Source organism: Echeneis naucrates, chromosome 21, assembly GCF_900963305.1.
Source record: "Echeneis naucrates chromosome 21, fEcheNa1.1, whole genome shotgun sequence".
NCBI lineage: Eukaryota > Metazoa > Chordata > Actinopteri > Carangiformes > Echeneidae > Echeneis > Echeneis naucrates.
In genome coordinates, this window is record NC_042531.1 from 3,555,410 (window position 1) to 3,699,238 (window position 143,829).

Genomic DNA, 143,829 nt, shown 5'->3' on the forward strand with positions numbered 1-143,829 from the left:
ACGGCTATAAAAGGCGATTTGTCTCTGCTCTGGCAGCTTTGCAGTGAGTCATATTTGTAGTTTGGGTTTATTTTTTTGCTTTCATAACATCCTGGTTTCTCTGGATCATGTAAGGACCACGCTCCAACACGGAGTCGTTTTCTTCCAGCGCTAAGTTCAATTTATCGTTTAATTTACAAACAAATGAAGATGCATAGAAAAGACACTTTTAGACACTCCTTACTCAAAATCTCTGATATAAAACAAATCAAGAAAACACTTTATAAATACATACTTACAGTTTGGCTCTTTCATTTGAAGTCACTAAAAATAGGAGTAATAAATTTTAATATCAAAAACGCCACATCAGAACTCTTTACAGGTTTTAGGTCGAGGTTTGGTTGATTCTCACTATATTGAGTTTTTCAGCACAAGTTTCTGGTTAAATCTTGTGTGAGAAGCACATGAAACCAAACATCTTGGCTCCAAATAATCATCTTACAGCGGGACAGGTCGCCTTTGAAAATACCTTAAGTAGCCCTTTACAAAAGGCAAATCAAAACAACACTGCAAAGAGGAGTCTGGTTAGAAAATGAAATCATTTATTTAACATGACCGTATCAGCTGATCAGCCCACACACATAGCATCAGACTCACAATCACTCACTTTCAGTATTTACAGATAGGCACATTCACATTAGGCATTAAAGCCAGCCACAGCATCTAATGTAGGTCCAAACCTGTGGCAGGTTTGGTCGCTGCCTCCGAGTCCAGCAGGAAAACCGGCCAGTTTAGTCTGGGTTTCACTGATCCAGGGTCAAATTTTGTTCACGTCCAGGCTGAAGTTTAAAAGGCTTGGATTTTGGGCTAAGACACTTCGATCGAGGTCAGTCCTCTCCCAATAAATCCACCACCCTGGCTCCTGTAACAACTCGCTGCTGATCTAGACCATTAAATGCACAGTAAAGTGTAGAAAATAAGCAAATGTCTGCTCTTTAGGTAAAATAAATCTCTCAAAGTGTAATCCCTGACCTCGTTCACCGGTTCAATCCACTTCAGTCAGGAGGAACAGTGTTGTGGATTGTGAAGAACAAATGTGGATCGATTAATCTGTGAAATTCGAGTCTGTGGTGGTGGGAAAAACTCAACATCTGGAGGGAGTTCCTTATATTTTGAGCACTGGGTGAGGACACACATAAGTAGGGTGACAGATTTAGAGCATCTTCCTACTAGGAAGGAGGAAAGTTGACACAATCACAAGAAAGCTGAGTTGGGAGGAAAAAAAAACAAAAAAACATTTTAACTTAATGTTTACTCAATGACAGATTCTCCCATTTTAATGAAATAATCAGAACACAAATTCATCAAAAAAAAAAAAACAAAAAACAAAACAAAAAACAAGGCAAAAAAATCCCCAAAACAAGTAAAAAAAAAAAAAAACAAAAAACAAAAAAAAATCCCCAAAACAAGTAAAAAACCCAAAACACTTGTATATAAAACAAAGCACTTTGAATGAAAGCATGATCTTGGGGGAGAAAAAAAATAAAATAAAAAATGTCCAACCATTTCTTATTACAATATAAGCGTTGCCTTGCAGCTGGCACTCAAACAGCTTGGAGGAAGTGCTCAGTTCTTAAACCTTATCCACATGAAGGCAAGGAGACTGAGAAAAACTGAGAAACACCAGGAAATTACAAACATGGAGGACAGAAGGCCATGTTGGGGGCCCAAAAAAAAAAAAAAAAAAAAAAAAAAAAGTCTGTCAAGCTCTGAATAATCAGCGTTCCTCATGATTTGCAGGTTCCTGCACAGAGACTCTTCAAACGCACAACAGAACAACAACGGCGCAGCAGATTTTCAATGAATGACCACGAAAAGTCTCAATCCCAAAAAGGATAGTCAAACTAATACAAAGAGAAATAAATATTCAGTCTTTTTAAAAAGGCTTCTCAGGACGCAGGTTTTCAAGATGGAGGTTTCAGTGGGTGTTTTTATTCAACCCCCCCCCCTTCCTCCCCCAGACTTACACTGTGACCCCTCTGTGTTGACGCCATCTCAAATAACCACCTTGTTACAGAGATATTTACACTTCAAAACAACCCAATCTGGGCTTAGTACGCACATAATGCTACATCGCATGAATGAAGGTTCCCCCAATGTCCTATAAAGAAATGCAGCATGTCGGTAGGTTGCCTTTCCCCCTGCACCACAGTGAATCAGAGGTCTTAGTCCTCGTTTCCTGTCCAGGGACCAGTCCTGAGTCCTGCGCCCCCGCCCCCCCTCTGAGCTGAGGTCCTCTGTGGTGCAGCGGTTTTTGCCTGAGAGCAGTACTGACAGAGGAAGAGCAGTGAGCGGGGATGGTGTGAAGGAATGAAAGCAGCCCAGCTGATGGCCCTGACTGACAGGGGGAGGCCCTCGCTACTTGTTGGAAAGTCAGAAATTCCAGCTTCATGTCACGCTGACACTGCGCAGCATCACTGTAGATCAATAAAACGCACTCGAGCTGAATTTAGATAAAGCTCACGATCTCGGAGCTCCTAATCAGGCGAATCCACCAGTTTCACTTATTTCCTGGTCTCATGTGTTCAGACTGACTGACGCTTCTGTTTCACCTGTCAAGGCGGACGTCCATCATCCTCACGGCGACACTGACCTTGGTGACCTCGCAATAATTCCTGCATAAAGCTGCAGTCATGTTGCATTTCCCAAAACACTCCAAAATAAGAACTTGTGTTTCTGATGGAGGTAATAAATATTAAACTGTAAACGGCTAACGAACGAACTGGAGTTTGCAGTCCAAAGGTGAGATAATGTACAAAATATGGCTATGAAACAGGCTGAAGCAATAACACCTGCATTACCTCACACTGTAGCAGCGTCACACCTGCCCAGTGGAGGTTTAGAATAAAGGTAAACTCTGACCTGAGTCTCTGGCGGAGGAGCTGGAGCTGACGCTGAAAACGGTAAACGCTCACTTGGATTCGTGACACATTTGGGCTTCAATAGAAGTCAAATGGGAAAACACTGCAAGTGTAAAATGACTAGACTTTGTACAGTCAGTTGTACAGAGAACAGCACGAGGCGTGTTAGCTCCTGAACACAGGCAAAATTCAGTGTAGTTCAGGAAATAGCTGAGCTCTGTGAAATTCTGTCGGTTGAGAAGAGAGGGGGGGACTCTCCTGTCAGTCAGGGATATTTGGTTTTAACAGACTGATAAGTGACTCTACAAGTCAGCGCCCCCCAACTCCTCTTCAGTATTCCACCACAGAATGAATCTGACCAGGAAAAAGTTCATAATTTCTTCCTCTGAGTTCAAGTCTAACAAATAATAGTGGTGAGCATTAAATCCTGGATTCAGATAACACAAAAAACACTTCAGTTCTGCTTCCATCTCATTGTTCAATGTTTAAAACGTAAACTTTTAAAACGCCACAGATCAGAATCTTTCTGCCTGTCAAAGTCTGTAAGCCAATTTTTAATTGCCTTCGAATATTTACTGTTCAAATCACACAGAGATTAGAAATATAAAGTGGTAGTTATAGTTGCTACTGTTCTGCCTGGTACAAAAACAATTTGTACAGCCAGTAGCCGTTACTGGCTGTGTTTCTGTCGGCTGGTCACATCATGAAGTGATGTCTCTAAGGTGGAATTTCAACCTACCAGCTGGGAATTTCCAACTCTCCAACTTTCTTCTCCTCCTCCTCCTCTGGGTGGTGCTTGTGGTTTCACCCAGACCACTTTTCTCTGCCTTCTCGATTCACTTTGTTTAAAAAAAACAAAAACAAAAAAAAAAAAAAAACAACCAAAATCTGTCAAAGTTACTCTCTCGACCCCTGAGCCCCTCCACCGCCGCTTTCCCCGTCCATAAAAGACGGCCAGGACGCTGTGGAGTGAGAGAGGATAACTCCGTGGCTTGCTGTCCCTGGGCCTATGTATCTGCCTGTTGCCTCTCTGTAGGCGCCTTGTGGCTGCTGAAAACTTTTGTTAAAGCACGATTTTGTGTTGCTGAAAGCTTAAATATCATTGAGCTGCTTGTTTGAGTACGTCAAACAAGCAGCGTCCTCAGAATGGATGGTGGTGGACAACAGCGGGTACTTGCTTTTAAAAAATATCGCGGTGAACCGTTGATACAGTCTTCTACCTGATTTAACTTTGTATGACTCATTTATCCCCTTTCTCATATTCCCATTTCATATTTGTTCCTTACATCAGGAGACATTTGTGCCTGTTCCTCCTCCTCTGTTTTGTGACTGGAGGGAAAGAAATCTACCCTGTAACTTCGTTACCTCGTCGTCCTCCTGTGACTGATAGCAGAAGTACAAGTTAGGGCTGCTCTTCACCACCACCTCCATCATCATCATCATCATCATCATCTACCTCTGTTACGGATGTCCCTCTCCAGGAGGAAACAGCAGTTCGGAGGGTAAGGAGGACCAGACTTTAAAACAGGGGAGGAGCGCACAAACTACTAGCTAACCTCCTCTTCCTCCTCCTGTGCTGACTGTTCAGGCTCTACGAACACAAGTCCAAGCGACTGCTACTCTCCCCCTGCTGCTCCCCCGCAGTCCTCTTCCTCCTCGTCTTCCTCCAGGTGTCCTTTGTCTGTGTAAATGTCTCTGACCAGGAGGACTCTGGTGAGGAGGCTCTCCAGGAGCTGCCGTTCTAGAGGAGTGGAGCTGAACCACAGCGGGTCATCGGGGCTGCAGGCCGGATCCGGCTGAACATAGAAGATGTCTAGACGTTCCTGCAACAACGTTGGGCTGGAGGGAGGAGATGGGGCGGAGGGCACAACAAAGAGAGGAGGAACAGTGAAGTGAGGAGAGAGACGGATGAAACAGAAAAGTAAGCCCATAAAAAGGACAAGGAATAAAGTCAGGAGGTAAAACATGATGGAAAGAAAGATAAAAAAATAAAAAGGGATAAGAGAAGAACAGAATCAACAAGAGACCATAAAATAAATTAGAAGATTGAATATGGAGGAAGAGAAGACAAAGGTGAAACGTGGAAAAAAGAGAAAATGGGGGGGGGGGGGGTGAGTTATTCTGTTCATCTGAAATTATACTGATTATTTTTGATGTTTTGTTTTATATCAAGTCCTCATCTTTTAGAATTCAGCACTGCGGCTCAGGATGTGAACAGCAAAGAGTTATAATCACAGGACTTAGAGAAAATACAACTTGTATAAATAAACACCATTAAGACTTCACATTAGCTTCTGGCAGCTAAAAATAGGTCAAACACTCGTTTCAGCTTGACAAGCGTTTGGACATTTTGCTTTTGTTTGACATACTGAATAACTTTAGATTTCACTTTAATGACTGGAAAACCATAATTAACATGTTTTCATATTTGACTTTCTCACAATCAAAACGAATCAGATGGATTCCTGATAAGACCTTCAAGTGCATTATCAAAAGCTGTACAGGTGAAAGCACTTGGTTGAACTGAGTGTTTCACATAAGCAGCGGTAGAGACATTAAACCCACCACTTCGATCGGTAGAGCTCGTATAGCCGACACTCGTGCTTCTTAACTGGGCAGCGTACGGTGGAGCCTCCTGCCTCATCGTCTGGTTCGTAGTCCTGATCCCCCTCCTCCAATTTACGTTTTCTCTTCTTAGACTCTGTTTGCACTGAGGGAACAGAAAGAAGATAAGTTTAATATTTTAAAGATCATGTGTCTGAGGTTAAAAGCTTGAATATGACATGTACATAATCTTCCACTTCTCATTGAGATTAACAGCTGCAGATAAAAAGGAGATACTCAGAGTTCCCAGCAGAATAATGATTCCGTACTTAAATACATTAGATCCGAAATGAAACCACGACTCGGAGATTAAAGTGTGGGCTCTCAGATTTCAGGATCCACATAGGGTAAAGTGAATGAATCAGACATTTTTATGACTGATGATTGAAGTCTGCACAACAATAAAAACCCCTCAACTTATCAGCATCTAAATTTTCCTTTAATAAAAGGTCATAAGGGTGCAACATAAGAAAATGAGAAATGTCCGAGGATATGAATACTCCCCAAACACTGTGCGTCAGGATATGATCAATTTTACAGCTTGTGTGACTTTGGATTTGTCAGCATAGGCAGCTCGTCAACATCACCGCTCTCACCATGGTGATCCTGAGAGATGGAAGGCACGCGGATGCAGACGGTGGTCTCCTTGGTTACAGGATGGATGGTGTCGGGGCCGTAGACGTTGGCGAAGGAGAGGCGGAGGTGCTGCTCCACGGTGCGCAGGCCAAAGTATTTGGTGTTCAGGTAAACCAGCGAACGCAGCAGAGCGGCGGGACTCTGCTCCCCGAGGTGCCGACTGCTCCACAAACTCTGCTCCTCCACCCGACCCCACAGAGAGCCTGGAGAGCACAGCAAGAGCAACCGCACTGAAATATACGCCGTACCGAATCAACTCAAGCTTATTTCTATGTATACTCTGGCTGTTTGTGAAATATTTCTCCACTTTGAGAAGTTTTTTCTTTCCTGATTTAATGAGCAGGTAGAAACCAACACATTCCCTCTGTCCTTTTTCAATCGGCAAAACCCTTTTCTTGGAAATAATCCAGTATTCAGCACCAGTTCAATTTTAGGAAATTCTGAACAAGGGTCAAATGAAATCAGTTGGGGAAAATATTTTCAACAGGAGACTGTTTGTGCTGCTGCAGTGTCCTCATATTCCATTACAGTGCAATCACAAGAAGTCAGGATGTGAACAGCAAAGAAGTTATAATCACCGGACACTGCTCATTATAAAGAGCAACATTAAGGGTCATTTAACGGCGCCGTATCACCAGCTGGTGCCAGCAAGCACACGCGCCAGTGGATGATTTTCTTTCCCAACTCCATCTCTTCGTAATGACCTTCCTGATGCAGCTATGAAAACCAAGTGCAGATCTAATTTCACCTCTGAATTTTATGTCTTTAATAGGTTGTTTCTGTAATATAGATGCTCAGGTATCATTGGTTGACTATATGATTATTTAACGTGTAGTCAATGGTCTATAGGTGGAGAAAACAAACTGTGTCTGATTCAACTCACCATCAGGAAGCACGCTGGGCTGCCAGTCCTTCAGGACTTTGTTCAGCTCTTCTCCAAACTGCTGGTAACACGAGTCACTAAACAGGTCATCCTTCCGGCCTTTGGAACGAAGATGCTTTAAAAGAAATAAACAAAAAGAAGACTTGAGAAAAACCCAATTTACTGCCATTGTTCACCGAATCCAAAATCTTAGTGTCCTCATATTTAAATGATCATCACTGGTTTCAGGATGTGAACAGCAAAAAGTTATAATCACCGGACACAAAAACAGAACAAAGAGGTTCCACACATATTTCCTAACTTAGAGAACAAAGGGAGAGAAGCATGGCAGGCCCAGAAGGGGCACATTAAGTGTTCAAGACTAAATACACAATTATTCTTTCCATAACTCAAACTATTTATATTGTTATTCCCCATAAACAGATAAATCAGTCTTACACTTTTCTGCCAGAAATATAAAACTCCAGAAGGCGTCAGACAATCTTGTGCTCCACTCTGAAGCCATGCTGCTGCTCACATGAAAGCAGAGGGAAAGACCGTGCACCAGCAATGTCTGCCCTACTGGAAACTCGCAGTCTGAACTTTGGTTCCTACCCCCAAAGAGGTGGGATTTCAATGGAACAAATCAGAAAGTCAAAGAAGTTTTTATATGTTAACGTTTGTAATTTTACATTTTAAATTAAAGAGTCTTGGGTTATTTGAGAATTGATGATTTTATTTAGTTTGTCAAATAATAACATCCAATATAAAATTATTATTTCAACAAACCTACATCTAACATTACAGGTAATGTCTGATGTTCTTGGTGCTTGCTTAACTTTTTTTTTTTTTTTAGTTTTTTAATGTAATATTTCTTGGACCAGGGAATTAGAGGTCAGGTCTGTAACCTCTAATTCTTTTGATTTTAAAGTAAAGAGACTCTTGCTCCTCAGTGTTGATACTTCTCAGCTTAAAGGGGGAGAAAAACTATTGAAAATTATTGATTATAATATTTTAATTCTTTTCAGAATGAAATCCATGTTTGCTGTTTAGGTGATGTCTAAAAAACAACAAGACATTCAATTTTGTAGAAAAAGGAAATGATTGATTAAGGTAAAGTCTGGTGTGAGTCAAACTTTAAAGCATTTTCAGGGACAGGCTTCAATTATTTTAGCATTCATTTTCATTTAATTTTTGGAGAAAAGTGTCCATCAGCAGCACACTCGTTTGGTTCGTCTGTACTTTCTCATTGTTTTATAGAATCAGCAGGTAATGTGGATTTAGGACAAAAACTCAGATCAACCTTTCAAGTCTCTTCCTCATGCTTCACACAAGCAAAGATGACGGCTGTCCACTGCTGATAAATTTAAAATTCCTCTGAACGTCTTCTGTGAGATAGAATGGTACCAACCTGCTGGATCCCCAGACAGAGGTACAGGATACTGTCTGGAGAGTAGCGCTCCCCACTGGGCCGACACACCTCCCTGACAAACCGGGACAGAGCCACGTTCAGCTCCTCCGGACTCAGCGACAGCAGGTTACTTTTAGACCGAGCTGCACAGAGGAGGGAAGAGGCGCCAGCAGCTGTTAGCGAACACATCCTGCATCTTTTCAAATCTATACATTTCATCGACAATTTTCAGCCAAGCCCCACACACACACACACACACACACACGCACACGCACAGTAGCAGCTGAACCTAGACAGTAAATTTGTCATCAGGTTGAGCTCACCTGGTGTGGAGCCATCTTTTACTTTGGTGTCATCTGATTGGTCAGGGGACAGTGCCCAGCGCTTCCAGGCATTGATGCCATATCGAGCTTTGAGGGGAAGCGATCGGCCCTCTAAGTATCCACCTGCTGGATGGGAGGAAGATGACGAGGTTGAATCTGAGCCCTCCTCCACTGCCTGCCTCTTATTCCCCTGCAACGCAAACACCAGTTACTGTTGTTCAATACAAACTAATTAATTGTTGCATGTGCATGTGTGTTTGTACGTGCACATACTTGTCTTCTGGGCTGAGGTCGAGGCACCGACTCCTCCTTCTCTTCCTTCTCCTCTGCCAGGACTGGAGGGAGAGAAAAGCCCATGTCATCGTCTTCCATCCCCTCCAGGACCGGAGCGGCGTCCGAGGCTGAGAAGAGGAAACATTATCTGTTGGATTAACTTCTTATTTGTCTAAAAGGAGAAAAAGTAAATTCAGTGAACACAGGAAATGAGTTCTTCGTTATTCTTGTGCGGATACAAAGCCTGTCATTACATTTATTTCAGGCAGCCGTCTCCTCCCTTTTATGGACAGAAGGGTTTCATGTACATGACATTTAGAAAATTAGTGCAGAAAACTGATTATTTGTAACTGAATAGAAAACAGAGTGGGATGACCCCCTGGCTCATGGACAGTAGACAGTTAATGACATGAGTTGGACTAAAATAAAAACCCATGACTGAACCTTAAATACATATCATGACATAGACCTTCCTGTTTATGACTCAGATTTTTCCATTCTATTAAAGTGTAGTAACTAACCCTAAGTATAGTATTCTAACCCAAACCCACTAGATTCTTTTTCTGTCTTCAATACAAAATGTCCAGCACTTTGTATTTCCCTTCTGTATGCATACTATACAGCTTTACATGCTAACCAAATGAACCGTTCGTGTCTACCGTAAAAAAAACAAACAAACAAAAACAAACTAAACTGCAACAAGAGCTGGAACAATTCAGCTGTGGTGAAAAAGTGGTTTCCTTTTTTACTGGGGCCAAAAAAAAAAACAAAAAAAACAAAAAACCCTCTAAATTCACAACTGTGACTACCATTAACTCATGAGGTAACAAATCCTCTTTATGATGTTATTAATCCAGTTTATTTTAAGTATTCAAAGCCACCATTTCTAAGATTGGACACCTCTTGAACTCTGTATTTAAGCACTTGGTTTTAATCTTTCTTCCATCAATAGAAAGAATAAAAACATGGTATTCAAAAACCAAGCCACAGAGATTTCACAGAGTAAGAGATATATATAAAATATTGAGAATGCCTTTCTAATTATAGGGAAGCACACAGCTTAGTTTGTGACGGAGCTCTTCAGGTTCTGACTTTGCTCCCAAGACATGCCATAATATCACGGACCAGTTCACAGCCGAGGTACATCTGATCACAGCACAGCAAGGCCAAGAGCAGCTTAAGTGTGCTATAACTGGCCAGTGTAAAAAATTACTAAGACTAAAAATGTAAAAATCATCATATTCCTGGCCTGGATAATGACTTCACACTCCTCTTCTGGACCGCATGCCAAACCTAAAGCTCTCTGCACTGATGGGGAGATGACAGCAAGTCCAGAAATAACCAGAGGCAGGAATTTTAATCTCAATTACTGTACTGAGACATTAAAATCCTGCAGTCAGATGTTGTTACATAAGAGTTGCTTTGTTAAACCCAGTGTGGCAATGTCAGAATTGGAGTTGGAGACAAATTGAATGATTTGAATTTCAGAGTTTATCTTTACCTCAAATAACTGTGATGTTTTGAATCTAAAATTTCAGAGATACTGCCTATTACCTGAGACTAAAGTAACCCAGACACTTGAGAAACAGCCTAATATGCTCGGAAAGCTTTGAATGCCAAAATAATATAATGTATTATGTTTTTATTCAGTTACTGCACGGCTGATTAGACTCATGTTCGTCCTTATTATTAAAATTCAGTAGAGAAAGATGAGATGAACACTTTTCATTACGTGGCTTTAACATTATTGATCTCAACTTAGCGCCAACAGTTACACATACAATGAGAGTTTACCTTGGGGGAAGTCTGCCTCCAGATCCAGGTCGGGCTCGTACTTCTCCTTCTCCTCCCCCTCCTCCTCGTCCTTCTCCTTCTTCTCCTCCTCCTCCTCGTCCTTCTCCTTCTTCTCCACCTCCTTCTCCTTCTCCTTCTCCTTCTCCTCCCCCTCCTCCTCGTCCTTCTCCTTCTTCTCCCCCTCCTCCTCGTCCTTCTCCTTCTTCTCCCCCTCCTCCTCCTCGTCCTCCTTCCCCTCCTCCTTCTCGTTAATCCCCTCCTCCTTCTCGTTAATCCCGTCCTCTTCCTCCTCTTTCTTCTCCTTCTCCTTCTCCTCCCTCCCCTCCTCGTCGTCGTCCTCCTCCTCCTTCCTCCTCTCATCCTCCTCCTCCTCCTTCCTCCCCTCCTCCCTCACCTCTTCCTCCTCTTCCTCCTCCTCCTCTTTCACAAAGGTGCTGTTTGCTGAGGACTCCTCCCTTCCATGTTCCCTCTTCACCTGTTTCACGTCTGAAACACACAGCCAGGGAAGGCCCTAGTGTCATTTTTGGCTGTAGATTTAATCTAATTTAATTCTCTCCTTTTTGCATCCTACTTTATATACTTCAGTCATACATGGGGGGGGGGGGGGAACAAACAAACTTGCACGATGGTACCTTGTTTGTGGCCCTCTGCGATCATCTCGGCCATGGACAGCAGGTCGGCCTCCAGGGGGTCAGAGGGCACCTTGGTTTTTAGTTCATCGAGAGTCTGGACGATCTGTTCTGCCCCCTGCAGGGTGGTGGGCAGAAACACAGGCACAGGAACCTGGACACAACAAAAGACAAACCTTTTTGTTTAGTAATGAGACAACTTCAGAGTGACTATCCTTTCCTAGAAATATTTAACATATCAAAGTTACACAGTGACACTACAGCAGTTAAGGGCTTTTTAACATGGATAATACATAAATAACAAGAGGTCTTACCGGTACAGGTAGGGAGACTGGAGTGGGAGTGACCTGGGAATACATATTCATGGGCATGGGGATGAAGACAGGCACAGGTATTGGAACAGGAACATACTCCCTCTTCACACCATCATCTACATCTGTGGATATGCAGTATAATATTATTATAATATTACAGACTAGTTGGGACTGATGGGTCATAAAGTAATTATTTAAAGGAGCTAACAGCAAGATGTTTGCCAACTTCCGCACAACTGTGAGGCAAGGCCAATAATATTCAGATCAGTTTCAAACAACTTTCATTCACAGTTAATCACATTGGACATTGGACAAACACAAATCAGGGTTAGTTCTCTCTTAGGAAGAGAGAAGGAGGAAGATCCTGAAGCTGTTTGTTAGAAGAGGAAGTTCTGCACTGTAGCATTTTAGATCCAGTTATCAAACTAACAATTAACAAGTTGTACCCTCTTGAAGTTGTTCATGTAGTCAGATTTCAATTTATGTTTCCTGGATGTACTGGCATTGAACTTTCATGAGAAATTGCAAATGATATATATATATATATATATATAAAAAATGTCTCCCACACCATGGTCTGCCCCTCTTCTTTAAACCACACGTCCACATGTCTCTTTGACAGAAATTGCTGTGTTTACCTGTCTGTAAGAGTTTGCTCTGCATGTGTGGTTTGCAGTAGGTAGCCTTGGTCAGGGTAAGCGGCTTGCAGAGCACTGCCTTGTTCTTGACGTCTCGCATCAAACCTCCGCCTGCGTACGCCACTGTACCCTGGTTCACGAGCTGCAACGTCAAAGAAGAAGAAACGCACTGCGCTTACAAAGGCTCTGTATTATAAGTAGAGTTAAAAGAGATCAGTAACTAAATGGTCGATTTAAAAAAAACAACAAATCATGACATTGCTGTAAAAGGACTATATCTGCCTGGTGGAAATATAAATTTGACGTCAAAACTATTGTTTAGGTTAGTTACATCTTTACAACAGATGCTGAGGAGACAAACAATTTCAGCAAACTATTCCACATTCATGCTTACCCCAAGCTTGGCCCCTTGGACTTCAAACCCTGCAAAGATAAAGATGAACTATCACTTCTTTATCTCATGAAGAAATTTAAGTAACGCATAAAGTATTACAAATATTTTTTCCCCCTCATAATTGGCCACTAAAAAGAATTTTCAGTCACAAAGACACAAACATAATCAGTGTACCCAGAGTACCCAGCGTGGTGTTTTCAGGGCCTTTCTGTGTGACCATGATGGGCTCGTTCTGCTGGCAGTAGAACTTCAGGAGACACTCCTGATCACAGAAATGCTTCATCTCTGCTCTCCACATCACAGACTCCGTCAGGTTACCCTGCACCTTACAGCAGTCGCACCGCGCTGCCTGGTGACCACAGAGAGACATTTTTAGAAAAAAGAAAATCACAACACACTTCTTTCAACACTGCGTGGCAAACTTCAAAAAGTGTGATCAGACCTTGTAGTACCAGTCGTGAAATTTCTTGGAACACGTCTCGCTGCAGAAGTCCCGTGTCATGCCGCCGAGCTGCCGTGTCACACCTCTCTTACACAGCTGGCTGCAATGGTTACAGCTGACACACTTCAGACCTAACCGCTTGATGAAGTCCTGCTTATATAATAGCTTACAGCCTGGAGAGGACAACAGACAGAAAGAAAAAGAATTGAATAGCAAAGGCAGAGGAAAGAAGTTAAATAAACTGCGAAGTGGCTGCAAAACAACAAATTCAAATCCTGGTAATAAGACCCTCAATATACAAAATAAAGAGAACTATGTGTACAAAGCGTAACGATTGAAGGCACAATTAGAAACCGAAAAGCTTTGGAAAGCTATCGACACAAGCTTCTCTGCCTAATTACAAAAATTAGTCAGATTTATCAAGTGTCCTACAGAGGAGAGCACAGGACGGACGAGGAGTACCTTCACTGCAGAAAGGTCTCTTGACCCCGGAGAACTTGACCGTCTCGTGTAGCGTCTTCTCCTCTTGGCAGTACTCACAAAACGTCACAATGCAGTGGAGCTTCTTGTAGTCCTCACAACACGTCTTACTACAGAACTGGTAGACTTTGTCCTGGAGACAGACACACAGGAATGAATGTACTGTAGCCACTCCAGAGGGAAACATGTCCACCTGACCTCTGGACACTGAAAGACCTGTCTCACAATTTAAATAACAAACACCACCCATAACAACTCCATAGAGCACAAGTGGATATGTTTTTTGCTTTGTTTTTTAACAATCCAAATGCCCTTTAGCACCCAAAGTGTAAGAAAACCAGCAAATATTGACTTTTTCACAAATTACTTCATCAAAAAAGTAATCCGTGGATCGACTAATCCTCTCAGCTCTGAGGTAGACCTGTCACAGTACCAGTTACTGTTGTAGAGCATGTTGTAGAGTGGAAGACACTGACTGTTTGTGGTCTCTGTATGACCCCCCCCCTCCCCCGCACCCCCACCAAAAAAGAGAGAAAGTCTCACCTCCCAGTCCAGAGTTTCAGGCTTCAAACTAAAAGCTCCTCGACAGTAGTTACATTTGAGCTGAACGGTGTTGTTTGTATTAGAAAGAGCCGTCTGCCCGTTGGTGGCTGTTTGAAGAGTAGCATTCTGAAGGGAAAAAGAAATAAATCATAGTGAAAAAATTAAAACAAATGAGTACAAGTCAACATGAAGTATTGTGACATATTAAAATGCACGGCATGGCTGTACTAGGAAGTTAATTAATGAAGCTAATTAAGCATCTATGCCCTCAAACCTGCTTCGCACATGAATGGTATTATAGGAACCCCAACACCATATTAGACTTATGGCAGTTAAAAGAAAACCAGTTCTCTCATTAATATGGAAATGAATGCAAAATTGTGCTAAAATACTAATCAGGTCACAGACTCCACTGAGGGAATCTGACTTGGTTCATGCTTTGAACTGCTGTTTTTATGAAGATGATCATGTTAACAGTTAATCTGGGATTTATTTTTTTGCCTGAATTGTTACTTCTGGGTGCAACAACCTTTTGTGTCCTGGCTAACATGTAGAGACTGGGAGTTAACGTCACATTTTGAGTCTAGTTTGAATCCTCCATTGTGAGAGATCTGGGAGAACGTTTTTTTTCAGTCCTCACAGCAGCAGTTTCATTCGAGCATGTCAAAGACCTATCCAGTATAACTGAGGGAGATGATGATGATGATGATGTAATGCCCATTATTGTGACCAGTTAATTTCTTAGCTGATTAATTACTTTTCTTTCTTATTGTGTCTTCTGATTTGAAAATGACAGGAGAGTCCCCCACCTGGAACTTGGTAACACATTGTGAGCTGCAGAAGTTGAGGATGTTTCCCTCTGGCAGCGTGGCCTGGTACTGCGGTAATGAATTTCTCTTACAGAAGTGACACGTGGGCTCTGTATCTGCACACGGACATCAGAAATTAAACATTAAAACACATAACACAGAAATGCATTTATTATACATGTCTTTTTTCCTGTTGCGTAACTTGTGCATTTAAAGTTTAGTAAGAGCTTTCTTCCAGTTACGACTGTTTGCTGTAGTTTGGTTACTCACTGATGAAGGACGTTGACGCCAGCTTGCCCTTGTTCATGCAGTTGACGGAGCAGTAGGAGCCCATGGTGCCGCCCGCTCCAAGGCTGTGGAGCACCTCGCCCGTCTTGATCAGCGTTTTACAAGTCAGGCAACTTGCAAGTTTACTGTGGGCCTGCAACAGAGTGAGAGAAAAATCAGACCAAGGTAGCATTTTAATAGGTCTGCTGCATTAGCAGTTTTTGTCTTTAACTGACCAGACTTTTGTGAGATGAGCATTACTGGAATAAATGGCAGAAATGTTTTCTCACGACTTCTCACACCCCAAAAGCATCTAGATTATACTCTGTCCTTGTCTGTTTCCACAGCAACAAACAGCAGCAGCTGTGAAAATGTATTACTGCATTACTTAGTTAAATGTACATTTAATATGTAATATAATATCTGACTTCCTCTGTTATTATTTATTTAATCCTAATTTTTCTAATGAGGGAGATGAAACAATGTCTGAGTGGAAAATGTGGTAATTTTCCCTCGGTGTGTCAAACTAATCAGTTTTGAATGCTTCTCCTCCTGCGACAAATTATTCTTTTTCAGTTTCATCTTTTCGAGTTGTAGACAAAGGAGTTGGCCAGATATAGCAAAACCAAGAAATCTAAATGGGGTTCGGGAACAATAGTCCACAAGCCCCTGATCATTCAAACTAAATGACAGAGTTTCTACAGGTTGGATCATTACGGCTCATGATGCCTAAGAAGCAGCTCGGTTTAACACATCAACCAACCTTGAGTTCAAATCTTACAGCTATGAAATAAGACTGACCCAATGGCTTTAGTACTATTATGGTCTTAATCGAAAAAATGTCCAATAAGATGCTGTTGCTTGGCAACAAAGCCAATTCAGATCTCTAATGTCTATCGCTTAGCAACAGAGTTTAGTTGTAACATATTCAGCTCAGGTTAAGAGATCCAGGTGTGTGCTGAGCACTGATCTGCACTGCATCCTCCACATTAGTGACATTACAGGTGGAGCTGAGGTTAGTGGCTCACGTCTCATTAGATCCTGCCTATCATCATCTGGACAGTCCTGTTGCATCTACACAACAGGCAGGTCAAACAGTAACACTGGCTGTTGAAGTCTGTAACTCCATTAGCTGTCCTGCAAGTGACATTAAAAAAAAAAAAAAAAAAAAAAAAAATCACTACCACACAGTTGCATGCCTCAGATTATGTTTTCCAGATCCACCTAAATTTTATCACTTCTGAGTCCGACTGAAACAAGGGAATAGCAATTTGGCGCAAAGCACATACATCTGTATAAAACATGGATAGACATCCAGAAAATATATTGGCTCCTGTTCTGGTCGTTAATTTGACCATGAGATTGTCTGTCTCTCTGCACGAGACATGAATAGCTAACCATTTTGTTTACAGTGGAATTAATAATCTGGTTGCATATCATTGATTAACATGTTCACAAACACTAATTATCTCATCTGAATGTTTCTGTGATCTGCATTTCTCTTCTCGTTTCAAAACAAACCACATCTGATTTTTTCTTTTCTGAATGACAGTCTTCATCATTTGCACATGAATTTTGTTTTCTCACTTGTGTATTTGTTACCATGCTCATTAGTGTGCATGTTTTCTTTTATGTTTTAGGTCGGCTGATTAATAATTTCTTTGTATTTACATTTTAATTGGCGTGGGGTCAGTTTCCTATCTGTGAGGAAGAGGAAGGGGCACCACAGTTACATTAACATAAATGAAACTTTTACAGCTTTGACTGTCAAGGCTGAGCTTCAGTTTTAAAGGGGTATGGTTGAATGACATAATTTAAATCTAACCATATGGGCACCAATCAGGGCTAAAAGGTCCACGCCTGCAGCCTGTGGTTGGGCCTACAGTACCTGCTTGTATTCCCTGATGCAGTTCTGGCAGCAGAATCGTTTTTGTTGGCCATCGACCAACAGAAAATGGTTGGCTGATGCTCGGCTGGGCAGGTAGTCGCCACACTGTTCGCAGCAGTTCATGATCAACCCGTTGGCCCTGCGGTAAACGTTGAAACATGCATCGCTGCAGATCTTGTGGGTCACAGTCTTAAAGCTAACCTCGTGTCGGATCTGTAGGCAGAAAAGAAAATGCAGAGGCGCCTGATAAACTAATCTTCCATCACACTTTGTTTCACTTAATTTTAGCAAATTCTGTCCTTTTCTGCCCTGCTGCAGACTAATTCGCTCCTCAAAGCTGTCAAAGATGTGCAAAATCAATCAATCTAGCTCAAGTCTTCAAATTAAACCCCATAATACCACTGAAGGTCTTTCACTGCACAACATGTCTGTGAAAAATGGCGAAGATTGTCACCCATACAAAGCAGAACATGCTGTGAGCTGAGGTCAAAAGAAGCTATAGGAAAGGCCGGTGTCAATGTGATTTCCTTTGTAAATAATATTTGCATAGTTTATAGGGGATGCTGCTGTTGCTTTTATATGCAAATCAAAACAAGATGGGAGACATAAATAATGCATACTATTTTGAGATGTCACAAATGCAGACAGTTGTGGTTGCTAGGTGACAGCAGCACTGGTTAGCTATGCAAAAACATGCTAGAAAATACCACAAAAAATGTGCCCCGTCCACAAGTAGCTAAAGCATTAGTTAATTTACAAAATGCACCCATAGCCCATCATGTGTGTTACACAACAATCACCAGCACTAACTGATCCTTCATTGTGAGGTGGGAGGAACTACTCCAGTTTTTTGAGACAACTGCTTTTGTATGTGTTGGCTATGGAGACTGAGCTGAAGGTCTGCTAAGAATTAGATCTGAGAAGCCATCATGAAATGGAAGGATGGAGGAAGGGGGAAAAAAGGCAGGGAAGGTATACAAGAGAACAATGAAGGCAGATGAAGGGCGAGAAATTATTGAATGAATGATGAATATGGAATGACAGGAGGAGGAAAAGAATCTAAGACTATGATTAAAAATGATGAAGAGAAATGAAGCTAACAGGACTGAGACTGTACAGCCTTGTTAGCATCTCCAAGACCTTCTGCATCTCTATTATAGTGAAAAGTGGTGGTATTGCTGCTTGCATCCAGAAGGAGTCAGAGTATTAGATACATCCAGATTGAATTAAAATGCATAGGAGTAACTTCACTGGTAAACCAGAGGATGCCATTATTGCCCCTTGACCTTGTTTGTTTCCCTCCACACGTTTACTTTTTCCCCTGTTACTACTCAATGATTCATTTGATTGTCAGGAGCAGAGAGGACACGTTTGGGTGCTGTTCTGTGCATCCGACGGACTCACCTCTGTGAGCTTTCCACAGACGGTACATTTGGTTTTGAGGCCCGATTTGGGTGGGTTTTGCTTGTTCTCATATGCGCCTAGGCAGCCTGTGCTGCAGAACTCCTGAAAAGACTCACTGCAGTCCACCTGGGCCACAATGGTACCCTTCATGTTTGTGATGTCCCTGAAAAACACAAATACAGCTCAGGCACGATAGAGACAGATCAGCATCAACATCCTTGTGTTTTTGAGAGATGTTAAGGATAAAATTCAAGTTACGGTAAAAGTCAATCAATAAATGGAACAGAAGCTTAACTCGAAACACTGGACCCTGAACCACAGGTTTGGTTTCTTGTTCCCACCCCACTACAGCTGACTGTACCTCATCCGGAACGATCCTAAATTCAGAGCAAGACTCACTTTTTGCACATAGTGCAGCTCTTCTTGGGGGCAGGTTTGTGTGAGAAGGCAGAGAGACAGGTGGTGGAGCAGAACAAGTGTGTGGAGCCTTTGCGCTGGTAAGCCGTTTGGCCTTTCTTCAGAGGCTTTTTACAGTTTGCACAGGTCACCTGGAGTGGACAAACACAAACAAAGGTTTAACTGCAGGGGAGTTTTACAATAGCAGCGAGTAATCCATGAGCTTCCACCATTATCAGCCACTCGGTCTATCCTTCTGTGCAAGCCCTGCAGGAACATTTTTTCATGTAAAACTTTTTAAATTTTTATATGCCAGAACGGCAGCATTACTCCTGAATCTGCTGCAGTCTGGTCCCAGTGTGGTGGATATTTTTCTGCACATACACTTTCAAATTAAGCACATGAGGCACTTTCAATTAACCAGATTGCCACCACATGTTTCATATGAAGATGGATGCACAGATGTAAAAGAGGCTTGGATAACTGAACTCTGGATTTACGTTTTAAAATAAAATCAAATGTCCATTTTTTCTGTTTATCTCTGTATTTCTTATATATCTTGAACTACAGAGGACAGAGTGGATCACCTTGACTGTCCTGGGCTGTGGCTGAGAGCCTGAGGAGGAAGTAGATGAGGAAGACTGGCCTGGAGGTTTGGGCATTGAGGTGGCTGGTGAGGGCGAGTCCACCCCGGTCTGTTTTTGATTGCGGGGGACCGAAGCTGACTGGGAGATCCACGAGTCTGGAGGGAAGGAAAGAAACAATGTTAATGGCTGTCTGTACTACATGTTTTTCATTTTCTGAGAGTAAAGTTAAAGCAGTGGCTGTACAGGAATCAGGACCACTCAGTTTGTCAGAGAGAGAATTAAGCCTTGTTTCAATTCTCCCTTTTCACCACCTTCCTCATCTTTGAAGGTCCTCCAGGGTTTTCAGGGAGCAAAGTTTAGGGCTCTCCCCTTTGTTTCAGTAGAGGGATCGCTTCATACTTCGGCAAAATTGAAACAGCAAATATGAGTCAGCCTTTAATGTCCAACACCAACAACCACTGTGCCTGAGTCAGAGAGAATTCCAAAGACTTCCTGTATGGATAGAATGAGATAGTCCAAAAAATACAGATGTCAAATATTAACTTATTTCACTGCACAGCTCCTTCATTACAGAAATGTGCTGAATCTCTCACGACAACCTTTATTTTCTGTTTGCTTCTCCATCACACGTTCAATAAAAGCCAAAAACATCAAAGAAATAATGCTAATTAAGGGAGGAACTGCAGAAAGTATGAAAGCCCAACCAAAGACATGGCAGGTATGCGGTACGTGCCATTAGGCCACAGGCTGCTGAATTAACAGAGCAGCTTGACTGTTTCACAATCCTGGTAAAACTGACAACCAGGACGTAGCATCACAGTTACTATTAACACCACCAATCCATCTGGCCCGAAGTAACACAGCTTCACACTTGTTGCATCTCGAGCCAAATCGTGGATTGCTATTTTTGCGGTTGCAAGGCTGGATAAGATGTCTGCAGCAAAAAGCTTGAATGTGACTGAAGCACTGACTTTAAAGACAAGAATCCTTCAGAAGCCTGTTTATGAAAAAGGTACCAGAGCAGTCAACAGCACCATCTGGAGCCTGTGTGCGGCCAGACACAAACATTAAACTGTCTCAGTCCCAGCATCCCACTTCATCAAATCAGACACTTTAATGCCAGTGTTTCTATGGAGGCTCAGGGCTGCCACACTTTTAAATCAGAAAGTTGCTGATGGTCCACTTGGGAACTATTAAAGCCCTATATGCACAATTTACAGAGGTCTGCAGTGCTGCTGATTGAAGCTATTAGCTACAATTAGGAGTGTTTTAACATTAAAGATAAACAATAACAAGGGAGAGGACAGACATTTCTTTAGACCCATCTTCATTATTTATTATTCTGATTAACTTTAGGTTGAATAATTATGGACGTAGTTGTAAACAAGCATGCATTGCACATACTGTACACAAATCCTGTATATGAGACTCAAGAGTGGCAAAGATTTCCAGTTTTACAGTGCAGCTGTAGCACCAAGCTTGACACAGAAAAACACAAAGACACAACCATCTAACAAAGCTAAAGACAGAGGAGCAGATCAAATATTTTTGAGGCTTAACTCACTATATAAACACTGAACCATGTTTCATAATACCAGGGGAGATTTTATAACTCTGGAGAATGATCACAGCAGAAATCATTTTAGCCTGCATCGCAACAGGCGCAGGGTAAACAGCTCAAACACGCTCTGCATTTTACACAGAAATCTGTATTACATGTAACATATTTGATTGGCCAGCTTTGGCAGATGACGTATTGCATTGTGGTGGCTGATCCAGGTTAAACTGTTTTTTCCCCAGGATGGTGGTGCATTTGAATGACTGAGCGGATTTGTGTTTTCACAATGTGTAAAGTCGACCTGAAAACTTCTACCATGCTGTTAATCTATTGTTCTGAATAAAGAGAGCTGGCCTCTTGCTTGGATAATGTTGTTAGACAGCCACAACCATTTCATGAGGTCTGAGGGTTTTCAAGGCCAAAGATGAAATAGTTCATTTAATGACCAACAGAGTCTGACTAATATTGACTGGCTGACACGTGTGTTTATATATACATATACATATACACACACACACGCGCACACGCACGAGCCGTAATGGGGAATGCAGTTGACTTATAGCAACAGCACATTGGTGCTGAGCTTTGCAGGGTCGGTGTGGGTTTTGCAATAATTTGGCTCATAATTCCAAATGAGGTGGCAAATTAAGCACAGAGCTGATGACTTTGACAGAAAAAAAAGGTTCTCAAACAGCACAGGAGGCAAAGAGTGAGGGCAAATAGGCAGACTTGCCAGCTCCGGTGGGGGACACATGTAGTTTGTTAGTCTGCACACACAACAGAGTAGCCAAAGCCAAATGTAGTAATTCTATTTGATCAGAATTGTAACGTTTAACCTGGTGTAAGAACATGCCAGCTTGAATTTCTTCTTGACGCTACGTTCATTACCTGCTCTGTTGTGTGTCCCCGTGTCTCCGTTCTGTACCAGCTGGCCCATGGGGCCTGAGCCCCGCCCCGGATTGAAGGAAGCTGTGGGTCGAGCAGATGGGGTGTCGGGATTCAGGCTGAATGCGTTACTTATCTGCAGACCATTTTCCTCTCTCTGGCCTTCACCTGCCTGGACACACAAGTTGTTTAGGTTAGGTTTTCACATTAATTAGAAAAGCAGGTAATAACTAAGTGAATTCAACCGCATTTAACTAAGAAGTGCAACCAGGGCATCTTGTATAAATAAACACTGGCATGAAACCATCAGCCCTCTTCAGTATCATTACTATGATATGAGACATTCTTTGCCAAGAATCAACCTGCCATGCCAAAGAGAGCACCTGGTTTCACCAATGTTTGCCAGCAGGAAACATCAGATGAACCGCCGCCCCTTGAAATGACTTACTTCTTAGTTCACACTGCCTGACATATTAAATCAGAAGACTGAATGAAAATAAAATCTGCTCTGTTGATTCTCACCACTGTGACAGCCGCCGCTCCTTCCTGCAACGATGTCACCGAGGTTATCATCAGGTTCATGTCTGCCTGGTCATCCACGGGATGTGGCGAAGTACTTACTGCAGAAACAGCGGAGCTCCCTTTTTGGCTACCGGAGCCCAACGTGGTGACGCTAGCGATCCTGATCTCTGAGTCGGGCTCGGTGCTGCTGAGTGCACCTGGCGAATGTGACATGGAAGAGCCTCCGGGGGGCGCTGGTGAGGAGGACAAAGTGTCTTTCTGCTCAGAGTCCTCCTCGTCATCAATGACAATAGGCTCTGCTGCTGTGTTTGGAGGTGCTTCTACTGTGGTTCCAGTGGAAGACGCAGGAGGAGTGGAGGTCTTGCAAGGCAGTGCTGCAGAAGACATGTCTACAGTTGCCACAGCAGCATCGAGCTCTATGCAGTCTGTGTTGGGCGTGTCTTCGCAAAGGGCTGTGGCAGATGACTGGGGGGCCTCCTCCCCTACCAGAACCACATCATCGTCATTGTCCTCTGTGCTGCCCTCCTTTGTGGCTCCATCTTCGGTTACCATGGAAACTGCCTCCCCAGCCTCCTCTGTTGGGGGCATGGCCTGTTGCTCAGGGGAGGGAGTGGCATCCATGGGCTCCTCCTGCTCCCCTGCCTCGTCTGCTACGGCAGGGTTTGGTTCTGACTCCCCGTCCATCGCTAAGGCAACCACCTGCCAACACAAACAAAAGCCAATTAGGAAATAATTAAGTAAAGCAAGGGCCACTGATTGGTTTTGCTGCCGTCCAGCAGCTGCACTCATAGCTCAGGTATCTCATGAGACACCCCCCAGTCTCGTCCTGACAGGTGGGGACCCTGCTGTTTTAGCTTCCAGCTATTCTATGTCCATCTTCTCCGGCTGATTTTTGATTATACGCAAAAAAACCAGGTGACCTAATACCTATAATACCTCTAGTCTGCTGTCTAAGGAGAAGCTGAAACTCTGAACCGACTGGTTCTAACAAGTTAGACGTTAGACTTCTGCTGTAGTGCTTCGCTTGGGTCACTGAGGGCCACTCAAACTAGATTTTTAAGAGAAACTGAACTTACAATGAGCTCGATGGGCTACCAAGATAGAGAAAACAGCTGGTGGAACAAAAAATAAAAGGGTGGACAACGGAAGGATTCCCTCAAAAGTGAATCACACCCCTCCAGAAAGAGCAGGACATAAAGTCGATTTCCAGCCTCTTCAGAGAGAAGAGGAACTCAACGGGCTCCGTGATTAGATCAAGAATTGATCAATTCAACAGCTCAAATATGATTAATTTACAGGTGAAGTCTTATTAAATGCAGAAGTGTAACACTGATGCAGTGTGTGATTAAACTTTATATTCACGATCATTTTTGACATGAATTAGTCAAACCTGCTTTTGTATTATAGACCAGGACCAGACTGAGTGAATGATCTGATCAGTCAGAAACAGGAGTGGTATTATAAATATTAATAGACTGGTGGGATGAAAACAAAGAAACACAATTCTCCTTTAAAATAATTCCCTCTATGGTGGCAGTTGGGCAGAGTTAGTATTAAAATAATAGTAGATTTACAGCATTAATAAAGCGTCAGTGTATACAAAGGAACAGTGGCATTATAATATGCCAGGTGGAGGCCATTGCTTCTTGGTCTTTCTTCCAAACCACCCCGAGCAGAATACTCCACATCCTCATGGAAATCCCTAAGCCAAGGCTCAGCAGAAGCAACAGTAGAGGCGATGTCTCCTTGGCTGAATGTAGACTATCAAGTACTGCCCAGCAACGGGGACAACTTTGCTCCTCCTCCTCCTCCTCACATCTCTTCCTCTCGTCCTCTCACTCTCTGTTCACTGCACCTCCTTAAACTACCCAGAAATCTCCTCCTCCTCCTCTCACCTGCTGTCTTTCAGTTCCCTCCATCCCTCCCTGCTCCTTTCCCTGCGTGATGCTCCATACAGCTTCTATCTAGTTGCCCCCAGCAACCAGTGAAGCTACACCTTGGTTGCTGTGGTGACGGTAAGGCCCACCACCACAGGGACTTGTTCTCTGTGCTCTACATCTGGGTGCTGATGAGTTGGCTGACAATATTCAGATGATTTAGACATCACTCATAGAGAATTCATAAACAGCTATTCGGCGTCATATGTGCAGAGCTCACTGTCAAGAGTTTCTGCAGATTTCACCGAATACGACGCGAGTCTTTTGAAGACCTTTTTTTTTTTGTTAAATACAATTCAATCCCGACTTCCTCAACAAATCTGAAGGACATTAATGAAAAGCAGTTGGGATGATTAAAAAACCCATAGTGTGTGAATTTATGGAGGTATATCACAGCTGTATGCAACGGCAATGTGTAATGATACCATTAATTATCCTAAATGACCTGGAGAAGATGCAGAAAATAGATGGATGAATGGTTAAGTCGATATTTAGGACATTTGTAAATTGTATTTCAGACTCTTTAATACCGCTAAAAACAAAACTTAGGACCTGCAGATGCCCTCAATGTAAACATTTTTAACAATATTATCTAATGTGTGCTTTTTAAGAACCTGTGAATCAAGAGAAGACTGAAGACACTGGATAATGTGCTCGGCTGATTTGGTGCCGGATTCAGAATTGAATAATATAAAAGCACTTTTGGGCACGTCTGCATTTCCTATGTTGATCTGTTTCTGTCAAAATCTCCTTTTCAAGTTACACAGCAATGATGGTGTAAGCCACCCATCACATCACCGCTGACAGCTGCAGCACAGAAACACACACACACAAACAGATAGAAACCCACAGACACACTTCTGTGCAGAGACTGATCTTTGTAGCTACACGCACTTCAACCTAACAGGCACCTAGAACAGGAAGAGCCTGAAAGCACCTGAATACAGCCTTTAGAACTACAGCAGCCACACACAGCAGCTCAGTCTACACTACAGAGGAAGCCAGGTCACTGCCGTGACAAGGCTGTGGCCACCATTTTGGTCCTAGTAATGTGTGGTGTGGTGCATCTAATTAAAGTCGTACTTTGATGGTGGTACCAGGGAGGGAGACATGTTGACTAGGTTTGTTGTTGTGCTGTATTTTATGAAAATTGAAGACAAATTTTAGTGACATTTTTAGGTAATTTCAAACAGACGGCGTGTTGGTCAGCAGGTCCATCTCCTGCACAGACTTCCTTTTCGCCCAGTGCTGGATTCCCATCCCTGAAATGACTAGCCATGCATCAGATGGGACTGACCTCCCCACAGGGCTCAATGAAACATCATATGGTTACTAAGTGGGACACATCTTTCTATGACCGCAGATTATTTCTTACGAGCATCTCATGCCGTTAAAGTTGTCTTTTAAATCTTGAATATCTAAAGCCAGGCATAACTTAAATCTCATCTTGCTCCATTTTCCTCGATGTGAAGTTCCAAAACCTCACCTTAAAATTGCATTTTTCTTCCGATAGTTTGCTTCAAATATAAACAGCAGACCCCCTAGGATCTTTTTACGGCCTACTTTCAAAAAGGTGTGGAGCTGACATTTACTCAACACATGTGGCTAAATAAAATCCTCAAACCCGACGGGATAGTCCTGCATTAAGGCCAAGTATAATGTAAAATGCTTCAATAACACTGGACAAAACATTGGCTATCTAAAGGCCTATTTTGGCCTTTAGCTTTGTTTTAGCTGAACAAAATAGGCCATGTTTCTAAGATATTAATTGTTAACAAACACAAGCAGATGTAAAAGTATTGATTTAAACCGAAAGGAGCATTAAAAATATAACTAAAGGTTTAGTGACAGCTTTTGGTACATAATCATTTCAATAAGAAGCGCCTTAACAACAAATATGCAAAACAGCCCAAGCTATTAAATGACGTGATCCCGCTGACTGAAAGAGATATTTGCTCTGCAAAACCACAAATTAAAAACCCAAACGGCAAATATCAAGTTGAGTCAGCGTCTCTAACTGACTCACCAAAATTCAAATAATCATTTAACTCTTCTAAATGGCAAAAAGACACTTGGACCAGGAGCATACATTCAGATTGCCACGCTGTGGTGATTGTATTAAACTAAACACTGCATGTTGTGTACAGACCACTATTACTGACCATTGGAACAGAGCAAACATGTTCCTTTACTAATATTGGCTCATTAAACCACATTAATAGAAAAACTTTATCTCCCTGTTAAATAGAGTCGCAATAGCCAATCTGGTTTATTATTTGCTCTCTATATTAGTTTGTCTATAAAGTGTCACAAAAAAGTATCACAATCAACAACAAGGTCTCATCCTCACCCAACCAACCAATTCATCCAATCCCCAAAGATATTCAGTTAAACATCAGAGCCTAATATCTAGGAAACTGGAGCCACAAAATCATTGTTGTATTTGTCTACATTTTTAAAAACTACTTGACTGTCAGAGTAGCTGCAAATCAGCGACTGACTCATCACTGCAGCTCAGCTCTCAAGATCCAGGTTTAAAATGACATTAAAAAAGGAAGAGACGCTAATGTTCTGCATTTTGCCTTTTAGAATAAATACAAACTATCATGTTTTGTTCAGAAATGTAGCACAGTAATTTGATGTGAAATATCAGAGTCTTGTCTTGCTGGATGCAGTCCTTCACATTGACTTCCACAAACCCAGGCAGGACGCTGTACCAGAACTGTAAACAACGTGTTTGCTGATTGTTCAGTGTGTAAAACACTGAAGCTGGAAGAGGAAGAGCTGCCCATGGTGACCATGTGACAGGAAGCAATAGTCCAAACAGCATGACATTCAAGATCAATAAAATGTTCTCCACTGTTAAAAAACAGGATGGGATTCCAAACCAGAGTCGGTGACTCAGTGTGTAGTCTGCCCATTTTAGATATGAGATATGATACACCCAGATGTCTACAGATCACATGTGTTTCAAGTGAAACATCTGCGAGCGGCCATGAGCCTCACTGATGCCACAATAATGGGGAGGGGGACCCAAAGGCACCTTTCTCCATGTGCAAACACTCCTCAAAAGGTTAAACTGAGCTGAGCTGTTGCAAGAAAAATAAATGCATCACAGTCCTTTTGCCTGATAACACACCAACAGAGGGAATCTATGTGCAAAGCAACTCATTGGTGCTCTGAGGGGGAAAAAATAGCTTGGTCTAGACTCAGTTCAGACTGCAATGCAGAGCTACGAGCCAAGCTGCATTCACGTGGATGAGAGGGAAACGAGGATCCGGCATTTAATGAGCTCTGACAGGCAACCTTGCTCCCAACGTCAACACCAGGTGGACGGAGAGGTGGGTCGAACAAAAGCCCCTCAACAGACAAGGCTGCTAAACCACCACCATAAAAAAAAAAAAAACAGAAAAAAACAAACAAAAAAAAAAAAAACACCGCGCCTGCGCCAGACCTGCCTCAGCCACATCATCACCTCACATTAGGTGCACCTCTACCTGTCCAACACCATCAGTTTGCGCATGAAGCCAGGTTGACATCATCCTCCTCCTCCTCCTCCTGCAGGTGGAGACGTGCAGCTGTTTGCGCCAGTTGCGCAGATATCAGCCGACTAATAGCTTATTCGTATCAAACGGCCTGAGATCATTATATAAGGCTTATGTCACTAAGAAGTGATGCGTAATGCGCAGCCATCAGAGCAGAGCACCCCCTCCTAAAAAAAAAAAAAAAAAAGACAGCTGATGGGCTAAAATATAGTCCAATCCGGCTACCTGGCAGCTGAAAACTAAACCCGGACTATTCTGAGCTGCACTCTGATCTGCTCGAAAATCAGCACACAAGGACGGGCTGTACCGGCTCCGAGGGGCCGCCGGAGTCCCCCTGGTCGTGCCCTTGATTAGGAACAGCTGAGCTGGAAGCTAGAGGACCACCACAGCGCCGGATCCGGTCCGTGCACCCGGATATCTCCCCCTCGACCTGATCCTAAATCCGAGCTTCCCTCCTTCCAACAAACTTGGCTTTTATTTTGGGAGGAGGGAGGAGGAGGAGCAGGGAGGGAGGGAGAGAGGGAGGGGGAGCAGGTCCAAAAACTTTAAATCAAGGACTGAAATTATAATAATAATAATAATAATAATAATAATAATACAGAAACCAGCACTACCTGAGCTGCGCAACTCTTCCACAAACAATTACCCCCTGAGGGGTAAATGAGAGGGTAAGCTTGGTTTCCAAGTTGGGATCCAGGAGAAACGTGGTTCAGGCTGCTCCGTTCCCACCCCGGCCCTTCCTGGCGCAAACAGCCATTGGATTAGCGGCGGATCGAGGGGAGGAGAGCAGACACAGACTGCGCCATTGTTACAAATGACCACAACTTATTGAGCACCAAGATGGGGTTTAAAAAAAAAAAAAACAGGCAGGGGGGCAAACCAATAACAACCCCTCCGTAACGTCTGGCAGCGTGGGGCTTTATTATTATTATGACCATGATCACTACAGCGCTGCCCCCCCTCCAGGTTTTAAACACACATAAAACAACCACAGCAGCTCCACCTGAATCCGGATTTGGCCACAGAAAAGCGGGTTTCCTGATACCTGAGACTCCGGGGCTATTAATTGGAAAGTTACCCCTGCGCGGAGTCCACCCTGGCGCAATCAGCGGCAGAAGTCCCCGGCCGCCGCAGGGGGCGCCCCGGCGTCACGTATCACATGAACCGCCTTCATCGTCGGTGTCATGCGGTGGTAAACAACGGGGGGCTCGAACCGACCGACCCCCGAACCGGGCTGTTTAAAGCGGGGAGACACACTGACCCAGAACCGGCTGTAACCCCCCCAAACACACTCACACACAGATACACCCCCCCCCCCCCCCCTCCTCTCTCCTCCTCCGTCTCCTTCTCCTCCTCTCCCCCCACCTCCTCCTCCTCCTCCTCCTCCTCCTCCTCCTTCCCCAGCGGAAAACAGCACTGCCTGCCGTCCGCCATTAGGGAGCCAACGGAACAATACCGGAGCCGAGAGGCGGCGGCGGCAGCGGCGGTCGGAGCTCCGGAGCTCCGGAGCGGGGCGCTACACCCAAATCTGCCCGGATCAACTGCTTCGTGCTCCCTAAACGTGTCTGCTCGTCCCGGTGGGACCTCTGGGGGGGGGAGTCCCCGGGGGTCCGCCGGACGCCCCGCACAAGTTCCCGAAAGTTTGTCTGAATTAGGCGCAGAAGTGGAAGATAAAAGGCCGAGCGGGGGCCGCTCTTACCGGGGCCGCTCTCACCGGGGGCCGCTCTTACCGGAGGACAGCTCGGATCGGTGTAGCGCCACTTTTGTGCCTTGACATTAATCCCGGGGAGCGCATGCGCACAACGTAGAACTTTTCCACTTTCGGCCCCGAAGATCGTCCGTCGAAAAGAAGTCTCACTCCACCCGTAGAGAGAGAAAGAACAGATGTTCAGCACACAGGCTGATGGGTTGTCCGTTTACTAGGTACACTCTGTGATGAATCCTGTTTTAAATGTATTCATTAAAATCAAAAAAGTAATTTACAAGTCTGTACGTATTGTTTTATTGTCTATTTGGCTGGAGTGCTGTAAGGATTACTAAAGTTTTTCTGTTTCTGATCCTGGTCCTGTGCAGAGTTTGCATGGTCTCCCCATTCTTGGAGGGGTTTAATCCCACTGTACAAAGACATGCATTAGACATGCACTAGATTAACTGGTGGATCTAAACTGTTTGTAGGTCTGAGTGTGTGTGGTTGTTGGTCTTTGTGTGTTGGCCCTGTGATGGCCTGGTGACCTCTCCTGGACGTAACCCGCCCTCACCCAATGTGATATTCTCTAAGAAAATTATTATTGCACAACATGCTGACGAGATCTTGAGGAACAGCAATGACGACATTTCCAGGAACATTTGCATTATTATGGCTTTGTTTGCTGTGTTGACATTCATTAGTCAAGCAAAATTTTGTAAAATGTAATTTTACAAAATGTATAAAATGTCAATTCTAACATGCACGATCCCAGCTGGATGAAGAATGACCACAAACACAACAACATACTGAATAAAACTCCAGGTATGGCACTTTAATCCCCATTTCATGAAAGTTCAGCTGATTGTGTTAAAAAATGGAGTTGGAGTGAGCGCTCACTCCTTTTCCTCCTCTCTGAAGACATCCATTCGTATTTCTTAATTTCTTTTCCTTTTTTTACTCGCGCATGCGCAGGAGGAGCAATCAGCGGCAGCATGGCTGGCAATTAAAATGCTCCATTAAGCTGATTTAAGATCACCGACACGTTTTACGGCTCCGGTGTAAACTGACTCCGGTTCAGAGAGGAAATGACACAGTTTGGATCACCGGGGGTGTTAGTGCCGGTTGAGGGGCTAAAACTGGCTGCACTCAAAGTCCGCAGCTCGGGTCCAATCAGGAACCAGGATCCGAGTTGAGAGAGTTCATGTTCTCAGCTCTGTCGATGCAACATCGGGTTTCCTCACGTAATTTCATCCAGACATAGGCAGGAGAAATCAATCGGGGGGGAGCTGGGGAGGGACAGAAGTGACTAATAATCACAGGAGAATATTAGGAAAACACCGTGCACACCTCAGCAACAACACAAGTTTCTTATGCATGGGTGAAATCGGACCCAAAGCATCACCAAGTGCGGTTAAATCACTCTGAGTGGCCACGACAGGCCGGGTTCGAGTCCAAAGAGGAAGTCGGCGAGGCTTTCCATCCAACGTTTCCAACGAACCGATGGTCACGTCATTAATATGGCGGATCAGGTGCGTTCAATTGCCACACCGAGACGTGCAGATCGGTTTCACGTTACGTGGTTCGGTGGTTCAGAAACAACGTCCTCCCTCCCTGCAGCTCCGGCACCGATCACCGAGCCCGAACCGGGACTCCGGCGGAGGGAAGCGTCTCAGATCTGCACGTCCCGAAGCTGACGTGCTGGACTGTCACCCTGAATCCGGGTTGGAGGAGAAGGGCAGTCTGACCCTTCATCACCATGTTCGTGCGGCCACAGAGGAGCCCGATTTCATTTCGTTGTTCAAGTTCTGAGCGCAAAGCAGCCAACATAAAGTCCAACCTGCCGTAATCAAGTTTAACCTTCATTCAGTTCAGCCCATCTCTGCCCCGAATGGGTTAACCTTCCACCATTTACAAGGTTTCTAAGATGTAATTCATTATTCTGATTAATGGTTTTGTATCACAGATTGATTATAAATCAATATGAAGAAAAACTTGTGGGTTGCCAAATTAATGACAATCTTTCTTTGTGTCTTTTAAATGACGTCTTGCTGAAGTTGATTTCTGATTGCCATATCACTTCATAAGATGATGGGAGTGGGACTTAAATCTATTTAGAAACTTATTATCAACTACAACTGATGCACTTTAGATTGGTTGGAGATTATATTCGATAGCATTTATGGGCGTAGGTGACTGGTTTACTTTTGATAAGTAAGAAGATACAAAAGCCTCAGTGCCTATTCAAGCTCTACTAACATTTAAAATTAGTTCATCGCTGAACAAAACGATTCCAAACCTGCACTGGACACGCTGATATGAGTCTTTATCCAAACAACAGAGACTGAGAATGTCTTCAGTTCAAAAATGTGACGAAAGCTAGTTCTCACCTTTCACATTCACTGAACTGTCAATTTCTTATTTTAATACATGCACATCAACATCCTGTCAAACTCATTGAACAGGATAATAAATAAGTCTTCAGCTGTTAACAAGATAATAAGAATTTGCTGCAGATGTCCTGCAGCACTTTCCCAGAGCGTACATGATAACACTGGAGGGATTTCCTGAAGAAACATGTCTGCTGAAGGAGGATTTTCTATAATCTGGCAACCCAAATGCTGTTATAATTAATGGATAATGACTGATTTAAAGAACATTTGGTAAATGGTTCATTAACTGCGAATAAAGACATTAATCACAGCATGTAAATGATGCCTTATGAGGAAGTGGTATCAGTATTTCCTTCAGTCATTATTAAGTAATTTACTCAAGTACTGTGTTAAACTTTTGAGTCATTTGTTGGCTGCTTTACTTGAGCTCATGCATTTTAGGTTACTTAAATCTCCCACTTTGCCACGTTTCAAATGGAAACATATTTTGACATCACCACATTAATTTGTAGTTGCTTTGTGTGTTAACATTTTACATAAGGCCATACAATAAGTTAATAAGTATGAAATGTGAGACTTCTGACTCGTTTGGGTTGTGACCTTTTTTTTAGGCGACAGACTTTTGTTGGAGCTTCTTCTTATGACTCAGACGTCTGTGAGTCGTTTTCACCAAACGCATTTCTCCTCCAAACCTCTCACATGGTTTTACTTAAAAACATGTGAAAACTTGGTTTCGTGTTTTCTAAAAACTGCTCCATGAAGTCGGACCCTCGTGGGCCTCAAGTAGCATTTTGTGGCCCAGAGAAGCCCTCAGGTTGGTTGTATTCAACAAAAATCAGCAGATTTGGTTTCGTGACGTGGCCTACATCAGGATTAGTTGTGCGTTGTTGACCTGGGCCGTCATTACACCTCAGCTCAGCCTTTCTTTCTGACTTTAAGGCCGAGACCCAGCAGGTGAGACTGATTCCTCTAAAGTAAGCTCAAAGGGAGTGGCTCGCTTCTGGACCAGAGGAAGTTCTGGTCTGAAATAACAACAACAAAAACCTGGAGAACAAGTAAACCGCAAAACGCCGCCCTCGCGGCTCAGGTGACCAGGAAATGGTGCCGCCATTAAACCTCAGCTGCCTGCACGTGAGCGCTGCCAGGGCGGAAGTACGAAGCACCTGGCAACGACAGACTGCGTGACGAGGTGTGGCCACTGTGATGGGCGGGCCGTATCAGCCAATCAGTGTGAGGTACAGACTCTGTCACTTCCTGTTTTTATAAAACCAACAAGATGGCGGCGGCCGGTCAAAAAAGCAATTAACGAACCGAGGAGATGACGTCACGACCGAACAGATGAACCCGGACAACCGACGGCAAAAAAAAAAAAACAAACAAACAAAAAACTCCCGCTGATAAAATAAACACCAAGAAGATCATAAAAATAAAATGAAAAAAATATACATGACGATATTTTAGGTCACAACCACAGTACGAGTTTAACCGCGAAATGTGTCCTGTTTCGGATTTTAATGTGAAAATCTTGACCGGAAGCAAGTATTCATATCTTTCTGAAACTTTCTTTTGTGTTTGTTTATAGTTTGTTGTTGTTGTTCAAAGCCTTTTTGGAGATGTTTAAACAGAAACACGTAATTTTTATGCTTTTAAGAAAATTTATAATACAATCAGCTTGGATGTGCTTTGTTTTAAGAAAAACCTTTCTGAAAATCATTAACTGCTGGTATGACTTGAATTGAATACATAGTGTTTTCAGACAGCTTCAGTTTGTTTGGTTTGTTGTCTTACAGATGAATAAATTCATTAAGTTGTATTTTTTGTTGTTGTTTTTGCCAGTAAACATCTCCATAATAAATATATACACTTAATATTTTAAAACAGAGTTAAGATCAAACTGGATGCTTTTTGGAGAAATAAAATCTAGTATTGTAGGCTGTCTTAAAGTTGCTGCAAACTTGCTGTGCTAGAAATGAGACAAGAGAAACCAGAGTGAAAATATATGTGCACTTTTTATTCAGGACTAACACACAAACACATTGTGAAGCAGTGACTGGCTGCGGCGTCTATTCAAGCAACATCAAGGTCACTCTTTGTCGCACACACTGTACTGTGTCTATCTGCAGGAAACATTCAGAGCCAGATACTTGTCATCACACTTTAGACAAAAAGGTGCAAACAGGAGACAAAATAAAACACCTGCGTCCTGTTCACCTGCTAATCTTAAAGGACCATCAACTGTTTCCATCTCCATGAAAAATCTGATGTCTTGGCTGTTACTCTGATGCATTGTTATTGCATGCTTAAAAGTTGAAGACCTTGTTAATGATGTTTTCCTTCCAGGCAGTCTGTGACTTTTTTTTAATAGCTATGCAGTGTGATAATTAACAAACTCCTGAAACTGCTACATAAGAGCAATTCAGCAAAATTTAAAAATAGAAAAACACAAAACGACAACAACAGAAAAAAAAAACCTTGTACTTTTCATGTGAACCGGGAAAAAATCTATACACACACACACACACAACCAACAACTCACACATCTATTGTATCCACACAGGCAGAAGGTGGAACTTTGGGGGGCAGAAAAGGCACAACCCAGGAAGGTCTCAAAGTTCAAAGTGTCTTAAGTGAGAGGGGTGGGAGTCACAGTGACCTCCCTCCTTCAGGAAGCTGCGTAGTTCAGTTACCACCAACAAATCAAAAAGCTGCTCGATGGCCGCATGACCTCATAAGTTCCTCAGATTTGTGCAGCAAGAAGGCAGCCCACAGCGGCGGTCTGGACGGGATTCAGATGTCGTCAATGGGCGTCAGTCTTTGAGAATCTGCACTGACATCAGAAGTGGGTCCAACAGACTGCTGAGGTATGTGCAGTAGAGTGAGTTTATTTGTGTGTTTCACTTGGTGGGAACTCACTGCAGCTGGACTCTGTACGCACAGATGAGGAGCTTCACCTGAGGAGAGCGGGGAGACACAAAATCACAGTTAATAGATCACAATTTTTAAAAACAAAGAAAAAATAATGGTGTTTTGGGTACAGACAGAGCCCAGATTCAAACCAGACCTTCAGCAGCAAAAAAATATGAAGTTGACTTCTTTTTGTTTTTAAAGAATAAACACCAGAGGAACTAAAGAGAACTAAAGAGAGTGATGACCCAGCAAATAATTTGGTAAAATTAAAAGCCCAATATCTTCTTCACAGCTGGTGCCGAAAACAGCAAATGTGACCAGACTGATAATGTTCCCAAATCAATGAACTTTACTCCTGTCGGAGTAACATTTGCTAAAAACCTCCAGCTGTCTAAGTGTTTTGGGTTTTTTTCCAAAATAAAACTATATTCAGGACAGAAACAATGGGGAAAACTGATTTATTTTTTTGACATGAAATTAGAAACATGCCACAGGCCTCATCATTTTAACATGAACTGACAGCCACCACGGCTGAACAGGAAAAATTAAACTGACTCAAACTTAATCTGATATCGTACGAACGACTTCAAGCCAGATAGGCTGAGAATAAACCCTCTAATGTGGTTCATCAACATTTTCAGGACGTTTGAGTCCAGACTGGAAGAAATAATGTTTCCTGGGCTGTTTTTCTCTTTATCTCCAAAGCTGTGGCTCCTGAGCCAAGTTTGAGTCAGAGCATGAGGTTGAAGGACACATCATGATTCTGCTATGATGCTATTTATGTTAGCTAGTTGACCTTAGTGTGTGGCTGAAGCCTCGCAACCCCACAGGCTTTCAAAATGGCTTCTCTTGGGTTCAATAAAATCCCGCACAGAGCTGTGTAGCTGAGAAACAAAGACACATCCCTGGAAGTCATTTCTTCAGGGAAGCCACCATTTACAATACGGTGAAACTGTAAAGTTATGAAAGAAATCCTCTATCCACTGCGGTGCGACCACAGCAGCAGAAGTCCAGCCACCATGATTCAAACACATGACTAACCAGTGCGTTGGATTAAATGGTGGCACTGGAGATGCAGTTGTTTCTTTCATCGTCTGATGGCTGGTTTGTCACATTTCATTGGGGAAGATTTAACTAATGCACTCACGTTTGATCTTAAAAATCTGTCTCTGTCCTCACAGTTACTGTGCTGAGCTCACGAGAAGCAACTTGTCTCTCTTCCTTTAACTGATCAAGAGTGACACTCCAACCTATCTCGCTTTTTCAGGACAATCCTCTACAATTTAGATTTGTCTAAGTACTCTAAAGGGCGGCTATCAACAGCACATCACAATAGCGTGCACAGGCCACCGTGTCTCTGCAGCTGGGTCGTTTGTGTTTCCTTTAAAAGGCTAAAAATTACAACTGTAAAAAGACTGTATGGTGACCTGATTGGTAGAAGAGGCTTTTAGTGTTTTAAAGTGCGAGTCCTTGTGTGTGTTTGTGTCACCTTTGCTGTTGGTGCTTCTGCCAGACGAATAAAGAGTTTGTTAATGCCTGGTGTTGGGCTGAAGGAGTAGATGAAGTGGCTATCCTGAATATTTGACAAAAATGGGGAAAAAAAAAAAATTAGGGTCAAGCACATCACCATGTGATTATCATTATGTGTTCTAAACAGTAAATATATACAGTTGTTTCCTGTGAAAAGCTCATGTAAAACATTGTGCAGGTATGATAAACGCCTTCAGCAACAATATAGAAACAGGTGATAACTGAATGTGAATCAATTGAAGAGCTGTCTGGTGAAAATGGCCTCAGAATACGGTTTATTTTCTCTCTTTAATCTAAACAGTCATATTTTGCCAACGTAATCTTTTGTTTATTTTGAGAAATCTTGACATGTAATTGAAAAGCGCTTCCTGCTGTTTTTGTTAACTAACCAGGAAGATGGGCAGCTGGAACTTGTCATTGAGCACCACAGCATGAACACTGCAGGGTCCGCAGAGCCTGGCTGTGATCTCATTCAGGAAGTTAGCGTGGAAGATGAAGAGGAGGATTCCTGAGCCTGGAATCAGGAGAGAGGAAAAGAAGACAAAAAAGAAAAAAAAGCACGATAAAAGGTGAAATAAAGTTCAGCAGATTGAATTTAAGGATTTTTCATACCATTAAAATTAAAACAATATTTATTCATTTATTATGAATAATAAAGATACAACAATTTAAACTTATACTTTACTATTCCTACTATAAAATGAGTGTCCTAACTGGGTAGATAAGTAGCAGTGATAATAATGATGATAAATAAATGACATCAATCCACGGCTCCACAGGTCTCATTGATAGTTTACAGATCAAGTCTATAAGGTTATAACATCCCCAACAGCTCATTATTATTAGACATAGCTAATATAACCATCTAGAAACCTGCAAAGGAAATGTTTTAAATTCATTTTAGTACTTAACAAAAGACTGTATTTCTGTGGAGACTCCACAAAGTCGGCTCCATATCATCTGACCTTTTGTTCAGTCTTAACCTCAATGTAGAGAAACTCTGATGGATCAATAACACGGTCGGCTCAGCAGCACAAAAACGCAGCTCACATTCTAAACTGTGTGAGACGATAATACTGTGTATTTAAGAAAACCAAAGATCTACATTCAGAGTTTGAGTTGTACCTTCCGGTTGCGGCTGCGACTTGAAGGCAAACTCCATGGAGAAGTCGGGCCCCTCACAAAGCCTGTGGCAGGCCAGAGGGAAGACGGGCTCCAGCAGCACCAGGCGAGACTCGAAGTACGTTCGGATGGTGTCACCTGTCACGCTGGACAACCTGACGGACAGAGACGGACAGAGGTTAGAAAAGGACACTACAACAGCAGTGGAGAACGCTTTAGCCACAACAAAATATCACAGATCATTTTGTAATTGTATCTCCTCCTACACCATGTGGACACCACGTGCTAGAATGCAGCACTCACACGTTGATGTGGTCCCTGATGAGGTCACACACCACCAGGTTGTTGCTGAGCTTGGCAAAATTCATGGCTGTCTGCTTGTGTTTGGACAGGATGTTGCAGTCAGCTCCGTACTCCAGCAGGAGGCGCACTACATCTGCGTTCCCTCTTTTACATGCCTGAAGGGAAACAACAACAACGACAGCCTTCACCATCACATTCTGCCTCCACAATCTAACTGGTTACTCCTACGACTTGTCTGAAGTCCAAATTCATTTAACAAACCTTCAAACTTCAAACTGACTTCAAACCTGACTCTGACATAGACTTTCAGAGAGGAAGCAAACTAGATTTCCCTAATTATTGAACAATTCTTTCAACAATGTCCTTGAAAAAATTCATCTGAAAAACATAATGCCATTAAAATAATCATAACATGATTTCAGATTGCTAAATAACAGACATGTACAACTCAACCATACGAACAAATTAAATATATTTATACTAAGGACTGTAGACTATAAGCATAAATTCAATATTCATGGTAGCTTTTAATGTTGGAATAAGTTAACGTGAGTGAACATTCACTCACGTTAACTTACGTTACGTCACGTTAACTTATTCCAACATTAACTACACGTTAACTACTCTACCCCTGTAAAACAGTTGGTGCTTTTTTCTGCAGGTGTCTGATGCACAGATGAAGATGTAGCCTCACCTTCATCAGCGCCGTCTCCCCGCTTAGCGTCTGAGCGTTGAGGTACGAGCCCGCCTCCAGCAGGATAGCAACAGTTGTCAGGAAATTCTGATTTAAGGACAGAAATAAAAGAATAAACAAAAATAATGAGACTCTGCTTAATAATCTCAGTGAACTTCAGCAGCCTCCTCCAACAGAACCCCTGGGATAAAAGTAGGAGGTAAATCTGACAAATCTGAAGAAATGACAAGCTGCAGTTATGTCAACATGGAGCAGAAACCAAGAGATCTCTTTTTGAAGATTGTAGGGGGAAAAAAAAAATCACATTATGGTAAAAAATAAAAAATAAAAAACAATCTTAATGATTTATATAAAACATATGATATTTAGAATTGTAAGAAAACTAATTTTAAATTTAAATTTAAATTTAATTTTAAAAAAGTAACAGCCCAATGTCACCACTTATGGTCAGCATATCTTAAAACATGACCTAATTTCTAATTTCAGGGATTTTTCTACATTTCATGGGGATTCACCTCGAATGAGATCAGCTTACCTTTTCAGCAGCGTGCATTAGCGCTGTCGTGCCGTTTTTCTGCCGTGCATTCACCCTAACCCCCTTCTTTATCAGCAACCTGAGGATGTCATCCTGCCCCCCCGCTGCTGCCAACATGCTCAGGGACATGCCACTGACGTCCTGCGGACAGACAGACAGACACATACAAAGCTACAGTGTCACAAACTAAGACTAGAAAATGTTCAGCTTCTGTCTGGTGTTATAAACTAGATGAGGAATGCCTGAAACTTAATTTAATACATTTAAAGCACTTTAAATTTTGTAATAAGTCTTTTTTTTGTTGATTGATCAGTGTTAGTCCTTCCCTTGCACTTTTAAGTTTATGACTTGTGTTGAGATTTTCAACTTTGGGCTGTGAGCATACAATAAGTTGGAGTTGCTAAAGTTTCATAATGGGGTGAAAATAATCTGGACCTGGAGCCAGAGGACTGATAGTCTGATCACAGACCGCCAACACAAACAACCAACAATCTTACTGCATCTGGAGTCAATGCAATCAACTAAGTGCACGAGGAGCATTTCATTGCACAAGCAGATAAGTTCCTCACAAAACTTAATAAGAGGCAACATAACTGCAGTACAACAGGGTGAGGAGTACAGTGGGTGCTTAAGACACTCCACTCACGGGAGTGAGATTCACGCATTGCATGAAATGTAAGCCACAACTGCAGCCACTAGGTGGAAGCATAGTAACCAAACGCAGTTTAAAATATTTTGGGACAATTCCACGTTTGACCACAATGTAGCTGCAATGGAGAGCGGCGCTGTTTATACTACAGGTACTTTATTTGGAGCCGGTTTTCCTGTTCACACAGAAAAAGAATTTAAATACCTATGCACAAGCACACCTGTTGGTCATATATAAATAGAGGTGCTAATGTGTCCATTGAAAGCATTACTTTCAATTGACCTGAGGAGAGTAAACGACCGTTAGCCTACAGGCAGAAAGAAAGTCAGCGAATCAGATCAATAAAACCACCATTAATTATTGTCCAAAAAAATATATAAATAAATAAAGAAGAAATTGCAAATAATTTGCTCAGTTATTTGGAAAACTAGACAGAGAGATTGCAGTTGTGTGACGTTGTGTTGAAATAAATAATCAGAATGTCCCTCAGAATGTCATTTTATTTACTGGTATTTAGACTTCCCAAAAATAAATGATATGGACACGGTACGTGCTCCAAAGAAAATGTTTTTATTAAAACAATCAACAGGTCTACAGTCAGATCAGTAGGAGATATGGACTAAAACAGAGAGTCCCTGGGAAGATTTGCGTGGTGTGCGCAGGAATTCATTGATCTTATCAAGTCCATCTCCATTCCAGGAAATTTTTGCTTCAATGTGTCAACCACAAAGTTCTTGACATTCCGTGGCAGTTCCTGTTTGCCCCTTGATCCATCCCAGTTGGTGGTTTTGCTCCAGGCTTTGTAGTTCTCCTCCGAGATGATCTTCCTGAAGAGCAGGCATCCATATCTGCCAACTTGGCCGAAGCTCTGTTGGTGGAGTCTAGTGTGGTCTTCTGGTCCACTTTTCCGCAGGAGCACATCTGTGTGTTGATGGGGAATTTGGATTTTGTCGTTAAGGGTGAAGGAAAGGGCAGATGGAGCCAGGGGCGCTTCTGAAGAAGACGACTCAGGAGTTGAGGTGCATCTTGGGATTGGCCCAACAGGCATAGCAGAGACATTCCCATGGGTTGTCTGTTCACGTAGGGCCGCCTGCAGTTCTCCGAACCCAGCCCTCACCTCTTCCATAAAGTCTAGTCCCACTCTCTGGCTCACAGAGTGGTTGATCTCTCTGAGTCTTTGATTCTCATTCTCTGCTCTCATGGCTTTCAGGGCAGCTTTCAGACTTGCAATCTCTGCGTCTTTCCCAGCAAGCAGGGTCTATTGTGGAGAAGAGGAACCGAAAGCCGCGTAAACTGACAACGTACTGCATTGTTTTTTTGTTCTTTCAATTTAGAAACTCTGCACACGGCTTTGCAATACAAATAAGTTTGTACGTTTGACATGCTGACAAAAATAAAAATTGGCTCTAAGTACCAAACTACATAATGAAACAATGTCTCCCTTCCAGTCAGGTGATGGAAATAAGACTCCATCATGAAAATGGACGAGTTGCCAGCAAGAAAAGTGAAAGTGCTTCTCCTAAGAAGGCACAACATAAACATCAGTTTATGCACAGTGAGAAAGGCAGTTGGTCATCTGGGCTGGAACTTTGGGAAGCCCAGATAACAATACCACTGTGATAATCCGGCACTAAATACCGCCTTCTTAGAGTAACATTTTGATATCTGGTTACAGATTCGTTCTGATGACCCGGGGAGAAAAAAAAAAGAAAAAAAAAAGTGTTGTGTCTACGACAAGCACGAGAACGGCAACGGCTGGTGAGAGGTTTGATGACGTTCTATTCACCAATGAGTCAACTGTGGCGCTGGAACGTTTTCCATCGCAATGCTGGAGAAAGACAAACTTCATGGGCATGGCAAAGCCTGGAGTGAAACACCCCGTCAAACTGCACAACGGGGGAGGGATTTTGCATTGCACCATGAGACTGAGTTTGGCAGTTGACAGATTACACTGTGATCAGGATGAGATATTTAGGCTCCTCGAGGTTGAAATCTTTTAACGAAGAAGCAGATAGACGAACAACAGAAGGTGGAAAAAAAAGTTACCAAAAAATAAAATGAAATAATAATAAAATACACAAGCTCTTGTTCATCACAAGAAAATCTTAAAATTTTAAGCCAAGGAGCATTTTATTGTACAAGCAGACGTTATAAGTTCCTCACAATACTTAATAAGAGGTATTAACTGAAGGCAACATAATAACAGGGTGAAGAGTAACACACACTGTGTATACAACAGTAATGAAAGAAGGTCATCTACTATAAAAGAAAAAGACCTTTGCTTTGCAACACCAAACAGCAATGGTAGTATCTCATGTCTCATTTGTAGGACTTCCAAATATAATTATTTTCCAAATACAACTGTATCTGAGGTGCAACTCTAATGCATATACTGCAACACAGATATACTCCTTTCACACTGAAGCAATCACACACACACACACACACACACACACACACACACACACACACACACACACACACACACACACACAGAGGAAAAAAAACTGTTTGCAACTGATGTGAATGGCCAAAACATGACGCAGCTCTGGACAAACGCATTTGGTATGAAAGGGTGAACACTGGTTACTGTGTAGCTGCTACTGTGGATAAGAAACAAACAAAAGCTTATATCCCTGATAAATAGCAGCAGTGTTGTGTGAAACTCTGAACCGCAACTTCTACTTCTTTTGATCACCAAGAAGACTGTGAAATAACCACAGAATGCAATTTTCTGTCTACATGTCCTAACAAAGACAACTACGAAATGGAATGATCCACCCAAACGACACATCGTTCACAGCTTTTGTTGAACATCGACCGATTTTTTTAAACTGAACCTTGATCAGCATTCTGCTTTTGGTAAGCACAGGTTTGACCTTACTTTCAATGTTTTTTTGTTTTTGAATCTTTAACAAGTCTAACTTATGCTTAAAATTTAATTTAGAATTTCTTTGCAATTATTACATTGCATTTTTTGTTAACAATGATAATACTAGAAAAAAATCTGAATTTCATATTTCATAGGGAATGAACCTTTTCATTCACTGTCTTATCAGTAGTTTATCTGCTATACCTTTTTATTTGAAATGGTAAAGGGGTGCCATTTTCATTAATGACATTTTCAAGTCATAACTATTGTAATAACGCTTCACTTCTCCAAAAAGAAATCCAATACTGTGGTTTTACTAGCCCAGGTGGTCAGCTATGATTAACACAATTAACTCCTCACAACAATTATCAAGTTTGTACTTGTTATGTTGTGCTGGACGCAATCAATACGAAATGAAAGAACTGTAATCAATCAAATAATTAAAATGATGAGGCAATCTGATCCTAGCAACTGGATATCAGTGTCACAAACATTCAGATAATAAAAGCTTATAATGTAAAACAAGTAAAACAAATGAGACCAACGCAGTGTATTTTACCTCAAATTAGATTAGATCCAATACAATAAAATACTAAAATTCTTCTATTCAGTTGCTATAATGTGATACAAAAATACAACCAAACCTTTGTGCAGCTTATCAATACACACGAAAGAAATAAAAACACATAAATGAAGACCAACATTTAGAGGAATTAAAAAAAAAAAAAAAAAAGATAAGTGTTTTTAATAGTGAGAGGTGAGAGGTATGCTCCTAATTCTCTAAACATCCACTAGGAGGGTATGTTATTACCATGGCAGGCTATCAGGGGCCATCTACAATATAGGCTACTGGCTAAAGCAAGAATATAGTACACTTGGGTCAGGCATTCAGGAATTACTTAATGCAAGTCAACATACACCTATTATGTAAGAGGGATTGGCTGCAAGTATTTGCTGGTAGGTTTTGGATCATCAAAATTCTTAAAAATGCTACCGGAAACAGAGCAGGCAGAAAGATCGACGTCTATGTATGTCTTTGACATAAAGAAGAGTAAAAATCCCTCTGGAAATGTACAGTCACTGAGGCTACGTTTGCTCGGTGCAGGGTGAGATATCAGGCGTTCGACATTTTCTTGGATACTGTGTTTCAAAATGTGAACGCGCAGTCAGATACCACGGTGGCTCTTGGCCACAGTCCTCAGAGGCAAAATGAGGATCGCGTTTACTAAATGATCATATGTAAATTAGAACACTTCCTAGAGATAACCTGTGATGATCTGATGACCTGACAGCAATAGAAGTGACTGTTACATACGTATACAATCTAATCATATTATTATATGCTTTTCCTGGGCCAAAGCTACAGTACAAACATCCTTAGTTCAACCCATTTAGTGTATATTCATGCAGCAGTACACCAGTAGCTTGATCTGGTGGACATATTTCCAATTAAATCCTTTTCAAACGTGTGGTTTAGAGAAGGACGGGGCAGTCTGTAAACGCCATCAAGATCCGTGTGGCCACTGAGACCGAGGTTCGTTGACAGTACACTACAATTACATCTGCCTAACTTTTAAGCCCCATACAACATGAGGTTGAAGTCCTTGCAACTTGCACTGAGTGTTAATTGTTTTCTCCTAGTCCATTAGAAACATTTACAGAGACAAATATACGGGACCATCCCAATCCGTGGTTGAACTATGAGTCTCTGGCTCTGGTACTCCACTTTGTTTGGCGGCAACAACGTGCCCTCGTCTTTTCATTGACTGAATTGAGTTATGTACAAAATACTTGACTTCCCTCCACGTCCTGCTGTTCAAGGCAGGCTCAGCAGCTAAACATGCGTCACAATCCTTTTTGCCTGGCACTTTAACTAGTTTACTCAAGTCTCCCATCTGACGCCTCACTGCTGCCTGTTCCTCCTCACTCCACAGCCTCTTGTTTCTCTTTGGAGGCTTGACAGCAGGAGAACCTTGTCTCCCTACAGCCGACATGGGTGACCCATCCTGTCCCACGGGTGCTCTGTCAGGAACACTGGGTCCATGGATTGTTGGGACAACCTGTGCAGTTGTAGGGACCCTTGGTGAGCTCGTGGGGTAAGCTGGTGCGCTCGAATGGTTCAGAGGTGTGAATGAGGAAACGATAGACCCACTTCTGTCATTCAGTGGGGCAAATGAAGGGACCATTGGAGAACTTGGAGTATTTAATGAGGTGAACGTATGAACCATGGAGGTGCTTGGAGCAGTGAGTTGGCTAAAGGTAGGGATCAGTGGTGAACTCGCAGTGTCCTGTGGTGTATACACAGAATGGGGCGGCATAGATGTGGCATTCTGTGTGTAAGAAGACATTGGCAGAATTTGGTTCTCTGAAGTGTATGCAGGGGACATTAGTGCGTTTGTAGTGTTATGTGGAGTAAATGTAGGAACCACTTGTGTATCAGTAGCATTCAATGGTGTGAAAGTAGAAATCAATTGCTGAGTTGAATGAACCATATTGGTACCAGTGGAACACAACGTAGCATACGTTGGAGTCATCTCTTGGGCGAATGGTGTTGATGTTTCTCTCAAATTTGTTGCTTCAACCATTGTCATGCAACAATTTGAACTGTCTGTCAGGTGATCTGGGTGCACTGTTGTCAGACTACAGACAACATTTTCATCTTCCAAATCTTTCTGCGTGGTTTGGACCCCAACGGGACTCTTTGGATTCATAATGTTTTCATTCCCTTCAGACTTCAGCTGGTTATTTCTCCTCCGCACTGTCTGTAGTGTGTTGTGTACATAGTTTTTAACATCTGTCCAAGACCTTCCACAAAGGTCTGGTTCAGCAGCTATGCAGGCATTGCATTCCTTCTTGCCTGGAACCTTCATACTTGTGATAAACTGATTCAAATAACGCTTCACAGCAGCTTGCTCCTTATCGCTCCATGGCCTCCTCTTTAACGCAGGCTTCTGTACAGTTCCTAAATGATAAAGAGAGAAAAGAATCATGGCTATATAAAAAAAACAAATGTTGGAAGAATGCTGAATTATCCATAATGTTCATTTCTGACATTGGAAAAGGCAGGGTTTGTCTTTTAAACTTGTAACTGGGATACTTATTGACACAGATACAGACTGATACAGGTGGAGATGGTTTTGTGAAATGTAAACTACAGAGCACTGTGTTCTGTTCAGCACAAAAATGTAAAAAGATCCCCCAACAACAAAAAATACTCACCATCTGTTGCAGTCATGTGAGGACTTGATGGCAGCGTACGCTCCATTTCGAGCAATTGTTTGCTCACTTGCTCGAGCTGTGATGCATTTCTTGGGATCTTGTAACACTCTTGGCTGCTCTGCCCCACTAGTTTGGCTACTTGGTCCAACTCTTGTTCATTTAGGCTCATTAGCTGCCAGCAGCTGGCAATTTGCTCTCTTAATGATGAGGACAAAAGTGCTTCTGGGTGTTTTACACCACATTCCATTGCTGCTCTTCGGAAACAGTCCAATCCTCTGATGAAAGATGGTCCTTCAGTCCTTGCAAACAGATATGGATTACTTTTTGCAACACCTGCTTGCTCTCGATTTTCAATGAGTAAGTCGATTGACAAAATCATCCTGTCTGTTAGCAGAACCAGCATGTTCCTTCCATACTGGCCTTCTAGTTCCAACCTGGTAAAACTGGCCCCAAGGTCCAGCTCCAATTTTGTGCTTTTTCTTATCTGATCTGCAGAGGGCATGAAGGTTCCACTTCTCTTTTTGCAAGTGTAAGTTTGTAAGAGCATTCGACCAATATTTCCTACCCGTCCTCTGTTGAACAGACACACGTCTGCCAGAGTGGCCTCACTGAGCTTTTTCCATGTCGATAAACTTGGACTTTCTTTAAGTTCCCTCCTGGCTTCATCTTCTTCCCCTGTGATAAACCTGTGGAGTTTAATTAAATCTTCCGTCACAGTTGATTTGTCTATTTCCACTTTTTTAACATCTTGCTTTAGAGATAATGCGAGAGCTTTACGAGAAAAACATTCGTTCCATTTTGTATCAAGGAGCTGTATGAACTTTTTAACTTCACTTTCAGTTTCGCTGTCCTCCGTCATGCGACTTTCTCCAAACGCTATTTCTGCAGCTCGCTTCAAAGAGTAGCCGATCTTTGAGACGAGGGAAACTGTTTTAAACTTACTGGAGGTGGGATCAAAACCACTAACTTTTTTTGCACCTTCAACAGCCAATTCAAATTTCGAAGGAAGGCATACTTCATGCAAATATCTCACACTCTTGTCAAGCTCGTTTACAGCTAGGACAAATCGTCCGAGCTCCCGCATTTTTTGTGCAATATAAGCAAACTGGGACTTGTCATGGTCATATTTAGCAGACAACGCATTGCCATATTTACAAATAAGTGGGTCATTTCGGATATGTCTTGAGATGTCATCTTGATGCATGATGTGGACGATTTCCTCACAGCCTCCAGTTAAAAACTCTGACATTGGAAGCAGCCGGGAGGCAGCACTATAGACTCTGCTTCTTTTTGACCTTTCGCTGGATTTCTGATCTCCCTTTCTGGCTTTACATGACCGCTCATGTCTCCATAAATCGGTTTTGCGGTAAAAAGCAAAGCAGTGCTGGCAGGGCAAGAAGTCACGAACAGATATACTTGGATTTTTCACTTGTTTCTTAGTCACAATTTCCCCCTCACCACTTTTGAGAACATGGCAATTGTGCTCATAATCCCCTTTATTTCGAATTTGGTCAAGCAAAGACTGTCTGACTTTTGAACCTTTGGGGAAGTGTATTGCATGGGCAACATCTGTTTCCTCTGCATGTTTCCTTTCTAAATGCTTTGTAAGTTGGGTGAAAGCCATTTTGCAATATAAACAGAAATGTTTCTTGCAAGGCTCTTTTTTCTCAACATCCACTGTCACAGGTGTCGTTTCAATCACTTTCTTACAGGTCCTTAGACTTGACCGTGTTGGCTCTTTCTTCTCTGCAGTTTTTCTCTGGCGCCATGGTTGCCTTTTAGAAATTCTCTTTGTGCCCAGCTCAGACAGGACTTGATCTGTACTGTGTGAATGGCCTGCTAACACATCTTCTTCTTTCAAGTCATTTTCTTCCTCTGGAGAACTTTGTTTGTCACTCATGCCCTTTTGCTCCATTTCATCATAGTTCCTCAACAGGTTCCCTGCTCCATTTGTGGTTGAATCTGAATTTTCAAAGTTCAAACTAATTTCCCTCGATAAACCATCTTTCGTGTCATCTGACATCCCGTCTTCCTCTGCTTGCCTCTTGTCTTCCTTTACTTCACCTTCCTGCTCTGTAGCCATATCAAAATCAGTGCTTTTGAATTCAGTTATAACCTGCCCACCTTTATTGACATTTTCCTGTTCACTCATTGGCACCTGCCCAGTGTTTGAACTGACAGGGCAGTATGGTAGATTTGGCCCATCCAAATCTTGTGGGATATTTTCTTTCACTCTTGGAGTGCCCTCTTCATTTCTTGCACTGTCAAGGTTAGAAGTCAATCTAAGAGCATCATTCGAACTCCTCTCTTCAATCAAGTTCCTCTCTCCTTCAAATGATCTCTTCTCACCAATAGTACACGCCTGTAAAAGAACAAGTATATGTAAGACTCATCGCCAAATCAGATCCAATGAATAATTTGATGAAGTTAGCTTGAAACACACACCAATTAGGAAATAAATGCAGGAGGGATAAAAAGGAAGAAAGATAGAAAAAAAAGCTATGTTTTGGTAGGAATTTTGATTGGCTTGAAATTTGCACTTTTTCTGTTTAGTGCATCAGCACCTTGGCAATGCCCCAACAAGATCCAGGCTCATTCAAACAAAAGTCAATGTGATGGCCACACATTACCTTTTTAGCCCAACCTTGGTAATAAAAAAAGCCCCTGACACCTCAAATCTCCAGTACAAAAACCACATGTGACCCATTCAAGAACAGTTAATGGCTTTATTGGATCAAGCAGCGTTTTAACATTGTAAATGTCTAATCAGGTATATGTAGTCATGGGGTGTTGGATGAAATGCTACATGGAGAGTACAGAGTATGCACTGGCACGAGACCTACATTTATGGCTTGCAATTACAACAAATAGCGATATTACTTTTCATGTTTTATACAAGGCCCTTAGCTTAGCATAGCAATGGTTTTACAATAAAACTATGAAACTGGCGTTTTAATACGACATACCTTCAATGTGGCTGAAAAACATCTAACCAGGCCAGCACAGGTACTCATGCAAATATATATATATATAACTGATTTTATTTAATTTTTTTTAATTTAGAGCTTATCTATGCGAAGGTATAAAAAGTGTTAAATGTATGATAACTGGCGCATGCTGCAGGCTGAACACATTTTGTCATGATAATGATGATGATACATGTTCTGAAAGCATATACAGTATGTACCTGCTTAAAAGGGTTCATCTTGTCCCATTTTATCTTGTTTTCAGAGTCTTCTTCCATTGGCTTCTTCTCTGCAAGACAAAACAACACCACAGTCTCTAATGTGCACACATTATAGTGTATAATGTATGTATTGTCCAAGACACAGACAGTCGGCATGCACACAACCTATTAAGTAGACAACAACTTAGACCTCAATTTTGTGTTTGACTGAGAAAAACTAAATTTGATAGAGACTAAAATCTTTATCTTTTACAAACTGTTAAATATAGTATACATAACCAAAGTACAAATGAAGTCGTTGGTAAATGCCATGGTAAAATTGCTCACATAATTATCTTATAATCATCCATCTGACAATTCTGCCTAAATCAGGATTATACAGTTCAGGTTTAGCATTTCCTTTAATTCATAGCGTCAACTATAACTGTTGCTTGTGCTCCATAATACAACGTCTAACAAAAGCTGCATTGAAAAAGTGTTCACACCTTGATACAATATAACACGATTTAACAGTATATTTACATAAAATTATTTAAGAAATCATTTAAGGTCCCATTCTTACCTTAGTTTGTTGTAAACGGTGCTTTGGAGACGAAAAAACATCTTGATGCGATGCATAAGTAGTAGTCAGGTCGATATAGATCTTCAAGAGATTCTTTGGTGCACAGTTGTGGAAGAGATTTGCTCTTTACGAAAGCTTATGTATTACTATTAGGATTCTTGAATTGTATTATCTTGAGTCATCTGTGTCATGTCGTCTTATTTCATGTAAATTGCTACTTTATTGGAGGGTGTTATCAAATTAATTCCAAATTTGAGGGATTAAAAAAATAAATAATTTAAATAAATAAATAAATAATTATTTATTTATAAAAATTCACCAAAAATATACTTTTATCCTCCACATCAAATTTCTCTGCAGAAGGAATGCTACAATACCATATTAAAAGATTTAGCTCCTGAACATCTAATGTTGAGGGGGTCTCATTCCTAATTGTTTTTTTCACTTATTCTTCACCATGTTGCTCCGGCCACAAGATAAAATGCAATTTTAACACAACGTTGCTAGATTTGTATGACAGAGAGAAAGTGTTCAACCATCTTATGTCTCAACAGAAAATTTCTCTTCTTCCTTTTTATTTATTTTTTCCCCTGTTCACAATCACACCCACAAAAACACTTCAGGGGCAACCAAGGTGCAAGCTGTACAATGTGTGTTTGTTTTTGGCCAAAATGTCTGGACATACACCACCAGTCAAAAGTTTGGACACACTTTCCCATTCAAATGAATAGGGAAGTGTGTCCAAACTTTTGACTGGTGGTGTATGTCAATTCAAAGTAACTGAACAACAAAATAAAATAAAATATAAAGTCAGAGGGTAAACACACACAATGATTACTGGAACAAAAACACTAAAGAGAAAAGAATAGACAGACAGAACATACCTCTTGATCCAGATTGTAGTCCTCTTTGGAATTAAGTGCCAGTTTTACAGCCATGTAATCACCACTTTTCACAGCATCCCGCAACTCACCTGACAGGAAAAAAGTAGAAACAAATGAATAGAGGGCACCAAGTGCTGAAGATACTAATTAAAAACAATAAATAATGTCATTTTACACAAAGACCTGTGTCCATGTTTACTTATCTAAATCACTGTCTAAAAATAAATTTGAACCTCTCTTTTTGTCTAGTCTTTTGACTGGTTTTGCACTCAGAAGTCATAAAGAACATCCTCGGTATGATAACCAATGGAGGGAAACACAACCTCACCAACATCTGATGAGATATCAGCCAGTAGTCAGACAGCAGTCTTAATTTTCTAAGATAAATGCAAACACTCACTGGGTGATAATGGTGGACCTGACAGGATCTCATCCTCGCCGTTCAGATGTTTCTGGAAATCGTCTAGAGTCATCCAATCCAGGTTCAGGTCCATTCCAAGACTCAAAGTGGCTTGGCCCTTGTCTGTACAACGCATGAAATGCAGAGAGATGCTTGATTAGTTGGCACCCTGAAACGCTATGAGCAAACACCTCTTATTCTCTCTGAATATCTTGCTCATGTCTCTCAAACCAAGGTTTTGTAGTGACGTTTGGGTCACATGTTAATGTCTCAACTGGTCGGAGGGAACTCTCATCATTAGACGTGAAACAGCAGAGTTTAATGTGTGTTCGGTGGCTGTTTGGGCTACGTACCAGATTTGTCAGTGCCCTCAGCTGGTTCCTGGGTGTCCTGATTGTCATCACAAGCCATGAAGAGCCTGGGCTCACTGTCCTCTCTCCTCCTCCTCCTGTCATCTGTTGGGGTTCTCCTTTCCCAGCTAGACCGCTGCGCCTCCTCTGGTCTGTCCCTCCGCTCCCGGCAATCCTCCCCAATCTTCAGCTTCGCTGTACTTTCCTCTCCTTCCCTCTCGTCGCTGTCCAGGTTGAAACCATAACTCTGCCCGGGTTTGGAAACTAAAAGTGAGAGCAAACAAGTCATCATATCTCACATGTCATTTAAAGACCCCATGTGACACAGCTGTTGATCAAGCCTATAACAGTTTATTTTCAAGATTTTTAGTCCAGCTCAGTATTGACCTGGTTCTCACTGGTTACATGACATGCTTTTAATTTATCAAAATAACTCATAACAGTGCCATATAATGTATCTCATAGACTTGACTGACAAGTTGAAAGGAGTGAATTGTGGAACTTTTGGAAATGTAATGCTTAGACTCAGTGGTTGAATATTTCAGTGCCTGATTCATACATACCATCTGATTGCTTGGTCCTCTCTGTCTTCTCAGGCTCAGATTTTTGAGCTGGAGACTCTTTGGTTGTCTTGGGGATCTTTCCTATTTGCTTATGTTGGAAAAAAAAAAGAAAAAGAAAAAACAAGACCATAAACATCTTGTAACTTTTCAAGAAACCTGAGCAGACATTTACATTGGCTAATAAAATGAGGGAATCACCACTTGGCAGAAGCGATCAATAATCTGAGGAAAGAGCATGTTTCTAATGTGGTGAGGCCACTTTTTGTTCACCACTTCCTTTTTAATTTGACAACCAAATTACAGAAATATCTGGAGTTTGAGGCCTGTCGGCAACTATAGAGGTAGAAGGTAAGAATTAATCTATTTTTGTGTAAATCAACAGCAAACAGGCTAGTTTTAACTGGTTTGACAATTCAAGCAGAAAAACCATCAGTGTGCAAAGAGCGACAGAGTAAAGGTCAGTTTTATTGAAAATGCATGTTGGTCAATGCTAAACAAACAACAGAAACTGGTTTGATGAATGATCCAAAATCTGACTGACATCTCACACAACCTCATATGATTAACTCAGGAAGCTCAAAAAATTCTATCTGGTTGAAGTCTTTCATCCAGCAGAAGCGCTCATCCTGGAGTCAGCTCCTCCGTGATGGTCCTGTGGGTTATACTGCCCTGTTGCAGGAATTCTTTGTGGGGGATGAAGGCATGAGTGGCAGCAATGTCCAAGAGAAGAAGAGAGGCTTTCTTGTTCCACTTCAGGGTTTTGTGCTGTGCCAAGTAGAATTGGATGAACTGGTCTGAAGAATCCACAGATCTCATGAACTTACTGGATTCTGTCATTGCTGAGAGACATGGAAAGGACTTTATGGTCCAGCCAGCCAGTCTGGATTTCACTCTTCTCTGCACTGTATCCATACAGCAGGCTATGTGGACAGTGGAACTGACCAACATTTCTTCAAAGAGAAGTGGACTGTCCCAGCAGGACATCCCTCTGGGTGGGATATGTCAGCGCATTGTCCATACAGCGCAGACTTTTCTTCCTGGACTTCCTGTATATTCCACAAGCACCAAAAAAGTTTGCAAGAAGCTCTGAGCTTTCGTGGAAATTGTCCATGTACACTTGGTACCCAGTACCCTAAAACTTTTGTCAATCAGTGACAGTCATAGGAGATTTCCTTTCCAGTGGGGAGCTTCCCTCTGATGTAGGCACTGAAGTCCACAGTCTTCTTTCTGTGGGGATGACAGTGGGCCTTCTGGGCATCCTGTATCGAGAACATCAAAGGTTTGATCCGGAACAGTCTGCAATGCACCGAGCTTCCCTTCTTGGCATCATTTACTCTGCCATCACTCGGTCGCTCATGTCTTGGTTCCAGGATATGGTGTGGTATTTGTCCCTTAGACTTAACATAAAGAGATCCAGGGGAGTGGAGCTGTCGATTGGGCTCAGCTAAACACCAGGACCTCTTGCAGGAAAAAAACTCCCGTGGTGGTGGGGCAGCATTGGTTAGTTTGGGCGGTTACGGACTGGGCTGACACTGGACTTTCTGCCTGGCAGGTGCTATGTTTTCCAAGTTTCTGTAAAAATTTAAAAGATAAAAAAATATGTTAAGGGATACCATTTGATGACACGGTCAAACTAAATATATATATTATTGGAAATACCTGCATTATAATCTTACTTTATAGCATTTAGCACTGTCAGGCAGTTCATCTACCTTCAGCTAAAGTAAGAAATGTTTTAGCTGCTGATCTTAAGAGCTTTAGCTGTAAAAAGACATGTGATGTGCATTTGCAGAGGGGATAGTGGCGATATAATTGACTTACCCATCAGAAATACCCTCAGTGGGATCATTTTGAAGCTCAAAATGGTACTGTCCTCACTGCTTTCATCTGCTTTCATCCAAGAACATGTTCCAGTCTTTGTCTTCAGCAGCAGAGAAGTGTCTGAGTGCAATCTTCCTTAGTTTAGAGTATAAAATGACCCAAACAAGTGCTCTTGTTTATGGAAATCAAATTCTGTGCTATCACACCTTTGCTTGCCTCGTAGACAACTGTCAGACTATCACTCTGTTATGATAAAAATATCTTAATTTACAATTAGAGCTGAGACTGAAATGTGCATGTTGTTTGGTATAGTTCCCTCCTAGAATTACACAGACTTTAAAATTGATGGTTGAAGGTGTGATTGGATGTTTCTTGAATATTTTTATTTGAAGAACACGCTGTTTTCAAATTGGTTAGATTACATTTACTTTTTAATGCTGAGGGGATTCCCAACTCCAGAGGGTTAAGATACACTGTGGCTACGGCGATAAATTAAGTATTTTCAAACAATTAAATCACGAAAGGGCAAAATTAAAAAAGCTGACAATGAGAAGAGTGTTACAGTATCATTTAAAAACAAAAACGCAATTTATTCGAACTGAGTTGCTCTCAGTTGTTCAATCAAGTGCTAAGTGTAACCCTGATAAGACAGATAAGACTTATCTTGCTCAATCACAGCCAGTAATGGGCATGAATTTTTGTTAATCAGCTTCACAAAATTACTGACAGTGGTTGTGACATCAGCCTGGTTTTCATGATTACCAAATCGTATCATTGATTTACGAACAGTAGACAATTTTTTTTCTCCCAGAAAGTGATAGCCCCGTGTTTCAGTAAACAAACCTTAAATAGATTTGTGTCAGAAACATACATATCACGAATGAACTGTACCTTTGTCGGTTTGCTGTTTGTCTTCTCGACGGGGGGCTGATGAACTGGCGGCCGGCGAGGGGCACGGTCCTTGGCCTCACAGTTCAACAGGAACTTCTCAAACAAGTTTGTGGACCCTGTGGGGTCCTTCTGTCCCAGCAACTCCTCTTTAGGAACCATCTCCTCTTCCCTAACCTTCACACTTGCGGCTGCTGTAACAGAAGAGGAGGATGAAGACGACGCAGAGGAAGATGGGGCTTTGGATGGTGCAGATGTGCTCTCCTGTCCTTTGCTTTTTGCTTTCCTGTGCAGAGTGGAGCTATCACTTGAGTCAGAGTGTGGGGCATTCTCCTCCCTGTTTTTAGCAGTGAGGCTCTTCAGTTTTTGGAGGCTGCTGTCTTTCTGGGCAGTATCTGACTTTTTGCTCTTTTTGTCATGGATGAGGTCCTTAATCCCCTGAAGCTTTACTTCCCACTTCCCCCTTTTTTGTTTGGACTTGTCATCCAAACGTGCCTTTTCAGATGACTTTGTTACAGTCTCGGATGATGTAGTGTCGTCCATTTGGGACTCTGATGGGCCGTCACTCAGATAGTCTTCCAGAGGTGCAGTGGCCTCATCTTCAGAGGTTTCAATCCTCCGTTCCTTCTTCCCCTTCTTTTTCTTACCATCCTCTCCCTTTTCCTTCCTATACTTCCCTCCCTCATTTCCCTTTTCCTTCTTGTGCTTTTTGGAGGGAACAGGCTCGTCGTTGTCCTCTTCAGAATCAACCACTCGCTTTTTTGATTCAGTCTTTTTCTCTTTGGGAGTTGAGGGAGGAGATGGAAGCCTCTCATCTTCTTCTTCTTCTTCTTCTTCTTCCTCATCTGTCTCTGGAGCAGGTAGAGGCCTGATCTCCTCCTTGCGTTTTTCTTTTTTCTTCTTCTTTTTGTCCTTCAGAGATGGTTCATCTTCTTCTTCCCGGATCTTTTTCTTCTTCTTCTTGACGAGTGCCTCAGTTGGACGGTCTTTGTCACTGTCACTCTCAGAGTCTGCATCAAACACGTCGCTCTTTGTAGGCAGCAGTTTCTAGTAGAAGAGAACAAGCTAATCTTAGTATATGTTGTTTTATTGCTTTCTAGTTAATGATAGATTTGCACAGACTAGAGAATTTGTCTCATATGGATCACATAGGTAAAGTTTCAAGAGAATCTTAAATGAAGTTTATTCATCAACTGTGCAACCATGACACAAACTGTAACTTGTGCTTCAACATACCAAATTTCATTCAGGTCATATTTTCTCCGTTGCAGATAGACAGCCTTACTGTTTCAGTGAATATATTATCAGTATTCTGTGTAACTGACTGTCACTTACACTTACCACACTCTTCTTGGCCTCTGCCTCTTTCTTGGCCTTAGCGTCAGCCAATGACTTCTTAAAAGCTAAAAGGACCTCGCGACAGTCCTCTAAATGGGCCTCTGGTTCCCAGGTGTCATCATCTGAGCAATAATTCTTCCAACGGACTCTGTACAGCACTTCACCCTGAAAACAGAGAGAGCGAAGACAGAGTATGAAGTTCAAGCACCATCACTAGCACACCAACCTGAAATGGTGGCTGGATTTTCAGCTGCATGCATGTATGCAAACAGTCCTGGCAGGTTATTTAGTATAAATAATGATAATATTGTGAATGGAAGACATTCTTTTTTAAATTATTGATTGTATGAATAATAGATTAAACACTGTATAACAAGAACCATATAAAGAGCAAAGGCAAACTGAAAAAACTGGATTAACCAACTGCCGCTACAATGTGAACATCCCACTTGAAACACACATTCTGGTGAGTCCTTTCTATTGTACAGAACCAAAACAGCCACCTGCAGCTCCAACACCTATCAAACAAACTTCAACATGGAAGAATCATTTTGATTTACAAGATATTTTGTAAATTGAAAGCCTAAAATACAGAGTTTATAGGACAATGCATCAAGAGAGTACAGCAACATGGAAAAAATTATTACAACACGACTGACTGACAAATTTCCCTTTTAGCAAAATTAAAATCTACTATGTCCAGAGTGGCAACACAACGCCTCTGACTTTCAGTGATATCCATGCAGCTTTATCCTAACATGACACTAGGACTTCACTATCCATGGTTAAGCATTTTTTTCACTACTGAACATTGCAATTTTTGCCAGTTCTGGTGAATTTTTGAGCTCCCCAAGGCCCTCAAAAATGTATTTCAGCAGAAATATAACAATCTCTGGAAAACAATAGGTTCCTTTCACCTGGGTGTGTGCCAGAGACTGTTCTGTTCCTGGCACCCTTTGTGCTCAGGCCCTGACGACAACAGTGACACAATAGACATCCAGGTCTGACTTCAGATGTTCTCTTCGATTCATTACTTTGACATGCATTTGCATCAGGTTGGCCCAGCCCCTTATATCTCAGACAGACTTAACATTCTTGGCATCCTGACAGGGATGTAAACACCTTCAAAGTTCTGCTCTGCCACATTAGGTCTGTCCCCACATTTTCCAATTACACACTAACATAAACTCTCTTTCAGTAGCTGCATCTCCCTGAAGAGTTGCCAGCGGGCCAAGCAAACTCTCTGCTGTGTGTTTTTACTTTCCTCCATTTCTTGAATTTTTCTACATAGGTGATACAAACACAGAGAAACTCCCAAAAGCCTCTTTATAGAGTGAAGAAAACAGTAAAGTATAAAACAAAGTATTTTAATGATGGAGCGGGGCCTCTAGCTGTCCCTCAAGTCTTTTGCTGTAACTCTTGGTTTTTAATCCATTATTGGTGCGAGTGGTCATAAGAGGGAGTGGAAAAGAAAACTTGATGCCACACAAACATTTCAGCTCTTGCTCTATACCGTATTAATTAAACAATGCTATGTATATTTAAATTTAACATTACTGACATGTTAAGTTGTGCTGCTTTAACAGTGAAATGACAATTGTTCTAAAGGTGGAGATCAGTTTTCTTGCCTCCATGAATATGTTCCAGTCTTAAAAATAGCTTACTGTGCAGCTGTGGAAACAGACTTATTTAGCAGTTCTACTTTTGACAGTAACACAACACAATTTTGTCCATTTGGTTAAAACATTGCACAACTTTGATTTCACCCATCTGCCAAGTCTCTCCCTCAACTTATACTTATCCCTGTCTTTCCCATGTAAATGTTCCTACTTTAGAAACCCAGCTAAGTGCCATCACAGTCAACAGCAGTGTTTCCCAAGCAGATAATTACTTACTAAACGTATAATTTAACTTCAGTTTCAAAAACTCCATTTAAAATAAGCTAATTTCTTAAATTAATGCACAAAGGCAGTGGTTTAGAGAGGCCATCAACCAAACACAAACAGCACCTTTACAACCCATTTAAACACACCAACACTTCCACAGGAGGCTGGTTAATATTGATGTGTGAAAACGTGGCACCATCTTGTGAAAAAGCACGACTTGAACAAAATAAAGGGGAAAATAGTGAGCGGGATCACTGCTGGTTTGCAAAAATAAACAGGTAATTAACTGTGTAATCACCCATCAAATACAAAGGTTAACCACAATCTTGAGTCTTGATGTTGTTTCCAAAAAAATCTTAACTATTAGTATTGCTAAAAATGTCTACAACTTCTCTGTAAATGCACACAAGTGGGGAGAAATTTGGAAAAACAGGTTAGTCGGTGTGTTGATGCAGGCGGCCACGATGCTACGGGCGCATTAGCAGGCGATACTACATTCACGTTGTTTACTACTGCAAGAGCCACAGACCATCATTTCACTAAACTACCTACAACCCCGGACAAAAACAAGTAGGATGCACACAGCTGCAGGCGTCCGTCCTTGGCCTCAGCAGGGGAGAGGCGAGCGGACATCATGGGAGAAGTTGTGCAGAAAAAAAACACACACACACAAAAACCCAAACGATGCTAAACATGGACGAGTGTTGAGCCACAACAAAAAGAGCAAAAGCGTGAGATTGAATGACACCATAGCCGTTATATGCACGAAAATGGTATGAAATCGTGCAGGAGACGTGTGTTTGTGCAGCGGGGAAGTGTGTGGACGTCGTTGTCGGGAGGCTATGCGTCGTGAGAGTGGAGTGAAAGCTCTGCCAGCCATGTTTGCCAAACTAGCCAGGCGGTTACGTAGCAGTTAGCCGTTAGCAGCTAACAGTTAACCGTTAGCAGCTAATAGTAAACTGCTGGCAGTTAGCCGTTAGCAGCTAACAGTAAACTGCTGGCAGTTAGCCGTTAGCAGCTAACAGTAAACTGTTAGCAGTTAGCTGTTAGCCGTTAGCTCGTTCTACCTCTTCCACTCGCATGTCAATGATCCGCTCCACTTCGTAAACATCTTCCTCCTCGTCTTGCTCGCTGTCCGCCGGCTCCACCTTGTCGGTCTCGGTCTCCATGGCTGTTAGTTACCGCCGAAGAAGCGTATTTTCCTTCTTTTTACCCGGTGGTTCAGAAAAGCACGTCGTTAGCTTACCGGCCGTTTGACCGTCTGTTAGCGCTGCAGCCCGGAGGGTTGTACCCGGCTACCGCCCGCTCCCCGCGCTGCGTTCAGGTGCCGCCGCTAACGTCGACACCTCCGGCTTCTCCATCGGCAATCACGTCAATACAACGATCAGAGAATGTGAGCTTAATAAATTCTGAAGTAAGTTGGTTTTTTTTTGGGATTTAGAGTCAGGACTTTAACTGACAATATTTTAGTATGGCGTGCCAAAGAATGCACTAAAGCAGATATCGGTAAAATTGTTTTTAAACCACCTGTGGATGTCTTTTGATTTAAATAAAAAAGGGTTTAATTGAATACAAGTAAACAATTATTTGACTAAAAATGAACTCATGACTCATGGATTTCATGGTACACATGTTGTGTCTTCATCTCGACGTTGAAAACCAACATTCTGATGATCTTAAAGGCAGCATGGCCGGAAAGATAACTGCTGAATTTCACGTCGAAAAAAAAATTTGGGAGCGATGGAAAGATGCTGGACTGTCCAGAGCCACCCATCAGAGCAAAGGGATCCAATGCAAAGCACTTTTACACATTTAAAGAGCTCAAGAGTATAATGCATGCCATTTTCCTGCAAACTGTTGCAACCACAAAACTTACTCAGGTGTCTAAATTTTAAAAGAACAAAGTGAACATCTTTTAGGGCAGCTGAGGCTTGTTTAATCCTTAAATCCAAACAAGCCTCAGCAAAGGTGCACAGCAGGCTGTTCCATTAACTTCCATGACAAGTTTATTTAAGCAGCATAATACACAGATATCAATATACAATACTTATATTAATAAAAAAAACATTTGAAATTACCTCCATTAGGTTGCACAAACAAAAGCAAATATTTTGTCAATGTGTAAATATGTGTCAAATAATAATAATAATAATAATAATAATAATAATAACAATAATAATATATATGCTAATACAAAATAATTTGAAATTGTATATATTAAGATGTTCAGGCACCTTAAAAGTTAGAACCCTAATCTGGACCATACAACAAAAGAAAATCCTTTATTGCATTACATGCTTGAAAATAAACTTGCCGGTATCTTAGGTTTGGGTAAAAAGTTAAAGTGACTGTATGACTGTGTAGTGCTGAGGTTGCAGGTTGGACAGTGTGGCACTGCTCCCTCAGTTCTCTCCCGTCTCAGACACCAAAAATTATTCTGAGATCAGCCAAGGAGAGCTTAGTGAAGGTGCTTCCTGTTCCTGACAGCACGTTCTGGGCCAGTTCCTTCTTCTTTCCCTGCAGTGCTGAAATTTTCTCCTCTACTGTTTCTTCACACACAAATCTACAAACCAAAACAAACCAAAACAAACAAAAAAAAAAAAAAAAAAACTTGAGCAAAATGAAGTTACAGTGAAAAATCCAGAGGAAAAAAACTATCCCATGAACAAGTGGATTTGTTGTTCCACTATTACCTACAACATCTGTTTTAGGCAACTTCCTCTGCATCTATACACACTTTGAATGTGCCGCTGATTTGTTACCTGTGGATGGTGACATCTTTCTTTTGTCCAACTCTGTAGATTCGGTCACAGGCCTGATCTTCCAATGCTGGATTCCTGTCGGCGGATTCATGGATCAGAGATTAAAAACTGTACCGTTGTTGTGATCACACAAAGGATCTTCTGACCTCATCAGTAGAATTACACTTTCTATATCAAGGTGTATTATATTTTTCACTACCTCTATGTACAGTACTACGATTGCAGAATATTGCTTTGCGATTGTTCTATTTTTATTAAATTATTCACACCTATATTTATTCTGTTTTTAATGCCTCTTACATTGTGCTTTTTGTGTTTATATTTACTTACTATTTATAACCAATGGGGTGGTAAATGGGTTCTAATAATATTTATATAACATTCAAGTGAAACTTAGGTGAAGGTCAAACAGCAATAACAAGAGAAATGCAACTTTAAAGAAACAGTAATTCAGACAAGACATGTATATAGAGGTGGTTACATCAGACCAGTTTTTGTGTGTGTGTGTGTGTGTGTGTGTGTGTGTGTGTGTGTGTGTGTGTGTGTGTGTGTGTGTGTGTCTATATCTCACCAGTGCATGTCAATGAGGAATAGGTGATTCCCACCAGTGAGGTTGAGGCCAACCCCTCCAGCACAAAGTGAAACCAGCATCACCTTTGGAGAAGAGACAGAAAAAAAAAAACCAAAAAAAAAAAACAACAAATAAATAAAAAATATAATAATAATAATAATAATAACATATATATATATATATATATATATATATATATATATATATATATATATATATATATATATATATATATATATATCAGTTTGGAGGAGTTTTTACCTCCTAGGAAACAAATTTTTCCACTTTGTGGAAAATGTTTTCTGCCCAGGCAATTTGCTTTAAGAGCATTTTCTTTTTAACAACTTCACACAGTTTCTACTTTAACAGTTTGATTAAAATCAGTTTGGATTATTTTTCCGCAGGTTCATTATTGTTTATGAACAAAAAATAAACGTTAACATCACAAAAAAAAAAAAAAAAAAAAAATCAAATTTAATTGTCATCTAGTGTTTATATCTGTATTAAAACACTTTTGTGTTTGGTAAATTATAATCAAGTCTTAATCTAATCATTTTGGGGGAAAATTCACCTGTGGTCCTTTGGGATCCCTGTTGAATTCTTCCACCAGATCCATGCGACGTTTGGGGTTGACTGTCCCGTCGATGACTCCGTATCTCAAGCCCATCTTCCGCAGATGAACTGCTATGATGTGCAGCATACTAGTCCACTGGGACACGATCACACTTCACATCAGCAGAGAAGAGACCAACTTCATTACAGATACAGGCTGGATTGAAGGATTCAGCCACTTGGAATTTACAGGTAAACAGATGTTACAGCCAGATTCAGGAAATGATTGGATAAACATGAATGAGACTTGTTTCACCTCTTCTGATCGGCACCCTTCTCTCTGATTGCCTTTAGCTCAGAGACAATAGCAGCAATCTGGAAGATTGAGGTTGAATTGATTAGTTCATTTGTTTTCAGATTTAAGTTAAGGACAACAGCTGGCGGGCAAAACAGCAAATAAAATCATAGAGCGTGTTTAAATAAGCTCTGCAAAGTGTTCTTTGCTATTTGTAATAAGCAGAGGAGCCAGTATGAGCTTTGCTGCATTTTCATAGATTTGTCTCTGAGCTATTTATTGTTTTCAGGAGGTTATGTCATGTTTGAGCAGGTTTATCAAATAGGGAAAGTGGAAAGAGACATGACAGGACAGAGGGAGTGAGCATGCCATTTTTCCTACATTACAACTCTCCCCATCTATTGCTTTATCACATACCTGATGTTTACTGGAGACTGTTATCAGGTTGTTTTTAACCTGATAACAATGATATTTATCAATACTGACATTCCTCTTCCTAGACAAGGAAGTTGTTTGTTTGCTCTTGGTTGGCTCTAATAAACAAACAACATATTCTGAACAGGGAGGACTGATCTTATCAGAGCCTCCAGGACAGATCGCAGTCATGATATTGAACAGTAGCCCACCTTTGTGCTCTCACTGGTTTCCTCAAACAGCTGTGAGGGGAAGCGGTTGCCATTCAGGGCCACAGTGTCTTTAGGGTCCGGGCCCGATGGCGAAGGACTAGATGAGAGAGACAGAGCGTTGAGCTGCTCCTCCAGAGACAAGACGATCCCATCAGCCTGCAGCTCCGATGAGTCCAGAGTCTGAGTAGAGAGGGAAAGAAAATATGTTGGTCTTTGCCTGTTGTCCTTTTGATTAAAGGCAAACCTGACAGAGCAACAGTGTGTGCGTGTGTGTGACTATGTGCCTTTTTAAGGAGGGACAGGTGACAGCAGCACTGTCTGAGCCGCAGCAACAGGGACAGGATGTGGACAGTGCTAGATGTCTGCTGGGGACTCGGCACAGCAGAGTCAGACCGAGATATATTGAACTCCTGGGCCACTGGAGAGGAAAGACAAGTACATAGTTTCAATAGACATCTATTGAGACTTGATTCACCTTTAATCTTAATTAATCCCTTTACTAGGGTTAATATTGATATAATTTTACATAGAAATTTATTTAGAACATTTTCATCACAATTTTGATGATTTTCATGTGATTATTTCTCAACAAAATGCAATTCATGACTGAATGAACATGAATTATTCAAAACTGTTACTTTCTGTGAGGAAATTTCAAAAAGGTAGAATTCAAACTTCGGTAAATCCATATAACAACAGTATAAAAAGAAGCAGCTGGCATCTCACCTTTGCTGAAGGGGTTTGGACTAGACGTGTTTGTGTTGTTCATGTCTTTTCCTTCACGTTTCTTCAGGTAGTTCTGTAGAGTAGATCTAGAAGAAAAAAAGGGGGGGGGGGGGATCCCCATTTTGTTTCACTTGGTTTATTTATTCATGCAACTAAAGGAAACTCTGTAAAAAAAAAAATGTTATGCATTTCCACACATTTATACATTGGATAGGTGCATTAGCCTCTTGAGCCTCGTTATTCAGAGAGTAGCTGAAAGCATTAATTATTTTCCTGTCCAGATTTACACAGCTGGCCAAGAGAAGCCAAGGTCATCCCTCCAACAGAGAAAGGGATTAAAAAAAAAATAAGAAGAAAATATATGAGAAGTGGTTGTGTTACCTGGATTGGGCAAAGACCACATCATACACAGCCTTCTCATCCGCAGACAGTTTGAGTTGATGCACCGTGCAGGACCGATCGGGGAGAGACACCTGAAACATTTAAAACGTCACTTCAGCCGGGATCAGAAACGAGCAGATTTATCAGCAGTACATAAAGACAAAAGATGAATTTGTGGGTGTCACAATGAGCAGACTCTATGAAAAGTGTGTGTCTACCAGTGGTTTTCCTGTGGAGTCCTTCTGGTCTTTGGTCCGTCTGAGCAGCAGGCTTCTCGTCAGGATGTTCAGCCTCTCTCTCCCTCTATTGGAGCCATTGTCGACCTGAGCTTTCCAAAGCTTGTACTCATCAAACGGAGAACAACGCAGGAACCTGAGGAACATCTTTATTAATGCACCATCTCCACTGCAACATCATCCCCATTATGTTTATCAGTTTCCATAACCATCTCAGTGCATTATCAGGGGACAACCTTAAAAACACACAGTTTCTTTGTGCAATGGGAGAAAATATGAAAACAGCCAACAAACATTGATATTTCTAAATCTGTTTGTTTATCTGACCTTTCAGAGAAGCTCAAAAAAAAAAAAAAAAATGTATTGAACAAATTTCAAAGGAATTTTAAGAGTAGTGTAAACTCCTGGCCTTATTTTCTAAAAGCACTTTTCATCAAGAACTCTTGAATTGCGAGTAAAACGTCAAATCTTTTCCAGATAAACATGAGTTTATTATTTTGTATCTTTTATCTATATCTAATTCCACCTCAACAGAATATTAACAAACATTTTATTATTCGCTTAATCTTGTTTAGTTACGTCGTCTTCATAAAAAAAATTATCTTTCAACATACCTTAAAGAAAATTAAATGTTTTTTGAAAGAAAAACCATGGACACTGGAAAATTTAAAACCCTTGTGTTAACTGTGTTTTTGTCTTACTTGAGCAGGGAGTACATGTCCAGCAGGTTGTTCTGGATGGGCGTACCCGTGACTGCCCAGCGAGCACGAGCCCTCAGCTGGCAGACAGCTATGGAGGTCTGCACTTTTGGGTTTTTGATGTTATGGGCTTCATCAAGAACCACACGGGCCCAGGCAACTTGTAACAGAGGAGCTGAGCGCAGTGGCTGAGGGGGGAAAAAAGACAAAAGGGTGAGGAGAGCACATTTTTTGTTTTATTTAATATCTGTACCAGAGTGGAAGAAAAGAAAACAAGTATCAGCTTCAGTTCTGCTCTGGTTGTATTCACGCTTTCCAGGCTGAATCTTAAGTTCCAACATTGAAGCAGACAGACTGCTACTCACCACATTGTCAGAATCCTTGGTGGGTTTGAAGGCTTCCTCCTTCTCGACGGGAATCTCCTTGGAAACCAGACTGTATGTGGTCACCACCACATCATAATCTGCCAGCCTGAAGGAAGTGACAGAGAACATTTAAAACGGTTCCTCTCAGTGTACGAAAGGCCAAAAAATCTGGGCTGCCTTCACTACAGTTCGAGCTGGGAAACAATTTCTTATCAATGTTTGACTTTCAGTGGAACAGTAGCATGAACCCATGAAAATACTGTATCCAGGATGACTGTTCCCTTTGTGTGGTTGGCTGTGTAGCTATGTTTTATTTCAGTACAAAATCTTCAATAACAGACAAAACAGTCCTCTGTGTGTGTGTGTGTGTGTGTGTGTGTGTGTGTGTGTGTGTGTGTGTGTGTGCGTGCGTGCGTGCGCAGTCCCCTCACAATTCGGCGCTTTTCTCTCGGTTAGGGCCGTGGTACAGGTACACTGATAGCTTGCCTGTCTTCACATGTTTCTCAATCTCCATCTTCCAGTGGTGAATCAGGGAGGCGGGACAGATGATCAGAGTGCCTTTAGAAACCACGACGCTGGAGTCTGGAACAAAAAGAGGTGCCTTTTAATATAAATAACAACTGCTTCAAGAGCCCTGTGGTCCAAGCCAACTGAAAACACGATCTGTTTACCGGTTTTGGAGAGCCATTTCTCCACTTTCTTCTGCTCCTTCTTTTCATCTCCCTCCTTTGCCTTAATCTTCTTGGTCAGAATAAGAGCAATCATGGTGAGGGTTTTCCCCAAACCCATATCATCCGCTAATTCCAAGAAGAGTGACAGTGAGGAGGGGAAGAAACAAACAGAAAACAATCACATGAAGCTCATTTGACAACCTGGAAATAAGGCTTCTGTTAGAGAGGTCACTCAGATCCCAATGAACCTAACTGATTTCTCATTTCACCACCATCACCTCTGGTCAGTCTTCACCATAACCTCTTTGATAAAAATGATATTGAATGACGTACAACATCATACATACCCAGAATTCCTCCACAGGGATTCTGGGCTTCTCTCCAGAGCAGCCAGGCCAAAGCTCTCTTCTGATGGGCCAGGAGCGGCACCTGACCAGCCAATCACAAGAGGACAGTGTCAAAGGAGGAAATAGATGCTCCATTAGCATAGCTACTTCTATAATAGCGAAAAGGCTGTGGTATGTGGACACTCAAAGATTATAACCAAGGTTTGTTGAAATTTTTATTAAAAATAATTATAGCTGAATTAAGGTGATGCTTGGAGATCTGGTCCCATCTTGCTCTGAGCTGTACAGCCAGAAGGTAAAAGTGTGGACTGACATGATGCATCATAAACCCAAGTTTCTTCAAAATCAAATTACTGGTCCTCAACATCCTACACGATGCTTTGATGGAGATCCAGAGTGAGTGAGGGAAAGTGATACCTTGATGTATTTGGGCTCTGGGGCTTCAATCTCTCCGTCAGGACATGACTCCAGGGATTTGTGGAGATGATCAATGGCCTCGCAGGTGGCATTTCTTACAGCCAGCAGACGATCGTCGGTCATCCTGCCACCATAAAAAGCCTGACCCTCTTGGTTTACTGGAAACATAAGCGAGTGAGGATTAGGATCTTTGTACAAATAAACAAAAGTAGAAAAAGAGAAAAATCTTGTAGACAAAAGAAGCTTTTTAAATCTGTATCTGTGATTTAAAAAAAAAAAAAAAAAAAGATGTCAGTGGTGTTTGGCCTACCTCCAAACATCTGGCTATAACTTTGGCTCAGCTGGAGCCCTAAGGAGCTGCCAGAGGCCTGATAAGGGCCCGGGGCCGGAGGGGCAGGGAGCAAGATTGTGCCACCATGTCGGCTGAATGGGTTGACCTGACTGCTGCCTGGAGCAGGTTTAGTATCCCTGCTGTCATCTTCACTCTGAGGGTCTGGAAAAGGAATTTCTATATTACAATTTAAGACACACACTTAAGTGTTTAACTTCTGCTGCATATTTAAGGTGTTACAGAACATTTCTTGTCATTTTTAAATGAGATTCTTTTACCTTCTATGGATTTTTAACTCTGAGAACAGATTTAATCAGAGTTTTGAAATTGAATTTTAACATGTTTTGAGCAGGAAGCAACATAAATGATTTTGTATTGACTGGTTCTGATGCCTGCTAAACTCCTGATGAAGGACTTCTTCTATGACACAGTTACTTGGGTGCTGCAATATGTGGTGGCTGTGTGGAAGAATTACTCATTCAAACGCGCTTTAACATGAGTGGAGGATATTATTGCTGCTGTAAAGTAGGTGAGATACCTGGCTCAGCAGCAGCACTGAGACTCAGAGACTCCAGTGCATCCTCCAGCTCTTTGACCTGAGTCTTCAGCCGCTCTCCTTTATCTGGCAGCGCCGCCACATTCACCACAGAGAGAGTCGCCTTGAGAGGAAAAACAGACTGGGTGTTTCAATGTGCTGCAACGCAGAGCCAGAGATGGTGACGATCTAAAGCAGCAATATATCATGAAGTGCAATATGATGACATGCCAGCAACGATGACATAAAGAAAAAACTCCATAGCTTTTAATTTACAGCAAAATTAAGTGACAAAATGACTAATGAAAGGAAAACTGCACGAAGGAAATGCTGAAGATGGATGTGAAGTGCAGAGGGAATCCAAATCCTTTGTACTAATAATGATCTGGACCTCTGAGCCCTCACAATCTGGCCAAACAGCCATCAGCCCTTCACTCACCTTTTTCTGGCTAAGCTGAGCGCTGAGCAGACTGTGCAGTTGTTTGGGATCCTGCTGTTGACTGTTGATGTTAGAGACCGGCTGGAATCCAGGGAACATGGTCAGGGTTTTTTGTACAGCAGAAGCAGGAGTTTTCTGAGAACCAGGTTTCACAGACACCAGCACGACATCATCATCATCGCCGACGGTGACTTGCTGGTTTTTGGTCTGACTGGACTGTGAGTGAGCTGGTTGGTCACATGCTAGTGGTCCTTTGTTAAGGGAGTCTCGGGGGGAGCTGCTGCTGGGTGGAGATTTAGAGGTGCTTTCTTTTACAATAGTGTCAGCTTGTTTCATCAGAGAGGCTTCAACAGTACTTGATTGTCGAGGTGAGACCTTGTGAGGATCATTCAAGGTTTGATTTCTTGTCTCAGAAGGAAGAGCACTGACATTGGAGGTAGAAATAGCTTTGTCCCCTTTCTTGCCCTTTTTTTCTTGATCGGTGCGGTTCTCCTCAAACTTGTCCTGCATCTTACCAGCTATTTTGTCCACACCGTTTGCTTTGGGGCTGCTTTTCTCTTCAGCTGAAACTCTTTTCTTGATCTTCATCCCTGGTGGAAGCTGTTTATCCCTATAAGTATCCTGCGTATTCTTCTCTCTCTCTTCCTTGTCTACTCCAACCCTTAAGCTTTCCCCATTTTTTTCCTGATGGTTTTCTCTTTCTTTAGCTTTCTGACTTGCCTTACTGTCTTTCTCCTCACTTTCCTTCTCTTTCACTGTACCACTCTGCAAATTTCTCCACTCAGATTCCTTGTCTGTCTTGTCAGGGGCCTTAAAGGGGTTGCGAACAGGTGGCAAACAGGAGGGTTGTTGCTGTGCAGGGTTTCTCTTTTCTTTGGCTGGCTGCAATAACAGACGACAGTCAGTTTCATCAGTCAATGATGGAGAATTTATCGAAATATTTTTACAATTTTTATTTAGTAAAGAAACACTTTAACACAGCTTCAGTATTAGGTAATTTTCAAATACATGAAGCAGAGAACAGGCAGCCCCAAAAGGGGAAGGCACTTTGAAAAAATGTATCCTCTTATCAGCAAGTGTGATCTCTTTGGAAACCTTCAGATATTTAAGTGTTTAACAAAACGATATACAAGCAAGTGTGTGTATGGTAATGTGTGACAGCAGTCGTCTTACTCTAGTCCAAGGCACATTTCCACACCACTTCTGGCCTTCATTTTTACCCACAACACACCGATAGAATATCCTGAAATAAACAATGAATTTAGAGTGAACGGTTCAATACAGAGGCCAATGAGTTGTCACCGACAGAACTGACATCATCATGCTCATCCACCTTCAAGTGGATGCTAGTGTATGCTTGTAAAATAAATAAATAAAAACACTGTTGGAAGGACATCAATGTAAATGCTCACATTAGAGTTAGAATTATGTTTTCTTTTAGTGTATTGAGTTCTGACTTGGTATGGACAGTATAACTCACCTGTAGCTCTGATGTTTTGAAATGTAGGTGAGAGCTTGGAGCTCCACCATTGAATCTTCATGAATGAGGCAGTGGGATGGTGGGACGCTGGGAAGAGACAATTATGATCTAAATTAAAACATCAAATCAGAAAACTGGAAGATGAGGGAGGGAAGCTGCTATTTTTTTTTTTTTTACATAACCGTCCAAGTAGGTAATTAGCTCACAGTGTGGTGAGACTGGATGCAGTGAGAATAGTGCCTGTCTGAGATAACAACGACTTATACTTTAAGGGAAAGACTCTGAAACCAGACTAAACTATCAGTCCCAGAAATGAGGACTTTAAATCTCTGTCACTGCCGTGCTGAGTGCCCGGAGGCCTGATGTTGGCCCCAGGGGGGGGATCAGTGTTCATGTCTGCCCTCAGTCATGGAAATACCTGGCAGCTTCACTGAAATCACAGCCTTCCCTGTCGGTGCAGACGTAGAAGCTCTTGCCTTTGTTTGGTCCATCTCTCACACCGGTTTTTAACATACACACGGTGCCTGTGTGGAGATAAACACGTCGGATTTCAGGCAAACAGAAGAGATTTTCCGCTGCCGGTGAGCAATGGAGCTGGAAACTGCACTGTCACGAAGACTACAGACTGTGTTTTAGAGAAATGAAAAATAACCGGGACTTCCGTAAACTCACCTCATGGTTCATAATAATCTCGAAAGCATTCAGACTTACCGTGAACTTCACATAAAGTCTTTTCCATCGTGTCGTCTCTTCTAGCTCACGTCCTATTCCTCAAAAATCAACCTGAAGTTATTTGTATCAGCCAATCACAACTGTCAGAAAGCACATCCGGTCTGGGAATGTCAGTATTAAAGTTATCGTCCAAATAAATTAGCTAAAACTTCGGTAAGATTATACATTTTATGACAAATACGGGAATTTTTTAAAAATAGGTAAATACGTTGAATTAAACATACAAATTCAACGGTAGGTCAGATTTTATTCACATTGTGTGTCTTATTCTGAAATATTTTACAGGCGCGTCGTTAACCGGATACGATTTAAAGCTGTTTTCTTCCCGAAAATCTTGTTTGATTTAAGTGTTAATTTTATTTATATAAAATATATAAATAATATATAGTTGGGTGTTGTGTATGCGACACAAATATATGGATTATTAATTATTAAATTAATGAAACATTTTCCTTTTTTACTACATTACCCATAATGCCATGAGCCCTGTTGTCGTTCATTTACTCTCGCGGGCTTTGTTTTGATATGGCGGTAGGCTTCGAAACTTTTGTCTGTAATGTTTCTTCAACGGAGACTTTTACCTCATTAAAACCGCCTTTCTTCTTCACTGCAGGTAAGAAAAGAAAAACATTCTCATACTTTAGTGAATGCCGTAGAGTTTTTTTTGTGTTGTCATGACGGCGTTGACACTCTTAAAGTTTGTGTCTCAGCCTGCGAACGTTATTTTAGCGTCACCAAGAAAGTCGAGCTTTTTAAATCCATCCAAACTAAACTAAACTAAAACTGAGCAAGAGCGACATGAAACCATTAAATCAACCAGACAATATAAATCACTGAATGTTCAAGTCAAGTCCACAATTCAGCGGTTGTGTTTTAGTTTGTTGTTACCAGCCGACCAAACACTAAAAACCCGATGTGGTGTTGAACGTTAATCGGCCATGTTTGTTTGTTTATTAAAATAGCTCATGTTATTTCACCCTAAATCTGTTACCATATATAGTTTTCTCGGACCTGGGCATCATCTGGAGAGTGTTTATTCGCGGTGTGTTTAACCTCCTAACCTGTCACCATAATCTGTCGTTCAAATCCCGGATTAGAGAGTCCTGCCGGAGACAGCGCGGTCCGTCATGTCATCTCCAGCCGGGCTTCAGTCCTGCTCCTCGGCACACTTCTTAGCGAGGTGGATGCCAAGTAGCAGCAGAGCTGGGGTGATCCTCAACCCCACCCCGGACCTGGCCGGTTCCCTGCGCCACATTTCTGCAGTCGGATCCCCGCCCCCGGAGCCCGACGGCTCTTTCGCCTCCGACTTCGCCCCGCTGCCGGCCTCCGTGGACAGCAGCTGCGTCGGCGGGTTTGCGCGGCCGGCTGGAGGAGAAAGGTCTGGGACTGACAGGCCACTGTACGGCCCTCACAGAGATTCAGATGGACAGCTGGACAGTCTGGATGAGATGGAGAGCAAATCGCAGGATCTGCCCCTGATGGTGAAGCTGGAGGAGGTAAGAACATCTTTGTCCTGAGGATCATGTGTGTCTACACTGGGGTGATAATCAACTGTAACAGTGTTTTGGGTTAGTGTATGATATTCTGAATGTACAGGCTGGTCAAAATGAACAGAGAAAATATTCTGAGTCAGATTTCTTTAATCCGTGGCGGCTGAAATATGCATCTGTTTACCAAGTTAACAGATGAGATACAGTCTGCTATGACCAACAGACTATCTCTCAGGATCCACAGTTAGCTCATTTTCCAAATTAAACCAGATGAATATAGAAGATGCAGTTCAGTCATTACTAATGTGAGAATGTCAGAGTTGATTATATCACTGCTGCCTGTTTTCTTGATACCCCCTCCTTTAGCAGACACACTCCCACACACACTTTACCTCTCCTTGCTATAATTAGTATTTTTTCCTCTTAGACTATTTATGTAGCAGCAAGGGCTCAAATAGTGATGAGCGCGTCTGCATACAAGTCACTTAGCAGTTTTGAGATGGTGATTTATCAGCATGTGCAGACTGTGGAGGGCAGTCCAAATAGATGTAGAAAAAGAAACGATTAAGATTTTTTTGTGCTGTGTTCGTGCAGCTGAGGAAATGGCAGCAACACATGCAGGAGCAGCTAAAGGCACATCAGTTGGAGGAGCTGCTCCAACTCCAGGAAGAGCAGCAGAGGCTGCTGGGAATGATGAATGAGTCCCAGCACAACACAGGAGGTAAGAAAGACTGATTACAAGAATGACTGAAAGGTTGTCATTTTTTCACCTTATACATAAAGTATGTCGGCTGAAGCATGATGTGTGTGTGTGTGTGTTTTCCTTTTTAGTTGTAGCTTTGTAATATGTCTACCTCCACGCATTGTTTGAACTAAATGCATTGGACATTTCAGATCATTCTGAGAGATCAGAGCTGTCAGGAGCAGAATGGGAGGAGAGCTTGCTGCAGGAAACCTCTCATTACAGAGAGAGTCCATACAGGCCGCCCATAAACTGCTTTAGGATCCCACCAAGCTCTAACTGTGGCTTTCGACAGGAACAACAGCTCTCACTAGCACAGAGACGGGATCTGCTATCAAAGGGTCAACAACACAAGGGGCCGGATGACAATGAAGATGGTAAGATATGTTTTTCAAAATTCATGTAATATGACCAGAAAAGTTCCACACTTTTCTGTACTTTCATTAGGAGTGCAATCAGTAAAACTCTTCCCATTAATTTTTACCATATTTGTTTCCGCAGGCACCTGGACCTCCAGAGACAATGATGATATGAATCAGAGCGATGCCACAAGCAGTTTTCAGGAGCATGATGACACATTAAAACAAATTCATAGCCTGGCTTTGTCTGAAGACCGTGGTAGAAAAGAAGATACGCCTTCTGATGACAGGTAAAAACAATATTCTATTATAAAGCCATATTGAGTTTAAACGGAGGCACAAAGGTGAAAATTTTCAATGTTTATGTTCATAGTTTTTTTGTTATTTGTTTGTTTTGGTTTTATTACAAACTTGTTTGCCCTTTTTGTGTCAGACCTATTAAACCAGGCATTGGCGGTCACAAACAGACATTTGAAGAGTTGTTAGAGGAGCAACTGAAGCTGGAGGAACAGAGGCAGAAATCTGCTCAGCAACAGCAGGTGAAATAATGTAGCTGGGAACAGAAGTTAATGTTTACACCCAAGCCTTTGGGGTTTCCTCTCAGAAACAAGTCTTAGAAACAACCAAATTCACATTGCATTAATATTTTGTCTGCTCACCTAAACAGAGTCAAGATGGACCTGAAGCTGTACAACCTCCTCCCAAAAGAGCCTTTCTGAAGCGCGGTGAGGGGCTTTCTAGATTTACCAACAATGGCAAAATCTCTTTACCAAAGAAAGAGATGAAGAAGGACTCCAAACCGGCACCCCAAGCCAAAGTAGTCACCCGCAGCAACTCAGAGCCTGCAGCAGTTCCAAAAGGTGGCACAAATGGCCTCCAGCGTAAAACTGCCATATTAAACAAGGAGAACAAACTAAGGAATCTTAATTCTCCACCTCAGGACATCAGAGCAGAAAGTAAGACAGCTCGGATGAAGGTTTTGGGTAGTCATCAGAAGCAGAATACAGAAGGATCAGAGTCTGCTCCAACTGACCCAGAGGGCCGACAAACCAAACAGGGTCAACTGAGGCAAGTAAAGGAACAGAATAACAGGACAGTTTCTGGGCAGACTCTGAGAAAACCCGATCCTCACCGCCTGCAGCCAAACCCTGTAACCAAACAGGTTGGCCTTTTGGAATCCTGTGCAGCTAAAGACAAAAGTAGCGGTTCAAAAGTGGAATCGGCAGAACGAAGAGCGGGATCAGAAGCAGCAGCAGGAGGACATGGACTTCCACTGGACTCGTTTGAGTTGTCTTTCCAGGAGAAGCTCCAGCGCTGGGAGTGTGACCGGCAGCTGGAGAGCATGGAGCTGGGAGAGTTTGAGCTCCTGGAGCAGGCAGCTGAAGAACTGTCCTTCTCATCCAACTCTTCTTTTGTCATGAAGGTGCTGTATTCAACTACACTTTCATTCAAAGATATTTGCTGCATGTCCTCCTTCCTCGGCCTTCTCTTTCAAATAATGTCACGGTACAGCCTGTTGTAGTTTGATTAGGAGGTTTGCAGAAAAACAGGCTAGTGTTGAGAAAGCTGGATAATTAATGCAGGCAGGAGTTCATCATAGGTTTTGATTAATTTAATTAGATTTTTGAAGACATATGAATACAAAGACTCTGTTCTGTATTTCCAGCTTCTTCAGATGGATCAGCACCACCAGCAGCTGCAGTCTGCTCAGGGCCTCCACCAGCGACGGCTCTCCTCCACCCCTATCAAGTCGCCCCCCAGAGGTGTGCTTCAGAGATGCCATAGTCTTGGCAGTGGTGGTGGTCTGGCATCTAAAAGCATGTCTGTGAACTCAGAAGGTTTTGGGGTGAAGATGAGAGATGATGCAGTCAAGAGCAAAGTGAACAGTAAGGAGAGACAGGACATGCCGGAGAGTGGAAGAGGAAACAAGGACAAGAAGTCTGATGTTTCATCATGTGGTGGCTCTGAATGTGAAGACCAGGAGATGTCGGTGAAACCACCTTTGTTTCCCAGTACCTTTACCTTTCCTGCACAGTTTAACCCCCCATATGATAAGCGGTCGTATCAGGATGAGGACAGTTGTAGAGATTCAGATGTGACACAAGATGGCGACGGAGAGAGCGGCACTGTTCTCAGTAATGACGAGTCCACCTTGACAGATGACAAACATGAGCAGGAGGGGAAAGTTGTGTTTGATGACGATGACACGTGGAATGACTTGGAAGAAACTGCAGTCGACCCACACCATGACACCAGCGGAGTCGGTCCAGTTTCTGATGCAACAGCCAACCCCGTCTCCGCACCAGAGCGGACTTTGTTGAGGAAGGTGGCAGTGAGCAAAGCTGTGGAGCCGGATAAAGGCACAGTCGTTGGTTCAGCCAATCTGGACCTGGATCCGCCTCCTCCTGTGTCCCAGCTCATGACCAGGTTGTTTCCCTCACTGAAGCCAAAGACCCAGAATGCATCTCTCCCGCCTCCTGCTGTTTCTTTTGCACCTGAATCCAAAAAACCAGCAGAGGAGGCAGGTCAGTCAGTATTTTTACTCTCACTCTGCATTCAGACTATCTTTGTTCAGATGACTCATAGTGGCATTGATATATTATGACAGTCACACAGGCAGTATACTTTATTATTTTTAGGTGAATTGTTAATGGATTTATTTTTAAGTCAATGTAATTTCAGAACTGAAATGATTAACTCAGTAATCATGTATTTTAATTTGAGTCTACATCTGTAAAGCCTGAAAAGATGACTTGCTCATAAAATCAAAACAAGAGGTTTTCTTCTGACGCCTGAAGTAGGATTTCAGTCGGTATTAATTTCAGTCTTGTGTGTGTGTGTGTTCTTATCTCCAGGCCAGCAGGTCCAATCTCTACAGCTGAGGGAGAGACTGGTGCAGCTGGAGATTGAGATTGAGAGATTTAAACAGGAGAATGCCGTCCTCACCAAACTCAGACAGGAGAATGAGAAAAAGCAGGAAACCCTCAGGTGATTTAATCTGTCTGGAGGGTTAGAAACAGAAATGCTGACTCAGTTAAAGTTGATTTAAGTTGTGACTCCATGAAGGTTTTTCTTTTATATGAGGTGATTCACTGCAGATGATGAGCATCTCAGTGACTTTAGAAGTGATTTCTTCAAACGGATGGTCTGCTCCATATTTTCTTTTACTGTGTCAGGCTGGGTTTGTTTCTCCTTACAACTGTGATGGAATTCTCCTTTTCTGTCATTTGTGTAGGAAAGAGCGTTTGGAGTTTGAGCAAACGAAAGCGGACGAGCTGGCCAAGTTCGAGGAGTACAAGAGAGAGGAAACCAAGAAGCTGCAGAAGGAGCGCAAACTGTTTGAGAAACATGCGGCAGCTGCCCGAGCCATCCCTGACAAGAAGGAGCGAGAGGAAATCCAGGTGACCCACAGAGAACAGTTTATGGTCCCAGGATGGTCTACAGCTTGTATATTATACTCAACAACGAGTCATGCATTTTATCACGTGTGGGCTCTTAAAATTAGATGGAACTTCCCTTTAATGCAGGGCTGGGAATTTTTTTTTTTTTTTTTTCCCATGGGGCCACATGAGAACCAGAAAATACTACGGAGGGCCGGACCAAAAGGCTGAACTAAATCCTACATAATATTAATTGTATTTCTTTATTTTAAAAAAATTGCATTTTTTTGATATGTTGGTAAGAGTATATGTTATGACCAAAAAAACCCAAAAGGTTTTCTTTGGAAAAAGTGACATTTACTCAATAAAATTTCCCAAAACAATGGTTAACAAAATGTGAACATTTGTACCTTTTTGTGATTCATTTTACTAGTGATCATTTTCCGCCACATTCACCCCAAAATGCATTTTGAGTTTCATATATTGCTGGAAGTGGAGACCAGAATGCTGACTCAAATTGTAATCCTTAAACACGGCAATCTGACGTAAATAAAAACACAACTTCAAAATAAAAGCTATGCACATTCAGTCCATGCATGAGGAAAAATAAGAAAATATGTTTATTTTGTAATTTCCTATTAACCTTACGCGGGCCGGCCAGACTCAGCCAAAGGGCGGTGAAATGCTCAGGTGTATTTAATGTGTCTCCATCTTCTCCATCAGGCGCTGAAGCAGCAGCTGAGCTCCCTGCAGGAGGAGCTGAGGAGGAAGGAGAGCCGCTGGAGCTCCACTCACAGCCGACTGCGGCAACAGATCAACTCCCTCAGCCAGGAGAACGGCGCTCTCCAGGACGAGGTACCTGCCTGACCTCTGACCTTTTGTTGCCGGATCTGTATCTGGAGTCAGAAGGCAATCCGATCAGCCAGAGCACATCTGGAGGTGGTCAGTCTGTCTTCTTGTAAAGAATTTAGTATCAGTAGCAACAGACACGGCGTGTTTCGTTACAGGCCAAGATCTGATCACAGGTGAGTGAGAAAAGACTTTATTATCCAGATACAGATCTGAAGGTGGCCTGAGAGAATCTCTGACCTGCAGAAGCTCTTTATCTGCCCTGAATGATGGCAGCAGTAGTTATATTTTGCTGCTGTGATTTGCTTTTAACTGCAGCCATGTCATGGCGTTTCCTCTCTTTGACTTGAAGGTCCGCATGTTGGAAAAGCTTCGGCTCAGTGCCTTGAAGAAAAGCCCCGTCAATGCACAGAAAGACAAAGAAACCAAAGATGGTTCCGGATTATTTCCAAACAATATTCCATCTGTGACCAAAGGAGTCAAATTTGCTGTGAGCGTGTTTGAACTTTTTGTTATATTGATGCAAATAGTTGAAAGCGGCATTGAACTCAACTGGTTATTTTGATTTTCAGAGTCCTCTTGACTCCAGAGGAGGAAGCAGCAGCAGCAGCAGCAGCAGCAGTCCTCCACAGAGCAGCACAGCTGCAGCCAGCCAGACGAGCTCTGGGGAGATCAACCAGCCGGCTGCAGGTACAGTCTGTTTCCACGTAAAGGAGAGATCTACACCTGACAAAAAAACAAGCCACTAAGATTTAATGCTTTCACTTTTAGAGTTTAAGATTTTCATATTTCCACTAAAAATCAGTCTCACCTTGTTTTGCTCTGTTTGACTTAAAAGCAGCTAAAAATCAGCATTTCATGTCGGATGCAGAATATTTTTTCCATGTTGTCTTTTTGTTGGTCGTCGTCATCAGTAGGGATGAAGAGCAGCCTGAGGAGACCTTCAATGCCAGCCACCACCACTTCTTCCTCCTCTGTGCCTGGCAGGAGGACGGAGGAGAGGTCAGCATCTGCCGACAAGAGCCAGGACAAACAACCACAGCAGGAAGAGTCGAACAGCAGCTCTCCGGTGAGACGCCGTTAAACCTTTAACTGACAGGGAAGGTGTCTCTGCTGCGAAGGATCCTCACTTCAGGAGCCTGTTGATACTATACGGTCAGCTCCACCCGTCCAGATAGCCTCCTTCATACGTCATTTATTCATCATTTTGTCTCTGTAGAAAAGAGATTCTCCGCCAAAAGAACCCGAGTGCAGCGAGGCCGAAGAGGCAGAACCAGCTGAGGAGATCATCACACACTCCGATGGGAAGGTGAGAGTGTGGACAGGTTATATCATCTAATCCTGGAAACCTTCACATGTGAACGCTTGAACTCACCTTAAAGCCAAATGTGTACAACAAAAACATGAATGGCGTTGAAGAGACCGATCTGGTTCTGGTTGTTGCAGGTGGAGAAGGTTCTGCGTGGAGGCGATCGCATCGTCATCTTCCCCAACGGGACGAGGAAGGAGGTGTCAGCAGACGGCCAGACCCTCAAGGTGACCTTCTTCAACGGAGACACCAAACAGGTCACGGCCGACCAGACAGTGGTGAGACGTTTGAAATGATGTATTCAGCCTCCTTTCCTCTCATCCATGAGAAACAAACGTATGAAGTCGAACGGCAAACCAACCCCGTCAATGAGATCCTGTGTTTGGATATTTGTTTGTGCTCAGATCTACTATTACTCTGAGGCCCAGACGACACACATCACCTACCCAGACGGCCTGGAGGTCCTGCACTTCCCCAACAACCAGACCGGTGAGTTTCTCTGTGAAATGTAACCCATCATATATTAATTATCTCAACGTTGGAAACTTATTTCCCTCTAAAATGGAACAAAAGCAAAAAGCAAATGGATTCTGTGCAGATAGCACACAAACTAAAGCACAGCAGAGTTCATCACACTGTACTTTTTCTTTATTACTCCAGAAAAGCTTTTTCCAGACGGCCGTAAAGAAATCACCTTCCCAGACCAGACGGTCAAGAACTTGTTTCCAGACGGCAGAGAGGAGAGCGTGTTGACGGACGGCACCGTCATACAGGTCAACCCGTAAGTACAAACGTCTCAGCTCACCTCCAGTTTTATGTGATAGGACACACAACTTTGGGTGAAATTACTAAAATTATTCAGCTGGCTGAACAGTGAATTGAAGGAAACTTTTTTGTTTTGTTTTTTTTTTAAATAAAAACTGTGCTGCTCCTCTCAGGGACGGCACCAAGGAGATCCTCTTCAACACGGGCCAGAAGGAGATCCACACGGCCGACTACAAGAGGAGGGAGTATCCCGACGGCACGGTGAAGACGGTCTACAGCGACGGGCGTCAGGAAACACGCTACCCCACCGGACGGCTCCGGATCAAAGACAAAGACGGCAACGTCGTCCTGGACCACAGGACGTAGAAACGCTGGTCTCAGCCCACATCATGAAGGAGAAACTGAAATCAGTCTGAAATTCTTCCTTTTAAAGACTGACCCTGCTGCTAAGGAAGTCAGAAGGGTTTTTAACAGCATTTTAAATATTTCAATTTAACCTAAAATCTATTTTAAGCCCCTCTTTTTTTTTTATGGCACCACACACACTCCAGTTTTTTTGCCCCCCATCACAGCTACACTTCACTACATAGCTGCAGTCTCACAAATGTCCTGCATGCTCTTATTTATTTTTAATCCTCCATGTTTACATCGTTTTTAGCTCACAGCTACTTTACAAATGTTTTAAGAGATGCATTCACATTCGTTTCACCTCAAACATCCAAGACGTTCTGTAAGCAGACTTACTGGCTCAGAGTCTGAATTTGAGTCTTTTCATTAGTCAAGTGGGAAAATGTTTTTGTCTCGATCATTTTGGGCTCATGATCAAAGTTGTTCAGCTGCGTAAAGCTGAATATTTTAATGTGGCTGTTTACATGTTTTATTGTTTTAATGTGAGTGTGTGATGTTTGTTTGCAATTATTTTAACTTGTAAAAATGTTAAATACATATTTATTTCCTTAGCTGACTACATTTTTTTTTGTAAAATAAATTTTGCCTTCTTTGTTAAATGTTGTCGCGATGTAACAAAAAGGAAACACAGCAGGAGGTCAGACACTGGAGGATTTAATCTGAAGCACCAAAGTGCCAACAGCTCACTCCAACCAACTGAAAATAAAAACCTGCTCTGCAGGAAAACTGAAACTAACGTGTGTATTTTTCTGCAACATGTAAAAACTAAAAACAGCAATAAAACCGCAAGAACTGAAGATGATCATTAACAGGAACCTCAGATTAAACCTGCGGACAGAAAAGATCAGAAACTTAACAGCAGCTAGAACACGTTAAATGTGATTGTTCAGTTTCTGATATAACTTCACCATTAATGGAAATGATTGTTTAATGTGTTAAATGAGATTATTTGAGAATGTTTCCACAAACTTTAAAACAGAAGCAGCAGAAACGGATGTGATCTTTAAAGCTGGACCTTCAGTCAGATGAACTCTTACAGGAAGCTCAAAGTGTCTGTGGTGGATTCAGTCGAGCTCAGCCAGGCCGCTGCTCACCAGAGGAAGATGGATCAGCTCTCCGTCTTCGTTGTACAGCAGCACAGTGAGCTCCGGCTCTCGAGTCTGAACAGACGAGGACAGACTCAGTGTGGGAAGTGAAGCCAGCGATGATGCATTCTGTGTAATGCCCATCGGGGGGCGACTCCCCCGGCTGAAAACGGTCACCTTCATGAAAAGACGCCTCAAAAACACGTCAGTCACATTGTGCGTTTCTTACCACAACAGAGGCGGTGACGTTGCTGTGTAGCAGGTCGATCATTTCCATGGCAGCCTTCACGCTCCACCCGGGGCTGTAGGGCAGCACGTCCTCCTGCCGGGTGACGCTCGGAGCCTTGAAGCCGGCGACTTTGACCTTGAGCGCCCGCAACGGGAACCTTAGCAGCTCGGCCGGCATCTGACGCAGCCTGACAGGAAGTGACAGAGCATCAGGACCAACACGTCAACATTCCTGTCCCAGCCTCGGCCCTTTTAGTGGCCCTGTTACGGGTCTTCACCACATCTGAACAGAATGAGTCTGATTACTGAGAAACGTCTGATACAAAAGTCATTTAAAGAAATCAGAGAAAGCTCCTCAAAGCCGCAGAGAGTACACCTCCATGTTTTAATCGCAGTTTGTGTCTTTCTTCTATATAATCCCCGTTTTCCGTACGTCACCAGCTTGCTGCTGACTTCTTGTGACTCACCGTCTGACTGGCAGAGTGTCGTCCGAGCCGAAGTCGACGTGTTGGACCAGGATCATGACGGGATCTACGCTGGTGATCTTCATCAGCTTGGCCCGGTAATACTTCCCGTCGCTGTACTTGGCCAGACACGGCCTGCCTGCAGACCAGGAGCAGAAAGTCAGGTCGGTCTCTTCACAACAGGCGTCCTGATATGTGACTGCTGGAGCAAACCTGACAGACATGAATCTGCTGAATTCTTTGACCATGAAAACACAAACGGCTCTTTTAATTGTCTTTTATTGTACGTCCTTCCTCACTTGGTCCTCAGTCCGAAGCTCTTTGAACTGAACCCATCGTTATAAAAAGTGCTAGAAAAGTAGAATTTCCCCGACTGATGATGAGATGATGATGTTAACTATGTGGAAAACACAGCGAGCTGTTACCGTAAGAGAAGTGGGACAGCTGAGACAGGCTGTTGATGTTCGTGTTGATCCTGGTCAGAGCCTCGTCCAGCTCCACGTCTGCTGTCCCCTCCAGAGGCCACAGGAACAGCTGCAGGGGAGACACACACATTCAGCACTTATGTAAGAGTGACAACAACGACACAACTGAAACACATTTGTGCTGAATGCAGTTACCTCGTTGGGGGTCCACAGGTGCTTGACTCGGACCTGAAACCGCTCTCCCTCCTGTGGCAGGTTTGGGTAAATAAAGCGCCCCAGGACTGGCTCCTCGGGGCCCCTGAGACCCTGGAAACACAGAATCTGCATCAGTCCACAGCTTCAGCTCCAGGCTGACTCCTGTTCACTTCATTTTCATATTCAATCAGCTATGAGCTTAAAGCGAGTTTTGGCTGCTTTTCAAATCCATTTTCTGGCCTTCACTCCAAACGTATACCTCAGTGTCGATGTCCCAGTCATCCAGGAACTGTGCAGGAGGCATCTCTGAGTGTCCCTGCAGAGACACACAGATGTTCCTGTGTACATTACAGCAGCACTGCTTTGTCCTGAGAACGCACACACACACACACACACCTGTGCTGAGATGGTCCGGTCCATGGAGGCATGTTCATGGTGACACAGGATCCTGCTGAGGCTGAGGCCGTCCAGAAAGAGCTCCACTGTGAGGGGCTCCCTCGGGTCAGCTGGCAGCTCCTGACACAAACACACAAACACACACACACATTACATATACTAAGGTTACATCTTGTATATGCGGTTTGTTTTGTGACGCAGATTGTTTGTATTTTCTGGAAAAGGCCAAAACAAACTCCCACCGAGGCGACCAAAGAAATGGAGAAAGTCGGTCGGTCAGTGTAACTTTACCACGACTTGCACGTCCACACATCGGTTCAGCAACACCTCCATCAGCAAGACCACGGCGTCCTGCTGCCACCTGCCGCCGACCTGAGGAGAGGACGACACGTGAACAAGGTTTACTGTGAAGCATTCACACACACACGCGCACTTACAGGGTTGACGCCGTGCAGCTGGCAGGGCATACAGAGCTGAGGAACATCATCACACAGCAGGACGGGGTACACATGGACCACGGGGATGTTCTCCACCAGGCCGTAGTCCACATACTGAACCTGGTAACACACAAACACACAAACTTTGACTTTATCGTTACTACAAAGCTGCAGGCCCACAGTGATGATGATAAACATCTCACTTGATGATTTTTGGGTTTTTTATGTTGGTCGTGCATGTATAGTGTTTCCCCCCCCCGCCCAGACCTTGACATGACCTCCCAGCAGCTCCAGCCGCTGTCCTCGGTACCACAACATGTCTGGGCCAATGACGGCGCAGCCCTGGACGGACTTCCAGGTGTAGGGCTTCTGTTTGGGCAGCGTCTTCATGCTCTGCTGAATCCGCTCCCTGAGCTGCTCCAGCTGACACTCTGATACAGAGACACACTTCTCTGACCACCAAATTCAAATAAATTCATCCTTCAGTCCACCTGAATCATTGTGACAAAGCTGCAGAAGTTAATGTCTGCATCAACGAAGTGATGTTCACCTGCGTACTGCGTTCTGATGTAAATCAAACCATCGTCTCCGACTGCAGACACGTTCATCTGGAAGTGACCCAGACACGGCAGCTCTGGGGGGAGATAGAGCGGAGTCTTCACCTGTAAACACAAACAGGAGACAACCTGAAATTTTCAGTAGATTGTGACACCTTGAGACTTCTGAGATCATATCTGAAATGAAATTGCCAGTTCCTCAGTGTGTGTGTGTGTGCGATCACCTTCTCAGCAGACATGATGCTGCGTGGAGCTGGTTTTGGAGGGACGGATGTGGAAATGACGGTGGTTTGGGAGGAAAAGGGATAGAGAGGAGTACTTGTCTTCTCTCCAGCAGAACTAACAGTTTGTGTGTCTGTCACTGGATTTTGAGAATCATTTTCTGTGGGCTTCTGAAGGACAGCATCTCTGCTTAAAAACAAACACACAAAAACATTTGCCTAACATCAAAAACTAAATATCAAAAGCAGAAACAAAAGTAAATAGAACATGTAAAAAAAAAAAAAAAAAAAAAAGATGTGTTGATAAAGTAAAAAAACAAAAAAACAAAAAACAAAAAACGACAATGTTTAGATTCTTATTCATCATAAATCATGAAGAATTGTTTAAAGACACAAAGAACAGCAGGTCTTTGAGTAGATGCTGTGGCCGCTACAGAAACCTGATCTCAACCTGATTTTGGGTGCACCTCACTCTGCTTTTTGTGCCTACAGCTTTTCACAGTGTTTTCTGATGTTGTTAAGGCCAGCACACACGACACACAAACACACATGCACGCACATACACAGACCTTTGCTTTCTCTCCCTGAGAGCAAGGCCCTCGCTGACCAGAAAGTCTGCAATACTGACAAACTGTCCCATCTTGTTTGAGCAGAACAGAGTGACCGGCGCTGGACGCTGTGCTGGATCTGTCAGCTCCTGGACAACAAGAGAGGTGAGACACACACAGACACACACCGACACTAGGTCACTAAAGTAAGAAACACACAGGTGGACAAGCTCAGACTGAGAAACTCAAAATGTACAAAAACAGAATGTTTTGGCATGAGGACCTTGAAGGTCATAACAGCCGAGGCTCCTGTCAGGTAGTGGGAGAACAGGTCACAGGCTGTAGCCGTCCATGTGGATCGGCCTCCTGCTGGTCTGGAAGAGAGAAAGGAGAGCGAGAAAACGTGAGCTACTATCACACACAACCACCAAAACTGTGCAGCAGCTGTCACAAGGACAGTGGATTTGAATCAACCACCACATTGTGCTTTAATCATTGCATGTGAGAGTGTGTGTGTGTAACCTGATGTCGGTGAGCGTGCACTCCAGTGCCAGAGAGCCGATCATAGAGGTCGGCAGCAGCCGCAGGGTGCTGGTGTGGAGCTTCACCTTGTTGCCATGGTCACAGCGCATCACCTGACAACAACCAGCAGAAACCGGGAAACAGAGTCACTATTACTGATTCAGATGAGCTCAAATCGTTACAGCATAAAGTGAATCAAGTCAGTCAAGATCCACAAAGAGAAAAATATTAAAACTATTATAACTATTGATGCCGGTGGAAACAGCTTTTATACCTCCACAACGTTGCTGGACGTGACATCAGAGCAGATCTGTCCTCTCTCCCAAACCCCGTTAATCTGAGCAGCACAGTACTCGTCTACCTTCCACGTCACATCTCCAGGTTCCATGAGCGCACACTCCTTCTTTACCAGCTCACATACTCTGAACGACACGGACAGATGTGATCACAGAGCTGAATAAACGCTGTATGTATTTACAGACAGATCTGGTGCTCGGCCTGTTTCAAGGATTTTAACTGCAGACCTTTTGAGCTGAGAGTCGTTCTGGGTGAGCTGGACGTAGAAGCTGCTCGGGGAGTTCACGTGGCAGACTCTCACTTTCAGGTCTTTGGGCTGGGCTGGGAGCTTCAGCTGAGGATGGAACTCCTGCAGCTCCTCATCCTGTTCTCCGGGGGCTTTTCGGTCCGGGGTATCAGGACCCTCTGTGGCTGACATGACATCAAGTGGAGGGTCCCATATGGCAGAGTCATCAGCAGGAGGCTTGGCCTGCCTGGACTTACGACTGATGAAAGGAAGGATTGGGAGAGGAGGGAAAGACGTCAACTCAAATAAAGAGTATTCATAGACTAAATATCTGCAGGACACAATACCAGACAACGCACATGTATTTAAATTATTAGATTAGGTAATTTATGGCTGCTTTCTTCTTTTAAACGCTTTAAATTAAGTCTCACTCGTCTTTGAAGCAGGCCAGATCCTCTTTGACCAGGACTTCAGCAATGTCAGACAGAGGTCCGTTCAGACTGCTCTCAAATATTTCGATAGGCAGCGGCTCAGTCTTGGGGACTTTCCCTGGAGGGGTAAAGGGAAGAAAATAAAACTAGTGGAAAAACACAGAAGTACTTTCAGTATTAAAAATACAAGCGTACTATCTCACATGCACACAGAGTACCTGTAGCCACAATAGTGATCAGCTTCTGGTGAGCCAGGCTGATGAATCTGTTGGTACAGGCCTCACTCCAAGTCTCTCCATCAGCAGGAATCACATTTGACAAACAACAGTGTATTGCCTGGACAGAAGAAGAAGAAAGTCCTATTAACTTAACCAAATAAACATCCAAGTAAATAAAATGTGTGCATCATTGAGAAAAAAAAATCTCTAAGTAATCTAATGTATGCATATTTTAATGAGCACCTGGAAAGTCTGCTGGGATTTTACTGTTTTCCTGTCATGCAAGTAACAAAGCAGTTGATCAAATGTTCTCACCTTGGAAGGAAGAGCAAAGAACTCATCCTTGATCTTCCTTAAGTCGCTGACCGACACGATTTTCTTATTGCCAAAATCTACAAACCGCACTTCCACTTTTCTGCCCCCTGGATGACCTGTGTGCACACAAATACACACAAAAGGAGGCAAAAGTTTGTCTTTAACATGCTTTATTCGTGATGACCCACCTGATGTAGACCCTGTCAAAGTCTGTATGTATATCCACTCAACCTGCGAGCGGTCATAATGTTTTTGCTCATCGGAGTAAAAGGTAAAACAGTAAAAGGAATTGGATGAAATGAGTGTCTTTTATTTGTTGTGATTGTTTAGAAAGGCACATAAACTCAGCCAACACTCACCTACGACCTGAGCTCTGTACCACAGCTTGTCGTCATAGCAGGCGACACAGGCCTGTCCGATCACAGGGCAGTAGATGGAGAGGTCATCTTGTCCGGTCATTGTTGTCGCACTGTAACACTCCTGGAGTTTGGCTGAGAGCAACAAGGACTCCATGTTGTCGACCTGGTGGGGCGGGGTGAGTTGGGGAGCAGAAGCAGAGTAAAAAGTTTGGAAAACTATAAAGAAATAACAGTAAAAAGTCTGTCAAAGCCCAACTAAAATCAGATCAGCCACATCCCTTAAAGTCCAGAAAGAAATATTTGGATGAAATGTAGCTTTTATTATTTTATATTAATATTTATAGTGAAAATGTTCCAAGTTCAGTTGTAAATAGCCTAAACTTATTGATATCAAATCAAACCAATGGAAGAATGAAAAACTAAAAGGGAGTGTTTCCCTTCCTTCCTAAAATGTTAACCTTCATATTTTCTCTTCTAACCACAAGGCCTTCATGTCACTCACTAATTTTAACTATACCCCTGAAATCTGAGCAGCTTTATGGATATCACATATATGGTGGGTTTGTTTAGTACCAGCTGGATGTAGAAGTCTGCAGGGTTGTTGATGTGGGACACCACAGCATTGAGCTCTGTGTTGACCTTGGGATAGAGCGGGGGGTAGTACAGCAGGGGCCTCCCGCTCTGCGTCACCGGAGAATAAAACCTATCAGCACAAAGCACAGAGCCGGAGCTCTCCACCAGCAGAACCTGACGATTTGATCTCCATACTTTTTGACTGACGATCATTTCATCACATTAATTGTTGATCCAGAAACATACTTGGCCACTTCAATGAAAACGAGATACTCTCTGACGGAGATGGGGACGTCACTGGACTGATCCATGGGCGCTTTCCTCAGGTCCACCAGCAGAGAGTCTCTGTCCTGACCAAAAGGCCTCATCTCCACCGCTGCGGAGCCGACCACGCTGCAGAACTCTACCCGCGCCTCTTCACTCCAGCCTTTTGTCTGAACACACAACGAACAAACACGCTACTTAACAACAATGAAAAGTGACACTACATCTCTTTCAGAGGTGTTTGTGCTGCCTGATGATCCGCGACAATCTCCATGACAAAGCAGACATTATGTTCAAAGGGCTGGTAGTCTATCATCACAATGCTGAGGATTGAAACAGTTTGGATTAAAATCTTTGTGCTGCAAGTCACACCAAAGTCTAATCAGATCATCATGAAATCGTTTTCTCATAATTAAGACTTTTTCAAAAAGATTTGAATTTGTGGTCAGTGTGAAACCAGTGTTTCCTTCATTATCTGAAAATCCGTGCAAAAATAAGGCATAACCAAAAAAAAAAAACAAATTATAGACTGAAACATAACATATTTTATAAAATTCCTTTCTCAGTGTTACTTTTAGTCGTTTGCATTTGAGATCGTCCTCCACTATGGTGGCAAGTAGTTTCCTAAAACAGAACTGTTTCTCTATCTGTAGAGGATATAAATAAAGAATACAGATAGGGGAGCAACATAAATCTCTTACCAGGTCATATGGGACCAGATCCTTGAGGCAACATCTGATGGCCTGAGGAGCAAAGTGACCCAGCTCCACATTCAGGGCCTCCCCCACCTTCCTCAGGCTCTGGTTCACAGTATTTAGTGAAGACTCAGTGGCCACTTTCTCACTGCAACAGATGAAAAAGACGACTAGATTCTGCATATATATATACAAATAATATATACAGATAAAAGCAACTTTTCAGTGTATAAATCAAATGTCTGTTAGATGTCTCTAAGAAGTGTATACATGTTTAAAAACACACAGCTGTGCAGGAACAACAAAAACTATTTTTCATTCTTGGGGTTCCTTCGAGATGAAAATCTGAAAACACCTGGGTAGCTGTTGATTTTGCCTGGAGGCAAGAACTGATGAAGCAGTGAGGACGCTATGCTGGATAGCTGGAATGAAAGCCAAATTGCTCTGGAGGGGTTTAAATGGACCATATCTGTAAAGTAATAAATCTCTACACCTTCCTGAGCTGCGGCTCCATTTTTAACCAGAAAGAAACAATGACATGTGACATCCTTCCATTTTCATGTCTACCTGTGAAGGATGAGGCTTTTGGTGAGGCCATAGTCCAGGAGGAAGACACGTACACTAGCTAGCTGAGTAACTTTGCAAGTTTTCACAGCCTCCCCACAGCCAATCTGCAAGATTTCGACCATTATGGCCCGAGTCCAGAGGCCCTCCTTCCATTTCACAAAGATCAAGGAGCCTGGAGAGGAGCAGAGGAACACAAGAAGAAGTAGAATCTGTCACCGTGGAGGAAAAAAAACAAAACAAATTTTCTCCATTCTTTTCTTCAATACACCATCAGTATCATCAACCTGTTTCCACTGTATCACCGGAAGTGAAGCAGCTGCTGTCTCTGCAGCAGAAGCGGTTGATCTTCCTGGACAGGATCTCACTCTCTCTCTTTTCGGCTACGTAACGAACATAGAAGTGACTTGGATTCACAACGTAGGTGACTACCACCCACTGGGTAACTGGGATGTAAGAGCAGAAACAAACATTATGAAAGTATGAAAACTGGGTTGCAAAGGAGAGGGAATAAATGTTAAAAATTAACATCACAACCTACCATTCCTCCTATTGCCAAAAATCTGATTTCTTTTTTTCCTGTGGACTCTCCATTTGTCATTAGCCAGCTCTGGGCCGGTTGGAGGAAGAGCTGCAGAAGCAGATTACAGCTTCTCATCAGTGCATCATAGGCAATTTAATATTCTGATTGTCCTTACTTACTTAAGTGAGATTAAATTGAGGTATTTATGACATACATGACCCACCGGGCTCTTGTCTCTCCTCTAAGACCTCCTCTACAATCAGATCTGGAGATCCTAAGTCGGAGCCTGAGCTGTGGCGAGAGCCGCTGGATCTGCGTCGAGGTTGCAGGCTTGGGGAGGAGTCGCCCGGGCTCCCACTGCTCTGCTTTTGTGGGGACGGAGGCTTCTTGCAGCTGGGTGAGATACAGTCCCTACCCTCCAAACTCTGCAGCCAGGATTTCCTGTTGTGGCTGCCTGGGAAGAGGCCTTTAGTTGGAGACTCGGACAAGCTGTAAGGCAGGGGAAAAATAAAAGAGTCTTTCTTGTGCCGATACACAAAATTGTCTAAATTAATCTTAAAAAAAAAAATAAATCTTCAATTATATTTAAAGTAAATACCACACTGACAAAAAAAAATATATGGAAGTAGTTTGCCTAGTTTTAAGATGGAACAACAGTCAATTATACACAAGAACATTGTTTTATGTTGTGATATCTGAGGTGGCACAGATGAGAGAAACTCTCCTCGTGGCCATTACTGTGATGAAGTTTATGATATGAGTTCCAGATTAAAGACACACAGAAGCAACAGCTTTTATCAGTTTTCATCACCAGGTGAAGCCACATGACACATTAGAGGATAGTTACTGCTTTGGGTCGCTGACTTCCATCTTCAGAGACAACACAAGACTCTGGTTGAGGTTTTCAGACTGGAAAACGCAGCTAGAACACAAACATACATAATCAAATTCAAAATTAATAGACGAGAAACTTGTCACTTATGTGCATCAGGCGCCAACAAAAACCGTTACAGGGCAAAGAGAATGAGGGATGTGTCTAACAGTAACTCATTTCTATTGTGATGCATTGAGTCCCATTCATATATTGTTGCAGCAGATGTGTCAGGTGACAAACCTCAGTCCAGAGCTCATAGTAACGCACTTCATATCAAAGCACTGCTTATCCACAGGAGCCTGCAATGTCTCCATGACCTAAAACCCACATCACAGTTTTATCAAATCTAACTTACAAGGAAACATCTGTTTGCCTGCACATAAGCATGACCTTTCATACCTTATCCAGGGTGCAGTACTGCTCCAAGAAGGGGACCCGGCGTACTTCTCTGGCCATCTGTATAGCAAGCTCCAGGGCTTTCATCCTCTCCTGGACCCGGCTCACTTCAGCTTGGCTGGTGGAGAACTGTGCCTCCAGTTTTGTCAGCTGAATCAACTGTACATCCCGCCTGTTGAAAAAAGATATTCCAGACATTAATATAAATATTGCTCTCCAGAATTAACTGAGAACACTTTTCAGAAAAATAAAATATTTGAAGAAGCAAGAATTGTGCAAAATATTAAGAAAGCATCATAAGCTTTTAGCATCCATACCACTTTTGGATAGTGTGCAAAGCTTTGTCTGCAGCTTGCTTTATCTCCATCTCCAGTCGAGCTCTCTCTTTAGTCACCTGTTCCTCCAGTCCAGTTTTCAGAGTCTACATGAATTAAACACAGCATGGAGGACTCACTGATTTACTACTTTCTTTGTGACATTTCAGAATATTTACTTTCCTTTAGTTTGTTTATTTTGGATCCGGTGCAGCTTTTACCTCATGGATGTGTTCCAGTTGGGCAACATTCTCTGCAGCCTGGACCAACGCCTCATCCACTGCCCTCTCAGTCTTCTCAATATCAGCTGGCTGATTAAAATATACCCAAAAAGCCTCTTTTGAACAAAACATTTTCCTGAAACTTGTTCACAACATCTTGACTGAAACACACGAGGAGCCATTTGTCACACCAACTCTTTTGCTGCTTTTTATCTCAGTTGCTTGAAACTTGCAGCGCTGAACTTTAATGCCATATCAAATGACATACATAATATATGCCTAAGGTAACAAGGGTCTTTGGTAGCAGGATAAAATGTATTTCCTATCAGCAACCTCTGTGATCACCCAAACATACCTCTTCCATATCTTGGGTATTGGCCTTATATTTTGGGAATGATGGTGTGTTTTTCTTTCTGCGGGGTCTTGGTCTGTCACACTGGAGGCTTCAAGAGATGTCAACACAAAAAAGTATGAAAGAAATTACCTGCTTCCAATGCCTACTACATTATTAAACGAGGTGGAGGCAACAGAGTGGGTCATTTTTTACCTTTTCTTTTTGTTCATTTTTGCCGTGTAGATGAGGCCAATAATTCTGCTGTCTTCCTGCAGAGAATACACCCCACCTTCAGGGAGCGTGGACTTAACCTGAGGAGGAATTGAACTCTTTCAGTGTCCATTCACACTTCAATACACACCACATAGACAAATACACAATTTTTAACCAAATTCAACTGCTTGAATTGCAGGAATTAGATGAATTGTAATTTACTTCACACTCTGGACACGTAATGATGTTGTCGCTCTGAATGGTCCGCAGACAAGATGTACAGTAGATATGACCACATAAGAGCAGTCGAGGCAGGTTGCCGTCAATTTCATCCTCTGAAAGTGAAAACAAGATGCACTCAAAAAGTTAAACTAACCCATAATAAGGACAGACAGCAAGACTGCCATGTTGGTGTAATAAGTGTAAAAGCACAGCATGTTCACTTTAAATGACTTACAATCATCTCTGCTTTCTAAGTAATAAAAAAAATTAACACTTGAAGATGAGGATTTACACAGGACAGAAAAACTTTAACATTTCATAATGACCTGCTTTGCTGGATAAATTAAATCCAATCATCTAGTTCAAAAGAATAAACAAACACAAATAATACTTAACTTTCAAATTGTCCTTTTTAAACATACACATTAAACACCACTTAAAGAAACAGGATATTCCTATCTCCGCATTAAATACGTAAATTCAAACGCATTAAGGTTAAATGAAGACATTTTAAAGGGTATGAAGGACACATGGGAAGCTGTTAGTTGCAGTTTTATTGATTAAAACAGTAAACAGTTAACACGTTTGTTGTTGGACTCCAACATGTCCGCTCTCACTTGGGCGCCACATTTTCAGTGTTTTATTTAAGGAGCAAAAATACAACAACGACAATCTACAGACGCCAAATGTGTAAATGATGGTCAAATAAGTCGCATTAGTCATGTTTGAACAGAAACATCCAGTTTCTTATTTTTAATTTTACCATTTAAACACCTGCTAATAGATGCTAACTGATTAGCTGCTGCTAGCAAGTTAGCAGACGCCATTTAGCGACTATAGCTGATTTATCACCGAAAACGGAGCAGAAAGCCCAAATTATCCTACCAGGCAGAGTGAAGACCTCTCCGCAGAATTTGCACAAGACAGCACTGGGAATGTTGACCCTAATGTCCATTTTTAATAACTAAAAAATTATTTTTTTATCTCTTTATTTTCTGTTTGTTCGCTCTCAAACGACAGGGTGCGTTCACTTGTCTCTATCACGTGACAGCGCAGGTGCGTTCAAGGCCCGTGGTGCAGAGCGCCATCGTCTGTCGGATGAATATTTTAATTTTCAAAAAGATTTTTAATAATTCAGGCTTGATCTTTTCATGTGAGTTTTTTTGCTCACAGGAAGTATGTGATACAATGCACAGCACCGATAATAGCAACACGTACTTCATGTGCAGTTAAATTGAAAAAACATAGACAGTATATTATATTTATTGACTCTTCAACCATTTTCTCATATCTCCAAATCGTAGATGGACAATAAAGGTTCAAATTTGGATTAAAACTGTCTCAGAGATGTTGACATGTTTCTATTATTATATGAAAATACAGTCAGTTATTACATTTCGTATTAAAAACACCCATTATATATTTAAGAGTAAAAAAGTATAAAAAAGAAAACTGAGTTCTAATCATGTGCTTTTGTTTTTTGGACACTTGGAGGCGCCAAAGACTAAAGCAGGGACACAAGTGATGGTGATCTGATGGACTCACAAAGACCAGCAGGCAAAAACCACAGAGCTCTTCATTTGTGCAAATGATCACTTTATTCAAGGATCTATATATCTGCAATATGCAGCTTCAGCTTCAAATGCTGAACATCAGCGTTTTGTCTACAGTGTGACCCCTCGTCTTTGACTAAACCCCACAGGTGATGGTGTGTGGTTACTTTGGAGGATATTTATCTGTAAAATGGCACTTTTACTTATTTTGCATTGTGTTTGCTGTGTTTGAATAAGATAAATTATGCCCGTGTTATAATCTGTTGTTTGTCCTCATTCATTTGTTCTTTATTGTTTGTTTGTTTGTTTATTTTTCTATTATCTAGATTCCCTCAGCATTGCTGTGTTGTGTGATACATTCCTTTGTTTCCTTTTGAACCAATTGCGAGGCTGCAGAGCAGACGTAACGACAGCATGTCGGTCCTGTCTTCCATCTGAGCGCAGCTGCCAGCAGCACCGCCCCCCTGAGGATCACGGCCAGCGACCTGGCGAAGCAGCAGTAACCAGGAGTGACGGCCAATGGAGAGCAGGGAGGCACAGGCATCAGATGGAAAAGGTAGATCATCCAGTATGCAACACGGCCCAAACTTTAACCTTCAGAGAGGGCTTCTCCTGTTTTGTGGAGGGGAGGGGAGGTGATGAGAACGTGGTACATCACGGGTGGTGCTTCTATGTAGAGATGGCAGGATTCAGCCCCGAAGGTCAACTTGAAATATATGTGTTTTAACAGTACATCTCCCACCTCTTCCTCAGTGTCCGGATAAATACGGCTCCTGGCGTTGATCTGAAGTGACAGCAGAACATCTTGGTGTGCGGTGTGAAAGTCCCTGCAGGTCTAAAGTAGCCTACACCTGTCTGCTAATAATATTCACGATCACTTAACACAATGGCCCAGGGAGGTTTAACACCTTTAAACTTATCGCACACACTTTATTTATGATGAATGTAAACGATAGCTCACACTGTTGGATGGCGTCTGTCATGATTTAACGTTTCTCTCCTGAAGTATAATAATCATTTCAGTTTTTTCTTTCTTTCTAAATATGAAGATGCAACTTAATGTCTGGCAGAATCTAATCAACAACAATAACAAAACTGTTGTAAATTGATTAACTGCTGTCTTTTTTGTGAGCAGATTTTATAAACGTGATGTCAAACCAAAGAATATTTTCTACATCCTGCATTCCAGCACATGGGGAGAGTGTGGAGCTATGAATGAATCTGACCGGGACGCTGGAGGAATCTGGACACTGGGCTTCACCGAGGCAGGATGATCATAGGCAGACTGGCGGGGGGGGGGCAGGGTCAGCTGTGTGTGTACATACTAGGGTGGGGGTAGTAGATGTGTTCACTATGGGTAATGAACCAATCAGCGGGCCGCCCAGGGGGGGATGTGGGGGTGCTGGTTAGGGGGATGGGGGTCGTTCCCCATCTTTCCTTCATCCAAATGTGGGTCACTTCCCATCCTCGGGTGATTTCCCTCATGTTACTGTAGGAATGATAACCCCCCCCCCTCCAAAACCCTCATCGAATCATTTACTCATTAATGATGCTCTTAATTAAGCCGCGTGGTCTCGTTAGCTCCTTCCTGATGATCCCGTACAATCATACATCCTTTCCATTGTTTCTTTCCAGATAGTTCCTCAATCACTTACTGTGGGTCATCTCATGTGACAGGAGATGATGCCTACAGGAAACCGTCTTTGTGTGTACCTCAAAGGTCTTTTTAAAAAATCACCCCCTTCTGTTCCTTTGTTTCCTCAGAGAAGGTATGCAGGGAAGGAGTAGCAGATTATTGGATAGACAGCATGTATCTGAGGAGTCAAATGTTTTCTGACAACCATCTGAATACCAGCAGATGAACCTTTAAGGTGGAATACCAAGGTCATTTAAAAAGAGTTCATCATCTGTCATGCTACCTCAGCAAAGCTTTGGAAAATTTATTTATTTATTTTGAAGAAGCACCATTGATTTTATCCACCAAAGAGGCTTTTATCTCCATTTGAGTTTTTCACCCGGCGCCCTTGAGAGCACGTTGTGGAAAAAGCTTCTTTCCTGCTTTCAGGTTTGGTCCTCGAAAAAAAAAAAAAAAGAAAACACAAGGAAAGGTCAGCAGACACACAAGGACCCAGGAGACTCCTGGATCGGCTTAAGTGGTTGCTCCCCACAGGCCATTTGGTTGCAGCATGAAAAGAGCAGGGGCAATGGCAAATGACAGCCACTTAATATTTCCCCTAAATCTCTTTGTCTGGTGTATCCCACACCAACAGACCATCGATTTCAGCCCATTTTCTCTGCAGAGCAATCAAAGCCAATTTAATTCCCTTAATCTGGTACACTGTTTCAAAGAGCTGTATTTTTTTTTATTTTTTTTTTTTTTGCTTTATTTCTCTGAGGTCAACTTTTGTTTTTGAACGGTGGAGGTCTGCCTGAGAGTCGTGGTTATAATTAGATCCAGGTCAGCTGACACAAACAGACACAGGACTGCTCTTTTTAATGTGAACTGACCGCATCAGTACACATGATGCACAATGCTGATGATATCAGCGATGGGGGATTTTTCTGATTTTCTCGCAGAATGGATCCATTATGTCCAGAGGTTCCAGATTACTAATAGACGGCCGATATCTACTCAGGAGCCACAGCAAAAAGTGACAGACCAGAAAAATAGAAATATGAGTAAACTGGAATGTAATCCGACAGTCCTCCAAGAAATTCTACTGACCTACTAAATACTGAGATAGATAGACAGAGAGATAGACAGACAGTTAGACATATAGATAGACAGACAGATAGACAGATAGATAGACAGATAGATAGATATATAGACAGACATAGATAGACAGATAGACAGATAGACAGACAGATAGACATATAGATAGACAGATAGATAGACAGACAGATAGATATATAGACAGATAGACAGACAGACAGATAGATATATAGATAGATAGATAGACAGACAGATAGATAGATAGACAGACAGATAGATAGATAGACAGACAGATAGATAGATAGACAGATAGACAGATAGATAGACAGATAGAAAATTCAGCAGGAAACTAACTAAGCTCTGGCTGGATTATATCAGAGGCAGCATCTTTTTGTATGAATCACAGGCAGCAGAGTCGTCAGAAGCTGGTTTGGTTGGATAGAAGGTGTGACTGTCAGGCCGGAGCTTGAGGTTCACAGCCACAGTGTAAGAGTTTCTGTTTTCTTTGGGCACTAATCGCTAATCCTGCAACAAGCCGGTAAAAGAGGCCACCAGGCCACAACAACCCCAGCAGTCATTAAAAACAACCCAAAGACAGGGATACTGTCTGTGAACCCATTGTGTCCTCGCTCAACACCCCCTCCTTCCCTCCCTCCTGCTGCCTCCCCTCCTCTCTTGTGTCCACCCACACTTACACATACACATTCATATGTGCTTGATCATTCTTGGTCATGCTTCTTGCACCCTCAACCCCTTCATCCCGCCGGTTCAAAGGAATAGTTACCAGGCCGTGGTGGCGGTGGAGGCCGGGGTACCAGTCGTCGGGTGTGACTTGAAAAGCCCGGCCATGCCACCTCTGTGACCTAATACCCGTCGAGCATCACACGGATCCACATCAAGGGGAAGGATCTGGAGAGGGTGGGAGAGAGCCACAGATCAAACCAATCAGGGCTGCGTGTCGGCCCCGCTCACTAATCACTCTGTCTCGGAGCATTTCATGACCTGTCCATCCTTAAAAAACAACCAGGCTGCCACTCAGATCTCAGCAGAGGGTTGAGAAGGGGTCTGGTCTGAAGCCCCCCACCACCACTGGGTGACTGGGTGAGGCTGAGGAGGGAGGGTGTTTTAAAACTAAGCTGAGAGCAAGTCTATGTTACAATTATCTCACTTTGCTGCACTTACAGAATGCTTGACCTGCTTCTCAGCATCGATATGACACATTTCTCAGGGAAAGGTGGGGTCGATGCAGAGAGTTCGGATTTACGTGGGAGTGTGTGTGAGAGAGAGATGCTTTGGAGTGTGTGTGTGTGTGTGTGTGAAAAAACGTCGATAAGTGTGTGTGTGGGGTTTTTTTTTTTACCTGTCAGCTGCCCCGTGGTGGGACTGAGGCCGTGAGAGCCTGAGTCCTCCTGGGTGGGCGACAGGAGGAGGGGTCTTGGATCGACGGCAGTTAGTGTTGGCTGATTTACCTTATCACAAGACCAAAACACACACACACACACACACACACACAAAATTCAAATACACATTCAAAATTTAAGAACACACATGAGGTATTACTCATAACATATTTTAGATGCCAAATTATATTGTTATAGTACTATGAAATAATATTTACTCCGTCATGAGTTTGTCTTGCATTCATAATTTCTTGGAAATATCTTTTGGATTGCTACCATATGATAAAAAATAACATGCTGGTTGGCTGACAGTAAAAAAAAAAACAAAAACAAAAACATACTGTTTGTTCAAGTGATACATCTGGTACGTTGCCATGCAGATGCCATGTGGTATCCTGTTACAGATATAAAACAGGCCAGTCCAACAAAATTATCTGCATAGCTGCACATAACAGGGGGAGAGTGAACAATAACACAAAACACATGCATACATATAAATCATATGCACACATAGGACACACATATGCATTTTTGGATACATCTACATATTTTACACACACACAAGTGAAGAGAATAAAGAACGTCTTCAAAAGGAAAAAAAGGAAAACGTTCAAGTGGTATCAAAGAGCTACACAGGACTGACTGCGCTCGCTTCGAGGCATTTTGCTCTGTGTCGAGCAGAAACGTGTCTTTGTCGCCCGACTGACGGGAAACTGTGCCGCTGACAGATTTCTGTTCATCAGGACGTGACATCTGTCAGGAGACATGATTCGGCTGGGACACGTTCCACCGTTGGGTCATCAACTTGGCATCTGCTGAGGAGCCGCTCTCCCACCTTCATTACTCCTGCATGAATAAGATGGAGGAACAGCTGCTCGGCTGACTCAACTGGAATTTAAAACAGAGAAACTTTGGCAACAGAGAGAGCAAACCTCGGGTCTCTTTGTGAGGTTTCAAGGCCAAATTAATATATTTGAACTCATAGGCAGCTTTTGAGCGTTTTAATTTGCAACAGTAAATTTCAACAGTTCAATTTCCATACCCACATACCCCAAATATTTCCTGTCAGGAGCTGAACATTTGATTTATTTGAAGAATGTCAGCCATCAAATGAAGAAGTAACTCTTCACTTCAGCAAAAACACCCAAAAGGAATCAGAGGAGTACCTTTGTTTTGTTCTCCATTGGTCACACAAAACGAGCTATTAACACCAGCACACATCATAACTCCAAACCTACCGAGTCCACCTGCCTTTTCTTGGGAACTGGGGCAGAAGCCACACACCTGCACTCGCTGGCAGCAATCAGCTCTTATTTTTTTCTTTCTCTGTAACGTGATAAAAACTTCAAAGTGTTGTCTCGAAGTTTCAAAAGCTTTGACTGGTTTCAGCTGAAGGGGATATGATCTGTTCTGCTTTGCTGTGAACTACAACCACTTGAGACGCATTTAATCATCGAAACAGTTGTTTTGAATAGTCTGTGATTTACAGCAAACTCACACTAACAGTATGGTGACACACACACACACCTGGTCCAGGGCTGAGGAGACAGATAAAAGGAAAGCTGGCTTCATACAGTAAATGGGCAGCAAATCTAAAAGCTTGTGAAACATGAAATATTTTTATGGAGAGTGAATGATGACTTTTTTGGTGCTGATCCTTCATACTGTATTTACAGATGAGTAACTTGTTTTTCCACAGAGCCTTTTCTCTCATAGCTCCATGGTGACTCATGCAAAAATTGTTTGGAGACTTTCATCTAAAACACCTAACAGAACTGAGTCTATTTTACAAAGTATTCATCTGGTTGATCGTGTTTAAGATGCTGCTCAGACTGGAGTAAACAAAAAAGACTGAAATGTTATTTATATGAATCCTGTTTTGAGTGTTTCAGCATGCTCAAGATCTCATGTCTGTGAATCTGGACCAAATAAAATTATAAATCTTTGCCATGTTTTAGTTATACTTTTGAGACCGACTGCTTTAGGACCAAACTGTCTCAGCGAGACAACAGTTAGGACTCTGGTTGATGCAAATATTACAAGTATGTGTGCACATATGGGGAATGAACATTTCAGTAATCAAACCTCAAGTATTTACATTATAAGCAGCGTAAAAATAAACTTTATGTTAAAAATATATGATATAATATGCAAAATAGAAAAGCTGGCTAAGAGTAAACATAAATATGCTAATGTTGTTATTCACGTCGGCAGTAACGACACCCGACTTCGCCAGTCGGAAGTCACAAAAACTAATATGGAATCGGTGTGTACTTTTGCTAAAACGATGTCGGACACTGTAGTTTTCTCCCCAATCGGACCAGTGATGACATGTACAGCCGCATGTCGTCATTTAACCACTGGCTGTCGAGGTGGTGTTCCGAAAACAACGTGGGCTGCATAGATAACTGGAAGTCTTTCTAGGGGAGACCTAATTAGGAGAGATGGTGTCCATCCCACCGGGGACGGGGCCGCTCTCATTTCTAGGAATATGGCCAATTTTATTAGAAATCCAAAACCCTGACAATCCCGAGTCGAGGCCCGGAGGCAGAGCCGCCGTTTAATCAGAGTGGTCACCTGCCGAGAATAGAATAGATGGGAACAGTTTGTTTGAAGAGTTTCAGTCAGGATTTAGAGCCCATCATAGCACAGAAACAGCGCTGGTTAAAGTCTCCAATGACATTCTAATGGCCTCAGACAATGGATCAGCCTCCATACTTCTCCTTCTAGATCTTAGTGCTGCATTCGGCACCATAGATCATAATATTTTACTACAGACTGGAAGATGAAATTGGAATTAAAGGAGCTGCACTAAAGTGGTTCAAATCCTACTTATCAGATAGACATCAGTTTGTTCATGTAAACAACAGCTCCTCCTCATGTACTGTAGTCAGTCATGGAGTCCCGCAGGGTTCAGTACTTGGACCAATCCTCTTTACGTTTTATCTGGTTCCTCTAGGCAACATTATCAGGAAACACAGCATCAACTTCCACTGCTACGCAGACGATACTCAGCTGTACCTATCAATGAAGCCAAATGAAGTCAGTCAGATAGTCAGACTGCAGGCATGTCTTGAAGACATAAAAGTCTGGATGACTGAAAATTTTTTACTTCTCAACTCTGACAAAACAGAAGTTATTGTACTCGGTCCTAAGCACCTCAGAAAAATACTATCTAATCATCTCATCAGTTTGGACGGCATTACTTTGGCTTCCAGCTCCACTGTAAGAAACCTTGGAGTAATTTTTGACCAGGACATGTCCTTTGTCCCTCACATAAAACAAGTTAGTCGGGCAGCTTTCTTCCACCTGAGAAACATTAGGAAAATCAGAAACATCCTTTCTCAGGATGATGCAGAAAAACTAGTCCATGCATTTGCAACTTCTAGGCTGGACTACTGTAACTCATTACTATCTGGATGTCCAAACAAATCTCTGAAAGGCCTTCAGTTAATTCAGAACGCTGCTGCACGAATATTAACAGGAACTAGGAAAAGAGATCACATCTCTCCTGTGTTAGCTGCTCTTCATTGGCTGCCAGTAAAATATAGAGTAGAATTCAAAATCCTTCTTTTAACGTATAAAGCTCTTAATGGCCAAACTCCATCATATCTCAGAGAGCTCATAGTTCCTTACTGTCCTAGCAGGCCACTCCGCTCTCTAGATGGAGGTTTACTTGTGGTTCCTAGAGTCTCCAAGAGGAAATCTGGAGGCAGATCGTTCAGTTATCAGGCTCCTCTTCTATGGAACCAACTCCCAGCATCGGTCCGGGGGGCGGACTCTTTAGTAACTTTCAGGACCAGGCTTAAAACTTTCCTGTCTGACAGAGCTTATAGTTAAAAAGTTAAAGTCCTCTACTCTTTAGCTATGCTGCTATAGGCCGAGGCTGCTGGGGGAAGGACTGAGCTTCTCTCTCTCTCTCTCTCTCTCTCTCTGTCTCTCTCTCTCTGACTGTCTCTCCCTGTCACCCTCTCTCCCCCTCTCCCTCTTTCTCTCTCCCTCCCCCTTGCTCAATCTCCCAAGGGGGGAGGAAAAAACACAGAAAAAACACAGTTTCACCCAGTTCTAAGCATTTATACTGCATTTACTAACCATGTTCTGCCAAAGTCTCTGTCTCTCCCAGTTCCTCTCCTCTCTCTCCCTGTCCTCATCCTGCAGGTGGTGACTCATCGCCATCCCATGTTCCTGCAACACCTGCTGGTCCCATATTCATGAATTCTGTACACCAGCTCAACTCCATGAACTTCATGCAGCAACATGTTCCTGCCTACACCCCCCCCCCCCAAGGCCTATCTCACACTCTCTCTCCCACTCTCAACCCAACCGGTCGAGGCAGATGGCCGCCCCCCCCAGCCTGGTTCTGCTCGACGTTTCTGCCTCTTAAATGCCACTGCTCATGCCATTGTTGCCAAGTGCTTGCTCATCGGGATCTGTTGGTCTCTTTAAATAAAGTTATAAAGACTTTGGTGTTGACCTGCTCTATATGTAAAATGCCTTGATGTAACTTTGTTATGATTTGGCGCTATACAAATAAATAAAGCTGACATACGGCCTGTAACACTCCAGCACGTGCAGGTCCCCTCATGGTGACGATGACTTTGGCAGACACTGAGTCTCTTTCTCCTCTTCTTCTCTCTCTGTGTCACTGCAAACAATGACAATAAAACGGCATCAGCTGCCAATCCCACAGCCATAATTACACCCCTGACGCAGAGCCGGGCCGCCCCCTGTCAGTCAGAGCCACAGTAAACCGTGACAGTGACCGCAGTGAAACACCTGGGCGAATGTCTCAGCGGTGACGAAAGGCTAATGTGGTGGTGAAGTGTGGCGCCATGCCACGAGCGCACTCATGGCCCTGTAATCTGGGCAGGCCGGAGGAAATGGCTGACAGAACGACTTCCTGAAATGTCACATTTGCACTTACACAATCATAAATAACATTGTCTGGACGGAATCAAAGAGCTCATGGGAAGATTGTTTTGGCTTTTACTGTTGACGAAAACAACGATGATGAAGAATTTTTTGTTGCTGTGATAAATAATCCACACAGTGACGTTAAGGTTTGTTATTTGGAGCTGAGAATGTTCCACCTGCCTGCAGCTTTACGTTCCTCTCAGAATTATTGAAGGTATTAAAAAGCAGTCTCCTCCTTTGATTTAGAGTGTATGAATACCAGAGGAGCTACTCATGGTCGTGAAATGTATAGAATGCAAAACATCACCGGGCAGTTTGAGTGGAGGTGTCACAAACTCGGATTAGTCATCCTGACAACTTGTTTTTCTGTCTATCTTCTGTTCCTTGACCACAATTTTTTGTGTGTGTGTGTTTTGTTCTTGAACGTTATTGAAACAAACTGGAAAGCTGGAAGACAGAGGTCTGGCTCTTGTTTAGTGCTATTATTTCATGAACAATACTTATTTTTCTTCTGTAACTCTGGCTGCTGGTCCTGTTGGTTGTAATAACAAAACCCCCAAAGTAACGGTGGAGATTTGGAAATATGGCAACAACTTGCTCCAGCAGCGCGATGATCTAAACCAGTGATTTGGAGGCAGAACGTGAACACAGTCAGCCTGCAGTGCTGCTAAAAAGTCTCTAATTGCACAGGAGAACAGCAAGTCCACACAACAAGTGCAACTACAGGCCAAAGTTGAACCGTAGAGTCCTTCTGTATTCTTTAAACTGTGCTGCATGTTTATAACCGCCCCCTTACAAATGAGCCTGACCAATCTGCAGCTTTCAGAACTCCCCTGATTGATGGATTCTTACGGTTTCTTCTCCTATTTTTAGCAGCTTCTCTGCAGCCTTTACTTTGGGCAGTACAATGTAATCAAAACTGCAGCAAAAAACACAACCCTCCCTTTGGTGTAGTTCCCTGAAATCCTGATGTATTCAGTCAGTCACCTGCCTGAAACATCCATTGTGGTCATTATGGTAGTAAAGGGCTTTGTATCAGAAAGAGCAGCCTTTCCCCTTACAGGAAACGTCTGCTGTCATACAGCATCTCAGTGGTTAGCTGATCCAGATAAGGAGGATGAGTATGTGTCATTCTTATGAAATAAAACCTCAGGTATGTCTCCTGCATAACTTGATGTGATGACTGTCAGATATTCACAGAACTCAAAGCTAAGAATATCAGGTATGTCCATACTTCGATGTAGATGTTGTTGTATATTTCATCCATGATTATAACTTTCCTACGTTTATTCTCTTCCCTTTTGTACGTCTTCCTTTAGTTCCTTTTCCATCTTTTCATTGTTTTTGCTGCCCCTTTCTGTCCAGAGCTGCTCTCTGCCAGTCACGTTTCATATGTTCACATAAATTAGTGCCCACTGGCACTGGGGAAGTCTCCAACATGGCTGACATGACTCTAGCAGACTTCCCCTCATGTTAGCTTCAGCGTGCCTTCTTCAGCTGCCAGCTTCAGGCCCATGACACTAACGACATTTGTGCTGAGGCACATTGCTTTGCACTGATGCAAATGTGTACATGCACAAATAGGGAGGCATGTGTGTACTTGTGTATATGTGAGTCAGAGGGGAGGGATGGATGTCAGTAAAATGAACAGATCAACAGCAGGATACTCGCTGGGTAAACAGACGCTGCTGTCTGGTTGATAAAATACCTGGCAGGTTACAGTCATTCCTTACTTCTGGACATCACACTGAGAGCATGTTGCTTCATGGGATCCACGGGATACCAAAGTATGACGCAGAAAAATGTAACTCGTAAAATGAATACTTTGAGGAATGCACAAAATGTTTCTCTTCAACAAAACATTTTGAGCACTTCAGCCTTCAACACTCGTGGACTCTGCGCTGCTGTGGCATCTGGTTCATGCTCTCTCCCCCTCCAGACCACTGTCAGCTTTGGTGACAGTACAAACCCCACAAAATATTGCTCATTTAAGAGATTCAGTCCTTTGGTCACACAAATTTGGTCATTGCTAAAATCACTCTGGTCTTTAAATCACCCCATTTCCTCAACATCCACCACACAGATTATAAGAACCAACTGTTCATTTATACTTCCTAATATGTCCCAGACCTTGACATGTGTCACTGTCGTTTATTTTATCTGTGAGAAGTTGCAAATGTTTTGGCTCACGATTGTATATTCTCCACTTGAAAAACAAGCAGCTAGATACCCAAAGAAGTCTCCAACAACTTCTCCGCTGCCTTTCCACATGTGCTGCGCATATTCATATTTTCCATTAATTCATGCTCTATGAACAGTTTCAATTTGGCACATGTTATATTATACATCATCTCAGCTTGTTAGATCAGCAGCATACAGGTATGGAAACTCGCAATATTTGAGCCAAAAGTATAAATAAAAAAAAATAAAAAAACACACTCCTATGCTTAAATTATCTTTTGCAAAGCTCAAAGCTTAGTTATGATAGTTTTATGCAAAGCTATGGTTAGAAAAACGCTCATGTTTGTTGCTCTGTTTGCTTTTAGTTTCAGGTGCATGTGACATCGTGCAAGCAACAGATGTGTATTTAAAGAGGAGACGATAACTGCACACCAAGCTCAGATGACTTTCAGGACTGATGTTTTGACTTCAGCTGGTCTTTCTCACAGGAAATCTGAATATTTAGAGCCCCTGACCAGGAGGGCAGATGATTATGGTGAATTATGCCGTGGCAGCAGCCTGAAAAATTTCACACTTTAGACACTTTTTATTGCCGTGAATCTGGGTCACCATACCATTCCAGTGCAGACTACAGCTGCTGTCCTCTATAAATCAGCATGCAAAAAACATTTAACCAACAACTTACAAAGCTGCAGGGGCGGGAATTAGAGGTGGATAGTCTGTGAAGCAGAAGACTGGAGGAGAGGACATTGTTTGGTTTTTAACTTTGATGAAAAACTTAAAAAGACACAATCAGAAAAAGTTTTGTTATGAATTCAAGACACATGGCAGCAAAGGCTGGGCCATGTTTTCACTTATGACTACAATCCGAATTTCTTCATAATTGAAATGTTATACAGCTTGGGGAAACGGTGGTGCTGTGGTTCTGGATTTGAACCTGTTGGCCATCTGAGGCTTCTATTTGTGGGATTTTCTTTTATTCCCCTCAAAAACCAAAGTTCGGTTAATTAGGTTGCTTCAGATTGCCTTTAGCTGTGAATATATGTTGGATATATCAGCTGCCTGTCCTAGATGAACCCTGTCCTCACCCATTGTCAGCTGGGACTGGGTCTGTCCCCAACTGAAAAGGATAAATGATACAGCTAATGAAGGAAAAACGATCAGAGGATGATTAAATCCATTTCCATTCATTGTCATAATGTGATGTTATTCCTCCTAATTCTTCCTAATGCTTCATATAAATCAATCCAAAGTTCCCATTAAAGAGGCGACACTGTCCCTCAGAGAGTCATCTGTGTGTCACCGAGCATCACACTAAACAGAGTGCATGAAATAATTACTTGATTTTTGACGGTTATAACTGTTGAATTTGCACACAGTGGGGTGCCTTGATACCAGTCTGGTGTTATTTTTGATTTGATGGAAACCAGCATGCGCTATCAGCCGTAATTCTTGCATTCGTTTGTCCATCATGAATTCCCCTTCATGTTCTTCCAGACGCTTTCACTGTCTATTAGTTTGAGGATAAGCATGAGCCCATCAGATCGAGCCCACACCCTCCCTGTTTACACTGACAGTAATGGCTTGTCCCTCGCTCAGGCCCCGCCGCAGCCGTCCACACATGGAACCAATTGCATCTGTGCACAACAACAAGACCGCCTGACTGGTCGCTTCACCAGCATCATCCTGTCAAACAATCTGTTACCAAGGCAACAGGATGTGTTCGACACATCCACAACTTAAGTGGGAGTTGATTATAAGTGGCCTGTCTCCGAGAAGAGAGTGTGTGTAGGCCGAGGAGGGTTGCAAAGAAACACAGTAAGGATGACATCAGTTTCCACACGTGCACATTATCTGGAAATAGAGTCATATTGTTTGCCTTGGCAGCCTCGTGGGTAATTGCTATTATTGGGCTTTTGTTAGTAGATTGTGTCAAAACGTGAGATGTTGCAGATATCACCCTGCACGTGCCAGGAAAAACTGCTTAGACAAAGACTTAATGAGCCCGAGGCATTAATACGCATTAAGGCTCAATAGGCTCATTCCTGTCAAACTAACATTGCGAGATCACTTACATCGCATAGTATATTTACTCAGCAAAGACTACGGAGGGAAACGAATAGCCTTGGAAAAACACAGTGTGCCTGCAATCATAAAATCTCTCCAACACTCTGTTAGGGCTGCCGCTGTTTGAATCGGACTGTAAATATTTGAGCAAAGTGTGGGTTTTTCCTGGTGTGCCTTTACTTTCTGGAGCGAGAAGCCACATGAGAATCCTGCCTTTACAGAGTAACGTCAGATTTTGGTGCCATCTTGTTAAATCTAGGTCAGGAAGGGGGTGTCTAAACGAACAAGAACCGGTTTTCACAGAGTGCGGTGTAAACACTGTGCCCGACTCCATGCCTGCGTGACCACATTCTTCGATGCCAGAGGCCTCGCGTTCCTGTAATCCACCACTTCAACCTCAAGATGACAATAAAAAACCAAAACTGTATTTCACCCATAGCTTGCAAATCATACTTTACATGCGTTTTGAAATAAGGACGACGTGACACATGACTTCTTCTGTCACCCTCCATTGTGTTGAAGGATCCTTGTCATGTGTGCACAGTAATGATGAAATCATGTCGCACACTGAGGAATTTTTTTACACACAAAAGAAGTTGACTTTGGCTCTAAGCTCTGTTGATAGCAAACGTCGAGGATCCGATCTGACTGTTGATAGCACGAGATTGCAACATTCCTGATTAACAGGGAAACAATGGAGCATTCCTGGGCTGACCCTTGTTAATACTTAACTTTTCTGTACATACAGAGATATGGATCATTTTTGAAAATGAATTCTGTCGAGTCACAGAACTGTGAAGGAGCCGCAGCAGAGCCTCGTGACGTTGAGGCGAGTCAACGGCGAAGCAGCGAGCGCCTCAGGATGTAGCCCCCTGTGTGAGGAGGAAACAGTCCTGGCCTGGATGATGCATCATGTCGGCAGGTACAACTGCCCAGACTTTCGTTGCAGGGGGGTAGAAGGGTCAGTGGACCACCCAGACCACCTTTTCCCTTCAAGTCCCCCCTTCTTGCTCCAAACCTTCCTCCTGTCCGGCCTCTGCTCTTTTACTTTTCATCCTCTACCATCTTACATGGCTTGCTTGTACCATCTCCTTCCCTTACTTCCTTCTACCTCTTTCCATATCCCACATACTCTCCTCGATTCTTTTCCTGACTACAGTGCTCACTTCTTCTTTTTTTAAATCTTCCTCGGTTAAAGGAAAAACCCATTCTTCCATAAAAGTGAACCAGTTTTAAACCAAATCTGATAATGCTGTGTTTATTGTCAGTGTGTTCCTGCTCTGTTCACCCTCCATCACCCTGTTTAAAATGACCTCGGCTTTGTGAACGCAGCATGCAGAGAAGCAAAGTTTCTGTTCAACACATGCAGGCCAAATCATAGTGTCTTAACTGAAACAGTAAGAACGCAACAATAAGGAAAGCAGATGAGCTGAAACTGGGAAAATGTTATAGTAAGGAAAGTCAAAGAACGTCATAGTTTGGAAAGCGAAAAATAATCAGGATCATATTCTCTGTCAACTTCTTCCAGGTTTTTATTGAAGAAATGTTTACGCTGAATGAGGTTTTCCAACGTCGGCGTCGGCAGATGTAGCTGTCTTGTGTCTTTTATACCCATCTCCCAAAAAATTGGCTGGACATATTTGCTATCTTTAAACATTTTTGCATCGCCAGAGTGTAAGAGCATTTTTATAGGTTAGGACAATTTTGGATTTTGGAGCCAATCATAGCTCTTCGAAATGTCTTTGGTCATGCTGGGGATTATAATGTGATGTAATGTAATGATTGTATGAAATGTGGCACAAATATTTATTATGTCCAGATAATAAACTTTACTGTCTTTGGTTATCACCAGACTTTTTTACCAGTTTTTTTGGCTTTTATAGAAAGGCCTTGGTTTTATTCATGTTATGCCAAATTATTTTCTGATGTTCATTAGACCTTGATGATGATAATGATGATGATTATTATTAATGTGGGAACAGCAAGTTGATAAGTGCCTGCTGTACTATCTAATAACTTACATTTGTGTTCAAGAATTTTTTTTGTCTACTTATGAAATAACAAGAACTGAACAAAGAAGAAAACCAAATACCAGAGTTGCAGAGATTATATAGCTAAATTTGTGGGTGGCTCTCTGGCACAAAAGACTGAGCAGACAAAACTAATTTTCATAAAAATGTGCTTCCCTTGGCTCATCTTCTTGGCCTCTATTTTGGATTTGGAAAAGATGGATTGTTCTCTCATAATAGTAAAAGTATTAATAGGAAAATGAAGTCTATCTCCCTCCACTGGCAGCCGTTCATCAGTGATACATTGTGTTAGTTCAACCAGCCCCTGAAGATTAGTTGTCTGAGTGAAACGTTCACATCCCGCTACGCCTGTGTAGATTTAGGTGACCTTAAAGGTTTCATCACAGATGGCAGTGAAGTGTAACATGTACTTTCATATTCCTTTTACCAGCGCTTGTTCTCCTGTAATTACACGACAGCCTGCCGAAGCCTACATGACTGTACATGATGGTGTGCATTGTAATAAAGTCTGGGATTTACACAGCAATTTCATGGTATAAATGAGGTACTGTCATTACCCCTCCCCTCTAAAGTTGTGAATGCCATCGTCCTCAGTTCAGCATTACCACTCTTGTTTGGTATCCAGTAAAGCAACAACAAGAACAAAAAAACCCCAACACTTTAGAGATTTGTCTTAATTTCATTAGAGTTTGAGCTAAGGCTAATGAATAGTTAGTAAGTAATTCTTTTGAGAACACATTGATAACAAATGTTGGCATTAGTAAGTAATCTGATGTCCATCTGGCAGTGGAGGCAGAGCAAAGCAAGAATTTCCCTGCAGGTGTTGGAAAAGACATCTCATTATAATGTGGGATAATGTTTCTGCTTGTGATTTCTCTCTGTGACTAATTAGCTGTGGATGGCTGCACCTAATAATTCTTCATATACAACAAATCCCCACTCACCACCGGATATCCACATGGCCAAGAAACCCACACAGGTGCTGAATATCGAAGACCTGCTGCCATTTTTCAACCCCCTCCATCACACTCAGCAGATGCTCCAATCCTTTTATCCAAAAAACAACCCTCCTCTCCATCCTCTCTCTCCCTCTGTCACCCCAGACCTTTTTTAGCAGCTAAATGAGTTTTGTCTGTGTTTGGATGAGCTCATTTAAGAAGGATGTGCCAAAGCTTTACATTGTCTTTCATCATTTAGCCTGGACAGACTTGAACGGAGAGGCTTGATTATTTTGAGCAAAGTGGACAGGACGTATGTTTGAGCTGCAGTAATTTTTTGTTTTGCTTCAGTTATCCTGATATAAGTATCCCTTCTCTGATAAAGGGAGGAAATCAAAAACTGGAATGCACAATACACTCATCTACAGCTGAATGCTGTTCAATGTTAAAATTTATCTTCATCCTCAAACTCAGTCAGACTGTAGACACATTTAAAAGAGTTCCATGGAAAATTTGTCCTTTGAGGATGATGCCACACAGGTGGGTAAGTGAAAATCCACTTTAAAAGATTTGAACCACATGAGACAGGTGCAACGCCAGCTTATCCATCAGGTAAAGTAGGCATCTGCCCCTCAGGGACGGTTTTGGTTACATGACCGGTTTCAGCGTGTTTGGGAATTTGCATTAGGACAATACGGACTCCATTAAATCTTTGTGATTCCAGTTTTTGTCAGTGAGCCCTTTGCAAAACCATATTTAAAAAAAAAACAAAACATTAAATTGACGTTGTGTTTATTTGGTGCATATTTCCAAAAGAAACCTTGCTTTCATCAAACTACTGCAAACTAATTGACAAACATTAAACCCGTTACCTGATATTCCAACTGCAGCCATTCCCATAAAAAAGCTTCATCTTGTGTACTCAACTTAGGGGCTACACAAACTACACAAATTCATACGTTGACCTGGAAGTATTACAAGTAGTACAAACAATTCTTGTTTTTAAATGAAGGCAGAATGCAACTTTTTAAAAAAACTTAGTCTCCTGCTTGCTTGCTTGCTTGCTATAAAAACATTGGGATGCAGCTGACAGCGGACATGTAGGCATATTTATGAATCTGTCTCAATGTGGCTTGCGTTTTCTGGTTGGACTAGTGCAGGGTATTTCCTAGTTTCCAGCACATGACAAGAGTATATTAGAGGTGACAGTTAAAAAGCTCTCCTGGCTGAGCAGGCAGTACACCAGAATCCATCTGTTACAATTGCACACATTTAAACAGCACACTTAAATAGTAATGTGAAGCCCATTCCGCAATGATTGCCAAATGTGCGCTCACCAAAATGTCAGCCAGGTAGATCCGCTTGAAATGATATAGGTCACGTGTAGAGCGGAGTCTTTATCTGTTGATAGAGTTGTGAGAGAGTGAGATGTCTTCTGTTTTACATCGGCTTGTTTTAATTAGTTGTTTAATTGAAATGCCTAATGGAGTGCTCTCAGCAGCCTCAGGGAATCCATCTTCCCAATTTGGAAACTGCGGTCCAAGAGGTTACAGAAGAAGCCCTTGGATTGCTCCCATTCCCCACAGTGGTTGGGAAAATCTATGCAGAGAGAAGTGGGCCCCATATTGTTGCAGCTGATTTCTGCAAAACTCCAAAAAAAAAAAAAAAAAAGAGTAGTATTCTGCAAATAAGTTCATATGATCTCTCATTGTTGGTGGAATACATATTTTTTTGCTATCAAACATGAATGGTCAAAACTGGAGTGTCCAAATTTCTTTTATGATCCACCTTATAAATAATGAGGCTGACTAATAGATTGTCACACTTACTCACAATACATTTTCAAAGGTCAGGGGTTTTAAAATTGGGCAAAATGTAGTTGGCCAAAAGTGAGATCAGCGCACCAGAATCTGTCTGTGGGAGATAGAGAAGTAACTTTTTTAGAAATGTATGCTGCTCCACCAGGGCTGATGTATTAGAATCAGAAATGCTTAGTTAATCCCCAGGAGAAATATTGCTCATTACTTTTTCCCTCAACATTTTTCTCACTTTAACCTTTGAAAAGTTCACTCCTGCCATTTCTTCCTTCCAGGCTTTACAGTTAAGCAGTAGTGGCTTTTTCTCTTTATTGTAAAAGTTGTAACGTGTGTGCCCAGGAGACTTTCTGCAGTATGGTGGGGATCGTTTCATCTTGTAACACAAATTTGGAAATGTATCCCTGTAATTAACTGTAGCATTTAGGGTAAAGCGTGAAATCTATACCTATAATTACTTGCAAAATTTGGGTTAAAACATGAAAAGTAGCTTCACGGTTTACCGTGGAGTTAAGGTCAAACTCGGAAATATATCCCTGTAATAACCTTCAAATGTGTCACTTAAATTAGGGTGCAAAAATGTTTCACTTCCCGCCCACCGACCTCGGTGTCAAATCTGACCAAATCAACCTTTTTGGACGTGTTACAGAAAAGCAAGCATGCAAAGCAGCCCTGTTTGCAGACAGATGTATGTAATGACTGCTCCAGCCTGTTATTATGCTGCCAACAACTGCAAAACCTGTGTGCATGCATCTGGAGGATAGAAAGTACAAAGGCAGGATAGGGGAAGGACTTACGGGCAAGGAGGGGATGAATGAAGGGATGAAGATTCAGGACAGCAGAGTAGAGGTGGTGTACATGTGTGTCTGTCTGGATGTCTGTGGCATGAAGCCGCGATGACAGAGAAAAGGAATGCATGCAACAAACACATTCAAGTGCAAGCACAATCCTATCAACAAAACAGGTGCATGAGATTATGTTGTGCGTGAGTGTTACTGGGCAAAATGTGTGTATTTTTAACAGAATAGTCTCATATCAGTGTAACCATTGCAGTAACTTTAGTTGCTGGATTACTTTGAAATCCATGCCAGCGGCAGGAATGCTTTGTTCCTACATAGAATATAAGTCATCAATATGGTTCTCATAAACCATATATCCGTAATGTCATTTGGATCAGAAGCACATACACTTTTGTCAGCACCAGTCCAAATTCAGACCGTGGATTCATCGGCCGTTGCCTGAGGAAATGGAAAAATCAAAAGGGAACCCACAAGAATTCCGCAGACATAGTCCTAATTTCATTTATCATAGACACAAAAACAGGATTTTAATAATAATACTAAACATGCCATGTCCCCCGGGATTCATAAGCAAACATGGCTTGCACGATTGGTCCATTGCACGTCGGCCTCCGACCTCCAGGAGGCGTCCATACCCGCACGACCTGTGGCGACTTCCCTCTGTAAAAAAACAACAAATAAATAAAATATATCAATTAAATAATAAATAATAAATCATTTGTGTGCGTTGAGGTATAATCCAATAAACTCATAGTTATTTTATGTGAAAAAATAAAATTAAATCAAATAATGATCTTTTGGTTGCTGCGTCAGCCCAGGTCAGAGGTCAGAGGTCAGATAGTGACCGTGGGGAGTAGCGGTAAAGAAAACTTTATTTTTTAAAAATGTTTAAAAATGTTTTACATCGTGGATACCAACAGTTGAAGTAGTGCAGCGGCGGAAAAAAAAGTTTCAAATGTATGTATGTAAATTCGGATAATTTTTTTCTTAAATTTTTTGTTAGCGTTAGCAAAGACGCGATGCTTGCTAACTAGCTCGCGGTGAAGAAGAGGACGAGTCGCCGTTCAACACCGGATTCTTTAAACCCGATTTATCGGATGGAAAATATTCAAAATGGACTAAGAGCAACGACAAGTCGACCTGGAAGACCTCCATGTGAGGTAACTCGTTTTTTGTTTTTTTGTGTGCTGTTGGCTGCTGCTGTCTGCATCTGATAAGGTTTACACGGTTTCACTTCGCTTTGAATTTATTTGGGATTTGATTTTGACTGTTAAACATCTTTGAAATGTTAGTTTTCTCATGTAGTGGACAAAATGTGTTTATATTTGTTCACGCCTGTCACAGATATCAGGTTCAGTATGGATACAGAGACTACAGTCCAAAGTGTCAGTTTGATGTCATGCAGTTATAATATTAAAATAATTGCCTAAATATATTTACTGTGTGTATATTTGCAAGGCAAGAGTGCAGCCTTGTCTCCCCTGATCCTTAAATATGGGAGCAGAAATATAAACCGGTGTGTTTGATGCGTCACGGCCTGCCCTCATTTTCAGCTCCTGTATTTGTCTTCAAGGTGTTGTGTTTACATCAGGAGTAGGTGACGTCCGTCGCGTTTGAAAAACGTGACTGTTGCGTTGTTGATATAGCAGAAGTCCTGTAGGTATACGTTTGATTATAGGTCAGTCTGTATAGCTGGTTAGGGAAGTGGGCCGAAATATGCTTGTGTATGGTCCAATGCGACACAGTGTATGTCGACACTGCTGATGTTGTTGTTGCTTGCTTAAGAAAGCTTTGTTGCAATAATGTGGTGTAAGTTCTGTATTATGATTCAGTACATCTACAGGTGATGATACGGTTCTTTGGGTTGTGATCATAGCCCGCTGCCTGTCAGTGTAAATCCTGTTTAACTACAGGTGTTTCCCAAAGGTAATAGCATCTGCTGAAGACCTATAATTCAAAAGTGGAGTTGCGTGTATGTGTGTACATACTTAATGCAGGCCTGCTCACATGATGACAACATGATGGAGTAAACACTGTAGCTCCTTGCAATTTCCTGCACGGGGATTTGATGGGAATACTCAGAGCAAGCCATGAATGCAGGAATACTGTTTAGATCATTCATGAAAAATGCCACTTCAGTTAAAGTACATGGCTATCACTATTAGCAACAACTTGTCTTTAAAGTAAAAGTACTGATTTCACCCTCTGACTGATTTATAATAATGAGACTGAAGCGTCAACGTTTAAACACTGACTATTACTGTTGTAGCTACTTGAGGTAGAATATTAATTTTGGCTCTGATCCTCCCTAATACATGAAGTACACATTGATTTGTCCAAAAATAAGTGAGGGGAACAGTAAGAGTCAGGCATATGGTGTTCATTACAAGTGAAAGGAATATAAAAGGGTACATGTTAAAAAGGAATGTACAAAATATACAACAGAATCGATGAATAGATGGTTGTAGTTGACTGCAAAAATGTCAAAATAACAGTACCAAGTTGATACATACTTGACAGCTTGTAAAATGGTTTTTAATGAGGACATTATATACTGTGTGTAGCCACATTCACCCTGCAGCAATTTTCTCTCAGTGCATACTGGGCGCATGTATGTGTTATTAGTGCACATGCAAAGACATACATTGCAGGTTTAAATCTAGTCAACACACATGTCATCACGTAGACGCACACACACACACACACACACACACACACACACACACTCAGACCTTACATTTACTTACATACCTTCCCTGAAGATACATACCTTCACATTAATCATGACCACAACATGACCAAATCAAACCTGGACCCCATCAAATCCATAATGTTTTAGCCTCATGACGACCATATTTGTATAATATGATACAACCCTATACGCTCAGTGGTACTACACCACACTATGTACGATCTGAACCACATACTGCACTGTGTTTTTTGTGTCACATTACAAGTTCTGTTTATCTGCACTTCAATATTGGATCCTACCAATGCTCTCATCTTTGTCTGTTTTGCACAGTCGCACCTAATCTAGCCCTTTTGTACAGTGTTTCTGTCCAATGTTTTTTGTTATTTTTGAACCATCGAAGGGACTACTGCAAATCCTGCTCATGTTACATGTATTTGACAGTAGAAGTCTACTTGACTTGATCAGACTTGACACACCACTGTTTCCAAATGACTTGAACGTGCCGATGAAGCTGCATGAGCCTGTGAGGACAAAAACAGCAAGCAGCGGAGATTCTGGCTCCAGGGAAAGATACTGGGTCTTTGTAGATTTTGGTTACAGTGAACAGATGTTTTTTACAAGCCAAATAACAGAACAAGAAAGAAAGATAAGTGGACGATAAAATGGGTGAGTGTTATTGTGGAATATAATCTGTTTCAAGAGGCTTGTAAGACCTAGGGCTGTGCACTGAAGCATGGGTCATCATAGCTGTTAAAATTGTCTACTTAAAGTAGTGTCCACAAAGAATGTATAAATCTTCATACCTGTATTGTTTGGCTTTATGGAGTTTTCTGAAACCACAGCTGTCTTTTCCTATCTATCTGCTTCCTCCACATTTGTTCAAGGCTATATGAACCAAAAGTGATGCTAATTAATGAAACAGCAGTTATACAAGAGTCATGGGAGTGAGGTCAGAGGTGTCAGACAAGCTTGTTTGTTTTGGGATGAAACTGTCTTGACCCACATCGCCTTCAACATTTCCTGAGGGGAAAGCCATTGTTGAATAAGGAAACCTGGCCACATGGTGAGAAGGGAGGAACTCGTACAGTGAGCGGAGTCTGTATGAGAAGCTATGATTCTACTCAGGGTCAAAAACAGGATTCATTGATGAAACTATCATATATGTGGCACTAACTTCTGATATAGTATTGTGACATCAAAGCTGCTATATAATCCTTTGACATTAATCCAAGCCTTCAAAGTTTTTTAACATCATACTCTGAATTCCATGGCAGCCAATTACAGACAGGGTGTCTGTCTGTCTGTTTCTACTGTGGATAACCTCATGAGTTGCTGAAGGTTCCTCACTTCTTTGTTGTTATGTTTAATTTGCAGAGGTTTAAATAAAGAGTCGCGCAGCAGGGATCAGAGACTGATTGATGAATTTTGTTTTAATTGCTGATCGAGCCATGAATTAACTAATTGTTACAATGTCGTTAATTCACATGAATGGTGTCTGTGTGTGTGTGTGTGTGTGTGTGTGTGTGTGTGTGTGTGTGTGTGTACATGTAAGTGCTAAATGTAAAAACACATAGCTATTCATGTGTTTCTACCAGGGCAAAGGTACACCATGTTTGTTTATACAAAAAAATGCCCCAATTAATTGTTAGATAGTTAATGGCTTCCTTATACTCATTATTTCAGAGCCTGGGTACAGTGTGCTTCATGCATTACAATGAGAACGCATCACAGAGCACAACAGCATGTTTGTGTAACTCTGTGTTTGTGTGTGGGCGCTCGAAAATGGTTTCACAGCACTTCAAAATGACATCTATAAATCAGATATGTTCACATATAACATACAGTGTGCGGTTTATGGGAACTGGAGCAATTACACCCAATTCCATTCACTCTTATTGGACCAGAACGTTGGTTGTTGTTGTGTTACTGCACTTTTATAACAGAACATAAAATATGATATGCTGGACTTTTTATTTGTATGCCATTATAAAATGTTCAAGACTAAGAGTGAAGCACAGGATATACAGTATCAGCAACTGTCTGATGGTTAGCTGATATTATTTACCTTAAAACGTCAGTTCAGCCAAATTATAGTTAGTTAAAAACAAAGTCCTGCCGTCACATCCCACAGCAGAATTATGCACTGGAAACACACAAACAACCTTTTCCTCTGTTGTTGATAGTTTAAATTTTTCACGTTGTGTTATTGTTGAACATGTGTCTGTTATCGTATTAAATCCCCAGTTATGGCTCATTAAACGACCTGCATTTCTATGTCATTTGTTCATTTACTGTGATTCTCTCCATTTGCCTTTACTTTGCACAGTTATATATTGGACGAGTCTTAATTTCCAACAGATCTCTACGTTGTGTGTGCTCAAATAAGTGGTGAGTGAGGTTTCTCTCCGTAAGACTTGTAGGAAATGTGAAACACTACTGACCCAAATAAATGCCACATCCACCATCTGGTAATGAGTCAACAGAAATGAACTGCATGAAACAGCCAACTTATCTCTGACTTCATCGACTTTTTGTGTCACAGTTTGTTATTCTGGTCATATAGTATTTAAATACGGGCAAACTTACTAATGAAAACTAATTGATTACATTTTCCAATGCCGGTAGAGTTTGAACACAACTGCAAGGAGCAATGTCAACATGCTTAGTTACAGAGCGGAGACATGCACACACACACACACACGCACACACAGAGTGATCTGCTAGCTGCTACGCAAACTGATAAGAAGGATCTGTTCCACATCTTCACCAAAGTTGGTGGTCCTGTAAAAGTGTTGAAGGCTCCATGTGAGGCACTTTGATCTGTGAGATTTGATTGTGAGTTTTTAAAACTTATGTAACTCCAGTTGACTTTATCATTCCTGATTAATTAGCTCACAAGTTTACAGTTAATGGCGGTGGTGTTACATGTTCTCCAAAGTTGTATAAATGGGATATTTTACATGCTCCTTAAAAACCAGATCAGGTGGTTTAAATCAGAGATATATCAACAGAAAACTACCACTGTCAGAGCCAGAAATATTAAAAGTGAAAACTGTTGAACCTTAAACATGTGTTTTAAAATGATGACTATTGCAGATGGATCTGGCTGTGAGCCCTGTATCAGGAGGCTTAAACAGCAGCCTGTTGGGTGAGGGGAGTATCTTGTTTTCAGATCAGTTGAAGGACAACTTGTAGTGGGTGTGTGAGCTACAAGCCAACTCTATTAGCTGCATTAAATGTAAAAATAAATAAAGAACAAGAACAAATTGCCTTCTAACTCCCTGATGGCCGCCTTGCTGAACAGGTTGCAGCCACTATCTCACATCTCAGTCTATTTCATGTCCACTTGCCCTGAGGTTTATTTAAGAAGTTGTGTTATGTTGTGTGTTACATATTTTTGGGTCAGGTCAAAACAGCCTGCAGTGCTTGCCTGCACACACACACCCTTTCATTCTGGTGGCAGTGCAGCTTTATAAACAACTTTTTTGTATCTTTTTTGCAGCTTTATGCAGGTTGGTGTGAGAAGTCTTTGTGTGCACCTTGAACCCCCCTCTTGACCTGACGCCCATGTCCAAACGTGGTCTAACCCATCAGATCTCAAAAACGTCTTTACTGTGACTTGAGCACATTCACAGCTGTACTTAGAGCTGCACTTGACATGTCTGAATACCTCTGATTATATCAAACAAATGAAAGGAAAAGAACATTAGGAATGCAGATGGTTTGGTACAGGGAAAGAAAACAACAGTTGTAGATTTGATTGCACCGTCTGTAAATCCAGTAAAAAGTTGGCCTGACACTTTACCCAAGGCGCATGCAGGTGAGTTATATCAGGTTGCATCAATAAAACGCAAAATGAGCTTTTATGAAACCTCTGCAGCACCATCCAATCACTACTAATCAATAACACAGGAAATCACTTTATTATCAGCAGCTAGTTTCCAAAAATATCAGTTTTAGGGATCAAGCAGGCTATTACATTTTAAGGTCCTTTATGGACACATTTAAAAGTGAGTCAAAATATTCTGCTATGATTAATATTCAGTTTAAAATGGTTTTCCTACTTTAAAAAGTAGAAAAAACAAACCTGAAGTAAATCTATGCTTCATTCATTGTTGAGAAATTCTGGATCAGGCTTTACCCTCCTCATCCCGCTGCTTGTCCTTAAAGAGCAGTTCATATCTGTATCAATTTACACAAACCCCTTCATGCATTAAAAAAATTTGATTTATGTTTATTTTTTAACAAACGTCTTGACCATAGAAAGTTAATATTAATACATTCACTGTAGCATGTCATTGTAATGTTCTGCCAGTCTGTTTTCTCAACCTTTTCACCTCTCGTGGTTATCGTTGACTCACCGTACGCATGTGAAGAATGCTATAAACTGCATCCATCCGTATAAAATAACTGAAGCTGATCGATATCACAGGAAGGTGACTTGTGATAACCGACTCCTCAGATCTTCTGTCAACCAATGAATGCTTTTTGTTTGCTGTCCACACGCCTTTCATAACGACATTACACAATTTAAGGAACCCATAACACAGACCACCTTTCATAACGACATTACACAATTTAAGGAACGCATAACACAGACCATTTTGTGGACAACTTAACCCCAAAGAACGCTTTTTGTTTGCTGTTCACAACTGCTTCATAATAACATTACACAACATGAGAACCACAAAACAAAGGCCATTTTGCAGACACCTTATTCAAGGTGCCTTACAGTCTTGTGAATGGATCAATTATTTAATATGGGCAGCCGTGGTGGGAATCAAACCTAACGCTGGTAATGATTTCAATAAATGACCCAGTGATCCGCACATGAAATTATTTTTAACACTAAGGCATTCAACTGTACCAGGAATCCATGTTTGATCCCAAATACTTACTGATACTTACTGTCTGATGTGCAAACATGCCTCTGCAACAGTCACTTGCATGTGATGTAATCTAGTTTGTCTTTTCTGATCTTGAGTTTCAGATATGTAATGTAGGGCTGCTGCTGAAGCAAAGATATGTTGTTGTTTTTTTGGGCTATGAATGAATGCTTGAATGAAGAAAGAATCTCAGAATTTATGATAACGACCTAAAGAATTATTGGAGATACACTGACATATTTGACATATATTTTTTATCATTTGCATTTTATAAGCACTGACCTGTCTGTCATATAGTTTTAAATAAACGTTTTGTACGCTTCGCCTTGTCAGGAAATCAGTCCTTTATTTTTTGTGTGCACTTGAGCAGATTTCTAAGTCTTAAGCAGATTTTATAAATGTGTAAAAGGTGAACATACAGTTACGTAATGCGGAATTCACCTTTTGTTTTGAGGGGTTGCTGTGAGATGGCTAACTCAGCTAATTCTTCTGCATCCTCCCTCCTTCCTGAGCTTCAGCTGCTGAGCCCCGGCCTTCAGATTTCATTTAGCAAAGGAAGGGAGAGTATCTTGATATGCCCCATCCAGGCTGAGGGGTTCTCTCAGCTGCCCCTGCCAAGCTGGATGAGGTTGTCTAATGGCCGGCTGTATGTTTGATTATCATCCCTGCTCAGCCAACGATGGTAGGGTTTGTCAGAGGTCATGAGGTTTATATAACTAAGATGTGAATGAGGGCATGGGAGGATACTGTACCCTGTCATCTGTGTCTATCTTTGGCCGTGGAGGCTGAGAGCTCTGACTGAGGCAAGCAGCAGGGAGAGGACGTAGAGTTAGATTGAGATATACGAGGTACATCTGCTGGTCTACGTCCAGCAAGGCTCAGTGGGAAACAGATAGAAGGGACTGCTGCCGCTGTTACTGTGTTTGTGTACCGCTTCTGTGTATGGTAACTGTATAAACATTCTGCAAGGTAGTGTTGAATCTGAATATGATTAGACCGGTTGTAGCCTGGTCGACCTGATGTTTACTGGGGGGGAATACACAATTAAACCAGGTTTCAAGTGCCTGCTAATTTATTTCATACATTTTCTGTAGGTAGGAATAGAAGCTCCATAAACCTGACACATCAGTGTGATTGGTCTTAATTTAATGATCTATTTATATAATATCAGGATATGTTTTTAATATGATGCGACTCACTGAGATCATACAGTAAATAAAAATAAAATCATTTCTTGCCTCACTCTCTCTCCCTCAATGTGATCAATGTGATTTTAAAAAAAAAAAAAAAAAAAAAATGTTGTTATGATATGACTCAATCAAATGCTGAGATGAGCGTCATTGTTTCCAAAACTCAGTTTCTTCTGTCAAGACTGCAGCACAACTCCAGAGTTTTCAAACCAAATCAGGCCAACAGTGTTTTTGTCTCTGTTGTAGGGGCCAGAAAACAGCGTGAACACCAGGAGTAAAGGCTGCGAAAGGGTTATGTTTTAAAAAATTTGGAGTGTTTTTTGCTTTTATTAGTGAGAGTGAGAGAGACAGGAAAGCTAGGGAGAGAAAGAAAGAGAGAGGTGGGATGATGTGGAGCAAAAGGCCATGGTTGGATTGAAACCCAGACCTGTGCACTAAGGAATAGGCTCTGTGGTGATCCAGAAAAGTGGGTTTTGTAAATTTGGGTACAAGTGTTGTGTCTAACCCCTGTCTTACTTTTCTCCCCTTTCCCTGAATGGTGAAATATATTTTAAGGGCTCATCACAGATTCTTTTACCCCTTCAGAGTCTGAGGGGGCTCATGTGAAAACAGCAGCAATGAACCTGAGAGACAGACTGAAGAATCTGGACTTCCCTAAAACTTTTCTGTTGAAACAGAAAGGGAGCAGAGTCGTTTCAGCCCCCGCTCTTTACAGGTCATTTCATCCTCTGTTGGCTCTGCGCACACACGCACACACACACACACACACACACAGGCAGAATCACACACTCAAAGCTATAAAAATGCAGGGAGGAATGCTCGGACGTCACAGCTCTGCTAATACTATGTTATATTTGTTGAGTACATAGTCGGAGGGAACATCTGTGGCATTGTGGAAAAGTGGGCAATTATTTTTGTATTTTGTGAACGCCCAGAACAAGATTTTCATTATCATCACAGAAACACAAACACTGTGAGAACAACAAATAAGTGTTTATGGTTCATAATGAGACAGAACGTGCAGTTACTCCGGCCAAAGCTCTGGAAATGAAAGGTGATCTGGTGTTTGTTATTGAGAAGCAGCAGAACAGCCTGTCAGAGGTAAATAAGCTAATAAATCTGATGATACATTACTTCACAAAACACATTTTACAGACTCCATGTTGCTGTTGTTTTTACAATTTGTGCCCATTTTTGCCCATTGTTTTATGTTCAAGGCTTGAGTTGTTTTTTTGCTCACGAGATGCCTTCAGCTGATATCCTGAACTGCTTATTAGTTGATATGCACAGGACAGAAAGACGACTGTTCTAGGAGGGTTTTCACAGATCGTCACTATTATCCGGAAGCTCACAGATCCAGCTGTTTATCCCTCTCTCTTTGTCTGTCCAAAAGTTTTAATTAAAGCTGGCAGCAGCCAAGAATCTGAAAGCAAATTAAACATTATAATAACTTAAAGCTATAAATAATCCCAAGTTATGACAATAATAGATAACAACACAATAATTGTTTTGACACTGGCATGGGCAGACGCTGCAGTGATGGTTTTAATGTGCTTTGAGCACAGCCTGGTAGCACAATAGGCCACAACTGCCCCCATTATGAGACCCCTTCAATAGTCAAATCCTCTCTTGTTGTGTCTGAATGATGTGGCTGTTGACTGCATCTCTGAGGTTCAGGGTCAACTGTGATTCATACCAAATGAGTCACACAGTGCCTCCTTAAATCATTGTTCTTTCACACTCTGGTCCCATCTCCATTACTGAACCACTTCACTGTGTCATGAGGGTTTGATTTGGTTTGAGTGAGATGATTTTATTGCTGCTTTAGTGTATAAAATCTTTTGGCTATGCCTTTGTGTTCCTAATATGAAAATCAATTATTATAAAAACCAATTTCCTAAAAAACTGAAAATCTAATCTGTAAAGAGATTTTCTTAAGTTAAAGTTAAGGTTGACTTTAGTCATAATTTGCAGTGACATGATTCACGGCAGAATGTGTGTAATGTTGTAAAATGGTACAAAGCAGATCTTCAGGGTTGCAATTTTTCTGATGTAGCGGCCAACTGTTTGCTTTTAAGTCCCCGTTTGAACCCATTATATCCCTCTCAGGAGATAACTATTCCTCCCTGGAAAAGAACCTTCATTGTACCAATCTGAAAGTTATTTTTATGCTCTTTTAACCAGTCAGAGGTCTGTCGCTGGAGCTACCAGATGCTGGGTTTCCTGGAGAAGTCTGGGATTGTGGTTATGTTGATTAGTGGCTTGGAGACGTATGCGGCTATATTTATACTGCGGAAACACACCCAAAATACAGGCCATTCTGGAAAAGCAGTGGGGCAGGGGTGGACAGGGAGAAGGAGATAGAAAACCAGAGTGAGAAAGGCAGAGAGAGGGGATAAAGTCCCCAACATACCACAGATGTTTCTGTGAAACCATTCGATCCACGGGGACTGGAAGAAAAAGTCAATTCATGATGTGCTTGAATGATACCGCATGTGGTTTATTTTTTTTCCTCCTCCTTCATGGCCAAAGAACAGAATAACCTCATACTGTAAACGTCTTTTATCCTCTAGGGGTGATAGTGTTCAAATTCAAGCTTCGTGGCTGCCTCCTTTTTTTTTGAAGCAGTTGTTCTCCAATCTTTTTTCATCCATGAGCCTGAACGGACGCAGATTAGATCACAGACTCTCATATGATAAGATTTTTTTTTTTTTTTTTTTTTTTAGTCGTAGATTCTCTTATTATGTTCATTGATAATGTGACATCAAATTAAAGTACTTGGTTTTATTGGTTTTAATTATATAAAAAGTAAAATTACTTTCGGAAAAAAAATTTCGGAAATGTGAAAGATTTGGAAATTTGACATTGATTTTCCCCCAAGAACTTAAGACCTGGCTGAAGACTGACTAATACATGACTGGAAATTTAAAATGGAACTGATGCAAATTACGGATTGATTGATAATGATCAGTACAAGTTAGAAAATATTCTAACATTTAACTGTCCAAAGTGTTGGACCAAATGCTCCTGGTGTATTTCTTGCTTCAATAATGTTTTTGAAATTGTTATTATTATTATTTTTTTCATTAATTTGCTCTGACTGGGATTATGTTTTCCAGATGCGTTTACTGGAAAACCTCATAGTTTTTATTCTTTCCTTGAATAAATCTGAAACTGGCAGCAGTGAAACACAACATTACGTATATGTTTTGTATAAGGTGAGGACACATTGGTTGTGCTCTTATTTTGAGAGAAACCCAAAAAACATGTTGGAAAATGGGTTCATTCCATATTTGTACATGTTTTATTTGACCTTTTTATCTCAAATGACATGTTCTGTGCAAATCCAGCCTCCATGCTATCAACACATGCAAAGTACAGGTTGTATTCTACCACCAGGAAGATGCAGTGTGATCATAATCATCCAATAAACTCTGAATGCTGGTTAAAACAAAGTTTACACTTTTTGCCAGCTAAAACGTAGGTCGAAGGGGCCAAAAGAGTTTGGTGAAGGTTAGAATTAGGTTGTGGTTCCAGCAAAAGGAAGAAGAAAAGCTCCAAGCAAAATAAAAAAAATAAAACTTAAAAATTAAACCCAGGTCATTGGGGTTGGAGTTTAATGTCTTTTTCCATTGAGTTGTTGCTTAATTGTTTTTCACTGCTTCATCATCTCATAGATTTTATGCTTAATGTTTACAGTTTAATGTGAAGATGTCATGTTCTCATTGTTCTCATCAAGGTCAAACCAGCACCAGATAAAAAAAAACAGACTGATAGGCTAAATCATTCAAAGATGGCAATGAAACGTGGTCGTCATCTCTGTTGTGGGACCAAATCCCTGAAGGAATCATTTCCAAGCATATCTGAAATGTGTTAGTCATCTCAGTTGTAATGTTGTTATTATTTTCAGAGCCGAATACTTCAACAGAAACCACCCTCAAATAAAAACCATATGGGCAAATTTTCCATCAGTATTTGTGAGGATCAACAACTCTTAGGGAGAATGGAGGGAGGAAGAGAGAGTGAGAGAAGGCCAGATGAATACTGAGGATGATGCTGATGGATAAAGAGTTAAAAAAACCAAACCCCCCCCCCCAAAAAAAAAAAGAAATAGGATTTCTACAAATGTAAATAATCAAGATATAGTGTTATGAAAAATTTAAATTGATTGTTATTGTTTTCCAAGCAAATAACAACATGATTAAATTAGTGATAGCGAGATTGTGTACATATTATTTTGTGTGTATTAAGAGAAATGTCTCTTTATCATTCAGGCATTCATCCTGAGTCAACAGTGGAGTCATACAAAAATACACAATAACGACTACAGTTGGCAGAATCTGCGAACAGGTCTCTCGGAGACTGAGGACCAGTGCAGCATCACACCAGATTAAATCAGTGCAGCAGGACTGTTGATATTTGTTCAGCTCCTCTATAATATTGTTTACTCAGAGTGTGTTAAAAACGGGGTCAAACCTGATGTAGCTGCCTGGCATGTTTCACCTCTGAGTCATTTAGTAAATAACAGTCATTTTGTTTTGGCGCTGTATCTACGGATGCCTGAGCAACATCTTGTAAATGTCATATTAACCTGACGTCTTCTGTACAGGGTGGCTCACACACCTTTACAACTCAGTGTAAATCAGGTCAAAGACAGAGTAACTGTTCTTTTTCACTGAACTGCACTGGTAATCACTCCGACATGCTGTTTTTGTAGTGTTTCTTGTTTGTTTATTTTTCTGTTGCCATTCAAAGACAAACACATTTCTCTACATTAAGAATAACATGATTTATTTCAAAAAAGACATTGCACTCACTGTCAAAGTTCGAAGTTGGTTCGAAATAGTGGGATTCTTCCTCAAAAGGTGACTGAGAGGTCAGATGGGGGCTTTGTGGTAGCTGACCCCCGGTCTTTTAAAGCCAAGACAAACGCCTACCATAGATCTCACAGCGTTTGACACAAGATTTATGATGTACATAAAGGAACTACCGGAGCAGGCGTGTCAGATCCGACAGGAAACTTTGATTTTACTTGTCCCCACTTGAGCTTAATTTTAGATCTGGACATTTCCCAGGTGGCTGCCATGTGCCTTCTATCACATCTCTGAAATCCTGATTAAAGTTTCAGGACTTTTCAAAAAGAGTCTTGGAAATAGTCCCCTTCACAATATTCAGAAATTATTATTCCGCTTAAACCTAATTGTAAGTCTGTATATGTTGCAACCTCCAACAAGTAAAACTAGTTTCTTAATAAAGCAAAGAGACAAACTTTGATCTACTACTGCCCGTCACATGGGGGTGGATTTCAGCTGAGTGCCTGGTGGGGCTGTTTGTGGTTCTTCTGCTGCCAAGAGTCTCTGCCCTTCATTCCCCCAGTTCTGAACCTTCTGCTTTTCATTGCCTGTGTGTGAGGTTTGGCCTCTGGATGCTGAATTTAAGAAATGCTGCCTCAATCTGCATCATGTTAGTCAGTGTGGATGCATGTATGTATGCACTTTTCCTACAGGCGCTTGTCTGAAGCCATGATAGATGTGTGTACATAGTTGTTACTGTGTAAAATCCCTACGGGGGTGTTAAGAAAAGAATATATCCATAATTTCCATGGACTAGTTGATACAGTAGAGAGATAAATAACACAGGCACACACATATGCTGTCAGTGTCATGATAAATGAGCAAGGTGATGTGGTTATGACCAAACATGGTTTAGGATGTCTTTTTCTCTTCCTTCAATAAAGGAGATCAAGTATTCTGGTCATGGCTGCAATTTCTTCCTCACTTGTGTGAAGAGTGATTAAACATCTCACCCTCTGATGTTTCCACAGGAATCCGGCGTGTTTATCAGTTTTTACACCGTGTTTTATGATCATCAGATCTAATAATGTCAGGAATGTGGAACAAATGTAAATGTTGTAGTTACAGTATTGACGACTGAATAGAAACCCCTTTGGGGATTTGGAGCAGCGGCTCTCCAGCCGGCAGGAGTCTAAAGGTTTTGTTCAAGGGTACTTCAGCAGAACGGAAGCATGTGAATCACTTGAAATCCTACTTTTCCTGGTCTCGGCTCTCCTGTAACCACTAAACAACCATCTGCACACCCAGACATCCTTTTGACTTAATTCTTTTCTGATGAAAAACCTCCATCTTAGGTGCTGACTGAGTGCCGTCATCACTGAGAGTTATTTGTTACTGCCGCATCATTTCTCCACAGATTCTTTTTGAAGATATAGTTGGCTGTGTTACATTTATTTTACAAGCTGATTATAAACTATAACAAATGCACTTTTGGCTCAGTTTTATCTGATCGCTGTGAGATTTGAAAGTTTAAAAAGTTTTTCATCTTAGCACCGACATCAGTAACCACGCCTAATTAATTTCAGATCACCGTGTCTGAATCATGGGATTCTTGAATCCAATCTAAATTAATTACAGAGTTCACGGCCTGTGCACTCTGCAAAATGGAGGCGACTGTTGATTCTGGATGTGATGTCTGTTTATGAATGCAGTATATCACTGGATACACCACGTGGCTCTGTGCAAAAGTTTTCTTCTCAAATGGAAAAGTTCACATGTTTTGGGAGGGTCCTCCAAAAACGATGAACTTTGCACTTGGAAATTTCATCCCACTTGAAATGTGGACTTCTCCTCACGTGCCATACTTGAAGCAAATGAACTGAAATTAGCCCTAAATCAGTCACTTAACTCAGATAAGATCTCGGGGAAGTATCATTTTCCATCTGCTACAGAGAAAATATTTCCCTGGGTGTGACAACCACTGTGGACTGTCAGTGTCAGATCTGACTGTATCCAAGAGTAATTGCTTTCAATTAGTGAGCGTAGTGCCGTCTGTCCTGTGAATCATACCTTTGATTAAAAAATATCCCTGTTGTGTCCCGGCACATGCCTTTCCAGTTCCAGTTCCAGTCTATGCAAAACATGAATGAATTAACTTTTGCAGATTCAAGCTAACGTACCTGAGAGCTGGATGACGTTTGGCGTATAATGCTGCGTGATGTGTTGTTCAGATGTGGGAGTGGTGCATGTTGGGTTCTCATCGAACCCCAGGTCACCCATAACAGCTGATCCTGAGCAGTTTCTTTTACTTTTTCTGTGCAAATCACAGCGGCTGCATGAAGAAGTACTGTGGCATTTGACACAGTATCTGATTGAAGTTTCAGTATCACACGGTGCACCAGCCAGGATGGGTTAAGTTTGAGGGAGTGAACGTGAGATTTACATTGATCCTGGGGAATGGGGACAGTAAATCCGAGCCTTTACTGGTTGGATCACAACATCGCAATATCAAGTTGGACAGATTGCAACACACTGTGGTGTGCGTTATTTAACTGTATCTTCATCTTTTATATTTACAGCACTGAGACAATGCGAATGTTCTTAGCAGCTGAAAATGACTTATGACAGTCAGAAATCATGGTGATCAGAGATCAGCTCTGCTCCTTGAAAGTACATTTACATTCAACTCATTTGTGACATCAAACATTTGTGTAATTCCTCCCAGATGATGTTTTCTAGTAACTTAATCAGGATATTTTGTGAATTTATATGTTCAATAGTGCCAGTGAAATGTGCTTTGGCAAAACTTTTCAGCTGAAAGATCTGACCCTGCAGAACAAAATCCAGGCAGCAATTATTCCTAATCTTGATGGCTACAGAAATAAAGGGGATTTGAGACCGAGCCAAGTGGCGACAGTTGTGTATTTAAAGTGGGGATTTAAGGCAGACACTGCTGAACTAATCTGAAAACAAAAAGAAAGAATACTGCAGCACTCTACCAGCCACTACACACACACACACACTTCAACAGAAAAATGTTCATACACAAACCTGCTCCTTGTCAGATCCAGGTGTAGGAGAGTGAGATCAGCACAGATTCCTTCTCCTCTTTGTCTGCATATAATCAAGGGCTTCACTTTTGCCGCCGCAGGCTCCCATTCATTTAATGTCAGTCATGAAGAACGTGCTCACGTGGAGATGTTAGAAACACAAACAGATTCAACAAGTAAAACTATGATCTGCTGCAACAGAAGGTCAACGTGGTAAATATGGAGAAAACGGTCTTGTGTTTAAAGTATGAAGGAATACTTGAGTTAAAAATGCACCATGTTGGCAGAGATTCAGCCATAAGTGAAAATATGAGAATTTTGTTTTGAAGTCAGTCAATAATTAGGTCACAGCTGTAAGATTTTGTATTTTAGCACGTGTGAACAAATTTATGTGTAACAACATAGCTTTAGACAATCATCACCATGGATACAAACTGGATGGAGAAAAAAATAAAACAAACCCCTAAAAGTTGAACATCTCAAGTTAAAGCAGCAGGTTTTCCCGGTGAAAACATGTGGGACAAGTTAGTCAACAGTGTTGTGTCCAGAAGAACAAGAAAGCAGAAGACTGGAAGAGGCCAGTAAGAGTCCCTTATTTTAAAAAAAGTGAACATATGGATAAGTTTGTGATTCCTGCAAAAATGAGACAAATGGAAGAAAAGCCAGTTTAATGAAAACCATTTTACTCTCTTCTCTTATTACTCCCTGTTAAGTCAACATGGTCCCCTTCACTTCTGACAGTTTCAGCTCAACATTTCTCTCGATCACTGTCGGTGCAAAATAATAAAAAAAAATGGGGGAGAAAAATGTATTCAGTAGAAGAATTTCCCCAATCATCACAAAACCATGGTAGGAAAAAAGTGTCACATTTGCCACATCTGGGTTTAAAGTATTTTATGTTAAATTCTACGCATCTTGAATAAGCAGTAATGGAGTGAGAGACATTTTCTGACCCATTTGCTTTGACACTTTACTGCACACAGCTCAATGATAAGCCAGCTGTTTATTAATGGCCAACATGGGCGGATTACTGCTGTGTTGCCAAAATCAACTGAGGCTCCTCCCAGCTGCTAAACAGAGCTTTACTCTGAAATGATGTTTTGTTATCTTTCACATTCTTGTTCTTTCACTGTTTGTTTTTAATTTAGTCCTGCTTCTTGCCTTCAGCTCAGAATTAAGGCCACTGAAATGGAATACTTTCCTACAAATTTCTGATAATAAGCGATAATACCAACCTACTCACCACCCCACGCTCTCCAACAGCGAGCCAGACGCTGCACAACAAGCCGACAAATGCAGAATCAAAACAAATTTCTCTTGAAATTACTGCAATTTCAAACTGTTGTTTTCAGAATTTGCCAAATAGTTATAGAACTGTAAGAGTTGAGGAAACAACCGCTTTTTGTAACCTTTCTCCTCAAGATGTATTATTAACCTTTTCTTAACCACACTGGCCAGTTATTTCAGGGATCATGGGAATTGTTGTATACGCCATATCTGTCGTCAGCTTCTCCTGGTTTAAATTCCCACAGCGTCAGTCACTCAAGAGGTTTTTATACCAGGAGCCGAATTATACACAGACAGCTCTTGCTGTTGAAAACAAACCGACCTGCTGATTGTAATTGTTCGATGCTCTAACTCTATTCTCTAATATCTCTAATATATGGCAGACAGGGGGAGCTGAGACTGCCACTAACCTTTGTTTGGATCCTGTTTCAAGGTCTAATTCTTTCCATAACAAAAGGACTAGGAGATTAAAACTGTAAAAAACAACAACCTAAATCGCTGAAGCTCTTCAGTGGAAAAAGAACGTCTTGGAGTGCATTAGAGCTGAGCTTTCACACATTTGGGGATTTTCCTTCTTGCATTGATAACTTAAGATCCAGATGTCTGATGACTAAAATCAATCTAAACACATAGGTGAAAAGAGGAAAAGTGGAGAATTTGGCTTAAAAGTGGATAAAAGGCAGTTTTGAGCTTAATTTCAATCCTGTGTTTCACTAAGTTTTAAGAATGCTGGAAAGATTTGGGATATGTAAGTGCATAACAATATGTAACATAGGTCTTGAGTAATTTATGTGGCAACCTAATATATTGAAACCATAAACAGGCTGTATTTGATGAATTTCTTTGCTCTTAATTAATTGCCTCTTATGAATCAGTGGCATTTCTGCCCTGCTCTTCAGAAACATCCTCCATCACAGTGATGGATGAGTTCACATCTCGAAGCTGCTCCGTTCAGTCTGTATTTCTCTTATTTACCTCAGAGGGAATATGATATGTCATGGAAGCCTGCCCTTTTAACAGCTATTTTTCATCGAGTCCTGGATTTGGCTCGTTTTTCAGTCCCTCTCACTTCCAAACTAAACACTGGCCTCAGTTTTGCATTCGGATGATGAAAAAACAATGTTTAGCCAGTCTACACTGCACTTTCCACACTACGCTTATTGGCACTTTGAGCTAACTCTCCTAACCTGCTGATAATCCATTGGCAGTGGAGCAGATATTAACTAATGCTCACACAGTCAGAGCCAGAATTAACTTGCCAGGCTATGATGGCCACACTAAATTAGATTCATGAGACTCTCGATCATCTGTCAGCTCTGTAGCTTCATTTATCCAAAAAGCATGAATCTGCTGCACGGAAAATTAGGTCAGGAGCACGAGAATAAATGAACTCACCAGAGATGAGAAATATAAAAGTAGATGTCTTGATTATCTTTGAACCACAAAGAAATGCTCAGACACTCCCTAAAACCCTGTAATTGTAGTAGATGTGATAATTTGTAATACTCATTGTATTACAGTGTATTACAGTGTTCATCCCTGTTCTGTTCTGCAAAGAGGGACCTCTAATAACAAGTCTGTACCTTTTTTTTTGTTTTTTAGCATCTAACTGTGGTGGAGGAACACTGTAGTGGAGAAACAGTGAGTTTGAAATCCTGCATACAAAATCCTACTTCAAGTACTTAAGTGTCAGGAGCAACATGAACTTAAAGTCCCTGGAGTAGAAGTAAAGGCACTTGTCATTACAAATAATAACCTTCAATCTTAACTATTTATGATAACATTACGACAACATTGTTATTTTACATGTACAGAGAGAAGAGACGGCTCTCAAATTTACATATTTTCAATAACTGTCCCTGGAGAGTGCACATGGCCTACAGAAATAATATCTTAACAGTCAAGAATATAGGCCGTGTAAATTACCCCACCCCGAGGCTGACGTGCCAGCTAAAGGTGGAAATGATGAATCTTTATGCTGAAACTGAAATAGTTTTGTTGTCACTCTTGTGCTGCTGCCTAAAACAAATCCACGTGCCATTTCTCATTGATTATTATCAGCTGTTGCAGGCTCATGGTAAACGGTGGAACAACGCTCACGTTTTCTGAGCAGAGTCTCCATCTGAGCCACAGCACGGAAAGACTGATTCCTCTCTCATTCCGTCTTGTTTCAATCTGGATTCCAAACAGACATCAGCGTCCACGACCAAGAGTGGCGAAACTCTCGTTGTGATGTAAAAGTACGGTACAGATTACATATTACAGCTATGAAAACCTTATTACACCATTTATCCTGCAACCTTCCACTCAGAAACCCAATCTCATGTAAGCAGATTTCTTCCTGGGATATTTGTTTTAATCACTGAAGATTCGTTAAATAACAAGTTGGAGTATTTACCCTAACCCTGGTATAAAGACTTTACTGCTGCACAATAGGAGCAGAGACATTTCACATCCAGCTTCAGAAATTTGCTTCTTTGTTTAGAAATATAGACAAACCTACAAAGTGCAGTGAGATTTGAGTTGTGCTCGTAATAATTGTCAGTAGTGCCGATACATTAAGGCATTGCTGTATCCATCCTGTGTGCAGCTAATCTGTCCTTGTTTAACTGAGGACCTTTATTTCATACTTCACCTCTGATTGCTAGTTGTTATTTTAAAGCCCCCCCTACCCCAGAGAGTGAATAAATCTGGGTTTTATCTCAGCAATAAATATCCAGAGTAGAAGAGGGGAGGGATGGGATGTAGGTCTTTGGGACAGCATACATTTTTCTACAGGTGTGTCCGTTTTATTTGCATGGACCAACGTTCTTGTAGACATGTCAGCACTGCTATTTTTAGGAGGAAATAAAAGGAATCCCGGCAATCTCATCCCTGTCTTTCTTCCTCACGTCAAAGATGTGAGTGTAAGATTAGTCTCAGCTTCTAAGATAATACTCTTTACACACCCGATATGAGTCCAGCCAAACCTCACTGGCCTCCAAGAACAACACTGAGTTTCCAGGTTTCAGAAATCTGATCACGTGGTGATAAGACTTAAGATATTGTGGTATTCACGAAGCACACCACGCATCACCCCTATCTTCTCTAATCATCACTCTGGCGCATCAGTCGTGGGGAGGAATAAGGGTTTAACTCAACGAGGGTTTGGGGGTTCACTTCTCTGGTAGAGTGCAGATTCAAAAAGATCAGTGAAGTTGGTTAATCATAAAATCAAACAACAGAAGGAGGTTAAACTAGACAGTGACAGAAAATGTCTGAAGCCAGCATGGACCACTGTCATCTGAGAGAGATTCTCCTGCACCACCATTAATGTTTGAAATGATAAGTCACACCGGTATATAAACTGTGTTGCACTAATTGGACCAAATATAAAATGCTCCAACCAAAAGCTGCAGCACTGGGACTTCAGACACCACCTTGGCTGCTGAGCTGCTGAGGTTTGAGTTTGTGCTGTGGCTCAGAGAGGGGGATTATCTAGTATTTGTGAAGAGATTAATGATAATGGTAGCTGGCATGAATCACACATTCTTTAGTCGTATCACCTGAGTGTTGGCTCATGTGCTGTCTTCTTTTGTATTATTATTCTGTGAAATACATTCAGAAGCATCAGTACCCCGTGGTATGTTTTGTCTATATTTTACTTGTTGTAATAATGCCAGTAGTTGTGAAATATCTTATATTCCAATTTCTATGTACATGTTTTTATTCTACACAGATTTCAGTTGTACAATGGTGAAAATGTGATAAAAAGAGCTGAAACCAAATGAAAAGTGCAATGTTCCTTTAAAAAAAAGCAAACCAAAAACATATCTAATGGATAAAGAGGCCTGAATAAAAACAAATATATCAGTTGAGCCACTGTATTTCTTTGCTATTTTTTCAAATCCATGCCACTTTTTTTTATAATGCATTTGATAGGAACCATTAACATGACTCTGAAAACTTTCTTTTTTTCTAATTTTAAGTTGGTCCAGTCAGTGTGGTCAGTGTTGGCATTAGTATCTCTTCCCTTACCAGTGTAGAAGAAATAACTTAATAACTTTACTGGCCACGAGCTATCTTCAGGGGTTTGAAAGCAACACTCTATTTCTCCAACATTTTAATGTGTGCTGAAGTTAGCATGCTAACCAGCTGGCTCAGTGTACTGTCCTGAGAAGAAGTACTGTTGGCAGCCTCCTGATTGCAAACAACAATGGTGGAAAGTCTTGCCAAGACTTATTAGTAAACAGCTGTCAATATTAATGCAGGCTATGTGGCGAGAGCACAACTTCAGAGATAGAATATTCTTAATAAATCTAAGACAGTTTTAAGTTGTCGTGTTTCCAGATCAGACTGATAATTGTCACGTAAAGCTAAGGAAAAGCATCATGACGCAAGAGCTCGCACGGATGAAACCGTTGTGTAAAAGCAGTTTGAAGAGCTGCTGCTGGAATTAATAGAATTGTCTGATCCAAGCTTCTTTTGTTACCTACATAAACTTTAGATATAATCACACTCAGCCCCAGAGCGACGTATCGCCCTCTGACTGACAGCAAACCTACTTGACTGGATGAATGCTCTCCTTAACTCCAACGCACAAATGCGCGCACACACACACACACACACACATCCAATCAGCCCAATCGCGACTCAGGAATGTTTACCTGCTGGGGAGCCTTGATTCTTGCTTGTCTGACCATCTTTAGCCTCTGCTCTTAAGAAGCCAGGGTCAGTCAGGAGTCACCTCACATCTAAAAGAAGCTTTCACATTGACTCGACAAAAATAACGGACGAGCCTGCATTTCTGTGGATGTCTCCGGTGGCAATGAAATCTGGCAAAAATGAAAACTTTTTCCATTTTCTCATATGCTCTGCATTGCGTCATTTACCTCACTGCCTCACATTGACGCTTCCAAACAGGCTGCAATGGCCGTCTGTGCTATGAGCATCTGAATGTAACTCATTAGTTGAGTTGATTCAGTGCTTCACAAACTTATAAAATGACTCCCATGCTTTTTCTGTCTCTTCATGGTACATTAAAAAGTAATAGCATCTAAAAATCATTTGAATAGGAGCTGCATTTATTTTCCAACATGCCCTTTGTTGATGCGCTGTGTTAACAGATATTCAATCCTTGGAAAAAGTCCACCAAATACACATCAGCTAGACATACAGCTGCAGTGTGTGGTCGTTGGCCTGCACATGTAAAGGCTTCATGCTTCGGTGTATAAGCACTCACTCCCCCTGGACAAGCCCCCTTTTCTCTCAAAGTGTTCGCTCTTGCTCAACTCAGAGTAATTTTGACTCAATAAGCCCTGTGGCTGACAGAGCCCACCTCCAGCTCAACCATAACAAACTCAGGCACTAAATGCAGCCTCTTGAACAGAAGTAATAACCGTCATGCTGTAGTAATATATGGGGAGGTTATTTAACACATCTGGCTCTGTTAGTTTGACAGAAATAAAAAAAAAAAAAGCCTCAAAAAAAAGGAGAAGAATGAATTCACAAATTCACACCCCCCTCTCCTGTGCACAATGGATCTGTTTTATCATCAGCAACATGAATAACTGTCTGCAGGGTCTCTCTGCTTCTGACTCATGCACGCTGATTCCCCCTTTGTTGCTGTCCACCCTTATTTGTTTTTTGGGCTGTGTGACTCACCTTTAAACTTTTTTTTCTTAGTCAGCCAAACCTTGTCATTGGCGACATTTTGTTATCGCACATTGCCTAATCTCTCCACAATCAACGCTCTTCCAACAACTTAACAATCATCATCTTGTGTTCCTTTCACCCCCAGATCCTGTTGTGGCATTTGTCACTGACTGCATAATTACATGTGTATGGCTCAAAACATCAAGGCTGAAATTAGCCTGCGAAGGGTAGAAATCTGACAGCGCAGTTAGACATGACGTTTGTCTTAGAGTACGTCTTCAGGAGTATTTTAAGTAGCTCTTGGAAAAGAGTGAGGAGATGAAGCTGAGCCTACTTACTGATTGAGCTGCTCTATCGTGCATTGTTTATTTAACTTACACAGATCATGCTGGAAAATCTTAACCAGAGAAGACAGAGAACCTGGTGTCAGGTCATCACTAAATGATAATTCAATGCTGAGAAGTATCGCACAACTAACTAACTAACTAAGTAACTGCTGCCGAATCCATCGGTCTTGTGTTCTCTGGCAATCGTCCAGACTTTAAAGTGGAGGTGACGGAGGAGACGTGACTCTACTAATCACAAATCTAATATTTGGGAAACTTCTTGTTTTAGAGTTAACATTTTAAAACACAGTTTTTTTTGGTTTTTTTTGTTTGTTTTTTTTTGCTCTTTCGGTGCTTTAATATAAACATTTGTCAAGTCATATTTGGCTAAAATGTCCCAAATGCACATGAAAGTTCACCATTTTCACAAGGCAGTATGATGACGGGCTACTGTCAGGTCATAATTGGTTAATTTAATACTTAAAACACAAATTTCCATTGACTGTGTTTGAAAAATATGAATTGAATGTAAGATCAGTGGCCAACGAAACCAACCTCACTCCAGTCAGTCCCTCAGATTTATGATTTACAGTTGTCATTGGAGTGGATATATAGTGTTGCAGGTGGATAAATACTCTTAGCAGAGGAGACGGAGGTAAAAAATGATTTGAGCCAGCCCTCGTATGAGAAAGAGAGAGGATGTGAAGCGCAGGAGAGAAGGAGATGGAGAGGGTGTGAGGCGGGATTGTTGACTGAGGCTTCGCGCCAAACGTCCAATCGCTCATTGAACTCTTTGGCAGTGCCTGGAGCTGACCGTCGACCTCAGGTGATGGAGACATCATCTGCTAGTCAGAGCTGGCATAGGACAATAAAAATAAGCCGTTCCTAAAAAGGGGATATCCTAATTTGTGGTTATAGGGAGAGCCACACTGGTAATTCATTTTAACCCTTCTAAACTGAGCGTGCCGCCGGGCAATACGTTTGCACAACGGCATTTCAAATTAACGTAAGTTTGCTGAGAAGCTGCACTTAACAACCAATATAAGGTCAATACGGTAATTCCACTCGTGCTGTTTCAAGAAGTCGGCGAATCCGCTCCTTTGTTGTTAACCATTAATACACTCTTTTGACATACTGTAAACAGCCGGGTATCGAAGGTTCTGGAAAAATGGGCAAAAGCATTTACTGACAGGATACTTTCTGGTACATTTATGGTTAAAACAAGCAAAATGTCCAGGTGGACAATAGAAATTTGGTATTAAAGGGTTAATCATTTAATTTTCATTTAGGAAGATATGTTGCAAAGAAAAAAGCTTGGCAGATCTCCCTCATTATATTCAGCTTGAGGTTGTTGAATCAAAAAGTGGAAATAGAATGTATATAGAAGACTTGTGGCACCAGGTAATGGAAACTGTTACAGTAGAAAAAATTGGCACAATGTTGGGGTTCATCAACAACCAGCCCAGATGCCAATTAGACGTCTTGTATCGCTCTGCCTCGTTTAAACTCCCTGTCAGCTGCTTCTTTGGCATTATGAAAGCTGGAGTGAGCAAAGATCCAATTAGTCAAATCCAGACCCAGAACAAAGGTTGGCCTTACGTAAGGTCAGCTCCTTTGTCGGACAGCACGACTGTCTGTGGCTTTGATTGGATCAACCAGCTACCTGACATTTGTCGTCACAAGCACCACCATTGATGTGTTTCTTTAATAGCTGCAGGCCCTTTAATGCTTTGAGGGTATGCTTATGTATAATCCTCAAGTTTCCTTCTCAACTACTTAGATAGTGATAGTGTACATGTGAATGTGTCTCCTTGTGTCATCTCATTTTTCAGAGTTTTCCTGAATGTGATTAGATTAAATTTGCTGATTTCCAACTTTATTACTGGTTTATTAGAATAATTGTGTTTGTATTTTCATTGAATTAGGTCTCTTATTGTCGTACAGGTATGTCCGTCTTCCAGCCTGCAGACATAAGCCTATAATCCTCACATGCAAATCTCTTCTATAAACCATGGAAGATGGAGCACAAGGCAGACCCAAACACGCAGAGGGACAGAATCCAAGACTGATCTGACTATGAGGAAGCGTCTAAACAAGCCATCATGTGCTGTCAAAATATCTCCTCTTATCTTATCTAAAATGCCTGATTCCTGAAATTTGTAGCCCGCCAGAACAAGTGGGAAGATTTTTTGGGAATCGGGTCACTGGTTCAGCTCAGGATTAATGGGACAGCACCAAAATATTGTTTCAAATATAAATTTATTATAATATTTCCACCATAATCTTGGTGGGAAAAGCCTTTGGCTTGCAAGGGAACAAACATCTCACAGCTTTTGGTGTTTTTCCAGTTATTCATCAAGAGAATTCGGATTGAAAGAGGAAATAAGTGTTTCCAAGATCTTAATTCTCTGCGTTTGCGTATGCAGTTTGAGGTTCGTCTTACTTTAGAAAGACCTGAAGTTTTCCAGTTATAATCAGATTTCCTGAACATTCATTCATCAGTCTTCTACTGCTTATCCGTTTCCGTTATGTTGTTGGAAACTGCAGAGTGATTAATGGCTCTTTCAACAGTGGAACAGTTCTGACTAGATGTCCTCCTCTCATCTTGTAGATGTTCTGCATCCACGTGAAGAGAGAAATGCACTGAAATGGATCCAGACCTTGGTCCGTCAGTATAGTGAATACACGTCACATCCAGGCCTGTTGAGATACTGTTTGCTGCATCAAAGTCACAGAAGACAAAAACTGTAACTAAAGCCTAATAATCCTTCACCTGCTCTGCTTTATTCTACCACTGTTATGGTTTGTCCTGTTGTTCATCCATCTCTCTGGGCTTTCTTTGCCCCTTAAAACAATTAAAACAATCCCAGACAGGTCGCTATAATCCCCTCACCAGAAACACGATCTCATTCCCTTAACTCCCAGAAGAGCTGGAAAGATGTCTGAGCTCCTTGTGTTTTGGTTTCCATGCACAAAAACCTCTGTAACTATGGCTGAATGTTGATGGTGTCACTGATAGCAGTTCTGCTCGAACATAACGTTGACATGCAGAGGCAGTTTTGTAAAGCCGTGATGTGTGCTTAGTGGCTGCAATAGTCCATGTCAGTCCCTCAGTGGACAGATGAAGAGCACCTCCATATTTTAACATACCAGACATCTGTTATGTGATAAGCTCTCTTAACCTCCTTGTGGAGGTAAGAGAGCGTGTCATGTATGTCATTCTGCAAACACCCCCACTCTTTTAAGCTTTTAGCAGTGATATAAGAGTTTTTTTGGGCAACAGTGCAGTGATGACCTGCTGCCGTCCTTTTAAAATAATGATGTGGATACAACTGCAGCAGCTCGTTGTCCTGAAGAACGCTGACCTCTTTAAGGCGTCTCTGCTGGAGCAGAGATTTAATTTGGAAAAAAAACCCTCCCCACCACCTTTGCAGCAATTTCTGTAATTTTCAGAAGCCTTCAAATTGACTTTCTGATATCATTATGCAGTAAATTGGTTTGTTGAGGTTGATAAAGTAAAGCTTTTGTTTAATTTATTTTTTTAAACCAACAGTGTCTGGGACCTGAAACTCCTGCCTTAATCTTTCACCCTCTTGACCTAATCTTTTTTAACCACTTTTCATAAACTAACCCTTATTTTAAGCTGAGCCCTGAGACCGAGCATTAACCCTGAAACTGCCCGTCAAAGAAATGACAACAATGTGGGCAACTTTTGTTCATGAATGTAGTGTCAAGTGCTTTCCCTGATCAACAAGACTAGAAAAAAAGTATGATTTAAGTGTTGTCAATTTTAAAAGATCAAGCCTTAAACTTAGAATCAAGTTTTAACCTGAAAACTGAGCACCTTTCAAAATGGTCTCATGTATACAAAAGGTCTGAAACTTGTAAAAGATAAAAACAAACAGAACACACTTATTTACATGTAAGTAGTATCTGTAGCTGCAGCAGCAATATATTGTAAATACTTTACTAACTTCACCACAAATGCATATGTAATAAGGAAAATAACTGTGGATACCAAAAGCAAACACCCTCTTCCCATTCAGTCGTGTGTGTGTCTGTGTGTGTGTTTGTCTGTGGACACAAGGCTACATGGCTGAACACAATGGCCTATTCTCACATCAGCATAGTGCATTTGAATAGCAAAGGCCACTGGGGCAGCAGAGGGTGGAGGTGAACAACCCCAGTGTAGTACAGTATCTGTCTGCGGGAGGAGCGCTGAGTGACACCGACACACACACACACACACACACACACAAAGACCACTGTTTATTTTATTATTGATCGCACTTTTTCTGGCCTGGTGGCTGATCTGTGTTTCCGGATTCTCTGTGAAGATTTGACTCACCTCCAGGAAGCAGCTACAGTGTTCCACCACCACCTCCGTCTCTCCGTCATCCCTTGTTGATCTGTAAACAAGAAGAGGAGGTGGTGAGAATTGACCAAACTTACTAAACAGGAAAAAGCCCCTGCAAACTTATTTTTATACTTAAATTTATATTCCCACCACCCCTCATATCAACCACTGCCCCCCTCCTCTGTGACAGTTTGGATGATACTGTCAAGCCCTCTTTATAACCCCCTCCTCATCCATTTGCCCCAAAACCTCCTCCTCCTCCTCCTCCTTCGGGCCTCTGCCCCTCCCTCTCTTTGCTCCCTTGCACCTGACTAGCCAATGAGACCAGACGGGCTTGACCGGGCGTAGAAAGACTGGGGAGTGGGAGGGGGTGCGGATGACCGCCTGGACAGGACGAAACACCCTGCCCGCCAGACAGACGGGAGCACAGAGCCTCAGAGTACACAAGTCTCGATTCTCACTTTTTGTTTCAGTCTGAATTAAACTTCTTGCATCCTCTCTATTTGCCCACACAGCTGCTGGTGTGAAGGGCGGGTTTTAGAAACCAAGACCTGAGAGGAGCAGAAGAAGAAGAAGAAGGAGAGGACCGGACACACAGGAAATAAGGACTACATTAAAATTAAGGACAGGAAAGGAGGCAAATCAAGAATATCAGACTGTGCTGATGCCAGCTGAACTGGCTGAGGTTGCCAACCTCAAAACATAGACATTTGACTGATACACACACACACACCCACGGTCCTGCACGATGCCAGCAGGAGCACAGAGGTTTTCGGACATGGAGGTGTTAGTGGGGATGGACGACGAGCAAGTGGACACCGTAAGGAGCCGAGCTGGGAGCTGCGTGGAGTTCTACACTGTCAGAGTAAGTTTTCCTTCACTCTTTTCATGTTGTTGTTGAAGGTGAAAGAGTTGTGACAAAGTTAGATTACTGAGTATGCTCGCCTCTGGGTAAACTTGTGGAATACCAGGCCATGGAATATATACATTTAGCTGGAAAGTCAGCGAACTTCAGGGAATTTCACACATCGTTTCACGGGAATACACCAGAATGTTCTTTCCCACTTGTTGCATCTCTGAGTGCAAATGAATGAATCAGTCTGAGAAAAATAATATGGATATTTGATGATGCTCACTATGAATATTGTTTAATATTGATCCATCTCACCATATGAGATAAATCCAAAATTGCTTATAAAAAAATTGTTTCCTATTAGGTTAAAAACAATTCAAAAACAAAACCCTCATTAAATTCCCTCAGTTCAGTTTTCTCTTACATTTTGTTTGAGATCACTCTTCCTTTGTACTAACTAACAGATATATGATACAGCTGAACTAACACTCAGCCTTCTACATATGAATCAAGTGAGCAATGTTTGTTTACATAATGACGATTTAAGCGACAAACTTTTCAAAAGGGAGATGAATATAGACAGTATAATTTGACCACAGTTTGAAAAACAATTCAAAATGTGTCCTTAAGCTTTATCTCATTACCTCAGAGTTTGTGTGTTTTTCTGCTGATACAAATCTCCCACAATTCAACAAAGTACACATAATGTCTTTGATATTTAGAGGGATAAGTTGAACTGTTATTAGACCCACTTCTTTGTGCCTCAGTCAAAGCCAGCAGACCAAAAGAGATTTTTATGTGATTGGAAAGAGCTGAGCTGTTCGAGGAGGGTCTGGCTCAGGTGCTGCTGAACACACAACCCTGACCCTGATGTGTTAGTTTTTGCCCAGCTTCGCTCTGCGTTGAGACCTCAGGTTCTTGCAGCACTTTTGGCAAAGCGGAAATGGTGATTTATTTTTATTTTATTTTATTTTTTGTGATACCTTTTAATGTTGGATTACGTTGGAGGAAGGAAATTCAAATTCAGATCTGAATCTCAAGACTGAAATGAAGAGCAGAAGCCAAAGAACATCTTGGCAACCACAAGCTATTTAAACACTTCTATGGTTTCACACTGTTACTGTGATAAAAGAAATACACTGATGGACTGAGATCGATATACAACAGTCTTTTCTGTGTGCAAAGGCCTTCTTATTTTGTTTTTGTAAATTTGTCCTCGGGGTCTTGCCACAAAAGCTGCAATGTACACTAAAGACAGTGCTTTGAAAACAAATAGAGGAGTGTTGCTCTGTGTAAAACTGTCGACAGACAGCTTTATTTAATGTTTCCAATGGCAGACAGAACTTCATAGTGAAAGGAAGGACTGGAGGGACCCACCAATGCTGGTGTGGCATAATTCTACAATCAGGCTATAATAAATACTTACTGCACAGTGATAACATAAAACTAGAGCTGTCAGCATTAATAGGTTAATGGAAATCAGTTAAAAGGCCACAATTAATGCATTATTCTTTTAAATTGAATTGTTTGTGTGCTGTTTTGTCCCTTCGCCTCACCCTTATCTTGCAGTCTGGGTATCAGCAGCTTCTCGCTTCCTGATGCTGCATACATCATCGATTCACTTCTGACGGTTCGTTTAACTTTCTTAAATGAACTCCACTTTTAGAGAAATCAAAAGTAATTAACAGCTTTTGTAAAACGGAATGAAAATATTTTATATTTCATATTTTAGGCAAGCCGTTAAAAAAAAATGTCTATTGTCACTTAAACTGAAAAGCTGCTGCTTGGTAAGAATGAACGTTAGGCTTTCAAAATAAAATGACAGCTGATGGAGTTTGAGGTGTGTTTTGTTTTGGGAAGAAATCCTGTTAACAAACACTTTGACAGTACAGAGAGCAGCCGGGCAGATGTCCAGCTTTACTGCATTTCTTATTGTGAATTGTTTTATGCCTTTGTTTCACATCACAACATTTATATGCACTTTATGACATTAAATGTGAAATAGCTGCAGGGTGGAAGGTTTACATTTTGGGTAAATTAATTGGATATTCATCAGTTTACATTAACCATACGTTTATTTCACTTTATGAGTTTATGTGACCTGACTTACTTGACCATCAGAAGGTCAGCTATATATCAGTGAACTGGTACGTGACGTAGTCCTGGTTTTATTGCCGTAGTGTTAAGCATGTTTATGTGAGAGGAGTCATGTGCTGCAGCTCTTAAACACTGCCATGAAATATGATTGCCCGTCTTTTCTCTCTCTCCTTTTTTTCTCTCTATTCAGTCTGTGGAAGTTCGGGTTTATGAGATTAGAGCGGTGGAAATGTGAGTCAGTGTGTACAGGAGGAAGTCAGGTGGCTTCACGTGAGGTGGCCCACAGACTGGGCGGGCTCAGAGAAATGCTGTTTTTGTGAAGAGTGAGAGCGCCAGCTCCTTTTGTTCAAAACCCCAGAGGGGCTGCTGTCGTACTGAAGCTGTAACCACGGGTCTTAATAAATGGTTTATAGAATTATTTGGACTCAATCTCACAATTGTCAAATAAATGAAGTAACGATTTGTTTTGCAAAATGTACCAAATAAGAATAAACTAAATTTAATGTGGGGGTTGTTACTGCTTCTCAGCAAACAAAATAAATCATCAGGACTCAAGATTGTAAAATAATTACACTGATTATTCTTTACATTTGAGGCGCACACACTGAATAGTTTGTCTTTATTATGTTTTTATTGTAAGGAAACACACTGCCTACTTTTCACACTTCAGCATGAACCCCAACATTAATGTAAGTGTGATCCAACTCTGTATATGGAGCACAAATTATCAGCAAAAATGTGACATATATGATTTATCATTGCGAGGAAACGTGCATCCACACTAGCACGTTTCTTCAAGACACAGATTTTCCAAAATATTCAACAGCTTTAAAGCATCAACAT

The 143,829-nt window shown here is 41.8% G+C and overlaps 5 protein-coding genes across 10 annotated transcripts; 1 reads left to right on the top strand and 4 right to left on the bottom strand.

The window, feature by feature from the left end:
- Window positions 1–3,855: 3,855 nt before the first annotated feature.
- Window positions 3,856–29,809, bottom strand: zmym2 (zinc finger, MYM-type 2). The gene is made up of 24 exons (XM_029530270.1): window positions 29,741–29,809; window positions 22,563–23,258; window positions 22,041–22,209; window positions 19,595–19,749; window positions 19,011–19,159; window positions 18,612–18,774; window positions 17,208–17,420; window positions 15,323–15,473; window positions 15,053–15,168; window positions 14,244–14,369; window positions 13,683–13,833; window positions 13,221–13,393; window positions 12,936–13,127; window positions 12,385–12,514; window positions 11,747–11,868; window positions 11,455–11,586; window positions 10,804–10,960; window positions 9,010–9,137; window positions 8,737–8,926; window positions 8,414–8,586; window positions 7,024–7,138; window positions 6,087–6,343; window positions 5,466–5,593; window positions 3,856–4,739 (listed from the first exon to the last, which is right to left on the bottom strand). Exons 2-24 carry the CDS (start codon window positions 23,241–23,243, stop codon window positions 4,517–4,519), a joined length of 4,194 nt encoding a protein of 1,397 aa, XP_029386130.1. The 5' UTR covers window positions 23,244–23,258; window positions 29,741–29,809; the 3' UTR covers window positions 3,856–4,516.
- Window positions 29,810–34,108: 4,299 nt separating this feature from the next.
- Window positions 34,109–59,113, bottom strand: mphosph8 (M-phase phosphoprotein 8). Of its 5 annotated transcripts, none has more exons than XM_029530154.1 (14): window positions 58,896–59,113; window positions 55,949–56,107; window positions 54,608–55,651; window positions 51,896–51,983; window positions 51,336–51,596; window positions 50,983–51,105; window positions 50,583–50,671; window positions 39,210–39,350; window positions 38,675–38,761; window positions 37,981–38,135; window positions 37,681–37,832; window positions 36,945–37,069; window positions 36,515–36,598; window positions 34,109–35,069 (listed from the first exon to the last, which is right to left on the bottom strand). In XM_029530154.1, the coding sequence occupies exons 1-14, from the start codon at window positions 58,995–58,997 to the stop codon at window positions 35,028–35,030; spliced, it is 2,652 nt and encodes an 883-aa protein (XP_029386014.1). In that variant the 5' UTR covers window positions 58,998–59,113; the 3' UTR covers window positions 34,109–35,027. The 5 variants fall into 5 exon arrangements, with proteins under 5 accessions (XP_029386014.1, XP_029386013.1, XP_029386012.1 ...); XM_029530153.1 differs by having other exon boundaries at window positions 55,946–56,107; XM_029530150.1 differs by lacking the exons at window positions 34,109–35,069; window positions 36,515–36,598; window positions 36,945–37,069; ... (2 more) ...; window positions 38,675–38,761; window positions 39,210–39,350 and adding exons at window positions 39,384–45,692; window positions 45,950–48,311 and having other exon boundaries at window positions 55,946–56,107.
- Window positions 59,114–59,828: 715 nt separating this feature from the next.
- ttf2 (transcription termination factor, RNA polymerase II) lies at window positions 59,829–70,037 on the bottom strand. Its single transcript, XM_029530558.1, has 23 exons — window positions 69,972–70,037; window positions 69,679–69,784; window positions 69,261–69,347; window positions 68,954–69,023; window positions 67,781–68,662; window positions 67,345–67,465; window positions 66,786–66,968; window positions 66,476–66,633; window positions 66,059–66,140; window positions 65,712–65,837; window positions 65,472–65,622; window positions 65,041–65,146; window positions 64,679–64,863; window positions 63,960–64,113; window positions 63,742–63,833; window positions 63,361–63,446; window positions 62,919–63,052; window positions 62,635–62,814; window positions 62,030–62,088; window positions 61,733–61,886; window positions 61,162–61,244; window positions 60,591–60,665; window positions 59,829–60,391 (listed from the first exon to the last, which is right to left on the bottom strand). The coding sequence occupies exons 1-23, from the start codon at window positions 69,997–69,999 to the stop codon at window positions 60,247–60,249; spliced, it is 3,447 nt and encodes a 1,148-aa protein (XP_029386418.1). The 5' UTR covers window positions 70,000–70,037; the 3' UTR covers window positions 59,829–60,246.
- A 480-nt stretch (window positions 70,038–70,517) lies between these two features.
- Window positions 70,518–79,960, top strand: cpap (centrosome assembly and centriole elongation protein). Of its 2 annotated transcripts, none has more exons than XM_029530488.1 (19): window positions 70,518–70,605; window positions 71,090–71,488; window positions 72,077–72,203; window positions 72,377–72,601; window positions 72,726–72,873; window positions 73,017–73,122; window positions 73,251–74,006; window positions 74,250–75,108; window positions 75,439–75,571; window positions 75,819–75,984; window positions 76,687–76,818; window positions 77,165–77,302; window positions 77,385–77,502; window positions 77,727–77,881; window positions 78,032–78,121; window positions 78,259–78,399; window positions 78,526–78,610; window positions 78,782–78,902; window positions 79,060–79,960. In XM_029530488.1, the coding sequence occupies exons 2-19, from the start codon at window positions 71,120–71,122 to the stop codon at window positions 79,250–79,252; spliced, it is 4,062 nt and encodes a 1,353-aa protein (XP_029386348.1). In that variant the 5' UTR covers window positions 70,518–70,605; window positions 71,090–71,119; the 3' UTR covers window positions 79,253–79,960. The 2 variants fall into 2 exon arrangements, with proteins under 2 accessions (XP_029386348.1, XP_029386349.1); XM_029530489.1 differs by having other exon boundaries at window positions 77,730–77,881.
- A 398-nt stretch (window positions 79,961–80,358) lies between these two features.
- On the bottom strand, window positions 80,359–92,366 carry rnf17 (ring finger protein 17). The gene is made up of 37 exons (XM_029530751.1): window positions 92,297–92,366; window positions 91,412–91,524; window positions 91,190–91,287; window positions 90,998–91,085; window positions 90,643–90,732; window positions 90,425–90,528; window positions 90,111–90,279; window positions 89,952–90,028; window positions 89,685–89,759; window positions 89,061–89,326; window positions 88,871–88,945; window positions 88,602–88,760; window positions 88,318–88,489; window positions 87,757–87,898; window positions 87,038–87,225; window positions 86,792–86,921; window positions 86,219–86,381; window positions 85,860–85,975; window positions 85,545–85,662; window positions 85,327–85,444; window positions 84,897–85,154; window positions 84,647–84,794; window positions 84,373–84,485; window positions 84,134–84,224; window positions 83,872–83,999; window positions 83,306–83,489; window positions 83,075–83,186; window positions 82,792–82,955; window positions 82,525–82,644; window positions 82,379–82,459; window positions 82,082–82,207; window positions 81,951–81,995; window positions 81,692–81,802; window positions 81,497–81,605; window positions 81,075–81,210; window positions 80,609–80,795; window positions 80,359–80,454 (listed from the first exon to the last, which is right to left on the bottom strand). The coding sequence occupies exons 1-37, from the start codon at window positions 92,364–92,366 to the stop codon at window positions 80,359–80,361; spliced, it is 4,740 nt and encodes a 1,579-aa protein (XP_029386611.1).
- Window positions 92,367–143,829: the final 51,463 nt, after the last annotated feature.

What these genes read in the sequence shown, in the direction of transcription:
- zmym2 (XM_029530270.1), bottom strand. Translation starts at nt 23,243, where the DNA reads ATGGACGGGGAGTCAGAACCAAACCCTGCCGTAGCAGACGAGGCAGGG. An exon ending in CAGTCTCCCTACCTGTACCG is followed by an intron (nt 11,587 to 11,746) that starts GTAAGACCTCTT and finishes TGTTGTGTCCAG; the next exon opens with GTTCCTGTGCCTGTGTTTCT. An exon ending in GAGCTCTACCGATCGAAGTG is followed by an intron (nt 4,740 to 5,465) that starts GTGGGTTTAATG and finishes TCCTCCCTCCAG; the next exon opens with CCCAACGTTGTTGCAGGAAC.
- mphosph8 (XM_029530150.1), bottom strand. Translation starts at nt 58,997, where the DNA reads ATGGAGACCGAGACCGACAAGGTGGAGCCGGCGGACAGCGAGCAAGAC. An exon ending in CAGAGGCCAAGAAGAGTGTG is followed by an intron (nt 55,652 to 55,945) that starts GTAAGTGTAAGT and finishes CTCTTCTACTAG; the next exon opens with AAACTGCTGCCTACAAAGAG. An exon ending in AGGTCCACCATTATCACCCA is followed by an intron (nt 50,672 to 50,982) that starts GTGAGTGTTTGC and finishes TTTTCCTGTCAG; the next exon opens with GTGAGTTGCGGGATGCTGTG.
- ttf2 (XM_029530558.1), bottom strand. Translation starts at nt 69,999, where the DNA reads ATGGAAAAGACTTTATGTGAAGTTCACG. An exon ending in ACTCCACAGGAAAACCACTG is followed by an intron (nt 63,834 to 63,959) that starts GTAGACACACAC and finishes TAAATGTTTCAG; the next exon opens with GTGTCTCTCCCCGATCGGTC. An exon ending in TTCCTCATTGACATGCACTG is followed by an intron (nt 60,666 to 61,161) that starts GTGAGATATAGA and finishes ATCCGCCGACAG; the next exon opens with GAATCCAGCATTGGAAGATC.
- cpap (XM_029530488.1), top strand. Translation starts at nt 71,120, where the DNA reads ATGTCATCTCCAGCCGGGCTTCAGTCCTGCTCCTCGGCACACTTCTTA. An exon ending in GCCGGATGACAATGAAGATG is followed by an intron (nt 72,602 to 72,725) that starts GTAAGATATGTT and finishes TTGTTTCCGCAG; the next exon opens with GCACCTGGACCTCCAGAGAC. An exon ending in AAAACCAGCAGAGGAGGCAG is followed by an intron (nt 75,109 to 75,438) that starts GTCAGTCAGTAT and finishes TCTTATCTCCAG; the next exon opens with GCCAGCAGGTCCAATCTCTA.
- rnf17 (XM_029530751.1), bottom strand. Translation starts at nt 92,366, where the DNA reads ATGGACATTAGGGTCAACATTCCCAGTGCTGTCTTGTGCAAATTCTGC. An exon ending in GTTTTCATTGAAGTGGCCAA is followed by an intron (nt 86,922 to 87,037) that starts GTATGTTTCTGG and finishes TTGTGCTGATAG; the next exon opens with GTTTTATTCTCCGGTGACGC. An exon ending in ACTGGGACATCGACACTGAG is followed by an intron (nt 81,803 to 81,950) that starts GTATACGTTTGG and finishes CTGTGTTTCCAG; the next exon opens with GGTCTCAGGGGCCCCGAGGA.